Genomic DNA, 144,179 nt, shown 5'->3' on the forward strand with positions numbered 1-144,179 from the left:
GGTCCAGCACACAGGCCGCAGCTTCAGCCCTGCTTGTCTCTTGGCTGGTGGTGTGATTGCAAATGCATCCTCTTATTTCCTCCCCAAACTGATGGATTTTAGGGTTCAAGTCAGTAGCTTCAATGAAAAAAGAAGGCTGGTAAGATAAAGGAGGACGGGATGGGGATGGACAGGTGAGCACCGGTTCCTTCTAAAGGGGGCAGGATCCAACTCTATACCCCAAAGTGTTTCCAGACATCCCAGTATTTTCAAAGGAAACTAGAAAATTTAGTTTTTGATGTGAATCTGATGAGTCTTTAAATGTTGGCTTAAATTATTTCAAAATAATATGGGAAAAATAAAGAACTGCTATGAGCAGACTGTATCTAATCCTTGGAGCAGGAGGAGGCCAGTGTGCAAGTCAGGGTTCTCCAGGGAAATAGTACCAATAGGGGATACACACATACACACACACACACACACACACGCATGCACACATACATGCAAATATACAGACGCACACACACATATACAAATGCACATGCATACACATATACATATAAACATACATACACACATATACATACATGCACACATATACACACATACACATATATACATACACGCAGTTGACTATTGAACAATGCAGAAAGTAGAGGTGCTGAACCCTGGCAGTCAAAAATCCACACATGATTTATAATTTCCAAAACTTAACTACTAATAGCCTACTATTGACCGTCAGCCTTACTGATAACATAAGAAGTCAATTAACACATATTTGGTATATGTGTTATATACTGTATGCTTACAACAAAGTAAACTAGAGAAAAGAAAATGTTAAGAAAATCGTAAGGAAGAGAAAATATTTTTACTGTTTATTAAGTAGAAGTGGATCATCATAAAGGTCTTCATGCTTGTCTTTACATTGAGCAGGCTGAGGAGAAAGAGGAGGGGTGGCTCTTGCTGTGTCAGGGGTGGCAGAGGCAGAGAGGTGGAGGAGTTAGAAGGGGAGGCAGGAGAAGCAGGCTCACTCAGTGTAATTTTTATTGAAAAACATCCGCGTTTAAGTGGATCCATGTAGTTCAAACCCATATTGTTGAAGGGTCAAATGTATGGAGATATATATAAAATTTATAAATATATATTAATATATTTATAAAGTCTTTTAATATTTATATATGCATAAAGAGAATTAAGAAATTGGCTCATGATTTTGGGGCTGGCAAATCTAACATCTGTAGGGCAGGCCAGCAGGCTGGACACTCAGGCAGGAGTTGATGCTACAGTCTTGAGGTAGAATTTTTTCTTTTCTGGGAAGCTTCAGTTTTGCTTTTAAGGACTTCCACTTATTGGGTGAGGCCTACTGACATTATCGGGAGTGATTTCCTTTACAGTCAACTGATCGTAGATGTTAACCAGGTCTACAAAATACCTTCACAGCAGTACCTAGATGGGTGTGTGATTAAAGAACTGGGTACTGTAATCTAGCCAAGTTGACATGTCATACCCAGGGTTTGGGGAAGGTGGGAGGATGCTTTCAGGGCTATGTCTTGTAGAACACTTAGCATAGGGCCCCGCATACTCCATAAATATTGCATTTGGATGCAGAGAATTAATTCTAACCGCAGGCAGAGGAGGAATTGTCTTATAGTAAATAAAATTTAAAGCTTCAAGTCTGTATTAGGGATCTCCTAGGAGATATATATATATATATATATATATATATATATATATGTGTGTGTGTGTGTGTGTGTGTGTGTGTGTGTGTGCATGTGTGTGTGTATGTAGAGAGAGAGAGATAAAGTATTAGTCACGCCAGTCATGGAAGCCAAATCCCATAATCTATTGTCTGCAAGTTGGAGGCTTGGGAAAGTCTTGGTGGGAAAGTCCTTGGTGTCATTTGAAGGCCTGAGAGCTGTAGAGCCGATGGCACATATTTCAGTCTGAGTCTAAAGGCCTGACAATAGTCAGACGAAGGGGGGCAGACCCAACCTTCCCTCACCTTTTTGTTCTGTTCAGGCACTCAGTGGATTGGGTGATGCCCACTCACAGTGCAGAGCGCAGTCCGCTTTGCTGAGTCCACCAATTCAAATGCTAATCTCTTCTGGAAACGTCCTCACAGGCACATCCAGGAATAACGTTGATCAGTCATCTGGGCAGCCCATGGCCCGGTCAAGCTAACACATAAAACTAACCATCAGAAAGGCTTCTCACTTGCACGGGATCCTTCCAAAGTGCTGTACCTAATTTCCTGTTCATAACACTGAATTCTTTTTCTTGGTCATTCTCTACTGCATAAGCTTCAGACCTCTCAAAGTCTGGGTCTGCTCAGTCAGCTCTGCCACTCTTCTGTGTCCCCACCAGCCAGTTCCCCTGTGTTTCTGAGCCTCAGTCTCCCCACTTGTAAATTGGGGAAGGTAATTCCAACCACCTTCTGGGGTTCTTTGAGGGTTAAGAGAAGAGGCTATGCAATTAAGAACTTATGAAAAATCTAAATGCTTTCTCTCAGTTTCTGCTTCTCAAAAGTGTTCTAATATTAGTATTTTATTAGCTAAAAAAGCACCAACTTCTTGTACTCAGTAAAATAGGTAATTTAAAGTGAGAATATATAATTCCCCACTCCCCAGGGACAAGATAAAGAGTAATTTTCATTTTCAATAATTAGCTTTCCAAGTGCTTCATATTGGGTATGTAGGCATCAGCTAGCTGGGCGAATGGTAACTGGGCCCATTGCCTGGGGCCTGGGTATTGCCTGGGGCCTGGCCCTGTGCTGAGGCTCTCACACACATGATTATCCAACCTGTTACAGCATCAGTGGGGTAGGTATCACCACCCCCATTTCCCAGATGGGGAAACTGAAATGCAGAGAGGTTAAATTTAACTTGCCCGGGGTCAAGTTAAGCAGCAGAGCAGAGATTAAAACCCTGTGGTGTACTATTCTCATAGCTTGGGATCTGGAGTAGAGAGGTAAATGAGAGCAGCTGCTGGGAGAGGTGAGGAGAGTATTCCCTTATGGTAGCCACCAAACCAAGTAGAATCAGATCCTGAGCACTGGTTTCAAAAATGAAATCCCTCACTGCCTCCCAGGGAACCACATCAAGTCTGCTTTGGATGGTTGTGCAGGCTGTGCATTGCCCAAGCCTCCTCATCCTGGGCAAGTGGAGTCTAAAATCTAACCTGTGCTTTACCCATAAATAGAGGCTCTTGGAGAATTCTATTAGCCCAGAGGGATGCCTTTTTCTCCTGCGCACGAGTCATTTTGTAGAGCTGGAGGCCCTGGCCAGCCTTAAATATTTTCCCTTTCTTTCTACAAGTCTCTCACAATTTAAAAGTTCTCGCTATTCCTTTCTAAACATTTGAATCTTGCCAATCTTATGGTCCATCTCCTTTGTAGAAATTCTCTTGACTTCCTGGTCCACTGTGCTGTGATCTTAAATCCCCCTCAGCTCCATTTCATTCATTCATTCATCAACAAACATTTACTATATGCCCTGTACTGTTTTAGGTGTTGTAATTAGAATAGGGGTACCCTCAGTTGTGAGTGAGGAAGAATCTTTGTAATCAAGAAGCTCAAATTTATGCAGGGAAAAGTATTATGCAAAAATAGTTACAATAACAAATTTGTATTGCGTGTTCACTGGGTGCCTGGTTATGTTCAAAGTGCTTTGCTTGTGTTCCTTCATTTGATCCTTCCAGTAATCCCATGAGGGTTGATATGACTAGTATCCGCATTTTATATTAGATTGAACCATGTGACATTGCCATTGCCTTTGATGCAGGTCAAAGTGGCTGTAGGACAGGAGTTTAATATGTTTTAGCCTAAGAGATGTGGAAACATCAATGTTGAATCCATTGGTGATATATATAAATACATATGCTCGTTATAACACAATCTAAATCTGCTAATAATGGAGTGGTTTGTGTTGGCAACAGGATTCTACACTTTTGTCTTCTAGCATATTTCTACTTTTTTTGCCAAACATGAAATCACAAAGGAATGACTAAAACTTTCTCTGAAATTTGTGAGATGGTCTCATTTTTCACAATAAAAGATTTGTTCTTCATACCCTCTGGTAAATTTTAAATTTTACTCAAATTAGGTTAAATCACAGCAGACAACTAAAAATCATATTGTTATTCTCTTTAGATTCATTTCTAAGCAACTCACTGTCTGAGGTTTATGAAGTCCCCAATATCTGTAATTTTCAGATTTTGAAATTTCCCATCAAGTGGTCAAAATGTCACTACATAAGTAGTTCTCAAGTGTTGGAGGAAGAAGGATTTTGTCCTCTCTGGGGACAGTTAACAACTGTAGGGAGGGAGACCGCTAATGGTGTCTAGTGGGCAGGGGACCGGAACGCCGCCCAGCACGTGCAATGCGCAGGGCAGCCCCCAACAACAGAGAATCATCCAGCTCAAAGGGCAGCAGCGCCAAGGTTGAGAAACCCTGTGCTACATCATTATATGGAAGAACATGCTCTCATTTTCAGACACATATGTCAGGGCTTTAACGTTTAATGGATGTGCAGAAAAACATGTAGCTTACTTGTACAAGCTACAGATTACTTGCTTTGAATAACTGTATGCAAAAATGGTCACATTATTTTTAATAACTCACAAATATTAACTTATTTGTTTGAAAACACATTAGCCTTTTTGCCCCAACTATTTGAACTTGATCTTTAGAATTATGTGGGCCATGAATAAATGATGAACTAGGACTAAGGAGTTTTAAAGTGTATACATATATATATATTTTTTTTTTTCCTGAGTCAATAATTTGTCTTAATCTTTAAGATCATAAAATTGAGAAACCTTTCTGAGCAACCTAATCTATTTTCTGGGCAAGAGATGTTTCTGCAGAGTCTACCCCTCTTGTTGCCCTCTTTCTTTAGTCTCTTCTCAGACTACACTGTCTTGTCTAGCAGCATGGGCCTTCCTATACATCTTCATCATGTCTAGAGTGTTGCTTTCTGTGCACCAAGAGAAAAGTTTACTGGAAACATCTTCATCTTCTTCCACTAGCTAATACATATAATCTGTAGACTTCTTTTTTTTTTTTGAGACAGAGTCTCACTGTGTTGCCTGGGCTAGAGTGCCGTGGCGTCAGCCTAGCTCACAGCAACCTCAAACTCCTGGGCTCAAGCGATCCTCCTGCCTCAACCTCCTGAATAGCTGGGACTACAGGCATGCGCCACCATGCCCGGCTAATTTTTTCTATATGTTTTTAGTTGTCCGGCTAATTTCTTTCTGTTTTTTAGTAGAGATGGGGTCTCTTGCTTTTGCTCAGTTTGGTCTTGAACTCCTGACCTCGAGCGATTCTCCTGCCTCGGCCTATAGTCTGTAGATTTCTGATGCACGATATGTTTATGGTGCAGTTTGACATGGACTTCCTTGCTTTTACTTTGTGAATTGTAATCAGGGAATCGTTTGAACTTGCCGCATCTGTAGCTCTCTCCAGAGCCCCTCACCCCTTGTTCCTGGTGGTAGTTGTCCCAGGGCCTGCATTCAGACAAGTAAGCGTACAAGGCACTATCACTGCTCTGCAGTGCTTCTGGTGAGCTTTGTCCTTTTCAGATCTTGTCCGTGCCAAGCGTGTTCAGAAGCTGCAGGGTAGCAGCCCCTCAGTACAACATGCAATAATAGGGTAGCCTGTCACGCCATCTTTCACACTATATTTTCGGAGTTGAGTTAAACTGGAACAACTGTCACATTGTCGTTTAACAGGCATTGGACAAGGTCCCTCTGTTGGTAACATGGGCTAGCCATTATCTTATATTTGGGTGTGCTCCAGTTATTCCTATCCTTGGTCACTAAGAATTTCCAAGCATAGAGTCACACACAGTACCTTCTTGTCTTTGTATTTCAGTTGGTATCAATTGTAGAGAGCCTTGTTATTTTCAACTTTACCAAATCATACTTATTCTGCTGAAAAGAGACCCCAGCTTGGCATAGATCCTTAATGTTTAAGTTTCTTCAGAATTCGTAAGGCACAAATGTTTATTTTTTTAGACCCTTATAACTCTGGAGACACGCATGTTTATTTTAGATAATGATTGGAAAAATACAGAAAAGTATAATGTAAAAAAATTACTTGTAATTTTACCATTTACTGTTGAAATTTTAGACACATTGTTTTATGTATATCTATGCATAAATAGACATGGATTTTCTTAACAAAATAAAGATCATACTGTTATTTAGCTTATTTTACTTATAATCATTTTCCCATAGCCTTATGTAGTTTGGGTAACATTTTAAATGACTGTACAATATTTTAATAGATAGCTGAACCATAACATACATGCAAATATATACAGGCATGCATATTTATTTCTTTACCAATTGCTTTTGTTCAACATTTACATTTGTTCCACTCTTTTCACTGTGACAGTCACCTACACATTTGTGCACATCCCTGATTGTTTGTCCTAGATACAGAGTTGGTTTATAAAAAGCTGTTAATATTTTTAAGCCTTTTGATACACATTGCCAAACAACCCTCAAAAGATGTTTGCCACTTAATGTTCTTATTCTGAGTTGATTAAAACTTCTAGCATTCATCCTTGATTTTTTAAATCTTCCAATGGGGATTTTTCTACTCTCTCACCATTAAGGATATTATTTTATAAAAGTATTTGCTATTTTAATTTTTATAAAAAATGTTTTAATTAAGAATGGATGTTGGATTTTATCAAATGCCTTTTGGACATCTATCTCTGTTACGTAAGTTTCATCATTCAGTCTATCAATATGAGGGATTATATAAATGTGTTTCCTTGCCCTTTGGGTTTTGCTGTGTTCTCCTACTTTGGGATGAGTGGGCCGCCTATGTGAAAAAGAAGGTTTTGGAGACGTTCTTTTGCTCAGTAGATGGGGCCGTGCACATTGTCTGCACACAGTCAACTTTTCCTGCATCTATTTGTACACAGTTTCAATAATGGTGCCTGGTCTTCCCTATCTGAGGAGTGCTTTGGCTGTGGATCTAAGGAGGGATGACTTGATTCCAAGTAGGGTTTCCTGTCTTGATACCCTCATATGCAGCTCTCTCACCAAGACCTCAAAGTTGAGAGATACTGAGGAGGCATGTTAGCATTTCTTCTAGTACTGGGTATATTACACTGCTTTCTCAGGAGTGGAAGTTAATGTCATTTTTTTTTTTTACTTTTAGCTCAAATTAGATCATTTATGGCAAATTTACCTTAAAGTTTATGATGAAACTTGGAACCATTGCCTGATTTAAGTGTTTTTGATGTATTATTCATTGTTGTTATATTCATTTTCATCAGTGCTCAAATTGATTTTATAAGCCCAAACTTATAGCATGGTATACTCTAGTACACTTGGATAAAGCTTTCTAAGAAGAAAAGACATAAATTTAATGTATAGTCTTCAACCATTTTTTCTTGTATAGCAAAAATTCTTTATTAAAAATATTTCTAAGTTTTGAGAATGAACTGATGTGAAGATAACTTAAAATTGTAACATTTTAGTTGAACAGAAGTGTGAGTACAAGGACAATGACTGTGACATCATTCCAAGTGTGCTGGCATCATCTAATACATTTTAATTTTAGCCACTCCAATTATTTCAATCACTTTCTGAGGCTTGAAATAATTTTCTGAAAAATAGATTAAATGGATTAAATATTACATGATTCACCTTCTTAAAAGTATGGAGAGAATAATATTTTTAAGAGCTTTCTGTTGTAATATTTCTGTGCATGCTAGACACTATGCAGTAGTTCAGTTTAGGCCACGTTCATAGTAGAAATTTGGTGTCCATAATTAAAATACACCTAAGCTTTTCAGTAGTTTTATTCATCTCTATAAATTTATAAATATGGGAAATCTTGTAAATGCATGTCATAAACTTCTAGACGTGTTCCTTTGCAGTGGAAAAAATATAAATTGAAATCTTATGATGTGTTATAACAGGAGCCAAAGTCACTGTGATTTAATGAAAAACAAATTTAAGTTGAAGAACTCTAGAATATATAGGGCTGTGGAAGTTATCAAACAAAGCGTTATCTGAGAAAAGTCTTTATAGATAGAAGGGAAAACAGGTAGCTTGATGCTGACAGTGAATGTCAATTTTTAATAGTTAGCTTTACTAAAACCATTTATTTGCAGCAATTCTCAGTGGGGTTGATCACACTTCTAATAATGCTTGTGAATCTGTATTTCAGAGCTACTCTAAACATGAGAAAATCATTCACAAAGTACTCATTTTAACTCATAAGCTTAAAGTGATATAATAATGGATTGATCGCTTCATTTAAAAGAATTTTGAAAAGAGGATATTTTGATTGGAATATAACCAGTGCCTATTTCAAGTTTTCTTAAGGTAGTAATCTCACATAATTGTAGCATCCTCAGTGTGATAGTATGGAAATTGCAGATTGAATACGGCCCCACTTTTCTGTATTCAATGAATATATTGCTGTAAAGCTATAGGTAAATCACATTTAAAAATCAATTGAATCATTTTAGATATATTAGAGGATTGCCGTGTATAGAAAAAAACCCATTTGGGCAAGATTTCATAGACTGATATGTCATCTCCTAGTTTATAGTATTTAAATATGGGTTTTCTCAGACTTGTTTAAAGTGTGCATTGTTGTTAATCATTCTGTCACCCTACTTGACTTAGCCATGTGGTCATTGCACATTTTTGGAGAGATTTGGATGTGAAAACAAAACTGTATATGGAGTTGACAACTAAGAGAAGGAACAGATTTCCACATGTATATTTTATTTTTGTTTGAGTTTTATTTTTTCAAGGTTACATATTTCAAAATTATGCAGTTCTATAAGGTTCACAATGAATAACAGTAGTCCTTTTTCTGCCTTTACTGGGCTCAATTCCTGCTTCCCAAAGTCAACTACTTCTATCTTTTTGAGCTTTTTCTCCTAAGTTTTACCTTTATATTTTCAAAAAAACATGGTTATATTGTCATTTATTGATTTGTTTTTGAGTTATAGACATTATCTGTTGACATTTTTGGGAAGATAAGGACCAAGCCCTTCACTACAACTAAACCAGATTCTACCCCCCACCCCCATTAGAGGTATGTCATGATGTTTGTAAGAATCAGTGTTTAGTTTTCTAATATTTTTTTATGTAAATGCGATGGGATGTCAAAGTCTGTTTCATCCAAGGCACCGTGAAACAAAACATAAAATTCCAAAGTGAGATGCAAGACCAAAATGAATGACCGAGAACCAGCTGCTTGTACAGGGGTAGTTAAGGAGAGTTTGCTGTGTTGGAAACCTTGCTGAGGTAAATTAAAGATGAAATTAAATATACAAGTAAATGGAAAGATATGCCCAGAGTTTGGCGGGACAAAGACTGTCTGATTGTGTCCTGAGAACATACGTGAGCCCCAGTGGTAAGGGCCAGCTTAGAGCCATTGCTGCTCTGGCTGTGAGGTGGGGTGACAACAGAGGGTGTCTGTGTGGAGTGTTGGAGGGATCTGGGGGATCTGATTGATTTGTATAGAGACTTTTAGTCACTCATCTTTCAAAGGTATCTATTGCCCCTAAAATTGGGTCCTTCGGGGGGCTACAGTACAAATCCTCTTAGAAAGAGGGTTCCCCACTGCTGACAAACTTCCTCTTGTCTGCTAATTTCACGGGCTCACCAGCCTTCAAAGTTTGTTTTTTTCCTCCTCTTCTTTGTCCCTTTTTGCCTTAAAAAATTTCTCTGCTATTGCAATTGGTGGAGTTTTGAGTCAGAGTCGTGATAGACATATATATTCAGTCTACAATATTTATCTGGAGTCTTCAAATTTATTTTAGCAGAAAGGTGTACAAAAGCGGTATGCCCATAGAGTAAGAAGGCAAATAGTTATTTAACTCTTTTGAGGAAACAGAAGTATTTGAATATGTGTACATTTCTTCTTTTCTATTCCTGAACTTGATTCAGCTGTTTCACCTTCTTGAAGAGGGAAGGGAAGTTAAATGATCATATCCAGAGTGGGTAACCATGTTCCTCGAGACAGCGCTCTCCTGGATGCAGCCACCATGGAGTTGCACCAAACATGTATTCCACTTGTACATATTCGACTACACCAATTCAAAAGAATAAGGGCTTACAAAGTATATCCCTTTGACCATGGGGCTCTAGGTATTCTCTCCCTCAAAACTTTTTTAAAAATAAAAAAATACAAATAAAAACTAGAAGAATCAATTCTTGACTTTTGTGCTTTCGAAGACTCAAGATATAAAAATTAAAGATGAGTTAAAAGATTATTCAAAGATCACTTTGTTTATGCTTAATTTTCCTTTAAAATCTGATTTTAAATCCAAACTCCTGTGTTTGATGAGAATTCACTATAATCATTGTGCTCCAATATACAGAATCAAAATATTGGATGGATTCTTATTCCTGTGGCTGTGTGGTATCGTAGGAAAAGTTGAGTCTTGTAATTCATACAACCTTGGGTTTAAATTCTAGCTATGCCATAGTGGACATACTATTTAAGTTTCCTGAACCTTTAGTCTTCTTGCCTCCAGAGTGGTTGCAGTTATAACTACATAATAGGCTTACTTTAATAGTTAATATTATGCAACACTTTAAGCACCATGAAGAGTGCTATGTACATAGTAGATGCTTAAAAGATTAATTACCTTGTTGGCCCCACAGCTGAGAATTCACTTACCATTTTTCATAAATCAGATATCTCATTTTCAGAAGGTTGGTGCAGGCCCAAGAATATTTACTCACATTTATTGAGTACTTAATACTTTACATTGTTCTATGTTCTTTTTTGACTTCTTCAATGACTTTTTAAACTCAAATTTGAGTTTTTAATTCTCAAAAACTCTGAGTTAGTTATAGCTTTCATTCCTACTTAAGAGATAAGTAAACTGAGGCTCAGAGAGATTAAATAACTTACCCAAGGTTGCAAAACTGTCAGCAGGTAGAGCTGCGATTTGAACACAGAATAATGAAAGCATTTCCCAGTTTGATTTAGGAGAAAAGATAAAGTCTACTTTTTTCTTATAGTTTGTCTTTCTGGAAAATTTGTATTAGCTCTTTGTGTTTAATGAAAAATCATAGGAAAGTTTTTCTATAAGGGAATAATATGAAATATTATAGGCAAAGGCAATATATGTAACCTAAAGATTTGTACCCCCATAATATGGCTGAAATAAAAAAGAAATATTATATATAGATTGAATTTTTGTGTTATAAATTGGGGAAACCTAACTCAAAACTAATTTAGGCAAAAAGGGAGGATTTATGTGGGATTCAAAGAATGGTTAACTCACCAAACTGTAGAAAGAGCACAAATGCAGATGGGCTCAGGAACAGCCGGCACCAGGGAATCGAGCCCTACTAGGACTTTCTTCCTGTGTTTCATCTGTGCCTCTCTGTGCATGTTGACTCCTGCCTTTCTCATTGTAGATAGGCTTTCTATTCAGTGCAAAAAGCATAGCTGCTGACCACCTAAGTTTGCCATTTTATATGGCTTAAGCCATGTGAGAGAGCTGATATTCCTTCTCAGGTGCAGGTTGTAAGATCCCAGGAGAGGACTTGAGTCAAGGCCTCATCCTTGGAGCAGTTAACTGTAGCCTGAGAGTAGAGTCATAAAGAATATGGCATCTCTTGAATCAGCCTCATAGACTTGGGGTTAATAAGGGTGAGGGCAGGTAAATCAGTTAGGAATACTTTTGGCTGCAAGTAACAAAATGGTGTTAACTAATGGTGCCTTAACATGAAGGAATGTTCATTTATTTATTGTTACAACAAAAATTCTGGAGTTAGGGTTGAATGATTTATTTTAGTGACATCATTATAACATTATAATCTTATTCCATTTTTTTTTTTACTCTGTCTTTGCTGCATAGGCTTTTCATATTTCTCCTTGTCATCTCTTCAGTACAAGGTGGCTTCCAGAGGTCCAAATATTGTGCATTCATTCAAGGCAAGAAGAAGAAAGGTGCATGGTTGGCAAAATTTCTTCTTCCTTCGTTTCTCTTATCTGTTTTCTCAGAAGCCCACGGTGGACTTCCTTTTTTGACCCATCAGCCAGAATGGAGCCATGTAATTGTCTCTGTCTTTAAAGTAGTCTGGGAAAATAAGCAACTAGCTTATTAGCCTTTGTTGTGAGAGGCAACAACTGAGTAGGGGTTAGGAATGACTATTGCTTTAGCCAATAACCAATGTCTGCCACTGTGGGTGAAGAGGAGGGCAAAGTTGTCAGCCACCATGAGAATAGAGAGGAAGGCTAATAGGCAGACAGTCTCATAGAGATATATAACACATGATCTATAAAAAATCAGGAGCTTAGGCCTCAGCAACTTTGAACTATCTTCAAGAGAGTAGACCCAGACAACTGCATTCTTTCTTTCCCTCCCAAATAGGACTTGGGCTTTTCTGTGTTCAGGCTCAGCTCATGTGACTTTCCTCCCCAAATCTTTTGTTTCTTCTTTTCTAGAGATGCCAGAACTTTTAACTTTGTCTCAAGGCTCACCTCAACTTGCCAAACTCATGGTGGCATCTCAGACCACTTCTTTTCTTTTCTTTTTTTCATGACTGGTCAAAACAAGATCCTCTTTTATTTCATTTTTTCCATTTTATTTCCATTCCTTATTCCCATTCTACTTCCCCACAGGTAGCCCTTCTAGCATATTAAATGTGTATCTTTTTGTTCACATGTATTCTTGCAAAATGCATATTTTGCATACATTTAACTTACGTAAATATTATCATGTTATATATTTGCATATATTTTTATTTATTTATTTTTTTATTTCAGCATCTTATGGGGGTACAAATGTTTAGCTTACATATATTGCCTTTGCCCCACCCGAGTCAGAGCTTCAAGTGTGTCCATTCCCTGGACGGGGCACACCGCACCCATTAGGTGTGAATATACCCATCCTCTCCTCCCCCCTCCCATCTGCCCGACATCCGATGAATGTTATTACTGTACGTGCACATAAGTGTTGATTGGGTAATACCAATTTGATGGTGAGTACATGTGGTGCTTGTTTTTTCATTTTTGTGATACTTCACTTAGTAGAATGGGCTCCAACTCTATCCAGAATAATACAAGAATGGCTAGATCACTATTGTTTTTTGTGGCTAGCAGAACTCCATGGTATACATATACCACATTTTATTAATCCAGTCATGTACTGATGGGGTCAATTGTGAATTGTGCTGCTATAAACATTCTAGTGCAGATGTCTTTTTTATAGAATGTCTTTTTTTCCTTTGGGTAGATGCCTAGTAATGAGATTGCTGGATCAAATTGTAGTTCTACTTTTAGCTCTTTGAGGTATCTCCATATTACTTTCCACAGAGATTGCACTAGTTTGCAGTCCCACCAGCAGTGTATGAGTGTTCCTATCTCTCCACATCCATGCCGACATTTGTTGTCTTGGCACTTTTTGATAAAAGCCATTCTCACTGGAGTTAAGTGATATCTCATTGTGGTTTTGATTTGCACTTCCCTAATGATTAGAAATGTTGAGAATTTTTTCATATGTTTGTTGGCCATTAGTCTGTCTTCTTTTGAAAAGTTTCTGTTCATGTCCTTTGCCAACATTTTAATGGGGTTGTTTGATTTTTTCTTGCTGATTTTCCTGAGTTCTATATAGAGCCTCATTATCAGCCCTTTATTGGATGCTGTGTTCGCTTCCATGTATTTTTAAGTTGTCTTTTAGCCAGGACCATATTTTAAGATCCTTCCATGTTGCTGTGTATACATCTTGTCAGGCCAACTTCTGATCACACAACTCACATCTGATGATAACTTACATTTTGTTGTTTCATCCTGTCATGTAGCTTTTGACACCAAGGTGTCTGATTACCCCGATTGGATTGTAGATTTCTTTTTATTAATATTTATTTACATATTTATTTTAAATTTGAAAAATAAAAATTATATGTGTTTATCATGTACATGATGTTTTAAAATACATATACTTTGCAGAATGGCTGAATTGAACTAATTAACAAATGCAGTACTTTAACATACTTATTTTTTTGTGGTGAGAACACTTAAAATCTATTCTGTTAGCAATTTCCAAATAAACAATATACTGTTATTAACTGTAATCACCATGATGTATTAATACAACAAATCTGGAAGTTATTCCTCTTATCTAACTGAAATTTTGTATCCTTTGCCTGACAGTCTTTCCAATACCCACCCCTCTCCCAGCTCTTGGTAACTACCATTCTATTCTCTCTTTCTATGAGTTCAACATTTTTAGATTCCACATATAAGTGAGATCATGGGGCATTTGTCTTTCTGTGCCTGGCTTATTTCACTTAACATAGTGTCCTCTAGGTTCATTCACATCACTGCAAATGACAGGATTTCCTTCTTTTTAAAGGCTGAGTAGCAGTGCATTGTGTATTTTTATACCACATTTTCTTTATCCATTTATCTGTTGATGGACACTTAGGTTGATTCCATGCTTGGCTATTGTGAATAATGTTGCAGTGAATGAACGTGGGAAGTGCAGGTATCTTTTTGACATACGGATTTCATTTTCTTTGGCTATATACCCAGTAGTGGGATTACTACATCATATGGTAGATCTATTTTAATTTTTTGAGGCACTTTCATACTGTTTTCCATAATAGCTGTACTAATTTACATTTTCACCAACAGTGTACAAGGGTTCCCTTTTCTGTATGTCCTCACCAATACTTATTATCTTTCGTCTTTCTGGTAATAGCTGTTTTAACAGATAGGAGTGATATCTTATAGTGGTTTTAATTTGCATTTGCCTGATGATTAGTCATGCTGAGCATTTTTTCATATATTTGTTGGCCATTTGTATGTTGTCTTTTGAGAAATGTCTATTTGTGTCCTTTGCCCATTTTTAAATGGGTTATTTGTTTCCCTGCTATGGAGTTGTTCGAGTTCATTATATGTTTTAGATATTAACCCCTATCAGACACATGGCTTACAAATATTTTCTCCTGTTTCATAGATTGTCTCTTTACTCTGTGATTGTTTCCTTTGCTGTGCAGAATATTTTTAGTTTGATGTAATTTTTTTTATCTATTTTTACTTTTGTTGCCTGTGTAGATTGTAGCTTTACAACCCTTTTTCTATGTGTGTGTAAAGACCATGGCAAAAAGCAAGAGCACATGGTAGGTACTTACGTAATACATGTTAGTTCATTTACTCTGTACCAGAGCGTTTATTTAAGACTGTACTTTATCCACGAAGAACAATTTTAATCTGTGGCATGCTTCTGAATGCTTTAGAAAAGAGAACTGGGGGAGAAAATTCCTTTAGTGTACAATCCTTTGGCTGAGCTCAAATTTTGTTTTAGGACATTTACTTAAATGACATCTTTCCTCCTCAATGATCCACCCCGATGGTGCATCATTGCACAGGTAATAATCAACAAAGACTTTTCTTTATTTTCTTTTCCCACTCTAAGCTGCTGTTAGGTTTGTATTATAGACAAAACATCCACTATGCCTGTGTACTGTGCTATTTTGCTCCTGCCTGTCTGTGAGGTATTTTCAGTAATAACATGGGTTGTTGAATTTTACTTCCTCTGGAGTCAAGTGACTATTATACATAGGCAGAAAAGGCAAAGGAGAGAATTTAATGTAAACACTGCAGTTTCTCAAAAGAAGTCAAGTTCTTTAGAGACAGAGGAGATAGAAATGGGAAGTGCCCTTTGGTGTGAAAAGGTGAGGTGCTGAAAAACAGTGGACCTGGCAACAGGCTCCGTGTTTGCTTAGCATTTGATGAATGAAAATTCTATTTGTACTTGAGGATGATAGAATTTGAAATGGTCATATTTCAGCTTTATAATGTTCTTGAGAGTGTGTCTGCATTTTTTGTGTCTTTTTGCTTTTCCTCTTTGATGTCCAGCTGGTATTTTGAGACAAGAGTATGATTATGGAATTGGATTTGAAGAGCAGCACTAAATCATTCTCACTCGGTACTTGACCTTCATCCTAAACAGAATAGATTTCATGGGAGGAATCAGGTTGGAGAAGATATAATTTAATTCTGTCATGGGTCAAACAGAAAGGTTAAGTCCTTTAAGTTCCTCATTCTATGATACTGCTTGGTGATGTCTTTGAAAAAAAGCAATTTTTAATATTTGAATCATTTCCTCCCTGTCCCATGTTTTTTTGTTTATTTACTTTTATATGCAAGCCCATTTTAAATAAGTTTTTCTTGCTAGTATTCTTTTCTGTATTTTTTAGGAAATGGTCATTTTTTTATGAATTAAATTGAAAAATTGGACTGCTTCTATTTTGACATGCCAAGTGGCAAGTACTTAGTACTTCAGATACTTAAGGCTTGGTTTCATTTTCTGTGTATAAGATTAATTATTGGAAATTAGATGTATTTGTTTCCCTCCTCCTTTGCAACTCAAAACAGGATAATAAATGCGGATTACTGTGAGGTTTTTTTTTTTTTTGCACTTTTTTTGGGTTTTACATACCCTAATTTTAAATGCTTCCATTAAGGAAACCTCAGCATGCCTTCTTTGAGCATTCTTCTGTTGAACTCTCCCTTCAGGAGGAGTTCTCTGTTTTCACTGTGCTCAGGCTTGCCATGTCCACTATGTGGCACTGCTGTTTTTATTTTTATTTTATTTTTTTCCTCTTGGAGGAGAAATCTTGTCTCTGGTGGGTAGACTCAGAGACTCTTACTTTGGATGTTTTCCTTGCAGATGTAGTCTACACATATCTTCTCATTTCTTTAATACGTATTATTGTAGCTCTCTTTCACTTCCCATCTCCTGACAGGTTCAAAGTGGAGTGTTCCAAATCGTGCAAGGCATTCTAAATGAGATTGGCTTGCTATGATCTCCTTCCATATAAGCAGCACCTTGCACACGAATATCAGTGTGGTGCTGACCTGTTATTGCTTCTTGTTACTCCGTTCCTGACTCTGGCCTCTGACTTTGCACTCACTTTGCAAGTTCAAATTTAATCTGTTATCAGCCTTCTTCAACCCACCCAACTGTTTGTTCAAGAATGGTTCTTAGATAGTATTCTCCCAGCTTTTGTGTATTAATTCGGAATGTTCTAATGTCTGCTTCCTTCAAATGTGGCCTGACTTACTTGGTGGGTAGTCTCATTTTGAGGGAGATGGTAATGCTGGACATTATGCCCCCTTCCTATAAAACCGTATATTATCCATTGAGTCACTTGTCTTTGGGCATAGTGAACATAATGGTGTAGGCAAATTCAAGAGTGCTTAATAGCACAATTATATTAATTTTATGGATTGTTTGAGGTCACAAAAAGCCAACAAGGCCTGAGTCAATTCCAGTATATATTTCCTTATAACAAAATAATGATGAAATAACCGTGTCTGTAGCATTCCTGTGGCATGCAACTATAGATAAAGTATTTAAAAGGGTCCAATGAAGGCAGATATCAAAGGCACAGTTTTCATTTCCAGGATTGCACCATAGGTCCCCTGACCCAAATAAAACTCAGAGGCTCATGAAAGGCCAGCAATGTCAACTTATCACATAATAGCTCAGTTTTTGAAGGCAGGAACTTGATTCTCTGCTCTGTCCCCTATGGCACTTGGCACAATGCTTTGCATCTGTTGAGCATCCTTTAAAAATTCGTGAAATGAAATGATGAGTTCAGAGATTGAGCGAGCTATCTGTGTACCACAGTGTGTACCTTGCAGAGCGCATGAAGCAACTTGCTTCATGCCATCGCTGTGACTAGAAGCCAGACCCTCGCCTCCTATTCTGACGCTTATTCCACTACATTTTAGTACCACTCCTGGCTCCATCACCACCTGTAAACCATGGGTCCTCCCTAAGATTTCTCCAGAGAAGACAGTCTAGTTTGCAAAACCTTAAACATCACATACTGCCCTCAAGCAGGCTGTCATCACATGGTAGCAGGCTGTATCTCAAATTTGTGTTGAAGATACCATTTTAAAAACAGTTCAGAATATTCAGGGATTGCAGCCTTCCATCTTTTCCATTCTCTTGACTGTCACCATGACAACACATGTCACTTAAGAAGCAGTTATCAAGAGAGGTGTATTGGAGAGCTTCTTTACTTCTCCAGGGATACCATTTTTTTTTAATCTCGTGGATTTATTTTTTGCTTCTTGTGAGCTATCACTCTCCCAGTATACCTAAAAGACCCACACAGGTCCAGTCATTCCCGACGTCTTGTCATCAAGGATTCGTTCTTTGGACTGACAAATGTTTTATTGAGCTTTTACTTTATACCAGGCACCATTCTAGGTACAAAAATCTGTACCCTTGCAGATACAGATTGTATTTTGGAAGGGAGAGGCAAATACATAATCCAGACTCATTCTACCATCCCTTTTACTTTTCCTTTGCTAATCTTAAGCCTGACCTCCCACTAGAGTTAGTAGTACTGCCTATATTGAGTGTGTCTCAAGACACATGAGACCAGGTGATCCATGAAACAAAATGGAATGGCTGACACTTTAGTGTATGTGTGTGTATATAAATATGAGAAACCTATAAGCAATACAAGCCAAAACTTGATACTATGTTTAGATTAGGAAAAGAAAACTTAAAAGAACTAAAAAAATCAATTTCTCTTATTAGCCATACTTTACCTCTGGTCATCAGTTTTTCCTGTAGGAAGACACTTTCAAGACTTAGGTAAAAGTTAATGTTCCCTGCCTGCGATGCACCCTATTGAATTACATAAGGTGTTTTCTATTTGTGGTCATTCATCACATTAGGTATCTGGGACTGGGGAAGATTTAAGCTAGAGATGTGGTTGGGCCATCAGCTGGCAGATGGCAAGTAATGTCTTGAGAATGATCATGCTCTTCCCAAGGGAATGAGGGTACAGGGTGAGATGGGAAGGGGTGGCTGCAGATCCTCTGTGAATAGCCACATGTGAGGGTACAGGAAAGAGATCCCCAAAGAGACTGAGGAGTGTGTGTGGAATGGGATCGAAGTGAAGACGCTTTTGCGAGTTAACCCCATAAAATGCTGAGGGAGGAGTCCATAAAGCTGTGCACCAAATTACTCCATTGAATTTAGCAGAAATTTCCAGTGAGAGGGCCAAAAATCTATGAAATAAGCACAGCAAAATGAAAGGAATAGAGCCACAGGAAGAACGGGACAAAAAAGCATAGGAGGGAAGGGTTAGAGCCATACTTAATGCCTGGTATAACATTTCCAATGTCTGTGAATGGGATGTTTTTGTTCTTCTGAGTGATGGTTCAATGAAATCAAAGAGATGGCTCTTCACATTAGTGAGCTCTCCTTTGATGTAGCCCATTTCTGTGGGAAATCCATTTCTGAGAGGAGACTCTGTTGTGCTCTGTTGAAAATCAGCCTCCAGGAAACTCATATGGGAATTCTGAGGAGAAAGGAAAAGCTTCTAGAGAGATGTTTTGAAATCCTTTGAGCTGCATATAATCAGTGCAAACTTTACATGTATATTGACTGTACATTAGGAGCACTTTAAGCACTAAAGACCTCAAAGGCACTAGTCCATTATGAGAACAAACAGCAATTTAAAGCAATATTTTCCCAGAGAAAAGAATCAGGAGGAACAAAGATGCCAGGGTTGGGGCTTTTTTCCCCTGTTCATTTGTGAGAAAATGTACTTTTGATTGATATCTACCAAAGACTGTGTTCAGCATAGCATATTTTTGATGGTTAATGAATGAGCAGAATGGTAATTTGAAACATTTGGGTGGTGCCTCCAGGCACTTTTTCCAATACCTCTTTTATTCTTTCCAATATGTGGAACATGAAGACCGAGAATGAAAATAATTGCACTCACTCTCCTTTGCTCCCTTTCCCATGAGCCTGCGTGCTCATATTCTGTGAACCAGCAAGATCTTCTATTCTCATCAATTCTTCACTTTCATTTTTAGTAACAGGGCTGGAACTTTTTTGTGAAAGGCAAGAGTACACCATCCTGTAGAACAGTGACCCCCAACCTTTTTGGCACCAGGGACCGGTTTCATGGAAGACAGTTTTTCCACGGACGGGGCAGGGGCTGGGGGTAGAGTGGATGGCGAACGATGGGGAGTGGATGTAAATACATGTGAAACTTCACTTGCTTGCTAATCACCTCCTGCCGTGTGGCCTGGTTCCTAACAGCATGGACTGGTACCCATCTGTGGCTGGGGGTTGGGGACCACAGCTGTAGAAGACAGAACTCATGATGAATCCAGCATCTTTGTGCATCTTTTTCTTTGGAATTTTTCTGCTAGGGTGATTCGTTTATAAGAAATGTGGCATGGCTTTAGAGAAAATCTCAGTTTCTAATTCAGATCAATGTACTGAAATTAAAACATTATTTTTCCCCATTTGCACATGTCTTTCTTCTTCATGTTTGTATTTGATTTTTTCAGTCACATATTTTGCGTCGGTGGCATTTGTTAGGAAGACACCACACAGATAAGATGCTACTGAGGGCTTTTAGACCATGACAACTTAATAGTGTCTTGGTAATATGTCCAACTTATATCTACTCAGATCCATATACAGCGTAATTTCATATGGTACTTAGAAAAATAAAAACAAGAAACAACACCATTATACAACAGACCACTAATTTCAGGCTTCATTTACAAACAAGTAATACTTACTGTTAAATAAACATTAAAGAGCTTCCTATTATCCTCTATTATGGTTGAAAATATTGGTTATGTAATAATCTATAGTTAACATACTTGATTAAATTAAAGACATTTAATAAGAAGAATGTGTGATAAAATTAAGAGTATACATCATTGCTTAGCACTAAAATATATTACCTCTTTAAGATGTCACAACAGAACTTCAGATACTGTATAATTTTTCATGGACATAATTATTAAACAGCATGTCATTTTAAGTGTATTAGAACCCTTGAAAACTGCATAGTGTTCTCTTTTACTCTGGTTCCTGTTTTATTATAAGGAAACCTGAAGAATAGTGAAAATTAGTAATAAGGTAATATTTTTGGAGGTATACTGTGTGCCAGGGAGTATGCTAGAGATTTTGCATATATTATTTATAATCCTTATAGTGACACCATTGTACAGATTAGCAACCCGAGGCTCAGAGAATTTAAGTAACTTGCCAAAGAATATGTAACTCAGTGGTAGAGAAGAGATTCAAATGCAAGTTCATCTGTCTAGGGTATATATTATGTGTGCAAATATGTACGTATGCGTGAGACTGTTGCGACATGTATGTATCTCGTGTCCTTAAGAATGTAAAATTAAAATGGCAGATATATAGATGAAATGTTTATGTAGAAAAATTGTGGAAAATGTTGAGCAAAACTGTGCTCCCATTAATAATAAGGGCTAAATAAAAAGAATTAGAGTATTACAGACTATAATGTCGAGTAGGTTTGTGTGTGCACATGCATATGTGTGAAATCTCTTTGAGTTCATTATTTTAGAAACTTGAAAAAATTTAATTAAGAGCAGAAGTCACTGAATTTGACAATTGAATGTTTAATCTCCTGGCTCTACCCAGAGATGATAGAAGGACTTTTTTTTTTTTTTCTGGGAGATGGGGTGTATGGGGTGGGTGAGGAGTGGTGGGGATAAAGAAGGATTTACTTGTTCTTTTCTCACCTAACATTCTTGGCATTTGAAGTTTAGGTCAAATGATATTGCCCAAGAACCTAACCTGTCTTAAATATGTCACAGATTGTCAGCAACCATGATTCTTCATCTAGAATATCTACTTTTTTTTTCTTGGCTTGATTTGGTTTTCATAGTAGTGGAAAATCCTTTCCCACTTTTCTCTGCTGCCACTTAGGCTGGTGAACCCCCCAAATAATCCTATTGGCATCCTTGTTTAATGTTCAACTTGACTCTACTCCATATCCTGCCTGCAACTCAAACTCTACCTCCCTCCCCAATTTATGTCTTTGATACCCATGGTTCTTTGCAGATCCTTGGGAAATTAGCTATCACAACTTCAACAGAAGGCTACCTGGTCTCAAGTGGCCATCTATGCCACCAGCGCAGTTTGCTCGGAGGTGCTTTGCAATGTTATGATGTTAATTTGTTTAGGGTCTCGGGGTAGGATGATGTTTCAGGTCACCAGGTAAGGTTAATAGAATCTAACATTATCATTATCTCCATTTTCATTAACTGTTGGTTGCGAAGAGATTCTCAAATTTCTAGTCATTTTAGTGCATATTCTCTCTGTTATACAGTTAGGAAGCATTACTACTAATAGTTAACTTGACCTTACAAAGAGTTCCCAAAAAATAGACATGCACAGTTTTCGTGGATGAATGGGATTTGTTCTGTCTTTGACTGGCATAGAGTTTAGGAAAGTACATGGGCATTAGCAGGGTTGGAGTTAGAGACATAGTTAGAGAGGTGTTAGGCTGTAGGGTTACAACCTAATATAGGGTCCCTCTACTTTCTGAACTTGACCATTCATTGTTTCTATTAATTGTAGGGTGAATGGAAATTTCAGGATAGTGAGCAGTTCCACCTGGTCTCTTATTCACTAACAAAGACAATACTCACAAACTATTTGAGTAATCTTCCAAGTTCTTCCAACTTTCTCCTTGAAGGTGGGTCTTTGCAATAAATCCTAGGATCCAAGGACCTGAAATTGGTGTTCTTCCGTAGTGAGAGGGGACAGACAGGGACTGAAGGGGTCTTACAGATAGGTCTCTAGGATGTTGACCAGTCTTTTCTTCAGCAAATGAGAAAGGGTGTCCTGGATCTTTTATAGTTGTTTTGGTGTCAGAGGTATGGTCTCTTGGGAATCATTTTTAACCCTGATATAATTCAATTTCCCCTAATTTATGTGAAAATAACTTCAACCCATGAAGTCATTTTATGTTTTTTTGGTGGGGGTGGGAGGGATATCAATGTTAATGTTCTCTAATCTATAGAAGAAGAAATAAAGATAAAACATACAGGATTCCTGTACAAAGAATTTCCATCAGGGTATTTGCAAATATTTTTTTCAAAGCAATCATGCAGGTATCTCATAAGAAAGGGCACCTTGGCCTTTGGTCTTCCTTGCTTAGAATAATGGTTATAACATTACTCCCCTGTGTTCCCATATGAAGGAAAAAGCAATACAAGAATTGTCATTTGTAGATGTGCTTACCCTTGGAAGAAATGGGGGAAAAGTTTGTATGATGGGGACAGGGATGAATAGATCTGGACAGGAAGAAGCAGATGCTGCAGCCAGAGCCTGAGAGACCAAGTAGGATTGTTCCCAAGACACCTTTACATGCTTCCAGACTGTTTGCCTTCCCCTTCCAACCTTTGAGTTCTCTCATAGACATGAAATCCCAAGAAACTGCATTAGAAACATAAATAAGAAGCAAGATTCATGCAATGCCTTTGAGGTCCCTGTGTCTGCTTTTTGTTGGCTTTACTATTTGCTTTCCATTTAGCCTACTTGATTCCCTTTATATTCTGAGCACGTAGAGAAATGCATATTTTTGTAGTGGGTCTGTTCTATCTATATTTGAGTTTTCAGGAGGCCATGCCATTTAGAAAAGTTTTACTTAGTACAGGTAATAGTGAAGGAAAAAAGACAACCCAATGTTTGAAGTGGTAGCCTTGTTTCAATGACATTTAAAAGATGGATGTTCACCATCATGCATCTTTCCAAGCTATATGCTCCAGCATATCTTGAGAAGATGAATGGATCGGAAAGGCTGGTTAATACATTATCTTTGTTTTGCTGCTGGCTAACAAGGGGGAAATGTTATGACTCGGCCAATAGATTGTCCTGCTCTTGTTTTATGTTGATGTAAAGTATCCAATATGCTGAACACTGGAAATTTCCTGTGGTACTTTAGTTCCTGTAGGAAACTAAAAATAGAATGGAGAGAATGAGTGAAACGTAACCTAATATTCTCTAGTCCCTTCCCCTCTTTTCTGAATAAATAGAAATCTCTTTTTTCTAGTGCCCTAAAATGTAAAGATTTCTAATGTCTTGTTTCTTATCCTTGCATGGGGTTCTCTGGGAGCTGGAAATAGTGCGTTTATGCCTCCATTTCTGCAGTTTTCTCTCAGAGGCTATATGAGGTGGGAGTTTAGAGACTTGAAGACACAATCGATTTGCAAGAAGGAATTCTCTTACGAGGATGGGACTTGAATTATGATCATTTATATCTGGTCTAATTAAAGGGGCAGGGGGGCTTTGAAAGCTAGTCTGTCTTTTGTTTTCAGAAGCTATGAAAGAAATGAATTGCTGACAGGGTAGAACCATGGTGACAATAAAGTGATCATTTGACTATTGTGCTGTCAAAACAATTTAGAGTAAAGTTTGGGAAAATAGAAGCATATCGAAACGTTAGGACCATGTTAAGCATTCATTTCATGTCCTTGCCCAAGCTATGCTATGGTTACCTAAAACTCAGAAAGAATATATATCATTTAGGATGTAATCCTTTCAAAGTAACAATAAAACCAACCCAAACTGGCTTAGACAACAAAAGGGATATATCTACTCATGTAACTTTAGAAGGCCAAAGTTGGGCAGGCTTCAGGCGTTATTTGATCCGGAGTCATTAGGACTCTGACTTGATTGCTCATGATTCTCTTGGCCCTGCTCTCCTTGGTATTTTGGCATCATTCAGAGTCTGGCTGTCATCTTGGTAGCAAAGGGCTGCAGCACTTCTAGGCCTCCTGTCCACATGTGGCCCTGTCCAGACAAGGTGAACATGCCCTTGTTCCTTCATTCCTATAAAGGGCCTGAGATTCATTCTGATCGGTCCACTTGGGTGGCTTAGACTGGGACCCATGCTACCTCCTGGAGGTGAGGATGCACTCAGTGTTCCCAGAATCAGAGTCTCAGATGTAAATGGGGAATGTCAGAAAGAGCTGAGTGGATGCTTGGGATGCAACAAACACGTGTCCGCCATGGCACACTGCGATTAAGATCCTTTGAAGTTTCAAAGGTCAAGGAAAGAGGATTTCACATCCACTTCCTTCCCATCAGTTCCTGTTAGGACGTATTTCTGATGATTGTTAACACATCATTATCTATTCAATTCCTCAAGATACCCAGGGAAGCCAAATCCCCTACTTTACGCTAGAGTGCAGTATGGTATTTCATAGCCAATTTTACCTTTACTTTTTCCTTAACTCGTGGTGCAATTTAATCACGTTTTTCTTACTTAATAGTCACTGGAAAGCAAAAAACAGCTGGCCTACCCATTCTGTATGATATCCTAATCTGTTTTCATTGTTTTATTATTACTTTTATTAGCTTTGCCTCCTGATGTTGCAGTAAGGTAAATGCTATTGTTTTCTGTGGTTTCTGGCTTACTGATTTGAGACAGGTTTAACTGACTTATCTAAGGTCCTACTCTTGAGTTACAGGTGACAGGTGGTGAGTGGCCACAGCTCCAAATTTGGCAGACTGCAGCCCATGGGCCAAATTGGCCTATTGGCCTGTGGCCTGTTATTATAAATAAAGGTTTATTGAAGCATAGCCATGTTCATTCATTTATATGTGTCTATGACTGCTTTCAGCACTACAGTAGCAGAGTTGAGTAGTTGTGGCAGACACTGTATGGCCTTAAAAGCTTAAAATATTTACTACCTTGCCATTTACAGGAAATGTTTACTGACCCCTAGATTGAATGAGTCACATTCTTCACTTTAAAAACTGTGAAAGATTTACAGTTAGCCGTTACACTTTTCCCAAGCCTTTTTTGGTTAAAGATTGTCTTTCAAAGTGATCAAAGAATGTTGGAGGCAGAAATAATCTGAGCAGATTCATCTAGTCCCAGTCTTTCATTCCCCAGGTGAGAGCCTCAGAGACAAGTGACTTACACAAGGCTCCACAGCATATTAGAGGTAGAGTGCTCTTTGTTTCCTACACCCAGGTCTGTGTATTGAAGAGCACCCAAACATACTGCTACTGAGCAGGGGATGAAGTCTGAAATATTTGGGGGAGAGTGTTGGAGGAGCAGTGAAGCTCTGCCGTCTACCAGTCTGAGCAAATTATTTAACCTCCCCGTACCCAATTCCTCATCTGTAGAATGAAAGTAAAAATAGTACATGGCCTCGGGGGTTATGCTATGAATAAGACATTCAGTGTAACGGACTTAAGAATATCTCAGTAATGTTAGCTACTGCTATCATCATCATCATTGTTGTCGTCAAAATCAGCAGCAGCAACAGGCTACATTAGTTCTCACCTTTGCTTCTTTTCTGCCTTTCTTAGAGTAAAAAGACCCATACTTCCTCTCTGAGGCTAATTGCTTCAGCTAGAAACTGGATCATTTCCTCTCATGCCTCCTCGAGGACCTTATTCTTTCAGTTACCTCATCTTTCTTGTGTCTTCTATAGCTTCCTCTCCTATGTTCCTTCAAATTATTAATAAAACACTCAAGTCTTAAATATTGTAATAAAGACATTGCTATCATCTGTTTCATCTTGATACAGTGATGTGCTTCTCCCCTTCCCTTCATTGCCCCAGTGGTTCACGTCTCACTGTCTTCACTCCCTCAAGTTCCGTTCTCAATTCAACTCTTCTAACATTGTCTCAGCTGGGGCCACAGGCAAGTCTGCGAGGCTATATATATTCTTTATCTGTCTCAATCTTACGTAGCATGAAAACTCTTGATACCACACTTCATGGGAGACTCTTTTTTCTCCTGTTTTTGAACCGTGATCCTGTTTAGCGTCTCTTCCCACCTTCTGATAAGTCTCTGTCTCAAGTTATTCCTTCTGAGCTGTCTTGTATATAGCATGTGTCTCAAGTTCTGTGCTTAGCAGCTTTCCTTAGCGATCTTTTACTTGGCCTGGCTTCAACGGCTGTCTGTTGAGCTGCTAAACGTCTCTACCCTGAATGTAGCAGTAGAATTTATGCCCCCCACTTCTCCCCCCAAATTACTCCTCTGTTTGACCCTTCATCCTTATCCTCTTCATTCTCCTGATGTTCTAATACTTAATATATATGGGATATTTGTACCAAGCAGGTTCTGTGCTGAGAGCTTTAAAAGTAGAATAGCACTTTAAAAAATGTAATTTTTAAAAAACTTTTTAAGAAATTAACAAAAATCGACATAGTAAATACATTCAGGTAAGCAACAGCCAAATCACAAACGAACATTACCCGCATTTTAGGGTGTACCTTAGTACTTCCTCCCCTCTACCCGGAGATAATTGTTATCCTGACTTTGAGCATGTATTAGTTTAGCCTGTGTCCGTGTGTCATTGAGATGGAGTCATACAGTTGTGCTGTTTGGTGCCTGGCTGCTTTCCTCAAGGTTATGTCTGTGGGTTTCATCCGTCTCTGTGTGTGTAGCTGTTGATTGCTCAGGCTTATTACTGTACTGTGTTCTATTGTATGAATATACTGCAATTTATCCATTTTTCTGTTACTGGAAATTTGGGTTATTTTTAGTTTTTTGTTACTAAAAATAGGACTGTTAGGAAATTCTCACATGTATCATTCAGTACCCACAGGTACACATTTCTTGACTATAATCCTGAGAGTGAAACTGCTGGATCGTAGGGCACACATACGTTCAACACCCATCAATACGGACAGTTTTCCAAAAACGGTGCATCAGTTTCTATTCCCACTCCCGATACAGGAGAGTTCTTGTCCGTGCAGCATATATTCTGATTCTCAAAACAGTTCTGTGACATAATTACCATTTTATTGTTATTTTACATGTGAATAAATCTGAGTCGTAGATAAATGACCAGTGTCTTTTACACAGTACCCCCGCCCGGCAGACTGAGCCAAAGCCTGTGCTCTTAACCACTAGCCTTTCCTCCTCCTCTAGGCCAACGGTGTCAACATACGCAGATTGTCCTCTACCTTGTAACTTCCAAAGTTCTTTTAGATAAAGCCTAGTGCCAACTCAATATATGTCACCTCCTATTGTGGCCAACAGGTGGTGCTAATGGTAGTTTGAAACTTGTCACTGGACTTTTGAACAAATATGAACTTAGGTATAACCTCTTAGAAGTAGTCTTTTTTTATATTGGTCTGAGCTGGCCTGAGAGCTAGAAACTTTGGGATCATTCCTCTCTCCCATCCTACCCAATTGGATCCCAAATACCATCTATCTTACTCAGAAATAATTCGTGAATATGCATTCCCTTCTGTTGTCTCTTTCCCCTGTGTTCCCATTAACTTCTTTTCCCATCTCTTTTTAACACTCATCACTGGTGTCTACTTATGTACCTGCAATGCCCTGCTATGCTCTGACCTTCTCAGGGCAGAGACTGGGTCATACTCATTCTGTGTCCCAGGTGTCTGACATAGTTTCCTGACACAAAGAAGGCACTTATGTTTGGGGACTGAATATGGTTCTCCTGGCAGAAGCCTAAAGGCTCAGTGTCACTATTCTTTCCTGTAGTTACATAAGCTCAAAGGGCATTGACTATTTGACTTGCCCTGTCTGCTCTGAGTGGCCTGGTATCATGCTCTGACCTGCAGGAGATCAGGGCTCATTATCACACAAGCCCTTGGCCCAATGATGTGACTCATTTGTGCTTTTCATCTCTCTTCTTCTAAAAGATGAAAGATAGTGGATAGTTATCATAGCAGTTCTGGTGGCATGACCAACCCATCCGTTTACCCCGGTTCAGATCAAATTGCTGGTAATTAAGAATTAGGAATGGGGTTACATCAATCTGACATCAAGCAGCAGAACCACCAATGACAAATCTGTCCCTTTCTGACAAATAAGGAAATTCCTGGTTATTAGACTATTTGTTTAAGGTCTAGGATTTTGTTTTTAATCATGTCGTTTTATACCCTTGGAAGAGGGTAGATAAAAACTCTAAACACATATTTAAAAAATATTTTCTTTCCCTGACCTCTTTCTACCTCCTTCCCGCAGTGATAACTTTCCAAGGTTAGTGATGATATTCTCTTTCATTCTAGCATATCACTATGTTGGGCTAGGAGCCAGACTGCTTGGATGCAACTCTTGGTGCTGCCACTCCTATGTATGTGATCTTGGACAAATTACTTAACCTCTCCGAGTTTCAGATTTCTCATCTGTAAAGTGGGCTTAATAGTAGAACCTTCCTCATAGGGTTGTAATGGTGATTAAATGAGTTGATACGCAGAAACCCTTAGAATAGTGCCAGCCCATATTAAGTACACTGGTAAATATTGACTTTTTGAGATCACATCAGACACAGCTGTTTTATGATGCTATCTAGAGAATAGGAAGCATTTCTACTGTAACCAGGAAAAAGCTCATTTATTATGTTTCATGTTGTGCTAGCTTTTATTACTAGGGTGAAAAATAGCCAAATGTAAATGAATTTATATCTAAACTATTTTTCTTACCAATTTTACTGGTTATTTTCTGTGCTCTTTTTCTCCACCTTTCGTCATAATTCCTTATGTTTGTATTGCATCTTAAAGTTTATAAGCCACTTTCACTTATGAAAATCTCATTTGAATTTCTCAGAAATTCTTGCAAGATGGACAGGGCTTTTAAAATATTCATTCCTATGTTGTTTTAGAGCTAAGAAAGCTATGTCTTACTGTGATTGAGGAAATTTTGCAAGGTCACAAAGCTAGTAAATGACAAAGCTGGAAATGCCATCCTTTGTGTCCCTGTAGCCCACCAATGGTCAAGTTCCATGAGTTTGTGGACGAACATGCATATGAGGGAGATTGGTAAGCCGCAAGTGAACGGTGTGTGTGTCCGCTAGTAAAATGTGTGTACATGCAATAGCTTCTACAGAATCACAGAAATTTAGGTATTAAAAACCCTCGTAGTAGGAGAATTCACAGCTGAGGACATCATTTCAAAAAATAAGGATGGGCAATAGAAGTCCCAAATGAGTCTATGAAAGCTTTTAAAATTTTATGTCACTAAAATAACTTAAAACAGCACCATAAATGGGGACAATATGAGTCAGCATTTATACATTTTTAGTGGGTAGCAAGGTAATTCCCAGATCTCCTTTCCCAACAGTTGCAGCAGGTAGCTTTCGTTTGTTTGTTTTGCAGATACTGGCACAGCACAGGATAATTTTTTTCCCTGGGTCTGCTTTGCCATCCAAGTATTCAATGCCTTTTCTGATTTTATGACTGAGAATTATTGACTTCTGCTTTCCTGGCACCTGCATCTGTTAGCCCCTCTTAGATACCTCTCAGCTTTCTTCCTTGGCTCAGATGCGACCAGAATGAGACACTAAGTGCCGTTTACCTTCCCTTCCCTCCTATATCACACCCAAGGCTTCCTGTAAGAGCCCTCTTCCTTTTCTGCTATTTCCTCTATCTTCTGTGGTTTTAATTCCTAAACCCCAGGACATCTTTATTAATTTACCTTTAAAAAACTGACCTAGCATATTCTAGAACCAAAACATTCACTGTTTCAGAATAAAAGTGTGAGTGCCACTATTTTGCATAAGATTTCCTTCAGTTCAGCTAAACAAATATGCATGGAGGTTAGGGCCTCAGGAAAATTCCATTTGAGGGCCTACAACTTTGTGATTCATCCAGATTTATTTTCATTCAGTCCCATTCTCATGGGAAGCCTGCAGAATGAATAAAGTATAGAAATTGTTTATTGTTCTTAATTAAGGTCCTCTAAACTTTTCTGTCTTTTCACAACCCCACTCCTCACCAAAGCTGCACACCTGTGCTACCAAATGTCTCTTGATAGAGCTGTGTTTTTATTTGAAGATGCTTGCTAGCTCTTTAGGTATTTCCTTGTGAGAATGTTAGGGAGAAATCTATCCCATTGTATTGCCCGTCAGCTGAAGAAAAGTTGTAACTGATAAGCCCCCTGTGCCCATGCATTCTGAGCAGGGGAAGGTAATAAAAGCATCAGAACCCCTTCTCCTCTACTGAAATAGTGTGGTGGATGCTGTGATGTGCAGCCCAGATGCCTGCTTCGCGACCCAGGCGTTCATTTCCCCAGCTGCAGCCAGTGTGTGTTCTGACGGTTCCCAGCTCTCATTCTCTCTCCCCAATTGCTTGCTGCCCCTGGGAGTTGCTTTGCCCAACATCATAATACCTCCCAGGAGGGAAGGAGCAGTCGGTATCCCATGACTTTTCTCTAGAACAGCGGACCTAACCTTTTTGACACCAGGGACTGGTTTCATGGAAGACAGTTTTTCCATGGAGTGGGTGGGGGTGCATCGCAACCTCGGGTTCACCTCAGATCACCAGGCCTTGGATTCTTATGGGGAGTGCGCAACCTGGATCCCTCGCATGTGCAGTTTGCAGTGGGGTTTGCACTCCTATTAGGGTCTGATGCCGGTGGGGCTTGAGCAGTGATGGGACTGATGAGGAGAGGCTGGGTGCAGGTGGGGCTTTGCTAGCTCGGCTGCCCTCTGCTCGCCTCCTTCTGTGCCAGCCTGGTTTCTGGTGGGCTGCGGACTGGACCACAGCTCTAGAGCACCAAGCCCCTTGCTTCAATTTAGGGCAAGCCCAAAGGGACTACCAAACCCCTAAACGTCCCATGGGATCCAGAGACCTCTATTCAGAGTGCATCTCAGTTCAGCTCTTCCTTCTGCCTAATCCTGCTTCCTTCCCTCTAAAATTGATTCCAGGAGCCCTCCCAATAAACCTCTTGCACACAAATCTCAGAGCCTCAGAATCTGTTTCCCAGGGAACACAAACCTCAGACAAACAGTCTGATTATCTGTGCAATAAGGTGGCTGGAAATGGACGACAAAGACCCTCAGTGGCTACCCCCATTGCCAAGCAGACCACACTGGCAGAGCTGTTCTGACTCTTAAAATCCCACATCTGACAGTGAGGTGAAGCAGTACCCACGACATCTGGATTTTTCTTGGCATGGAACTTCATAAGAAGTACTGGAAGTATGCAGTTCTTTAACTGATGTCTCTTAGTGAACGTTCCTTCTTGTTATATTCAAAGGAAACAAAGAATGGTTTAGCTTAAAATGACACTAAATTTCACACTCTTTGATTGTTGTCCTCAGTGTGAAGGTTGAACATACAGTAGTGAACATGAAAGATATGACCCCATGGTGGAAAGAGAGGTGAGTTAGAAGGTGATTACAGTATGGCCACAGATGCTGTGATTTGGGCAGCTGTACTGTCCTGTGAGGATACGTAAGAAAAGCAGCTAACCAGAGTCGAAGGGATTTACAGAAGTCTATAAATGCTGAGAACGCAGGGATTGGATTGGCGAGTGAACTTTGGGATCTTGAGGAGGGGATGGAGGTTTTAGGGATACTGGGGGCTTGAGTAACTAAAAGATGTTCACAGTTCTGGGTGGAGCACAGGGTCGAGGTGGGATGAGGTGAGAGCAGAGGATGCAAAGGTCAGCAGAGGTCAGGTCCTTTAGGGTTTGGAAAGACATGTTAGAGAAATTGACTTGTATGCTCAGAGCAATGGGCAGGCATCAATGGATTTTAGGAGGTGAGTGATCTGACCGTATTTGCATACTTTGTGAATTTAATATTTATAAATGTATTCGTATAGTCAGGTTGACTGAAAAAAAAAACAAAACAAAACTGAAGACAATGCCCCAATAATAATCAGAACCAGGGGTCATTCTCTTCAATATGCATTGGTTGTGAGAGGCCTGGCTTTAAGGACACAGGTGGATTCAAAAATTCCAAGGACAGGAAACAGAGAATGTGGCATTTGGTGGTGGAGGCGTAAGCTAAGAACATTGACACAGCCATTCTGTGTGTGTGTGTGTGTGTGTGTGTGTGTGTGTATTCTCCTCTCTGCCTGGACATCTTTACCTCTCTTCCTTTCTTTTCTTTTCAATGTATCCTTGTCCCTGTCTCTTTTTTTCCAATTCTGTGTCCCTATGTCTTTTTCTCTCTCACTGGGTCAGTCTCTGCCTCTTTAGACAAAACAGGCACCTAACACATGTTTACTAAAGAGACTCCCCTGAAGGAACGTTCCCCAAGCCCACTCTTAGCCACGGCAGGTCTGGATTACCAAAAATGCCTGGAATGACACAGTCGAGCAGTTGGGAGCTCCCAGTCTTCAAGGAAAGCAGTTTTCTGTCATAGACTGGTTTAGGACTGAATAGAAAGCATAATTCTTTTTTCTGTTATTTTATTCATGTCTAAGCTTTCTTAATTAAAAAAAAGATTATATTTTCCCCTGAGTAAATATTTGATCTTAAATGCAGCAGATGCACTGGCATCAGTACTTCCCAGAAAGGTTTCCGCAAATGGAAATCTGCTGTGAATGATCCAACCCGAACCCCTCCAATGAGTCACAGTTTTTCTGCAGAAATACATTCTCTTTCAGATTGCTAAACTGTGGGGGAGTAACTAAAGACAGATATTGATCTGTTAAGAATAAGCGAGAGAAAATGACCAAAACAAATAAACTTTGGGGAACCAAATCATAGAAATCATTTGTCCCCATCAAAACCCCTGGTCCTTTCAGCTGTTCTTTGAGAAAATAAAAAAGAAAGAAAACACACTGACTGATACACTTGTTAAGGTTTGGGGTTTGTTTTTGTATGAAGATATCACTGGAGCTGCTGCTGCTTTCTTGATATTTGTCATGTATTTTTTCCCAACTCTGTTCTATTTGAAGTAAGACGTTGCTTCACTCTGGCAATTTGGATTGCCTAATTGATGTTGCCAAGGAAGAGGCCTCTCTTGGTTTCTCTGTCACTCTTCTGCACTCAGAAATGTCTCCAGTCCCTCTAATGATTATCTTCATGGCATGTAAGCACATCTTACCCTGAGAGTAGAACAGTGGCTAAGGACAGAGTGAAATCTTGGCCAGAATGTTCAGGGCATGGAGTTACTTGAACAGACTGCATCTTGATTAAGCTGGAATACTCTACAGTGTGCTATTTCACAGTCATTAAATGAAGTTTATTCAAATATTTTTAATATAAATGGGTACCTTCTCAGTGTAATGACTCTTCAGTAGGCATGTAGGAAAGATGAAAAAGTTGGGAGAAGTAAGTAGGCTCTCGTTTTAGATCTGTTGTGGGGAGTTTGACATTGGGCAAGTCCTTGGATGTTTTCTGCTAAAGTAGGTCAGACTAGGTATCACTAATGTCCTTCCTTTCCACAAACCTACTACCCTGAATGGATGCATTTTTGGGACCTAATCTAAGAAAATTGTTCAATCTCTTAAATAGTTCAGTTTTCCTTCTAAAAGTAGAGATTACAGAAGAAACTTTGTGCATGAAATTGGTGATTCTTATTCCTTGAGTAAAGATTAATTTATGTATTTCCCATTGTAGCTGAAGAGGAGTGCTGTTAAATATGTTATTTCTTTTCCTTTCTTTCCATCAAAATAACATGTATGCATGTTGGTGTGGGTGAGTGTGGCTGAGGGTGTGTGCCTGCACATATGTGTACATGTGTGTTTGGGGAAGGATGGGTTTTTGCCACCTAAAAAAGAGCAGTTATATCAGTGGAATGTGGTGTCCAGCTTAAGAGCAACTGGGAAATTTTCCTCTGCTTTTTTCATCAGCTTTTATGTGACAACTGGTGCCTTTGAGAATTCCTTCACCTCCTCATTATTATTTTCTAGGTCTTCCTGGTGGGAGTTATTTACAAAGACTTTTTAAGTTCTTACAAGCTTTTGTTACTCACTCTGGGCCCAGCAGGTTCTCAGTAAAGACTTGTTGAATGGAATTGAATATAATTGTTTAAAATATGAGCTCTTAGATGTAGCAATTCTTTAAGGAACCTCAAGTGCCGAAGTCCTTAGGAGGGAGAAAGCCTCAAGCAAGCAAACTGAGTTACAGGAGGACAGTATGTTGTCTTTTGTACTGCAGGTACTGCTGACTTAATTATCGCTGTCCTGATGGCTCTAAGAAATGCTACATTTACTGACCTTTGCCAAATTGGTAGGGAACACCTATTAATACAGTCATGTGTCATTACTTGATGGGGATACATTCTGAGAAATGTGTCACTAGGTGATTTTGTCATTGTGTGAACATCACAGAGTGTTCTTACATAAACCTGGCTGGTATAGCCTACTGCGCGTCTAGGCTGTATGGGATAGCCTATTGCTCCTAGGCTGTATGCCTACATAGCATGTTACTGTAATGAATACTGTAGGCAGTTGTAACAGGATGGTAAGCATTTGCGTATCTAAATATTAATATATCTGAACACAGAGAAGGTACAGTAAAAGTACAGTATAATCTTATGGGACCACTGTCCTATGTGGTCCATTGTTGACTGAAATGTTGCTATGGAGCACATGACCATACTTATGAATTGTTCATGGGTTAATGGTTTTCATCTCTATTGTCACCATCCTGCTGTAAGCCACTGTATTGTCTTGCCAAGGCTACATGGTAACCCACTAAACTAGTGGTTTTTCAGACTTTGTGCATCAGAATCACCTGGGATGTTTATTAAAACACAGATTACTTGGCCTGACCCCTTGAGTTTCTAATTCAGCAGATCTGGGGTAGGGCTCTGGAAATCTGCTTTTCTAACAAGTTCTCAGGTGATGCTGATGCTGTTAGTCCTAGACCTCACATGGAAAATCTATGCCCCAAATAGTCTCCTTACCTCCTTCCTTGGCCCACATGCTCATTATCTATGCAGAAGCTGGAGTGCTCTGTTAAAAACCCAAGTCAGATGGCATCACTCCCATCTTAACACCTTCCAGAGCCCTTGCCCCAGCCTGTGAGACCCCGTGTGTTCTGGCTTGCGAGGGCTGGACTGCCTGGCTTCCCAGCCTCATCTGCCCCACCTGCACCTTCCTCACCATAATCCTGTGTCACTTGCCTCCATTCCCGACCCGACCACACCTCCTGGTCTTTCCTGCCTCCAGCTCCTCGCGTAGTCTTTGCTTTCTGTGTGCAGCCTTCTTCCCACCTTCTATTTCACCTCTTAGTATAATCCCTGCACGTCCTTTTCTTCTCAGCAACTGTCACTTCTTCAGAGAAGCCATCCCTAAGCATGCAAGCAAAGGTTGTGTTTCTGCTTATTCCTTTTTTCCCCCTTTTTAGTCTTTAACACAATATTTTATGATATTCATTTGCAATTTGACTTTATGAATAACTGCATTTCCTCTTAGATTGTAAACTCCATGAAGGAAGAGGCCACATATGTTTTGGTCACTGCTGAATCTTTAATGCATAGCAATGCCTGGCACATAATTAGATACTTAATACACATTTGTTCAATGAGGGATTGGACAGATGGATGATGGATTGTAAAGGAAAACTGTTTCTCTACTCACAACACTTCTGACACCAAATGAGTAGTTTTCCACGTGTTACAATTCTCCAGTTCTCTGGGGGCACCAAGTGGATGTTCTACAACCCACTGTTCTGGCAGTAACTACCCAGAGTTAGCAGAGACCTCACAGGTTAAGGCCTCCTTCTTTCAAGACTGCCCCCCACTTCAGACACCAATCGCATGCAGTGGGTCCTCGGATAAGCCACGCTTCTCTCTGACTTGGCTACAAATTGGCGGTTCCCACAACCCCCTCCTCAGGTTCCATTAGCTGGTATAATGGCTCACAGAACTCAGAGAAACACTTTACTTACTACTACTGATTTATAAAATGGATATTATAAAGGATACAAATGAATAGGTAGATGAAGAGGAACATAGGATGAATGCAGAGTACAGGAGCTTTTGTCTCTGTGGAGTTGGGCTGTGCTACCCTCCTGGCATGTAGTTATATTCACCAATCTGGAAGCTCTCCAGACCCTTCATTTAGGTCTCATTACTTAGGCATGCTTGGCCATTGGCGATTAACTCAATCTCCATCCCTTCTCATCTCCCTGGAGTTCATGGGTGGGACTGAAAGTTTTAACCCTCAAATCATACCTTGGTCTTTCTGGTGAGCAGCCCTCATCCTGGAGCTATCTAGGGACCCCAGCCGTCAGTCAGCTCTCTAGCATACAGAAACACACTTAACACTCTGGAGATTCCAGGGGTCTTAGAAGCTGCTGTGCTAGGAATCAGGGACTAAGACCAAATATTATAAATAAGAGATGCTCCTATTACCCTTATCATTCAGAAAGTGACTAGAGTTTTAGGAACTGCGGTCAGAGACCACACATATTTCTTAGGTCACAGATGAATAAGGTTCTGGAATGCCTGGGGGTTGTAGGAAAGCTTAGGAAAGAAAGAAAAAGACTACCTGCCACCTACCATTTGTCTACAGCCATGTGCACTACTTTTTCTAGCAATGAACATATACGAGGTCTGTTTTTGAAATTTTTGCCAAAGAGCCCAGAGCTGCCAAATGCAGTTAACACTCCCCCCATCTCCTTTGCTTGGTCAGATCAGCTCAGACATCGTGTCTCCCTTAAAACTCCTTTCCTGGGCAATCTTATTCTGAAGCTAATAAAATCATGTCTGTGACTCAAAGAATCGATCCATATATCTTTGAAATGTGTTGCTCTTAATGCAGAATAAGGTCAAAGTTTTGAGAAACATTTTTGGCTCAAAATAACAGAATTCTTTTAAAGATAGTTTTGTGGAATTTCAAGTGCCTTCCCTTTGAGGGTTGTTCTTTGCATGGCCTATTTTTCTGGGGAAATTTTGTCCCTTCATGGACTCTATACCTTGCTTGTGTCTTATCTGGCCAATCTTCTCTTCCTAGATTCCATCCATGGAACATGCACCCAAGGAGAACCAAAGCATTCCTCAGAATTCATGACATGTAGGGTCATAGTAGTTACATGACAAAGCGAATTCTGAACCGAAGGCTACTGTTTACTCACCTACTCTAGCACAGCACTAGCCTCCCTGCTTACATATTGGATCCCAATTCTCCTTTTTACCTGTGTGGACTTGAGGAGTTAGAGGGGAGCATGCAGAAGCAAAACTGTCCAATCTGAGTACCCTCTGGAGCTGGGGCACTTGAGACAGGAATTCATGGTCTTTACCACCACGTAGTATATGCAAAGAGGTCATCCCAGAGTGATGTATTTTACCTCCAGGACTTTGAGGTCTTTTCAGAGAAGTGGGTTTCAGGAAAACATAGTGGCCAACAGAAATAACATTTGAACCTGACATTGATGCAATTCACTCAGGTACAGAAACTGTCAGGGACTCCTAGAAGGTAAAACTGAATTGGGGAGTCCGAGATTTCAGACTTTTGGAGTTGGGTTGCTCCTCTAAATTACAGAGGGCAGTACTTCTTTTTGGCTGCTCAGGGCTTCTTGTATCAGAACACATTTTCTCACTGTGGAGAATCATTCCTCCCCACTGCCATTCCTCATGGTTTAGGAGCTTATTGTTAAAGACAGTTCTTATGGATCTCTTATGTTTTTGCACATCTTGTATCAGTTTTTTGTTCCAGATGATCTTTTCAAGGATGTTTGTATGGTAAACAGCTTTTTTTTTTTATTTCTGTATATTATGAGGGTACAAACGTAAACAGCTTTTGATGATAGAGATAGGGTCTTCCTCCTGGCAGTGGGTGGCTTTGTTTCCTGACCAGAATAATAAAGATGCTGTCTTCCTCCATGGTGAAGGGTAAAGGGAGGACAGGTTTGCTAGCAGCCCCCTTGTCAGATTGGGGTTTGCTGAACTCAGGATCCTCACCTGGGATGCACATCAACTGTGTGTGTGCAGCATCAACCTGGGCCACTTTGCTTTTTTCTCAAGGGACTTAGGGAGCAAGGGGAACCAATGTGAATATGAAGTGTATGTTGCTTGCTGTGCCATGAGTCATAAACGTTCTTCATCTCTGACCCAGGAGTCTAGCAGCATGTGTGAAGCTGTGGCAGGCTCACTTGTTAACTTGCAAGTAAGGTAAAATCTCAGACCCCTCACATTTCTTGGCGGCTCTTGACAGTTGACTGTAGCTCGTGGTTCCCAGCAGGCACATGTGAACCACACCTGGTCAGTTAGAGCAGGCTCCTGTCCACAGGGATCACTTTGGTAAAGTCACATAACAAAGGTCTGGCCCATGGGAAGGATCTTCAATACTTTTGCTGGAGTTATTGGGCCAGGGATGTAGAATATAAGCCTACCTACCTTTGCTATCACTTGGGGAGAGCCCTGTGAGAATGAATCCTCTACAGAGTAAAACAGAGCCAAGGAAAGGAGAAGAGGGGAGGGGCAGGAAGGAAGGGAGAATGACTGAGATTGAAACTGAGATGGATTTTGATATAGCAGTGTTGATTGAGGGCCTGGACATTGCCCTGCCTTTTCTGCTACATACGCCAGTACATTCACTTTGTTTGCTTAAGCCAGTTTGTGTGGGATTTTTTTTTTTTGATATTAACAAGTAAAAAAGTCCTGTCAAATACAGTTATAAAAGGGAAGAGTGGGCTGACCCTCCCAAGGGAGCACTATTCTGGGTCCATTATAGTGCTCACATGAAAAAAGAATTGAAGTTTTGCTATACTTATGGACATACCTCTCCCTCCTTCCCCAGTTGGAAACAAACTACTTTATTTTTCAAAAGCCAGCAAGAGAATACTTTTTTATTCAAACTTTTCCTGTATAGGTATATAACCCTCACCTGCCCACATCACTCTGAAATATTAGGTCATTAAATATGAAATGTCTGATTTCAAATCAAAAGTTTAGTTTATTATATCTCAAACAAGAAGCAGTGCAATTAGTCAAAGTATGGGCCTAAACTATGGAAATAGTTTTGCCATCTTAACAAGTAGCTTGCTTATGCCAGCAGTGAAGAATCCTGGACAGTGAGTGGTGATGAAATCGTGAAAGGCGTGTTTCACAGCTTGTTAAGAATTGAGTATTTTTCCTTGCAAGAAGTGGTCCAAAGCTTGGAAGAAGTGGTAGTCAGTTGGTGCCAGGTCTGGTGAATACAGAGGATGACGGAGAGTTTCCAAGTCCACTGTCTGTAGTTTGAGCAGTATTGTTTTTTGTGACATGTGGTCTTTCAAGAGGATGACTCCTTTGGCCAGTCTTTGCTGCTTTATCGCAAGCATCCTTACCATTTAGTCCAATTGGTTGCAGTAGACATCCATTGTAATCCACTGATGAGTTTTCATGAAGCTGTAGTGGATAATACCAGCACTGGACCACCAAATAGACACCATTCGCTTTTTGATGAGCATTCAATTTTGGACTGTGTTTTGGCACTTCATCTTTATCCAACCATTGTGCTGAATACTTGCAATTGTAAAAAGAATTCATTTTTCATTACATGTAACCATATGGTGTAGAAATGGTTCACCTTTATGTCCTGACAGCAAAGAAAGGCAAGCTTCAAGACAATTTGTCTTCTGATGCTCATTTAATTCATGTGGAACCCATCTATCCAGCTTCAAATAGTAATGTTAGATCTTGCTACTAATTCATGCATAGGTTGAGATGGATTCTCTTTTACTGCAGCTTTCAGCTCATCATTATCCACCTTGGTCTCAGGTTACCCACTTGGCTCATTTTCAGAATTAAAATCACCAGAATGGAACTTCTCAAACCATCAATGTACTGTGCATTCCTCAGCCACACTCTTCCCAAACACTTCATTGATATTTCGAGCTGTCTGTGCTGGCTGCACTGGTTCCACAACAGAACTCAAATTCAGAAATAACACATATTTTTGACTTATCCATGGTTTCATAAAAATTGCTCTAAAAAATATTTGAAAGATAATAACAAGCCACAACATGCATTTGAAAGAATGAGGATGTACCTTCACAATAATAAAGAAAGAAAGAAAAACAAGAAGTGTCAAAGTGAAATGTCAGAGATATCAACTGTCAAACTTAGTACTTAAGAGAATTGGACATTCCATACTTAATAACCTAATACATCTAAGCAATGACTGTTCATTAGAGTGTGGAGCTTGAGTGTCTTCCCAAATGGCTCCCAGAGCAGTTTTCAAGGTTCTACGTATCTGTGTGTCTGCTTCCTCAAGGTGATATGAGAACTGTGAATCGAAGCAAATGCAGAGTGCCCACAGAGGCAATGTGAGTGCAGGAAGAAAGGCAGGAAGCATGGAAGGTGGAATTTTTTTCCTTCCTCTTATAAATTCATGACAAATGGTGAATAAAAGCTTATCTAGAAGTTTAGATGCCCAATTAAAATTTTGCTCTCAAGTGAAAATTCCTCTTAAAAAAAAAATAAAGAACTTTGATGTCTTTGCATTCTTCATACTTCTTCACCTCACTGGTGACATACCACAGAACCAGCCTCAAAAAACTTTGAGCTTTGGAGATCCTGGAGCCAACCCATGAGTAAGTGGAGAATTTGGGATTGTAGAGAGATTTTCACATTTAAATCCATCACTCAAATCTGTTCTGTGACTCTGCAGAGAAATGATGATCAAGTTGATGTTAAATTATCAATACAGTATTTTTTTGGTTATTATTCTGTGGGAAAGTGCTGTGGAATTTAGGTACACAATGAACCCTGTGAGGTGAAAAGATTGGCATGTTCTTTCAGGACCAGCTTTATTTTTAAAAGGAAGAGTCACTTTTGCTTCCCATTTCTGTGTGTGTGTGTGCAGACACATACATGTATATTTAGGTGTATGCATGCACACATATGTATGCATGTGTGTACACATGTGCGCATATATGTGTGTGCATGTATGCCTGTATGTGTATCTAGGCATTTTCTATCTATTTTGGATGGCAGAATCATATTCATCTTTCCAATATTGCATTACCGATTTCACACAATCAGCAATGTTTCTATTACCAAATGTCCTTATACCTTTCTATTAATAGTAACAGTTTCAAGTGGTAGTTGGAGAAGGGGCATAAAGAGAGAGTAGATAAAGCTTATCGGGCACAGTTGTAGCAGGGCATGCTAATAGATGAAAAAAGAATCAGAGGCAAAAAAAATAAAGCAAAGAACCAATTTAAATAATAAGACTTTTATGAAATGGACCCATGCGAGGCTGGCTCCAATTCATTCTCCAGACTTTTTTCTGACTTCTCGTCGTACAAACCATGTGTCAGTCCCCTAAACAATGCATCACTGTTCTGAGATGATTTGCTCATACCTGTCCAGGCCTCCCCCAATGCCCTCTCATTTTCGCCTCTGCACTCACATTCCTGTTCTGCCTGAAATAACATGCCCCTCCCTTCCGAGCCCCCTGTATCTAATCTCACCCAGCCCGACCCACTCAGGCCTGACTCCAAATTACGACCAAATTCCCAAATTGCATCACCCTTCTAGCTAGATGTCGTGTCTTGCTTTCCCTTTAACCCAAAGGAAGAAAAAATGTTGAGTGATGCTTCTCATTTTTAACACACACACACACACACACACACACACACACACACACACACACACTCCCCTACCTCAAGTTAATTTTAAGATTTTTGAGGCTCATTCTGGGACATGTCACCAGTGAGATGAAGATGTATGGAGGAGTGGAAAGAAGTTGGAGTTCTTTTTTTTTTTTCTTAAGAGGAATTTTCACTTGAGAGCAAAATTTTAATTGGACATCTAAACTTCCAGATAAGCTTTTGTTCACTATTTGTCATGAATTTATAGGAGGAGGGAAAAAAATCAATATTCTACAGTACTTCTTTCATCCCAAGGAGGTTGAAAGACTTTAGCTGCAAAGTGAGGAGATCAGAAGAGAAACGGATTTATAAAAAAAAAAAAAAAAAAATTCCCATCTTACCAATGTCATTTGGAAGCACAGACTCTTTCTGAAGTAATTTCTGATCTGCTTTCCAAAGGCGATCACTATTAACGGGCAACCATGAAGATGAGAAGCAAGAAGAAGAAGGTTCAAAGAGAAAAATGCAGAGTGCAATTTTCTATTCTTTACAGTTTTGGGGAAAGAGATCCCAGCTGTAAATGTGGACAATTTGCAAACATTTAAGCCAGACTTTCTGCCAAATTTAAATGCCTTTTCCAATCAAGACAAGAAGTATCGCTCTCTGATATAACTCCAAACAGCTGGAAAGTGGCAAACAGGGCAGAGCTTCCCAAGCCTAACTTTCGTGGGACCTTTGCTAGGCCCACACCGGGTTTCTTTCTGGAGCAGTCATGTCATTTCGTAACTCTTCACCAGTCGTGGCTTGACGAATATGTTTGAGAATTTCCTGCTTTCCTGTTGTCTTAAAGCTCTGGTATTGTGGGGGAGAAAAAGCAGTATCTTTTCCTCACTCATCACACGGTTTATTGGCTGACACCTGATTAACTAAAGACAGGTTAGCTAGAGAAAAGCATAACAAATTTATTTAACCAAAATTTTATTTGACATGGGAGTCTTCATAAATGAAGACCCCCAAACACAGGGAAAACTGTATTTTTATGCTTAGGTTTGATGAAGAATGGACAGTCATATAGAAGTATGATTGGGCAAAAAAGGAGTATGACCTAATGATAATAAACTGAGGGGAACTTAGCCAGGATTGTTTGTTCAGATTCTTCTTGGCCTCTCTGCGTAACATTCCTTTTCTCTGGGTAAAGGGAAGGACACCTGTCACATGAGGGTCTTCAAGAGGGAAGGTCAGAGAGACCTTTCTGCTTTCTGCCTCTGTGGTTTTCTCAATTTCCTTCAGCGTAAAATACTCAATGTGCTAAAGTGCCATGTTTTGGGGTAGTGTTTTCTGTACCCCATCAGTATCATATGAAATGGTTTTATTTTGTTCAATAACTGCTACCAATTTGCTCTAGAAAAACACACTTTCTTATTTCTTATTAAAACAATCCCACTTAAAGTTTTGAAATCTCAGTGTCTACTACTGAAAAACTTCAATCTCCTGTTTAATTGATATTTCTTCATCTTAGCCATCCTGTCTCCTTCTCAACTTCCTTCCGCCTCCCCTCCCCACAGCCAGGGCTGAACTTGGAGCTTTGGTGGCCAGGAGTGGCAGGGTCTGGATTATGGTTTGTTCTTTTTCACCTTTTTCTCTTTCCCTTCTTGGAATGACTACTCTGGTGTTGGGGCTGTGAGGAAGGGGATGAGATGAGATTGTCGCCTTGCATGTCTGCCCATGATGGGATTTCAAGACTCTTCTTGGTTGGCCACAACTGCTGACCTCATTTACAACTGAGTCCTTGGGATCCTAGAGGATGGGTGGTGGCTCCATTAGGCTTCCCGATAAAGGGCTCACTCCCAAGTGGCTCCCTATGCAGGCCTCTACTCCATCTCCTAGTTGATCCCTATGTGGAGACCTCCCAGTCTTTGCCTTGCTCTCTGGCTATGCCTGGCATGACTATAGTACTCTGTCATCTGGTGTTTGTGGTGTTTCTATCTCTGTAGTCTACTGGCATGTTCAGCTCTAACTTACATATATCTTGGGAACAGGAAACTTCCCAAGTTTTCCCTTTTTACACCATCTGTACTCAGTGCTCTTTGCCTACCGCCAGCGGTATAGGGACCTGCTAGCAAGCGCAGCGACTAAACCGACTTCAGTGAAGGCACATGGCGTCATCTCTCCTTTTCTTGGAGCCTCCCTCCCTTTGAAGTGGGGAGATAGCTAATCTTGAGAAATTCTTTGGTACCTCGCCCTCCCCTTTTCCCTCTTTGTTCTACTCTTATATCAATAAGGTGAGTATACAGGGGTGGGAACGGGGCACATAAACTGATTCCGCTGACCTGTTACCTCTCAACAAGCTCTAAAGGATGGTAGCTGGTTATTTGACCTTAGAATATGGGATACTTAATGTGTCTGCTCTCAATTACTGGGAAAACAGTACTCTGTACCCAATATCATTCTTTCATGATGTAGTTAATGCCTTTTACTGCAAAAAGGAAGTAGTGGAAAGAAGTAATGAATATTTTCCTTGTAATGGCCCAGGGAATAGTGACAGAAAGCCCATGGATGTGGAATACGTGGATCTTTATTGGGAAGGACTAGTCTCTTTCTTCCTAGAGCCCAGCATAGTGCCTGGCATATACTCACTGGGTAAATGCTCAAAGAAGGTTTCAAATTGTGAAGGTGTCAGAAAGCAATTGTGTGATTTTGCTATAAAAGACGAAATTGGAAGAAAAGTACCTCTGGGAGAAATATGTTCTCAGTTTGTCTCTCCTCCAGCTCTTCCAGAGTACAGTAATGGTTTCCCTTACCCTTCCCACATAAAACTGTGAAATGGGAAATTTGGAAGTGTCAGGTGACCATCGAGAGTAGTGGTGGTTGTCAATACCAGATAACTATTTTGAAGTCTTAGATTTAGCTTGGTATGGCAAAATGAGTGGCATTAAAGCCCCTCACTTCTGGAGCACAATGAACTTAGTTCTATGTACCTAGAAATAGTGCTTCACAGCTGCATTGAGGGAAAAAAATTAATAGCCAGCAGTAGCAATTCTAAAACTGGACTAGAGGAGCTGCTGTTCTGGGCCTCGCATTTGAAAGGGCTCACATTCACCAGTACACATCCCCCCTATGTTTGATAAAGAATCCACGACATCGCTGTTACTCAGGATTCAGCACTCAGTGTTGGCAGCTAAAAGTTCATGGTCATGACTGCTAATACTGTCCAAGCTTCAGGGAAATGTTTTCCCATATCTCTCCCAATGTTCTCAAACAAAAGATGACTTAATCTGAATCTGTGAAGATTTGTGGGTTTTGCTGTCTGAAACAGGCACTGCTTTGGGGTGTGGAGAGGATTTGAGCAGCAGAAGCACTTTGGTAAGACGAAGGACTAATTAAATTGTAAAACCTTTCTCTCAGCATGAGTGTAGTATTTATTGCATAAAGTATTAGTTTTCAGTAGGGCTGAGCATCCATTTTCTTTTCTTCGTGGTTCCAGGGGTACTCATGAATTCCTGAGCTCTTTGCAGTAGTTGCACATGGTGACTGAAGAACATTTTGCAATATTAAACAGCTACTCATTCCCAAGTCACTTGTCCATCAATGTAACATCCAGATGTGTGCAATAACAATTAAATTCAGTTATTTTTGATATTTTGCTGACTTTTAGTTACATAAAAGCCATAACTTTACATGCATTTAAAAAATGTATACTTATGAAGTGTTTTTCAGGTTAGGAGAATAGAACTTATTTCATTGAGCTGTTTGTTCTATATATAACTTTAAAATATTAAACATGTGGTATGTAGGCTTTCATTTGTATTCTTGCCCCAGTCCCTACAAATATTAGGGTTCTGCCTAATATAAAATATCAGGTCATAGTAGTTGCCTCATAAAAGTTAGCTTGTTTCTCTTCCCTAAACTATCTGGTCTTTCATAGTGAAAGAATATCTGTATGTCTGTCATCATTTTGTAAGGTAGAATTATAGAACGATGGCTAAGATTTTTCCAACTTTAAGTAGCCTGGTCTTTTCCCATGGAATTCAAAAACAAGTATTCTGCAAGGAAAAAAAAGTGGAATGTGATCCCTTTCTTTTCACTAATCTATATGTTCATGAGAATCAATAACAAACAGGCCAGATTTGGAGCTTGTTCCTTTGTATATTCTTTACACAGCGTGGATGCAAGCTTATTTCGTTGGCAAAATAATGTGTTTTGTTTCACCATTTAAGGATCATTTCTGTCTTTAACAGTGACAGCAGTAACAACAATAATATTAACTGACTATGGAGAAGCACTTTGCAATGTTCAGTGTGCTTATATATATTTTACCACCTGTTAATAAGTTAGGAAAGAGAACTGACATTTTGATAGACCTAGTTGCAAAGTTAATGGCAATGTGCAAGGGTTTGCACCTCCATTTATTTTTATATTCTATTAACAAACTGAGGCCAGACATTAATTTCCATCTGGGTTATATATTTCAGAACATTTTAAATTTTGTTTTCTTTTCATGGAAATGAAAATATAACTATAGTATTCAGAGAATGTTTATGCTATGGTTTATTTTGCATTCTGGCAAATCAATAGCTAACTCTCTGGAGAAAGCATAATTTGGCAATTAGATTGTTTGACCTTTATTTTTCAGAAGTCTTCGGGGCATTGAGTTTGTTGTTCCTGATAGTAGGTTTGGAGTTTGTATCCATTTATATAAAGAGAGACAATGAGAATGTAAGTATCAGGCAATACTTACCAGTATGCGTGTATACTGAGAACCTGTAATCTAGATTCTCAGCTCCACTTTGACTAATCTTTCTGAGCCTCATCTCATTTGTCTAATAGAATTGATACTCATGTCCCATCTAGGTAACATGGTTATTGTGAAGAACCGACTAGATGATGAGTATGAACGTGCTTTGAAAACTAATTGCTAGGGCGAATAAAAGATATCAGAAGTAAATGATATAATTATGGACCAGTCCTGGAAAATTATGGTCCGAGGGCCACATTCAGCCTATCACTTGTTTTTGTAAATAAAGTTTTATTGGAACAGCCACATCCATTTGTTTACATATTGTCCATGCTACTGTTATGCTACTTTGGCAGAGTTGAGAACATATGTCCTGCTAAGTCTGAAATATTTGCTATTGGGTTCTTTGCAGAAAAAGTCTACTGACCTCTATTAGAGATCATAAACTATTTGGTTGGAATCCTCAAATATGGGGAAAAGTAAGCATCTAATGTGAATTTTTAGGAGGAAACTGTAGTTCATCTGCAGTTGATCAGTAAAAGCTCTTTTTAAATTAATAACAGTGGATAACAAAGAAGTAATGATAGAATTAGAACATCTCCATTTTTATAGTCCCTATGAAATAACTGATATAAGCGAGGATTGTCAATATATATTAAAATCTTTGTATGAACGGTTTTGGGGCAAAAATATGCTTATATTCTGTGAAAGCATGATACCACAGATTACTCACTGATTATAAAGGGAAACGTAACCTTTATAGTGGAGAGATCTGCTGGTCACTACCTTATCCATTTACTCAGAGTCATCGTCTCTAAAAGTGAGATGGACGTGGTGTGCCTCCTAACATGGTGCAGTTTTAAAAAAATCATCACCTGTGAAGCATTCCCATCATAAATGTGTAAGGTAAATTTAATCAAGATGTAGACCTAATTTCCAGTTTATAGGATATACTGAGAACAGAGAAATCAGTTAAATGACACCACAGACAAATCCAAAATCAAAAACATGAAGGGAATTTCCAAATTATTGGAGATATAACAACCAAATGCCACCTGGGAACCTTGACTGGATTCAGAGTAGAAAAAGGAAAGCTATAAAGGGTGTTATGGGCCAGCTGGGGAATTCGATTATGGATCAGATATTTATTGGATATTATTAGAGAATGATTGTTGATTGATACTATCATCTTGCTAATCTGATAACGATATTGTGGTTATAAAGTATACAGAATGTTGACATTGTTAGAGTTACTTTCAAATGCATGAGATAAACATACACAAGCATGTATACAAAATATGGTAAAATATCAACAGTTTAAATCTAGGTGACAAGTATATGAGAGTTCATTATACTACTCTTTTAACTTTTCTGTGTTTGAACATTTCCAAAACAAAAAATGGGGAATTAAGTCCAACAAGCAGTTATTGTTGATGGAACAAAGAACCCAGGGAATTGACATCTTTCGGTAGTCTCACACTGCCCACTCCCCAAAATCCACAGGTCTGAAAACAGCGAGGACATCAGTGTTCTATCCAGAAGCCCTGGCCCCTAGCAGGGATAGTAAAAGAAAGACACCATTTGGTTGGCAGTGTTTCCTCTGGTGCGCCCAGTCCAGCGTCTCAAGTGAAAGAATTAAAGATAAAACATTCTCTTTTCATGATTTTTTTCCCCTGCAGATGTTCATTCCTGGTGGTGATTCATCTTCTAGCCAGGAAACCCATCCAAGCAGTATTTTTCCCTTAGGAAATTTCATTTTACTAGTTGTCACCCATCATGTCAGACTGTCAAAATCTTTAGAATTTTGATTGGTTCATTCAATCTGCTAGTTCTCTTTCCAGTCTTGTGACATCTGAATGGTTGATGAGCTCACTTTCTATGTCTTCCTCCAAGTACGTCATAAAGATATCAAATAACAACCCCTCCCTGCTCAAGACAAAGCCTCACAGCCTCCTAGTGCCTACTCCTGGGCTGCCATGGGCCTGCTCATCAGCCCTGTTTGGGCCCTGTGCTTCCGCTAGTACAGACACAGCTTCTAGCCCTGCCCCAGCACCCCTTGTGCACCAGCCACTTCAGGTCCTCTCGGCCTCAGCACTTCTTCCAGGTGCTGCTGCTGTGACCTTCCCAGCTTGGGCTTTCGCTTGGTCTGTGCAGGTACATCCTGATGGTGACGGGGCTATCACCTTCTGTCCTGAGACATTCCTGTTGACACCGAGGCATGAGATACCCCAAGGACCACAGTCCTGCATGTGCATGTTCAGCCTGGAAAGGTGAGGATTTTCTGCCCCGTGGAGCAAATCTTTGAGCAAAGGGAGACTGAAGCCTGAAGATACCTTCATTGCCCTTTCTCTCCTGGGCAGCCTCACGAATATTAGGAACACACATTACATAATGGGATCAACTGTTCTAAATTTAAATTAATTTTGCCACATGCAATTCGTACAAAATAAAAATGTTTTTAGAAACAGTATTATGGTGATGATATCGTTTCCATTCTGAAGAGCAACAGACCAGTGTTTCTTCTACAACAGTGGTTCATGATTGACTATGTACGTACAGAAGTGTTATTTCAAGTTGTTCTTGCTCCTGCCTCTGATTGTTTTACTTTATTATTTTTTTCTGTCATTTAAAACATTTCTAGAAGTTGAGAAATGTGATTAATGGTCTTATATGTTGTTATAAATTATTTTTAAACATTAAATATATATATATAAAATCCACATTTAAAGTGTAGAATTATGACCTGATAATGGCTCATTGGGAGACATTATGGGGTAGTAGTTTTGAACACACAATTTAAAGTAAGATTTTGGGGGGAATCACATTTGTTCTCTGCCATTAACTGTTTCACTTTGGTAATTGACTATATTTAATCTCTCCCTGCCTTAGTTTTCTAATCTGTATAATGAGCATGATACTACTAGCACTTTTTTAAATAGGATCATTGTGAAGATTAAGTGAGTTAAATATATATAAAGCAATTATGAAAGTACCTGGCAATTAAAAGTACTCAGTGTGAGCTGATATTATCATTATGATTATTATTAAAATTATTGTCACTACTACCACAATGATGACTTTTTTTCTAGACATCATTTTTCCTTTAGCCATGTCCTATAGGGTATACCTATAACTAAGATGTAAGCAGAAAATAGTTTCCTGAGCAGCTAAAATAAATAGAAAATGATAGTCCTAAACACAAGCTCCTTCCTTAGATCTTCATTCAGAGCATATTTACTCTTATGCTGCATTCGGTACTAACAAGTTCTTGATCTATTTTTTCGAACTGTAGATAATTGGAAGCATCTTATTAGAAAGTAGGGGAGTAGGGTTGTTGTTGTTAGGGTACACTGAGAGAAAGCGTTGTGGTGAAAGGTGACAATTAGCCATAAAGTAGGAGATAGTATATGAGAAAGTCACAAGACCTCCTAAAGCATGATGACTATGGATATTAATTCATCCAACAAATATTTATTGAGCAGTTACTTTGTGCCGGGCACCGTTCTGAACCAAGGAAATACAATGGTGAATGCTGTTGACAAGGCCCTGACCCTCAGGGGATCATATTCTATGGCAGTGGTGGGGAGTTGGGAAGTAAATGCAGTTGTCCCTTGGTATCTGAGGGGATTGGTTCCAGGACCTCCCATGGATACCAAAATCAGAGGATGCTCAAGTCCCTTATATAAAATGGTGTTGTATTTGCATATAACCTGCACGTTTTCCTATGAACTTTAAATCATCTCTGGAGTACTTATAATACCTAATACAATGTAAATGCCTTGTAAATAGTTGTTACACTGTATTTTAAAATTTGCGTTTTTTTTTTTTTTTATCATTGTATTATTATTTTTTATTGTTTTTTTCCTGAATATTTTTCATCTGGGTTTGGTTGAATCCGCAGATGTGGACCCCATGGATACAGAGGGCCGACTGTGTAATCTAAACAATGAAATGCTTAGGGCCATGTGGTAGAGAGCAATTGAGGTGGCAGAGGGAGTAACTGGAAACAGACTGGGGTAAGACTTGAAAGACGAAATGAAAAAAGCCTTGTCAACAGCTAGGGGACAAGTATTGCAAGTAGAGGAAAAAGCATGTGTGAAGGGCATGAAGTATGAAACAGTTCTGTGGATTCAAACTATCAAAAGAAGGCCAGAGAAGCTGGAATGTGGCTAGCCCAGGGCAAGGGCCATGGATGATATGAGCTAATATTGGAGCAGTAAGAAAGGGCAAACTTATATAGGGTTTTAGAGGTGGTGATAGGGATATAGAATTTTATTATAAGAGCAGTAGAATTTATTGAAAGATTATAAGCAGGAGAGTGATAATGGTCTAATACAGTCATGTGCCACGTAAGGATGTTTCGGTCAATGTCCGAATGCATATATGATGGTGGTCCCGTAAGATTATAATACCATATTTTTACTGTACATTTTCTATGTTTAGATATGTTTATTAAAATAAGTACACAAATACTTACCATTGGGTTACAATTGCCTACAGTATCGAGTGCAGTAACATGCTGTACAAGTTAGTAGCTTAAGAGCAATTGACTATATGCCACAGAGCCTAGGTGTATAGTAGGCTATACCCAAGTGCACTCTGTGATGTTTGCATAGGGACGAAATCACCAAAAGATGAATTTCTCACAGTGTATCCCCATTGTTAAGCAATGCATGACTGTATGCATGTACAGCAGTTCTTTGAATAATGTCATTTCATTCAATGTCACTTCATTATAACGTTGATGAGGAAAAAAAATTTATTCCCAATGGGGGATGCTGTCTATGTGGAGTTTGCATGTTCTCCCCATGTTTATGTCGGTTTTTTCTGGGTACTCCAGTTACTTCCCATATTCCAAAGATATGTATGTTAGGTTTGCTGGCGTGTCTGCATTGATTGTCCCAATGTGAGTATGTGGCTGTGTTTGTGAGTGGCCCTGTGATGGGATGGCCTCCTGTCCAGGGCTGGTTTCTGCCTGGCGCCCTGAGCTACCAGGATAGACTCTGTCCACCTATGACCCTGAACAAGAAAAATTTTGTAAATGATTTTTATACATGTTATTAATCTTTTAAAAATGTATATATAGCTCACATTTATTTCAGTGTTTTAATATTAGAAGCATTTTGGTCTTTATTTAGAAGTTTGGTGATATTTTTGTGACCAGGAATATACCATAGGAATTTAACTCTTGTTTATATCAATTAGCTTATAATAAAATTCGTTTTGTTATATGTCATCTCATTTAAAGCTGCAGTTTCCAAGAACCTATCAATGACATTAAATGAGGACTTACTGTATAATATAAATGATGATTGTCACAGCTAAACATAGAATGGATTGGAAGAGGGCAAGATTGAAAACAGAAAGATTGATTAGGAGACTATTACAGCAGTTAGTTGAGAGTTGATAGTATTAATAGTTTGAATCAAGATGCTGGTTGTAGAAAGAGAGAGAAGTGCTTATGTCTGTGACTTATTTTAGAGATGGACTTGACAAGATTTCTGAAGAATGGAGAGGGTGTAGGGAGTGGGACATAAGCAAGAGGCAGGTTTCAGAGTCAGAGCTGACTGCTATTTCTTCCTGTGAACAACTGGGCGGTGGTGGTGCCGTTTCCTGCCACAAGGTAAACAAAGAAGGACTGGACTTGGTGGATGGTGTCAAGAGTGCCCTTTGGGCCACGTCTGGTTCAGGAGGTTATTTATTAGACAGCCACATAGAGGAGACAGGCAGAGCACTTGACTATACAGTTGTTTGGAGAGAGAATGAAGGACAGACCTGTTTTCCTATCTGAAAAACAGAGGTAAATGAACTCAATGATCTCTGAAGATACACTAGATGCTAAATTTTTTTCTAGAATGCTTGGTCTCAGGGTCCCATTTAGTTAAAGCAGCCACTCTTAAGAGGAGCTCAGAATGACTAAAATACTTAAGAAATAGCAAAGCTCTGAGTTTTATTATGCACACTTACCATGCTGGGTAAAAGCTGGAATGCTGACGTCCTTTGGCCCTTGGCCAGGGAGACTGGAGCTCCGTGCTGAGTGGGGAGTTGGAGATGCATCTCCCTTCATAGCAAAGCAGCAGGGCCTTCTCAGCCATGTTAATGAACAAAGCTAATTCAGAACCTTCTTTTAATCTGTGAAATCTTTGATCCTGATGGGAGTTTTGTCTTGTTTTTCCTTTTTTGTAAGTTTTAATTTTATATGAAATAGGCTTCTTAACAAGCAAACTCTGCCTGCCTCCCCGCCCCCAACACCCCTGTAGGACTGCCCACTGGTTTATTTTGCTGGAGAGTGCAGTGATTTTATTTCCTTTCACTATGTGTGGGATGACTTCATGGCAGCTTTTTTCAAGCTTTTTTGGTGGGAGAGCCTGCTGAATTTGTAAAGGTGTCATTATTTACTCTTTTAATATTCTCAAACAGTGGCAGTTAAGTTGCTTGCTTGAAATGAAGGCATTGAGTTTAAGACCAAGAGAGCTTTCTGTAGAATATCTACAACAGGTAATGTTTGCTGTTTTCTGCCCCAATGTCTTCTTGACCACTTGAGTCATATGTTAACTTTTCCCCAAATATTGACTGTTCCTGTCAGGTGGGGCATACTGCCTTTTATTGAAAATTCCTTGAGCTGATCATGACAGAAATGAAGGGAAGAATGGAGTTTGCATGATTAAAATAAATCGCAAGATCTTGGTTCAAGTCCCTGAAGGCTTGAGAAGGGGAGATTAGTTGAAGTCTTTCAGCTCCAGCCAGCGATGACAAATATCTTTCTGCAACTAGACCACCAAGATGAGAATTTGTGGCCCCATTAAAAAATAGCAGAGACTGAGGGGAGAGTTGATTTGGGAAGAACCATAGACTGATATTTCCCTAGAGACTGTTTCCATGGAATATTAGGATGCTAGGCCTATTGAAGTTCGCTTGGTCTACATTTTCTGAATCCTATTCACTCGTCGTCTTTTGCTATTTGTACACCCCCAACCAAGGCTACCTCAATTTTTTTGTGTGTTAAATAAATACTGAATCTTCTGCTTTTAGTGTCTGTACCCTTGTATGTATTTTAGATGGAGAGACAATGTGTCTGAGTTTTTTTTTACTGTCTCCACTACTTATAAGTGTGGCCTTCTCTAAGTTTCAGTTTCTCACTTAACAGAATGTATTTGCTTTCTGCCTCAATGGGAGAATTAAATCTAAATAGGAGACATCAAGCACTGAAAAGTGCATGGGCTTTTGAGGTGATTTGCATCCTGGTTTTGAGTCTTTTTGACAGTGCGATTCTGGGTAAATTATTGTACTTCTCTGAGCCTCAGTTTCCCCACACATATAACTGAGATAATGTCTGTGTTGTAGGGTATTTGTAAATGAGATATTAAAAATACTTAGCACAGTGCATGGTCCCTAAAACAGGTACAATAGGTAGTAGCTGCTATCATTACAGACTTTTATAAACATACCCTAGAGCCTAACTCTAAAATGGCTTAAGATATTTCAAAATTCAATATAAATTGGGCTGACTTTGAGCTTGTCTAGACAAGGGTATATAGCTAGCACCTCATTGTGTCCTGGTCTTGTAATAAAGGTTCATAGCATCGACCCCAAAGGGCAACATTGAAGCATTCCCAAGAATATGAAGCCATGAGTCTTACCTCTCATGCAGGACCCAGAAACTACCAGAACCTCGGCTGCAGGGGTGTCTTGCTGGAGTTTAGTGTTTTGTGGTTGCCATTTCTCAGGGAAAGATTTTGATTTAGTGGAGTCTGAGTGTCAGTACTTCTAAGGCCAATGTCAACTGGGTATCAGCCTTGGGTATTATTTTAGGCCATCTTTCATATATGAAAAGGTAGTTACAGATGCTCCACGATATTGGCCTTGAGGTCCTGGAATCGTCCCATGGTGGAGGCAAGGGACATGGATGCACTGACTGGTCCCTGGATTGTGCCGGTTTTCTAATAGAGAAGCATTTACTCAAGTGGGCTCTGAGAGCAGGATGCCAATTGATGTTGCATAAAAGAAAAGTTCAGCTGATGAAGAAATTTGGAAAATGAAAGGAATGTATCTTGGAGTACAGAGACAGACATGAGGATTAGCTCCAGATATCCTATCTACTGCTCTTTCCAGTATGATAATAATATTAGAACACTTTATTAAACTCCCACCAGATGTCCAGCACTGTGCTTGGCATTTTATCATACTGTCTTTAATCCTCTCCAAACCCTGCAGAATCCTTGGCTCTACATCAATGCTGCAGGTGACAAAGCTGAAGTTTAGTTTATGTGGCTTCATCACAGCCACAAAACTAGGGGAATATCTGCGCTTCAAACCCAAGTCACACTGATGCCAAAATCCAGGCCTCTTGCACTCTTGACATGCTGTGTGTTGTATTCTCAGGCAAAAACAGGGCACTGCCTAAAATGATTCTTTTAGAACCATACCTCCACTAGGTTGATCTGAGGACTGGTGAACTGGTGGTTTTGCCTGGGGAAGAAGTAATTTTCTGTATAATCCACTTACCTGGGAACCCTTAGAAAAGGACAGAAAATAGAAGTGATGTTTAATATTCAACAAAAGGTAAAGTGTGGATACCAATCAAACTAAGGGACCTGGATTTGAACCTGAAGTGAGGACCTGGAGGCCACCTGACATGGCAGCTGTAAACGTTTTAGATGCCGAATAGCAGTCAGGCCCAGAAAGTTCCAAGAAACAGACCAAGAGCAGTCAGGGTGGGGGACGCCTGGTGGGATTTAAGACAGCAGCCATTTTCCCAACTAGTTCAGGGGGTTTTGTTTTGTTTTGAGTATTTAGATGTCTTAGTATGCCAATACAGTTGCCTACCAGCTGAACACCAGCCTTGTCAGAGGGTGAAGCTGGTTTGAGGCACAGCGATGTTTTCTAACTTGCCAGGTGATGAGTTGCACACCTGCCCCTATTACTATAAAGCCTTGTTTGTTTTTTAGTGGAAGGGGCAGGAAGACAAGTGGCTTTGCGTGGAGAATCTTTTGACTGCTTCAGCTGTTTTTTTTTGTTTGTTTGTTTTCTTTTGTTTTAAAGCCAGTATCAGTAGAAGTAGTCCTTGGTTTTTCCAGCATTGTTTACTTTCCAATATTTATATGGAGTTATCCATCATGCCCTACTCTGAAGCAATACTTTATAAAGGAATAAGCAAGTTTAGCTCCTTCAGCTTCTCCTAAATTTTAAATATGAGAAGAATTCCATGTGTTCTTCTTTTTCCTATAGCGGGTGATGTTAAAGCCAAGAAACTACTCAGCTCCTCCAGTTGTCTTCCCCATGAGTGATTGTTCTTCCAGATTCATAATTTGATGGAAAACGATCTGCAAAATACATTGTTTTTCACATAAATTCAACAATGTCCTGTGTATGCTGTTGGTATTAAATGAAATGCTTGGTTAATTTAAAATGCAGGGGTGCTGGGCCTGTTTGATTTGGTTCCCAGATCTTGCTTTCTTGTCTAACTGGAGGCTCCAGGGACCCAGTGATCCAATATGCTGCTTTCCCTCCCCCACATTTCTGGGTGTGCTCTGGGGGTTGCTGGAGGCCTGGGGACCCTTCTGAATGTGTGGCTGGGCTGAGAGTGTGGGAGTATGCAGGAGGTGCAGTCATCTATTTTCTGTATAGTTTTTGTTGGTAAGTACAATAGCATTTATAAACAGAATGGTAAAACAGTTATTTTTTGCAGGACTCTCGACTTTTCTCATTTGGCAGAAGGAACACTTTATGGCTGTTTTGTCCAAACTTTCAGAGCAAATCAGTAGCCAAACTAGGACTTGGTTACTAGCTTCAAAGATGATGACACAGTTATGAATTTTGTCTTGTTATAATAGCTTTCTATTGAAGCTTCCCCTTCACCCCCAGCTTCTGGATTTTGTGGTCTCCCATCCCTTTTTTAATCCAATAGGGAGCTCATTATTTGGCAATTTCTTCTGAAACATTGTGGCTGTAATAGGTGACCCTGGATTGATCCCCATTGATCCTGTCAGCAGGGACTGCGGTACCAGACTATTTCCCATTACGACCCATTCTTCAACTGAAACAAATTCTCTGGAGAAACTGGGCTGAGATAGCTGGGACCACACAGTGATCCTACAGGGAGATATTAGACAGGCAGACATCTGAGGGCCCATTCAGTTTCAGTAGATGCCTGGATTTTCTATTTGCATTAAGCCAGAGGCAACTAGACCCAGAGGTCCCTGTAACCACTTGGTGACTTCATCTTCCAAACTAAATCTGAGAAACTGGCTACTCTGACATGTCTGGACTCAGAAGCAATGGGACACAATATCTTATCTTTACAAGGCCATCATGCTTATATGCCAACATTATTTGATAAGGGTTTCATGCCATGAATGCACAAATAGAAAGATCTTACTGAATGCCATTTCTGAACCAGAAAAAGCTGTTCACCATTTAGAAAATATATTGGCACCAATAAGGACATGCATGTATTTGCTGTCACCCTTTTCTAAAGGTGAGAGAAGAACGTGATGCAGACGACGATGGAATAGGAGCTAAGACACTTAGGTCTTTGCAATGCTAGCGAGAACTAAGTGAGTCATTGGACTTCTTTGTGCCAGGGTTTCATGGAAAATGACATAGAGGTCATTCTCTGGTTAACTGGGGTCAAATGAGGATTTGAGTAAAAGTTAAGATGTGTGTCACCTTTGTAGGCAAAATGGATGAGTTATCCAGGGGAAGTTATGACGCTGAAGGGTAATACCATAAAGTGATGGTCAGAAGGTGATTGCCAGCATAGGGGAGGAACAGAAATCAGAGTTCCTTGAGCAGTTTCTTTCAGGTGATCATCGTGGGCTTGGCCATTGATCAGATGTGTTTCAGGAGTAGGATGGGAAGAAGAGGAGATAATATTTAAAACTCTAGGAGTAATGAACACTTAAAAAGAAAGAAGGATGAACTGATAGTGCCAAATTGAGAAAAATAAGATGGCAAAGCTCCTTCTAATAGGATGTTGCCTCCATTATTTCTGCTCAAGTATTGGGAAGTGAAAGCTGAGGGCAGGGGAAGAAGGCCACCCAAGCAGAGTCTCTGTGGCTCTGCTCAGTTCACAGAGCAACTCAGAGGGCTATTTTGGGCAAGGTTCTTCAAGGAGCAATTCAGAGCTGGGTTGAAAGGGAGTCGACTGCTGCCCATGAGAAGCATGGTGTTGTGGAAGCCCGGATGACAGTACTTGGAGCTGATTGGGAAGAAACATATTTTTGCAGTGACTTAGGTGCCAGAATGATACCAGGCTTAAGATGGGAACAGCCACAGGTTTGTTTTGGAAGGAGGCACTTGAAGGAAAAAATGAGAACTGTTCTTAATATTTATGGGAATGTCATTAAATAAGTGGAAGTTTCAGGCTGTTTTCTCCCTCAGACACACTAGGCACTGGGTTTTCAGGGCACAGACATTCTGCTATGTAGCTTCCTCCCTCTCCTGCCAGAGTGTTGTATGTTTTTTTTTTTTTTTCCCCTGTCATTCCTTTTCCTGTGGATTCCTCTGTTCCGGAATCCCTACCAGTTGCCTTCTTCTCTGGGTTTGGCTACTGCTCACTTTTAGATGATACCCTGATCACCCTGCCACCCCCGAATGGGCAGCTTGACCCAGTCCTGTATGAATCATACACATTCTATAATAACATAGGAAAAACTCTTTGAAAATATAAAACACAATTTAAATATAAAATGTAACAGAAAATTATTATCTGCTCAAAAGTAGCTAAGCAAAGGTACTATTTCATCTTCACTCCATGATTCCTCCCTTATTCTAGTTTCTTCGTCACAGTAGATCACAGCATCTTATGAGATTTCATGTCACAAACTTAGAACAATTTTTGATTTATTATTTGTTTTAAGAGATTGTGTATAAACTCAGCTCCTCTTCTCCAGCTTCTAGAGGTTTAATATAGCCATAAGCACCAAAGACCTTGGAGTCAGGTGGCTGGGTTCAAATTCGGCTTGATCCCTTGCTAGCTGTGTGGCTTTGGGCAAGTTTCTTCTCTCCCTGCATACTCTTTTTGTCCTTGGTAAAAGGAAGATAGTAATAGTACCTACCTCATAGGGTTGTTGTAAAGGTTTAAGAGACAGGAAATATCTGGTTCGTAATAAGTGTTCAATATATGTTAGTTAGTGTTATTATCAATATTAGATTCACAGAGTTCCTTTAGGATTAGCTTTTTGTATTGTAGTAGAGACATCATGAACTGAATGTTGAGAGAAACCTGCACTTGATTACTGACATTTGCATTTGTTACCTGTATGACCATGAGCAAGCCACTTAATTTTTCTGAGCTTCAGTTGTACTCATCTGAAAATGGTGCTCATGGTACTTTTGTGCAGCATGGTTGGGGATTTCAAAATGGGTGGAATATGTAAAACATGCAGCACAGTGCCCGGCTTAAGATCGCTTTCCCAAACATGGTAGCTACTACTATTGCTTGTTATTTGTTTCTTGTACACAAATGTAATCTAGAGATTACCCACAAGTAAGAAACATAATTGAGATTCAAGGGCTAACATTTCAAGTCCCCAAATTAGTCTTATTTTATTTTCTATTCATTTGTACTACAGACTCAAACTTCTTGTCCTCCTTTAACTTTGGCATACTGTTTCTTCTGATCTTTTCAATCTTGATCATTCCAGATTCATCTGGATATTTGGACTTCTTACTGTGGCCCTGCCAATTAATCCTTGGTTTGTACAGTATAGCACCTACCTGGGTTCAACTAGTGGCTCTGGCACTTACCCTTAAGCATGTGACTTAACTTTTCTGAGCCTTAACCATTTTTCAAATCATCATTGTAATAAGGATTTCATTAGATCTTTGTGATACCTAAATGAGATGAAGTATGATAAAGTATTTACCTATGCCCATCATTCAAATGGTGGTCTGTCTTAAACTGGTTTCCCTGGAAACAGATTCTAAGGCAGATTTTCATGCAGGAAATTTTTGGGGGGAATTGTCTCTGGAATGTCTTTAAGAGTGAGGGCGGCAGGATTGGGCCGAGGGAGAAGTTGAAATGCAATCCAATCGCAGCTGGAGCTTCAGCCAAACCCAAGGGAAGGCTCAAGTCAGGACAATCCTTCAGAATTATCCCAAGGGGGCCCAGCCTTGGTTACTGTGTCAACCAGTCACTGGATGGGGGCTCTCCAGGGGAGGCAGTGGAACCTGGTGTGTCTAGCTCACTTCGAGCAAGGGCAGTTCCTAGAGAGGGATGCAGCTGTGAGCTGTGAGTAGGCAGCACTTCTGACAGCTGGGGAATTAAGTGCCTCAGTCCTGAAGGGGATCTGGGCACACAGCACAGTATCCCGTGTGTGCTCAGTAATTTTGAATTGCCTCTGTGCTACTCCTTGGCATCCATTTCCTTTCTCTTGTTATAGCTCTAAGTTTCACTCTGATTAGCAATTGCTTTTTCCTCTAGAAACTCCTAATGTTGCTCCTTTGGCATTCATATAGGTTATCAATTTATGATTTTTCAACATTTTTCTGAGGGTTGGGAAAGAGTATTGGGGAATTAGGGAAACCAGTTATTTGTCTCTCATTGTCCAGTGAAGAAAGACTTAAAGTGGAGATGGTATATTTCCTTTTTAAATTTAAGGACCATTTCTGATCATTTTATGTTGAATCTACTCAAAGTACCATAATGAACAGAATGATAAGGCTGTGTATCTAAGCTTAACAGGAAAGAATGCTGTGGTAAGTTACTGATGTATAATAATATATTATTAATATATAATATATTATATAATAATATCCTCTCACAACACAGAACACTTCTGTGACCCCAGATGTGTGGAGTTTTTCCCCCACACAACGGTCAAGCAATTCTGCAGCATTTTCTTCAGCAGATACCACCTGGGTCTCCTCTGATTCAATTCAACTCTGACATTATCTACCTGGAGGTAGCATCAGATCCTGCAAGTTGAGGCCTCAGTCCCATAAGACTGCCACCACTTCAGATGCCAGTCACAAGTAGTAAGTTGTTACATATACTTCTGACCAACCAGCTATAATTTGGGGTTCCCAAACCCGCTTCTCAGGGGCGATTAATTTGCTAAAGCAGCTCACAGAACTCAGGGAAACACTTTACTTACATTTACCAGTTTATCATAAAGAATATTACAAAGGATAACGATGAACAGCCTGATGGAATATAGGGTGAGGTGTGGGAGAAGGGGCTTGGAGCTTCCCTACCCTCTTTGAGCACTCCACCCTTCAGGTCCCTCCACATGCTCAGCTATTTAGAAGCTCTCCAAACCTTGTTCTTTTGGGGTTTTCTGGAGGCCACACTACATAGGCATGATTGATTAGATCATTGGCCATTGGTGACTAGCATGATCTCCAGCCCCTCTTCCCTCCCTGAAGTTAGGGGCATGGGAGAAAAAGTTCTAACTTTCTAATCTCGCCTTGGTCTTTGCTGTGACCAGCTCCCATGCTGAAGCTATCTAGGGACCTCCAGCCACCAGCCATCTTATTAGCATACAGAAAGCACTCTTATAGCTCTGGAGATGCCAAAGATTTTAGGGGCTATATGTCAGGAAACAGGATGAAAACCAAATATTTATGTCTTTAATTATAAATCACAATGTCACATGATGTCTGCCGTAGAAGTGGGTTAGGTACTCATGCTCCATTTTCGCCATTCCAGATACAGAGCTTTGTCTTCCCTTTCAGTGTTGCATGTTGTAATAGAATGCTTTTGGCTTTTCTTAGTCTTCCTGGGTAAACTTCTATACCAATGCTTACAGCTAATTTGTGCCTTTAAGCATAATTAAGCCATATGCCTAGAGTTGTTTGTCAGGTCACCTTAATCTCTTCTTCGAAAACTTCATCTGCAGAAACCTTCCATTAAATAATTAAAAAGTTTGTTAAGAAAGTTGGGTTACTTTCATGAATGCTTGTTTATTTGCCTTCCTGTTATATTGGGATTCACCTTTTGTGAATTTATTACATTAATGCTTGTTTGTTTTGTGGATTTGTTTAGTGTATCCCCTCAGGAGCATTCTTTCTTTGCCATCCTTGCCTATCTTAGATTGCGTAAACTCCCAGAAGGCAAATACTATGTCTTTTTGAATTGCATTGTATAGTGCTGTGCACAAATGAGCAATTAATTCTCAAAACATTGACAGTGTGAGAAGACACAAAGGAGCTGATATCTTAAATGATTTAAATGATGTCTTTAATGTATTGTTTATCCCCGGTTTTTTTTTTTCTAATAAAAACTGTCAGGAACAATGAAATAATGTTTAAAGTATATTGAGTTTCTCTGTACTAAAGTTTTGGTTAAATTAAAGTTATTATTAAAAAATCAGTCTTAGGTGTTTGTGTCTGTATCCACAAGCTGTTATCATTGGATGCCTCTACCAGGCTCTTTAAATTGTCCTTATGAGGTTAAAAGCCTGAAGGGTAACAGTCATGGCAATGGGGAAAGCAGAAGATCCATACAGGATCTAGGTTAAGGGTTGGTTAACTTTTTTTGTAAGGGGCCAACAGAAAAAATATTTCCAAGTCTGTAAGCCATAAGGTCTGTGTCACAACTATTCAGCTCTGCTATTGTAGCATGGAAGGAGCTGTATATGTAAATACATCATAGCAGTGTTCTAAAAAAACTTTATTTATAAGAACAATAGGGGGCCAGATTTGGCCTGTAGACTATAGTTTGCTAACACCTGATCAAGGTGATTAGATTAAATTCTACCGAATTTAGTCAGTGCTAATGAACTTTAGTTCACTGCTCATGAACTGATTCTGAAATGCATTAGTAAATTGAACCAGTGGCAAGAGAGACAATTTCAAAGTCAAGATTGTGAAAATAGTTTTAATGACTTAAGTTCACATCATTTGTTTTCTAGTTTGGTTACTCCTGGGCGTGGTGCACAGGAATGAGCAATCAATGTAGGTTTCATGGGGACAATTCCTACTTCCAAGTGTTCTAGGCACTTCCATTTTTAACATCTCAGCCACCAGTGGTCTCAGTGTGGGCTGATTCACTTACACACTGCCAGATTTGGGGAATCCACTGGATTTCTCTGCATCTACCCTTATATTTCTTTTCTGTACGAAGTAGATTGTGATATCTTCCCCACTTGATAGGGTTGCTGTAATGGCCAAGTGAAATACTGCTCAAGAGCACACTTTCTCATACGTTCCTATTAAAAAGTTAAGAAATATTAAACTTGCTTGACCCACTTTTTCTCTCAAGCTACGCATGATACTTGGTTGATTTTTTTTTTTCTGGGCATGTATGCGTGAAAGATATTGACTATTCAAATGCTGTTGGATAATTGAATGATCCTTAAGCTTCGCTTTACAGATGACTTGCCTGCAGCACCTTCAAAAATCCTAGTGCCTTGACAACACCCCAGATTAACTAGATCTGAACCTCTGGGAGTAGGACCCAAGCATTCATATATTTTAAACTACCCAAGTATATTGTTTTCTGTTACTACTGAAACAAATTTCTACAAGTTTAGTAGCTTAAAATACAAAGTTATTATCTTACAATGTTGTAGGTTAGAAGTCTGACACAGGTCTCACTGGGCTACAAGCAAGGTGTCAGCAGGGCTGTGTTCCTTTCTGGAGGCGTTAGTGGCATACCGTGTTCCCTTGGCTTTCCCAGGCTCTACAGCCACTCACATTCCTTGATTCATAGCCCCCTTCCTTCTTTTACAAAGTCAGCAGAGTCAGGTCAAATCTTTCTTTTATTTCGTCTCTGTGACCTTTTCTCATAGTCACATCTCCCTTTGACTCATCTCTTTTGCCTCCCTCTCCCTCTTTCAGAGATCCCTACGTTGGCCCATCCAAGGTAATCTCTCTGTTTTAAGATCAGCTGCTTAGCAACCTTAATTCCACCTGCCATATGTCCTAACATATTTACCAGTTCTGGGGATTTTGATGTGAACAGTTTTGGAAGCCCATTATCACACCAGGTAATTACAACTCTGAAAGGGAACAGGGTATGAACTCTCATTAGCAGAAGCAAATCATTCCTACATGTGTTCTATTGATCAATAGTGCATAAGCATTCATTCCTTCATTGATTGATTCATTCATTTTTTTAAATTAGTTTCTGTTGTGTTCTAGGCATTGCTGCTAAGGATTCCTGGAGGAAATGATGCTTGAAGGCAATATAAGGATTAAGTAAATAGAGAACGTTGAATACTAATTGCCTGAGTACCTACTCTAGATAGCTAATACATTACCTTTAATTTTCACCAGAACTGTACATGGTGGTTACTGTTACCACCATTTTGCAGATGAGGTTCCTACAGATTAAGGCCTCACAGAAAGAATGGCAAAACTGGAATAGGGCTGGAAAAATACTGAGGCTACAGTAGCTAATAAAATGTCCATTAGCCACATATGATTGTTTAAATTTAAATACATTTTTATTTTTAAAAATTATGCTGTTTCTTCACACTTACCACATTTCAAGTCCTCAGCATCCATATGTAGCTAGTGCTATCTTATGGATAGTGCAGATTAAAGGGCAGTTCCTTCATTGCAGAAAGTTCTATTGGACAGTGTTGCTGGATGGTATGTAGAAAATTTTTAAAGAGTTCTAGATCTTTGTCAGGTTAACAATAGCATAAGTACCATGTGGTATTTAGACTATCAGAACAAGAAGCAGACTCTATTTCTATGCAAGTAGCTCTGTTCTACCATTACTGGTCACAAGATAGATAATGAAAGGTTCAGAGAAAGGGTTTCACCCAACCTGTTCTACTGGTACATACAGAGTGGGAGAAGAATCTGAGGGGTCAGTTAGTATTTTCAGGGGGCCACATGTCCATTGTGCAGGATTTACAGGGGAATGCAGGTGGTGACCTTGGCATGGGGTAACAGTGGGCTATTTTAGCAAAGTGCAGCACTGCTAATCTGGATCTAGGGATTAATACTTCTATAGAGAGAGTACATAATAAATCAGTCAAATGTGTCAAATTGAAAATGATTGCTCTAAGATAATTTTTAAATGATGTTTAAGCATCCCTTTATAGATAACTAGTAATATGCTAACAAGGAATCATTCTTATCTGTTCATTAATATAGATCCTTAAATTACTGCAACTTTATTTCTCTTGTCTTACTGGAAGTTTACCTTTGAATAATACTCTCAACTTAGCTGAGGTATTTTATAAGTTTTAAATCCTACCATCTTCAAAGTCATCCTCAAAGGAAGGACGGGCAATTATTATTACCTGAAATGAGCAGATGTAGGAAATAGGGTGCCCAGGAGTTTGGTGATCTGGGGTTGATTCTACATCTATTGGCACCTAATCTCAGGCTATTTCTAACAGACCATAAAAGGAAGGCTCCCTTATTATTTAAGGAAAACTCATCTGTAATTACTATTTTTTCTCATTGTTTAAAAACCTTACCCTCTAAACAGTTCATATTAATGAGATTTTACTACTCTAAAATGATGTCGATTGGTGAAGGATTGAAGATAATCAAGTAGGCAGTTTGTGCAGTCGTTTAGTGCATACACATCACTTTTTGTCTCAATATTGAGGCCATAGTAGACAATGAGTAGTTACTATTTAATCACCTAATAGGGACTAAGTAGTAACCAAGTGCAGGCACCTAAAATGGATCTTAGTTTGCTTATTACTGGGAAATACTCATAGTTTCTATTGCTGTTTCAGGCCATTAAAGTGAAATGGTTTTGTTATTGATGGTCTAGGTAGCAATTCCAGCGTGATAGACGCCAACAAACTAGAGCATCTTGCTCTAGACTTCAAACAGAGATCAATGACTATTTTATTTGCCCAAGTCCATGGCTGTGGCCTCCATCATGAGGTAGCTAGAATGATTAATGATCTGTTCGGGGTATTAATGCCTCTTGTTTTGGTACTCTAATTATAAAAGCAGATTGGAGCCAAGCTTTTAGAGTGGGTTTGAGATTGAAAGATATTTAAAAAGCAGGTGATTGGTCCTACACTTCCACTTCTTTCAATTTAACCATAAATCAATTGTGAATGATTTTTGCACTGTAATTTTTCATGGGTTTTGAACTTGGATAATGAGCATCCCTGTCCCGGAGTGAAACTGTGATTTTCCTAGATCTTGTTGGAAAGAAGATGAAGATTTATGAAGGGGCTTAGGGGGAAATATATTGCATTTCTTCTTATCTTCTGCTTCTTTTGCCTCCCTCCTTTCCTGTACTTCAACCCTGATAAGTGTCAACTTCACTCATGGCATATAGTATTTAGGAAATGGGAAAGCTCCAGTGTGTCTTGACCTACTTTCAGTGACTGTACAATTACAAATAAGAAGTTGATACTATATAAAGTAGTACTACACTCCACACTGAAGAGAACATATGGGGAAGCAGAGAGTACATTTGCCTGAGCAGCACCAATTTTTTTTACTTATTTGTTGAATTTGTTGACTTTAGATTTTTATAAATATGGGGCCACTCACGGTATTGCTACTACCCAAGATGCTGCCATGAGGACTGTGAGAAAAATTCTCAGGAACCCTGGGTGAAGGGATAGACATAAATTAGAATCTCTTTGACAAATTTTCTTTCCCTAACCAGGACTGCAGCTTACTGCAGTGATGTGACACATCTGCACCTGATAAAAACCTGGCTTGCAAGTTGTGGAAAAGCACAGGTTTTGCATATTTGTATAACTTTATTTTTTAAGCACTTTATTATCTGGGAAATAGATTGGCAGCAAAGGCATTGTTAAAATAGATTATTTACAGATGCTCAAATGCAGCAATTGCACATTTGCCCTTATACCATAGCACATGGAAAGATCCACAGGATCTTTGAAAGTATTCAGTATTTCTGTAGCTGTAAGACTTTTCGATGTCCTGTGTATTTGTGCAGTGTATTATGTTTATAATCTACAATATGAGGATAATATATTAACGGGTTTGTATTCTAATTCTATGAATGTTTTGAAAGAATGATTCCCTTCTGTATTAGTCAGGGTTCTCCAGGGAACAGAAACAATAAGATAAACACACACACACACACACACACACACACACACACACATACATACATACACACACACACACACACACACACACAGAAAGAGAGAAAGAAAACTATTTATCACAAGGGATTGGCTCATGTGATTAAGGAGACTGAGAAGTCCCACAGTCTGCTCTCTGTAAGCTGGAGGCCCAGAAAAGCTGGTAGTGTTATTCCAATCCAAACCTGAAGGCCTGAGAACCAAGAGTGCTGATGTTGGAAGGCCAGGAGAAGATGGATGTCTCAACCCAAGCAGACAGAACATTTTTGTTCTATTCAGGCCCTCAGTGAATTGGATGATGCCTGCCAGAATTGGGGAGGCAATTTTCTTTACTCAGTCTACTGATTCCAATGCCAATCTCCACTATAAACACCCTCACAGACACACCCAGAATAATGTTTCACCAGCTATCTAGGCATCCCTTAGCCCAGTCAAATTGACACATAAAATTAATCATTCCTTCCAACCTGCCTGCCTTCCTGCCTATTTTTCTTCTTAAAATATCAGTTGAGCCATTATTAGGAACCAAAGCACTAAGCTAGTCCTAAGTGGTTGGGGTAGTGAGAAGGAAAGGTGATCTTGAAAATAAGATTTCAGTCCTTGCCCTCAAAGACCTTACACTTTAGTGGGGGAGAGCACAAGTTTTTGTTATTTGTGTTGCAGACGAGTCCATTCTAAGAAAAACAAAAAGTTTATTTGAGAGTATTAGGCAGCCGACAAAGTCTTTAGAAGACCCAGGGAACCAGGTTTAAATGCCACTAGAGCAGCCAAGAGAAATGCCCAACCACAGACTTGCTCTAGGGCAGTAGTCCACTGCTGTTTCCTTACAATATTGGGCAAGACCCTCTGCCAGAGCTGCTGCAAAAGAAGAAATTCCGTTAACACCATACTGGCAAGAAGAACTAACCTCTCTTTTGAATCCGTGACCTCATGTTGCCTTTTTTGTTTTTTTCATCCCAAACCTCTCATAAGTGTACCTACTTAGCTAAATATAGGCCACATCTGCTATTTTAATTGCAAAGAAGCCTGGGAAATGTAGTTTTTAACTTTGCAGTTTCTGCCACACAGGAAGTTACATCAGAAGGGTTGGAGTGGGTACGGAGGGAATAAATCCATAGTATCCACCATAGGGAGACAGGTCAGCAAATAACCAGAGTGAATTGTATGTTATGTTAGAGTGGATAATAGGGCTATGGGAACACCCAGTGAAGGTATGTGTTTCAGGGGGAAGGAGAGGTATTCAAGGAAGCATCTTGGAGTAGGGTTACACTTACTGAGTCTTGAAGGATTTCATGGTTGTATTATTCAGGTTAGGGTAGGTATATGATGCAGAAACAAACAGCTTTAAAATCTCAGTGGTTTAACGTATTCACATAGAACTCCAGCAAAATCTACTGTGGGGCAGACTCGGTACAAATTTGTGAGGCCTCATGCAAAATGAAAATATTGGGCCCCTTTTTTAAAAAAATTGTCAAGACAGTGAGTGACAGCAGAACATTAAACCAAGCACAGCCTGTCTGAGCATGGAGTCTGGAGTGATCCCACAGGTTATACATCTGGAAAGCTGGCCCTGAGTGAGGTCCCAGGAGACTCTCCAGATAAGGCTTCTTGTATTAGGTAATTTAAGCAGCCTCAGTCTGTGTGTCTGCCATCTCAACACAGCCTCCTCCACGTTTGCCAAAACTGGGCAAGAGAGAGACTGGAGGGCCACGCCAGCGTTTCACTGCCTCCACCCAGAAGTGATGCATATTACTTAGGCTCACATTTCATTGGCTAGAACAGATCACATGGCCTCCACCGACTACTGGTAGCTAGGAAGCAGAGTCTCCTGTGTGCCCAAGAGGGAGAAGACAGATCATGGTGAATCAGCTATATCTACCCCATGGGTCAAAGAAAAGGAAATGACAAAAACAGTATCTTTGCTGTTTGAAAATACTATCTATAACCAAATATTAATAAATTTAACATGGCTTAAAAATTCAAGAAGCATGTTTGGTTTTTGCCAATCCACTCATTTGAACAGAACAATCTAAAAAAAAGAATTGCTAAATCCAAGTACTACTAGATTAATGAGCAGTAACTAATGAAAAACATTGAGGAAGTAGTAACTAATGAAAAATACTTTGGAGCAAGGAAAAATGTTTCTATTTTAGTATATGTATGTCTTATCTTAAGATACAAATTATATTTATTTTATTGAAAACATGTATAGGAAAATCTATTGAGTAAAAATATTCTCTTGTATTTTTAACTCTTTTAACAATGAATATACTCAAATAACAGATATATACTCTGACAAGAAATATCACTGAAATGATTCTAAAGATTTTACCTGCTTTTGCTAGGTGTTCTGAATTATTTTTACCTAGCATGTACTCAGGTGTATTCACATGTAAAACCCATTCCTAAACTTGGGAATAGTTGTTCAAAAAAGTTCACCCTCTGTGTCACTAATGCCCTGTGTCTATTACTCTGATAATTTTAACTATGAATTAAAATCACCAAGTTTGATAATGTAGTACAATGAAAGGAACTCAGATAAAAGAGAAATAAATGCGGTTCACTGCAGACAGGTGGGAGTATCTATTGACAGTTATATTTCTTTTTCCCCAATGAACTCCTATTAGTGTTGTGCACATTTAATTTGCATTCCTTTAATTTTACTCCTTTAAATTTAATTTCGCTCTTTTTGCCATTTCTTCTACTCTGGTATTGAACTGCTGTTAGAATGTTTTGTTTTTGATTTTGTTCTGTCCTCTATTGGAAAGAAAACTGGACTTGAGAATAAATCATCAGAGTCCCAGCCCAAACATTCACCAACTGTGAAAATTTATCTTTTAGCCTTTCCTTATCTATAAAATGGGAGTGATAATCGTGATTATCATTAAGATCATCATTATGATGATGAATGATTAATTTGACTGTTTTTTCATCTCAATGGAGGGCAGAGATTTATAGTCTAGAATCTGAACCAGAGGTCAGCAAACTATGGCCCACATGTTAAATCTGACCCTTCATCCCTTTTCGTAAATGATGTTTTATTAGAACAGAGCCATGCCCATTCATTTGTGTAATGTCTTATAGTTACTTTCCTGCTACAACAGTGAAGTTGAATAGTAGTTGTGACAGGGACTGTGTAACCTCAAAGCGTAAAGTATTTACTCTGTGGCCCTTTAAAGAAAAAGTTTTCTAATTCTTGGTCTATATGATCACCAAATACCTGTTTTGATTTGAGAACATTTAGAAATATTGCTTTAAAGGGCATTAGGCTGCCTTTTATAAAATTGTACTGTATACTACACCTGAAAAATCCCCAAGGACAGCCTAACCCAGCTTTCAGCTGCTGAAAGAGGTGTAACATTTATCTTTTCACTCTTGAAACGCTACCTACAAGGCCTACTGGTGGCAGAGGTCATTATGCAAACGCAGATTCATCACTCCATGATACCACATGTGAGGCATTTGCACAAATGTAAATTGCAGAAAGATCTGAAAATAATGTATATACGTTAGTCACTTCATGAAATTGTTCAGTCATCTGGACATTTTTCACTCTGTTTATCAGGAAATGTGAAATAGAGAATTGAGCAATTTTCTCATCAATTTGATCAATGTGGACTGGCAACCTGGATGCCTTTTTTTTTTAAGTCTTTTTTCCTCAACTGCTAGAATTTATTTATTTATTTTACTAAATTACCCAGTTAATTACTCCAATTTTCTAATCTATCTAACCATTGAAAGCTCAGCCTGTTTGAATTTTATGTGTGGTTGGCACAATTGAGGTCTATTCCTAAAGTGTAAGCTTTTTCAGCCTAGGATTCATGTTTGTTTATCCATCTACTTCCTTGGTCCTTTTGATCTATAACCTAAACTGTTCAAATTTTTCCTTACAAGTACCATTATAGAAATATAAAAGGAAAGGAGGAGAGAGATTGGAATGAAGAACCGTGAACTGAAGAATTTGGAGAAATAGTGCCTTATTGGCTAAGAGAAGGTGAGGAGAAGTGCCTTGGAGGAGGCAAGCAGGTCACAGAAGATCATGGGTTGATGCTTTGGGAATAGTTATGTAGGATGTGAGCAGAGGCAAAAATAGCCAATGTTTTAGAAGGCAGATCAGTGAGGAAGAGGGAATACTTTGAAAAGGATTAGTGGCCGATAAACTTATATTCCAGAGTAACCAATCTGAGAAAATAAAACTGGCTGTGAATTCCAACATTGTCCTGGTTTGAAGGGGGAATTTTGAGCTGGTTCTACCCAGTCCTACCTTGGTCTGGTGGGGAAATTTTCTCATCAGGCTATCACCTCCTCCTCCAGATGTTTATGAACTATCCTATTTCTAGGGGTTGATGAATATCCTCCTTGATAATTAAAGGAGAGTCTCTGCAGATGAGCAGATGGGGTGAGGAGCAAACTCTCAGGACATAGACAGGTGTCCTGAGTGGACATCAACAGGCCACTGTGCATTGATGGTCCTTGGTGGTATCAAAGAAATATGTCTGGATAATGACATGACCCCACAGCCCTGCTTCTTGCCATGGGTGGTAGTTGTTTTAGGGGAGGGTGCTGGTTTCTGGGTGTCAGACCTTTCTGTTTACATAGCTTTTCTGCTTCCTCTATTCCTGGTCATTTGTACAAATTGTTTGTACATTTTGAAGAGTGGCTTTTGGGCATGATAGTAAAGTTTGTTTTTGCTTTTGTTTTTTATTTTTGTAGTCTTTGTTTCTAGTTTCCCCAAGGGTGATTAATGCATTCTAAAATTGAGCTTTTGGGGTTCTGAGGAAGGAATTTGGTGGGAAGAATAATACTTTAAAATACTGAAAGTGGTTATTAGATTTGCTGTTTTAGAGTTTATTGGTGATTTCTGACATTGAAGATGAAGGGACTCGTATCTTAGGAATCACGATTCAGAGAGCATTCTGAAGGATTTTCTTGTTGATTGGTAAGTTGGTTATTTTTGAATGTGAAGTTAGAAGTATAGAAAGGTACTAGAACATTACAGAATGATGGGTAAAGATCACATACAAATCCAAATGTCAGGCACTAGGAGTTTAGAAGTTATGTGTCACAATTAAAGCCAAGAACCTAGGACTAACAGAGGAAGTAGGCATTAACCAGTGTCCAGTGGGTCAGGTCCTGAGGAGTGAGATGGAGAGAGGTCATTGAAAGTCATAGGCCAGGGGGTAGAAATAACTTCCTGAAGAGAAAGTTCCGCAAATGACTGACATCCTTCAAAAGCCCAGGCTTCCTATAAGTGACCTTTCTTTACTCATAAGAGGCTTTCAAAATTTTTATGAGTGAATGCCTGAGGAGTTAGTAGTTAACCTGTATTTTGAAGAAAATATAGGTTAGCATGGAAGCGCAGAGGGAATATGAGGTCATTCTAATTAAGAGGATTTACCTCAACAAGGATGGAAGTGGCATAAGTCTGGCATATCCTGAAGACTCTTAGCAAACTGACGTATTAAATCAATGTATTCCAAGAGTTAGCATGAGTTCTGAGGGTCTCAGTGCAGCTTGAATTGTATTTTTTGTGCTTTTCTTTGAGTGTAAGTGTATAAACAAACTATTTACCAAGTTAGGTTATAAACTTGAAGGCTCAGCCTACACTTTTTATCTTAAAATGGAGACCACACTTGTGGAATTACAGACCTTTTGGTATAGTTCTAACAAACTATTTTAATTCTTTGTTTTCCTTCACTTACCTAACTAAAGAGTTTTTTGGCCTAGACCTGTGCAAATTTTAATGCACCCACAAATCACTAGAGGGTTGTTAAAAATGCAGGTTCTGATTTAGTAGCTCTGGCAGGAAGAGGGGCCTGAGATCTGCCTTTCCTACAAGCTTCCAGGTGATGCTGGTGTTGCTGGCCTGGGGTCCATACATAGAAATGACTAAATGAAGGGGAAAGAGTTGGGTAGCAAAAAGGGATTTAGTTTTAAACCACAAAGGCCAGACTAGTTTGAATTCTGGCTCTGAGACTTACAAACTAAATGACTTGCATATGTTATTTATGCTCTTTGAGCCTCATTTTCTTATCTGAAAAGTAGGGAAAATGATACCACCTTCATAGTTATCATTCTAATAGATACATTCTCCTGTTTTATCTCATTTACTGTTTTATCTCCAATAATTAGCCCAACACCTGGCACATCACAGATGCCCCATAAATACTTATTGAATGAATAAATGACCAAATACATAGGTTTAATTATGAATCATATAATGTAAGTAGGATGTGCAAAAGTGTCTAGCCCTAAGAGACATTTCAATCAATGTTGGTTGTTTTCCCATCTTCTTTTCTCTCTAAAATAAAAAGCCAAATTTGGACACATGTCTTAAACTGTTCAAGGAACAACATATAAACAGATACTGTCTTTGTCATCCCTCAGTGAAATAACAATTACACCTCAGATAATAGAAGTTTGATGGATAGATGGGAGAGTAGTTTCATAATGTTGTTGTTACATGTAAGTGGACAAGGGTAAATTAGGCAATCACTTCGCACAAATTGATCATCCAAATATAAATATATGTGCGCGTCTTATCTGCTGCTGGTGCACTGGAAGGGAAGCAATTGTAAGAAAATATGAACCTTTTTAGAATTCTTAGGATTTAGAAGAGATTGGGACTATGTACACAGCTGATCTTGGGAATAAGAATTTAACAAGCCTGGTTTACCTACTCATAGACTCCCTACTCCCCCCAAATGTCAAAATTTGAGTTTAGCAAACTCGGTCCTTTTAAAATGCAATAGCTCTGAAAATAAAAGATTAAATTAATATGCTTTAATAAGTATTGTTAACTGATTGATAGTGAGGAAAGCAATCAGATTAAACTACTAAACTAAAATGCCACCTACGGGCCAGGAACTGACATGGACACCGGAGAAGGGAGGTGAAGAAGGCAGAGTCAGTCTCTGCCCTCGTGAGACTTATGTTCAGGAGTGGGGCAGGGAGGGAAAAACTGAAAAAGAGATCAGCTTTCAGAAGTGCATTTGCTAGATGAGTTGTCATTTATTGATTAAATGGGCTTAAGACCAGTTCTGGTGGTTACTTACAACTATGGCTATAGAGCAATATGTCTGTTCCTAAGAGTGTAGTAAATTCAAAAAATTCTTATTTTTAAGCATATCATGGCAAGGATTTCTGCTATTCACTGCTCTGTCCTCAGGTCTTACAGTGGGACAGTTACATGGTAGGTTCTCAGTAGATATTTGTTTAGAACTTTGCAAGAATGTACTCTTAGTGAATTCATGCCAATGATGACTGAGGACTTACAGTTCTGTGTATATTCGGAACAAATATATTATCACTTCTCTCTTATATGTAACCAGTGTGTAAGTTCTAGCCATTATATAATAAGATAAAAAGAAGAAAGACCCCCAAACTATGAAACTATTTTTGTACTAAAGCATTTAAATAGGAATATAAAAAATTAACAGAAAATAGCTGTACTAACAGTTTTCCGTATAGGAAATTCTCTCCTTGACTTAGAGGTTTTAATTTTCCATTGTCATCGGTGGCACTTTATATTTCTAAAGTGTTTATCAAAGTCGACAATAGAGTGAATTTGTTTTTATTTTGTTTCCAAAGCTTATTATTATTTTTAGCATGCTTGTACTATTTTACAAACCTTCTGGGAACACTACTCTCGTTGTCTTAAGTACAGGATTATCAACAATGTTGCCTCCTGTTAATTTGATCTAGTCCTTATGCCACAGAACTTTCATTGCCCAAAGTAGGAGGTACCATAATGTCAACAGCAAATACATCTGGTCTGAAAAAAAGAGGAAGAGCATCTAGGCTAATATGAATTCTGGTATACATGCAGTTAAGTAAGCCATGGGACTAGCAGGTCTCTATGATTATGGTTATAATTATGATTATTCTAATAGGGAGATAAAGAAGGTTCTACCACACAGTGTGGTAATGAAGGCTCATACTTTGGGCTCACATCGGGCTGATGTGGAGTTAGTATCTACACCAGCAAGTCAAGCTTATTAAACCTTAGGCAGAAAATGTTGGGCAATTTTTGCAGTTACGATGATGCGTGAGCCCATGCAGTAGCTGAGTAATCAGGTAGATGGGATGGCCCACTGACTCCAAAAATGGCCAACCATATTGAGATTAGGAGTACTTAGAAATGTAAATACAATTGAAGTATTGTTACTTTGTATTTTTTTTTATTATTATTCCAGGGTTTTGTGAGGGTACAAACATTATAGTTACAATTTATGTCTTTGCCTCACCCAAATGCAGGTTAAAGGCATGCCCTTCCCTCCCTTTAGTGCTCCCCGTGTCCTTTAGTTGTAGATTTTTTTTATAGCTGTGAGATAAATATTTAAAAGTGGTAGAGAAGGAGAGGGATAAAAACAAAAAAACAGTCAAAACAAGTTTTCTTTTGTCCTGGAGTGATAGTCGTTTAGTGATATCATCCCAATAAATCTGTCTTTTCTCATTAGAGAAAGTTAAAGTGAGAAATAACTGCTCTTACTATTTAATAAGTGAAGTCACTGTGAGCGGAAAGACCACAGAGAGTTGTATAAAAAGCGTGTGGCCCTGAGGGATGGACTCTGTGTCTGGGAGGCAAAGAGTGGAAGGTGGAAGGGGCCAAGTGGACTGAAACTTGTTTTCAAGTAAATAATGTGATCTTAAGAGTAGATGCAAAAAAAACAGAACAAGAAAGTAGCCATAGGCATGAAACCTATATGGTGGAAGAGGTGAAACATGGCCCTAGGCAAATGGAACCCATCCCACTGTAGTACAGTGTTCAAATCTGTGAAACACAAAGAGGAAGAGGAGGTAAAAGGAGAAAGAGTGAGAGTTCTCTGCCTTTAAGCCAGCCATGTGTCTGTCACTGGGCAAGGCATAGAACCTCTCTGAATTCAGAGTCTTTTTCTATTAAGTGGGGTGCATGGACAATAATGAGTGGTTTTCATATTGTCCTTTGTGTATTTCAGAGGTGATGGAAAGGGGCCTTCTCAGAGAGTAAGTTTGGTTCAAAAGTGGTGGAAAACCAATGATTCTGGGATGATCTCTGGATCTAACAAATTGGGATTTTCTGACTTTTATCATCCCTTTAATAGGGAAGGATTGATGATGAAAATAAAAATAACACTTCTATTTTATGCCTCTAATTAACTTAAACACTTTTTATACTTGCTTAGTAATCTGTATGTAGTACAATTTGATGTTTTGCAATTAACATTTGTGTTTCCAAAGGATTATTAATCTTATGCATGTATTGTTAGGAATAGGAGTCCCTGAATTCATTTTGGCTCATTGAACCACCAAGTTCCTGTAATGGTGTTCAGGATAAAATGGAAATTGGACTAAGGTCCTGGAGGGAATTGCTACACAAGTGATGTCCCCAGTAAGTGACCTGTAGCATATAAATGATCCTAATTGGGACAGGCTATGTGCTCAGTGATGGCGTTAGATTTTATTTGGTTGAGTAATATTTTGACTTCCTCTTTTGTCTCTAGCAGTATAAGGATAGTTACAGGGGTGGGGAACCTGTGGCCTTAAGGCCACAGATGGCCTTCTAGATCCTAAAGTGTGGCCTTTTGACTGAATCCCAATTTTACAGAACAAATTCTTTTATTAAACGATTTAGAAGGCCACACGTGGCCTTAAGGCTGCATGTTCTCCACCTCTGGTATAATAGATTGGCACCTATAAGGAGGTTGTCCAAGTTTTATGGATTTATGGTTAAATGAACTGAATCTGATAGTGGCACTTTATGGGGGAAGGGGAAGGTGATGAAGAGTATAGGAAGGACTATAAGAGAGGAAGAGAAAAAAGGGCAGGTGATGGTAGGAGAGAGAATGAATTCTTTCTGAGCTGATTTTAGGATGAATTGATGACTAGGCCTGAGTGGGAAAGGATGTAGCGAGAGAGGAATCTATATGGCAGGCAAAAATAGTGTAAAAACCACAAATCCTTTTCTCGATGCTCCTAATGCTAACTCCACAGGATCACAGATTTTCTGGATGGTGGGTGGACCTTCTAGGTACAAGGAAGGACACAGTATAAACCTCATCCCTACTTGTTCATATGAAGAGTACCTTTTCAGAAATACTTTCAGAATAATGACCATAATAACCTAATTTAATTGCTATTATTTTTTCTTTGCCAATGTTATTTTAATAGAAAACTGCCTTTTGAAAAAATTCTGATAGCAAACACTTTGTTTTTTTCATTTTTGGATGACTGTTTTAGTAAACTGTTCGATATACAAACACTGTGGGACCTTTTCCCCTTCAAATACCTGACAATATTGGGGGAACAAATAAAAAAGCAAGTGACTTTATAAAGTATATTTTGATAAGCAGCAGCCACCAGACAGAAAGACCCACTATAAAGGCTTTCTTTGCTTCCCTAGCCCTCGCTCAGCACCTTGGATTTGCAATAACTGCACCTCATTATCTTATCCCCGTTAGTTTCAGGGTAGGTTTGCACTGGTAGTATTCTGACAAAAGTCAATAATTTTCTCGAGTAATGTGTTAAATCCATGTCAAAAAAGAAAAAAGAAAAGAAAATGCTGAGAGCAGTTGTTGAATTGTTTTCATTTGGCAGGTAATGGAGATTGGTTTTTGACCTGTGTTCTGCCAACAAATAGTTAATCCCATTATCGTAAAGAAAATGAAGCTATTAGCCTATTTATAGAAGGATATTTTAAAAGAGGGAACCGTTGGGTCTCGAGAACACTTTCTCAGGCTATTAAATGCAATTAGGAGATTCTCAACTAAGAAAATTAGAATGGAAATTTTCTCTTCTAAATGTAATCTATATGGGGAATAATTATAAGATCAATATCTTTTTTTTTTTTTTTTTCCGAGACGGGGTCTCGCCTTGTCACCCAGGCTAGAGTGTAGTGGCGTCATCATAGCTCACTGCAACCTCAAACCCCTGGGTTAGAGCGATCCTCTTACCTCAGCCTCCAGAGTAGCTGGGACTATAGGCGTGCGCCACCATGCCCAGCTAATTTTGTTGACCACTCTTACTCAGGCTGGTCTTGGAATCCTGGCCTCAAACGGTCCTCCCGTTTTGGCCTCCCAAAGTGCTAGGATTACAGACGGGCCAAGATCAATATCTTTGAAGCCAAAGTGTTTTCCCTAATCATGTGACTTTTCTAACCTATTCAGCTAAGCATTCTGAACCCCCCAAATCTTATTCTAGAGTAATTTGTCATCCTTAAGTAAAAAGCTTAGTGTGTATGCTGTCATAATTGTCACCTAGGGTGATACCTTTAAGCCCTAAAGGAAATAAATGGGCACAGTTGTAATTTACATGCTCACTTCTTTATTCTTTTTTTTTTTATTATCATTTTTTACTGTTGTCAATAAAGAAAGATACACTTCTGTGACTTCCCAGTCTTCTAACAGTTTAAGAGAGCCTTAGAATCATTTTTGGCATTTCAGGGCTTGATAGACATGACTAATAATGTCTTTCATGATACAGGAATTGTTTTGCTGCTTGAGAGTGCTAATGTACTTAAAATTAATGGAAAGAACTAATCTACTTGAGGTGACAAGTCAGAGTGTACAGTGAATTAATTGTATGCTCAAATTTTTTTTTCAAAACAAGCAACGATTTTATTTTCTACCACAGAATCGAGAATTTATGGTCGGGTCCCCCGGGTAACTGGAGCTCCACCCCTTGGCATGTGCATATAGTATTTTTTGTTGGGTGCATTTCACAGAGTAACTACCTTCTGTTTAGCATTAACACCCGATGGGAATGAGGTCAGCCATCACAACTGTAAACATCCAGACACTGTGAATTGGAAATTTCCATTGAAATGCTACAGTAGCACTGATTCATGGCTTATTTTCCCACCCCCAGCTATTCAGTTTATGTTACCATCACCATAAATGTTTCTGGCCTTATCATTCAAGACCTTTGTCTTCTTAACTGAGCTATAACATATGTTTCATTACTTTTCCTGTCCTACTTCAATCTCTAGAAAATTGCATAGATTTATTTGGTATGATTTTCCCACTGACCCTAACCTCCTAGAATGCCACCTTCTAGTCTTCCTGAATCCAGACCCCACTTCAGCCCCAGCCTTTCTCTGGAGCTTTCTCTGACCAGTTTGGAGACCACCTTGACTACATCATCAGATAAAGAATGTATTCCCAGTATCCCTGGAGTATTGTCTCATCTTGTTGTTTTTCTATATTCATATCTACTCACAATTTAGATTCTGATCTCCTTTAGGGAAGGCTTGCTACCATAATTTTATGTATTCCTTCCTTATTCAATATATATGACTGTATATAGTAGTTGCAGCAGTTGTACAAATTGAAAATTAATAATTTAAGTCTAATTCTTTGCCTTTATGTTAGTCTGATACTCCAAACCAGAGGAGTGTAAGCTTATTGAACACAGAGGCCATGGTAGACTCAACTTTCAGTCCCTAGCACCTACAGCCTGTCATGTGGTAGGCAGCCAACATTGTTGAACTGAACTGAGTCATCTCCAATAACGGCATCCCTGTTTAGAAAAGAGAGGTATGACATAACTTCCCTTGATAAGTTGGCTTCTTGACATTCTTTGTGTTTAACTTAAGTCTGCGGTCCTCAACCCTTGGGCTGTGGACTGGTACCAGTTTGTGGCCTGTTAGGGACTGGGCCACAGAGCTCTGCCACCTCCCCGCTGTGCTCCTTCCACCCCAGTCCATGGAAAAATTGTCTTCTGTGAAACTTAGGAACTGGGAGGCTGCACAGCGGGAGGTGAGCAGCGGGCGAGCGAGCAAAGCTTTGTCTGCATTTACAGCTGCTCCCCATCACTAGCATCACCAGCTCTGCCTGCCACTCCCACCCCAGGGGAAAATTGTCTTCCATGAAACTGGTCCCTGGTGCCAAATAGGTTGGGAACTGCTGTAAGTTATTCTATCTGAGACAGACGTTGAGGTGGCTTCTGTTTGGCTTTGGCAAAACCTTTGTATATCAATGTTAACTTAAACCATCACCTGTAATGAAAGTTGTGTTATTCATGTACACAGCTGCCAATTTTGTTTTAAATATTTTAAAATATTTTACTATTTTAAAAAATGTTATCCCAGGATATTTATAAGAACAGAACATATCCACTGAGAGCTTTAAGCATAGCTCTTAATACTAAAGCTTTAAATGGAGGTGTGTTATGTAGCTACATTTCCAAATTTCTCATCCTGAATCTCAGGTTTATCTAAAGAATGCTGGAATCACTAGCTAAAAATGAGTAAAAGTGAAGTCGTCACACTTCGATTAGCCTGGCAATACTTGTATTTTTTCTGTGAGACACAGCCTCCGTCAGGCCCCTCCGGTGGCAGCCCCCACCACTCCCACCCAAAACTTCTTTGGCATTTGATATGGTTGGTGGCCTATGAACAAGCTGTCTAGACGTGACTTTAAAACTCATAAAATTACATCTTCATTTTTCCTGTTATCAGCAGGGACATTCCAAGCATCAATGTGGAGAAAAAAAAAATCCACTAAAAGAAGACCAACCTGGAATTTCCAGGTGACTGGATGTTAATTCCCATTATTCATGGAATATAGATATAAACATAAATACTGAGATAAAATGTATTATAATGCCCTCAAAAGAATAGGGGCTGGGGAAGCTAGAAAATACATAACTCCTTTCTCCCACCTCCAGTAGTAGGTTCAGTGGTCTCCACAACCTAAAGCACTGAAAGACCCTTCCCCCACTGTACCTCAGACCTGAGGAATCTGTTGGACATAGTATATAGCCTGGATTTACACTCAAGTAAATATGCTCTGTGTGTTCCGAAAAAGGCCAATATTTATATATCAAGCTCACCAAGTTAAATTTACTTTCCCACATTAAGCCTGCATGATGAATGGCTTTATCTTGCCTATTACAGCCTGTTAAATCATAAATCCCTAGGTAGGAGAAAGAGGAAAAAAATAACTTGAATGCAGAAAGCCACTGAGGGACAAACCATTACTATTCAGGATGGTTACACTGCATCACATTTGCTAACAATAGTATGGAAAGTACTTTGGAAAAGCTATTTACTCTTGTTTTCTTTCTATTTCAATTTCTGTTGTTAACAACAACAAACAAGGAACATTGATATAGGAATATCTGACTAACCTGATATTTCTAGTTCCCTATTTTATTACCTACATAATATAGTGTTCCTTGAACCAATTTTACTTATATTCTTATTTCTTAGGTGAATGAATGAATAAACATGAGTGCAAAAATATTTCCATGTTCTGGTTGAAATGCTCCCTCCACTTACTGAAATTTTAACCCATTTCTGTTGTAAGAAAATTCTCTCAGAGAGATTTTCTCTTGTCTTTGGTTAGAATTTTTTTTTTTTCTCTCCACCATACTTCCATAGAACTTTGTATTTTGTTCGGGTAACTGTTTTATTTGCTTTGTATCAAAGGCATATAAGTAATATTTGTGATCACCAGTAAAATATCTTATTCAATTCTGAACTACTCACTTAGTGCTTTTTATGCTGCTTTCTTTATATTCCACAAAGTGGAGGATAGGGCATTTAGAAGGAAGGGTAGTATCAGGGTGACCATATAATTTATTGTCCAAACTGGACACTTTTGAGAGTGAAGGGAGAGGTATTAGTCATTGTGCTATACATAATGCCACAAGCCAGGGCACTTCTGGGCAAACCAGATTTATGGGATCCTTAGGAAGCATGAATGATAATTCTGGCTTAAATAACATTGAAACATGAATGAGAGTTCATAGTGCAGAGGGCTCTGTGTTCAGATCTGTTTTCTGATACCTTAGAGTAAAATAGATTTTAGTGGAATCTTGTGAATAAATATGTTCTTAGTATTGCTACTGGGGTTAAGTATTTAAAGACAAGAGAATTAACATGTGTGCAACTTATTGGATGGTTCAAGGTCTAACTCTCACAGGTGAGAATAAAAATAAAATAAAATAGGTGGTGTCTATCGTTTGGATTGATTCTGTATACTGATGGTGTTCGTGAAATAATTGTTTAAAGCTTAGCATCATAGTTATATACATATATGTGTCCATTGATAGACAACAAACTACTTGAAGACAAAAAATGCATGTGATTTATATTTTTATCTCTTATAACTTTTTGTATGTGCATAGTCGAACATTGCAGGCTGTGAAATTGTATGAAATCTTGGAAAAGTTCTGCTAGTTCAACCTTTGCTCAATGGAGGCTCTTCAGTAAAATTCTTGACCCGTAGAACTGATTCTTTACTTATAAGGAACTTTTTTCAAAAGAAGCCAGCCCATTTTTGAATTGACATAGTTGTGGAAAAATACTCCTTTAACTTAAAACATGTCTTGTTATAAATTTGCTTTGACGTATTTCTTGAGTACAAACAAGGCCTTGTGAGTCCACCTGCTAGTCCTCATTCGACCTTCTGGATCTAGCTAGCATAAATCTAAATCCCCTTTCTTTCAAATAGTTGAAGTCTGTTCTCATGGTCTCCTGAGTTTTTTCTTATCAAGCTTTGGCTTTTCCAGGTTTTTAAATCCTCTCTCGTATGACTTACTTTTCAAACTAATTGCTATTCTGTTCATCTTTGAAAGTATCCTACTCTGAAAGTCTCTCTTAACAAGAAATACCCAATTCAGAGCTAAATCTTCCAGCTGAGGTCTGAGCAATCCAGAGTATAGGGTTTTGTTATCAAGGCTGTGAGAGTGTCTTAGAAAAGGAGGCAAAGGAAGGCTGACTTCTACTCTGCACTCCAGCCCACCCGGCTACGTGCCCTTGCTGTGTCTTTGCAGAGGAAGGGCTTCCATTTTCTTATTAGCACAAAGGCATCATATGGGCTTGTCAATATAAAAATCTGTTCCTTTGACCTTGTCTCACCTTGCTTACTTCTTGGACTCTGTACATCTTTATAATATAGCCTAAGATTTCCTATGCTGTTTGGCAATCACATCATTTGTGTAATATTTTTGACCTTGTGGCTAACTAAAGTCCCTGGGTCTTATTTATATGAGCTTCTGTTAAGCCAAATTTCTCCTATTGTACCTGATATTTATATATGTCATTGAAAAGGATAAAAACTTTCCATACAGATTTTCTCCCGTATTGACTTAAAGTCATTAATAAACACTGTTTGAAAATATTTTTTTAACCAGCTATTAATCCATCTCACTACTCATCATTTCTCTCTGTTCTTTAAAAGGATGTCTTGAAACAGTAAAATCTTTCACTGAGCTTATTTATGTCTGTGGTACTTCTCTGAATTGCTCAGGTTTTGGCAACCCTATCTAGGCAAACCAATGTTAATTGTGGTAATAATTTCTTCTTTTGAGGCATCCACAATTTATTTAATATGCATATTAAAATGTAATTGAGGCTTGATATCAAGCTCACCAACTTCTGGAATCTGTGTTCTTTCCCCATTAGTCACTATCTATTTCTTTTGAAAACCAGAACATTTTTTTTTCTTTTTTTTTTTCTTTTTCTTTTTCTTTTATTTCAGCATATTATGGGGGTACAGATGTTTAGGTTACGTATGTTGCCCTTGGTCCCCCCAAGTCCGTGTTTCAAATATGTCCATCCTTCGGGTGGTGCGCATTGCACTCCTTGTGTATACAAATACCCGTCCCCTCCTCCCTCCTCCCCCCTCCCCCCTGCCCAACATCCAATAGATGTTATTTTTATATGTGCATTTATGTATTGATTAGTTAATACAAATTTGGTGAGTACAAATGGATCCCATTCTTCTGCTCTTGTGGTGCCCCACTTTGGATAATGGGCTTAAGTTTAATCCAGGAAAGTATAAGAGGTGTTTCTTATGATTGAGTAATATTTCATTGTAAACATATGCCAAATTTTGATAATCCATTCATGGATTGACGGGCACTTGGGTTGTTTCCACATTCTTGCAATAGTGAATTGTGCTGCCATAAACATTCGGGTGCAGATATCTTTATCGTAGAATGGAAAACCAGAACATTTATTTTTCTCTAGTCACCTGGCATCTTTCCTATTCTCCTTAAATCTTCAGGGAGAGTCTGTGCAGATGACTACCCAATCACTCATTTCATCCACCTACCCCTCTTAACTCCTTTTCTGGAGCATCACAGCAACCAAAGAAGAAAGACTAGAGGAACCTCCACGGTGTGTCTGTGACTCCCCATTCTCTGGAGATTTCTAGGAAGAAAGAAGGTACAGAACTCCCTTCTCAAAGGCATTAGACAAGAATTAAGGGACAAGCAACAGAGAAGAAGACTTACTTTACCTTAAACATTGGGATAGGTCAAGATGATGACTTTTGAGATTTTGTTAGGAGCCCCCATCTTCCTACCTGCTGCTTTTGCTCTTTGGAGGGTTCCCAATTCTGCTGACTCAATTTAAACTTGTTTTTTTCTATATGGGTAAGGTGAATGCCTGCCAATGTTGACATGTAAAAGAGAAATGCTACTTGTACTTTAAGAAACTTGAGATTAGAAAGGACCCATTCTCATCTACTAGGAGAAGAACCAGCTTATTCACAGCTGGCATAACAGTATAAGAAACACCCTTTCTATGCACCTATGGTTTCCCATTCCAGAAAAAAATCCAATAGCTTAATCTCTGCAAGTCACTGCAGGAGTACTCAACAGTGACTAGAAAAGCAAACTTTTATCTGACAGAGGAAGACTAAACACATTGTATCAGTCAGGATATACTAGACTTTGCTGCAATAACAAATGACCCCTAAAACTAAGTAGCTTAAAATAAGATTAATTCTCACCCAGGCTCTATAGTTTCTGAGGGTTGGCTGGAGCACTCTTCTCCATGGCATTATCATCCTTACTACAAGGATCAGGGTGACAGAAAAGCCACTAACTGGAACAGTGGTGGTTGCTGTGACAGAAAATAGTGTTGTGAAGTGCGGACTGGCTTTTAAAGCTTCTGTCCTGAGGTTACATGCAACACATTTCTCACATTTTAATGACAAAAGTAAGTCCTGCTTAACTTCACATAGGCAGGAAGTACAATGCCAATATGTGCATGAAATGAGAGAGAACTAAAATATATGTAAACAGCCAAATGAACCAGTTGAAAAGGTTTTTCTATTGACGTAGAAGCAATGGAATTGACACGTGAAAACTTTACCAAAAAAGTAAGAGGATTTTTTTTCAGGAGACATAATTAGAATCCCCACTATTCTAAAATTAATTTTAAAAATGCTTTGCAAATTTAAAAATTCAGAATAATTTGAAAGGAAAATAGTCTCTTCTGAAAACTAAATTAGATTCCTAGAAGATCAAGTATAAAGATTATCTCACAACACGGAGCAAAAATACAAAGGAGCAAAAATACACAGGAACAAAATGTTGAGTAAAAATTATGAGACAGAAGATAGTTCCAGGACACTTGCAATTAAAAAAATGTTCAGGAGAAAAAACAAAGCAGATGGAAAAGCAAAAATAACAACAAATAAACAAAAACCAAAAGAAAATTCTTTGAGATAAAGGCTTGAGATTTCTGTGTGAGGAATTTCAAGGTCCAGGAAGATGTCCAGAAGAAAAAAATTGGGGTGTGTATATGTATATATACATATGCATACATATTTATTTGTTGTACATGTATGTACATATACATGCACACATATATCTATACATATTTTTCTGTTTGAAATATTTCAGGTCCATGCAGGTTTCCTGAAGATAAAAAAGTGTGTGTGCATGTACGTATATATATATATGTGTATATGCATATGTTCGTATGTATGTACACACATATGCATCTAGACATACACATATATGTACACACATATACATATTTTCACATGTACATAATTGTATAAATACACATACAGATATATGTATTGAATATTGGCTTGTATACACTGGAGCTATATGTAGTGGGGTGTGTGCGTATATGTGTGTGTATAATGGGGGTGTATATAAACAGGAGTATACATAGGTAGACATATGTACAATCCATATTTCCTAGTGAAATCCTGGAAGGACAAAGACAAAGAAATTTTCTAAGCTTCCAGAGAGAAAGAATATATTTCTTAGCAGGGAAAGAAAATCAGACAAGCACTAGCCTGTAACCACTGAAGCTAGAACAATGGGATGTCCAGGGACTATTGAGGGGAGGGGGAGCAGCCAGGATGCCGTCTGACATTTCACCCATCAGTCATAGAAAAAGACATGTAAAGCTTCAGATCTTATACTGTATCAGTGAAAATATTTGGTGAACTAATATAACCAAATGAAATCTTCTCCAGAATGGACTTTTCCAGAGAGGGGAGATAGTACAATGAACAGCAAATTTCACAATGTATAGTTAAATATTTACTCATCAGAATAGCCCTGTAAATTTGGTACTATTTTTTTTGCCCAATTTATAGATGGGAAAACTGAGACTTAGAGCGACTGGCATTCAGAGTGACAGAGCTAGTATTCATACTGAATCTGTTTGTGTGCAGAGCCCAAGCTCTTCCCTACTTACTCATATGACTTTCCTTGAAGCCTTGGATAAAAGGAGAACTGCTTAAGTAAAACATGGAAACCAGGAACGACAAAGGAAAAGATAAACACTTTGTCAGCAAAAAATGTTTGACCAAAGAAACCAAACACAAAGTCTAAAGATCAGAAATAGACTAGGGAAAAATATTGGTAACACAAGATAGAACAAAAGTTCATATAACTCATGGTCAGACTAAATGATATCAAAAAGTAAACAAATAAAAAGGGTGAAGTATATGAGCAGACAACTCACAGAAGAGGAATGCAAATTGCTGATAATGTAGGAAAACATCCCCCATCTCATTTGTAATCTGGGTAGCACAGATTCCAACAATGATGGGATACAACTTTTCAGTCTTCAGATCGGCTGAAATTAAAAGCAGATGTAGCATTCATCATATGACTAGTGAGGACTCAGTTATGTATGAGTCCGTATTTATATTTATATATATACATACACATGCACACACATTCATATGCTTGTAGTCACATTAGAAATTTTTACATTATGGAAAAATAATCTGGTGGTATCTATGAAAATTAAAAAACATACACACCCAGAAAAACCTTTTTGGAAATAGAATTCTTCAGAAGTCACAGCATATTACATTAAGATATTGATGTCCTGGTAGATGTTTAACCACCGTCTTTCCAGAACGGGTAAGGAGAGGAGGAGGGAAGGAGGGAGAGAGGAATGAAGGGAGGAAAGAAAGAAATCTAGTTTGTAGCACTTGTCACCTTCCATGCTGTAAATACTCCCACCATGAACAGGTTCACGTTAGTAGTGTGCCATCACTAAATACAGAGTTAGGAAGAGATGCACACAGTTGGCCACACCAAGTCCGTAGGAGCAGGCTCCAACACACCACTGCATTATAACATGTGCACATGGACCTCAGTTGCAGCATTATTGTGATGCCATATATCTTTTTTTTCTGTATTCTCTCTGTATTGTTAGAATTGTTTTAAAAAAGCATTTAATACTTTTTTGAAATTCTTATAAAATTTTTTAAAGAATGAGATTCACTATATGTTTTACAGTTACCCCATAAAGTTTTTCAGTATTTTAGCTCTGATTTATTTGGATCTGGAGTTTCAAACTCAATCAGCCAAGTGCTCTATTACTATTTCCTCATCATCTCTAGATGCCGTAAAGAAATCTGATGGCTCCATTAATAAAATGAATCTTTAGCACTTCAGGGTTGCCAAAGGAATGATAGATAACTTCTTTGCTAACCTTGGAGGATCTGTGTGTGATTGTATTAAGGGAGCTGGCAGGTTTCCTTTCAGTTTTAATTTCACTAGAATTCAAGTTCCATGAGGGCAAAGACCATGTTTACCTTATTGCTAAAGTTTTTTTCAGATGCTAGCACAATTCCTGGCACTTAGGAATTACTTAATAAAGAATTAAAATAATCACTTAGGAAATAAATAAATAATATTCTCTTTGTTAAGCTTGACCCTTTTTATTTGAAAACTAGGATAGAGAAAATCATAGCAAGAGTTCTGCTTTTCTGCTATGAACATTGGCTGTATTATTAATACAATTAGCTGAACTATCTCTACCTTTGTTTTTCTTTTTGGATTGAGCTTTAAGAAAACGACTCATACAAGAAAAAGGCACTTATATTTCTTCATACTTTTCTCAAAAATCTTTGATTTTTTTCTCTGCTTTAGCCTTCCTGACACTTTGTATGCATCCTTCACATTAGACATTTTTTTTCTTTGTGCACACACTTTGAAAATGGAAGCCTATCAGATATCTGCCTGTGCAGCCACTTGGTTGGTATCTTATTTAAAAAATTTATTCCTGTTATGTTAATTTGCATCTTTATGATATTATCAGAATTTCTCCCTTTAAGAATCTCCTGCTTCATTTGAGCCACCTTCCTTTTAAATTTCTCAAGCTATGATGTCACGGTTCTATTTGCTTTGGTCTGATAAGCAAAGAATTTATGGTCTCCCAGCATGCTGAGCCTACTGGACATGGGTATCACTAGATATTGGTCTGCTTTTCTTAGTTTTATGCCTATCTTTGTTCATCACCTCAAAAACCCTTGGTCTGTCATATACGGGACAGACTTTTCATTGTCCCTTCACAGTTTAATGATTTAGGTAGTAGTTGCCAAATGCCTACTACATGTTTGTCTGAGTCAGTATTGCCTATTATAAGCTCCCAGGAAAAAAACACATGTCAAAGTATCTAATACAGTGCAGTTCCTTTGGGCACTTAAATTGTGTATCTGTGTGTTTGTTGTGTATGTGTGTAAAGAGAACATCTTATTTACATGTTTTTAAAGGAAAAAGGTCTGAAATAGGTTGATAGTTAAGTAACTCTAAGTCCTTTTAAAATAGTGTAGCATTTGTGAACTGTGTGTGAGTGAGCCAGTTAGGGTAGCATCTCTGGAGGGTTGTAGAATAAACCTTAGGGTAGTGCACACAGCCACTCCTTAATGTTGTAGATCTACTTTCCAAATTAGAAATTAGCCATCAGGGGTTTCACAAATTTTGTCATATCTCTAGACTGCTTGTTTTCTTTGTTTTGCAAAAGCCATGAAGAGAAGGGTAATTAGGTAACTTGGAAAGGGAAAGAGGGAATGTTCTGTGCTAAATAGTCAGGCAGACAGAAGACATGCATTTTTCTGTTGGTGTGAATGTTAGAGAAAGTGAAAACCTAAATATGAAGAAAGTCCACGTGGAGTTTAGATGCTCATAAAGCTGAACACGTGGCTTTGAGTAGAGTCCCATCTAACACACAAACACACACATACACACACACACAAGAAACTTAGGCTATCATAAGGCCTAATCGGGTTTGTATTTATGATCATGCTTAGATCGTGTAGTGACTGATGACAATGAAAAGTTTGTGAATGTGGCACGTAACTGTACCTAGCTTTTTGAATTTCTTTCGCTATTGCTCTGGCTATTGTTTAGGTACATATAAAAAAAGGTAATTGTTTTAATAAACAGTTCTATTTTATGAGAAAAACCTTACCTAAGTGAAATGATTGTTCTATTTATATCTCTATTTTAGCCCACAAAGCCGTTGTTAAGCCACTACTACTCAGCTTGCAACTGAATATCTGAATTGTAACCATAGCATTTAGGAAGAAATAAATAGCCTCATTATATAAAGTCATGCCTATAAAATGACAGTAAACGTCATTGTAATTAACTCTCACACTCTGATTAGTAACATATAAACCTGCCAAAGAATCTTTATCCTGAAATCTGTGGCCTCAACGTTCCATTGTCTAAGCTCAGGGGATAGAACTTCAATCTCTGCAGAATTGGGACTATTCACTGAGTTACTCTCTCCTTACCTGCAAAAAATGGACATACGGTAGTCTTCCCTTGTCCGCATCCCAGGCCCCCAGTGGATGCCTGAAACTATGAATAGTACCAAATCCTATACCGTATATGCTACTTTTCCCTATACGTATATATGTATGATAAAGTTTAATTTATAAGTTAGGTACAGTAAGAGGTTAACAACAATAATAATAAAATAGAACAATTATAACAACATACTGTAATGAAAAGTTATATGACTATGATCCGCATTTCTCTCTTTCAAAATATTTTACTGTTCTGTACTCACCCACTTTTAGACCGTGGTTGATAGCAGGTAACTGAAACCACAGCAAGTAAACTGTGGATAAGAGGAGTCTATTGTGCTCTTTGCCTCTTGCCAGATTCCCAAGGAAGAATGAAGTCTTTAAAGCTCTACAGAACATATATCAATAATCATTCTAATTTAACACTCTCCTTGGGCAGACAAATAGGTCCTATGATTTGACAGGTTCCTTTTCATCTCTATTACTTATGATGGAAATGCATAAATCCTACGCTAACCAGTTCATATGTTAATATCTTCAACAGGATCTTTGATAGATCTGCCAGCCTGGATGGAAGTGATTTCTAACCAGCTTCATATTCCAGTTATGTAACAAACTAGAAGGGTAAGGAAAGCCCAATTTGGGCTTTTCACTTGGCTAGGCATAGTGATGAATTCATCTCCACTTTCTCCCATGAGAGTACTGAGAAGAATTTTAAGAGATTAAAGTATTTTAAAATAATGACCAGACATAAATTTGAGCCATAATTCGATTTAACGCCTACTAAGTGCAGGGCATTCTATTAGGTGTTTCTTAGGGGAAATGTTTCCAAATGCTGATAATACTTGTTCTCTTCCCTCAAGGAGTTTAAAATGTAGTCAAGGATGTAAAGGAATACGTATTTAATACTAGTAAAAAACAAACTGTGGTAAGCAGAGCATGTTGTCAAAGGGAGATTAACTCTGATAGAATCAGGGGTAAGTAGATACAGAAGGTGATTTGAAGCAAGTCTTAAAGACTTTACAGTTTATAATTATTGTTATTTCTGCAGTTTTAAGTGGTAGCTAAGGACCTACCTAGGTGGAGGTAAAAGTGGTCAACTGAAATTTCCATTTGTTGAATGAGTGGATTGAGTCAGTGACTGACATCTAATTGATATTAAGTCATTAAACAAATGGGAAAACTTAGAAAACATGAATGAGGAAATGGAATTAGATAACTCTCTGAGAGAAGAACCAAGACTCTCTAAGCGTCTTCCAAAAGCCTACTCTGAGGCTGGTTAAATAGTGATGCCATACATGTTTAATATAGACTTTTTGAATAGAATGATCTCAATATGGTGATCATGGAGCCTGGATAGGAACTTGAGAGAAGAAGGGGACATATTAGAGCACTGAGTCTTAAACAGAGACAAGATGTGGAGAATAGAAGAGAGGGAAGGATGTGGGGTACAGATGAATGAGAGATAGTAAGTGATGAACACATTTTAACAAATAGGGCCCTGTTTTCAGGCCTATATTTAAGGGAACTTTCAGTTTTGTTAAATCTTTACAACACTGTCTTTTACTTTGTATTCCAAATATATTATGCAGTTTTGCTTTCATAGAAGATAATGTTGGATTCCTGAGTGTTTTATCTTGACAGTGTTGACATACATAAGCCCTGTTTACCTAAACAGTGGCTTGGGATAACTTTGTTTGTCTACCTAAATAGGATAACACTCTCTTTCTGCAGACATCAAACATATTACTTGTGATCATGAGGGATGTTAGTGTCAGGACCGTCACAGGAAAGAAAACAAAATTCTAATTTTATATAATGAATCAGAATGCAGGTCATTTTATACAGTAGGTTTTTTAAAAAATTAAAATTAGTTAATCCTTTGGAGCTCATTGAAGAGTATAAACTTTCCTTTGGACTTTATGCAATAAAGAAAATCTGATAGTGTTTTTCTTCTCATTTTATCAGTAGGTTAAGACACAGTCATATCAAGTTCATCAGACTTTCACAACAAAAATGACACCACCCTATTAATTAATATTGAATATATTGATCAAACCAATACAGTATAAAAGAACTTCGTAAGCCAAGAGTTTAGTAGAAACTAGAACTTCATGAAAAAGTTTGCAGGTCAGGAGTCAGGAAACTTATTTCTTGATTCCGACTTTGCTACACACTAACAGAGCCTAGAATAAACTTTCTGAATCTCTTTGTCTGTGTCTGTAAAATTTAGGATTAAACATTTGTTTCTTGGTTACAAATAATAATGATAAATGCTTACTGAGCACTTACGTTCTGTCAGGCACTATGCTAACACTTTCTTTGGATTATCTCACTTAATTTAAATAACAGCTTCTTTGAGGTAAAATCATCATTACCCCAAATTGTCAGCTGAAGAAATGATAACACAAGTAGACCATGGCGTAATACACCAGGCAGCACACCAAGTGCTTTTGATGTATCATAGTCTACTTTGATGTAATCCTCTCAGCAGCCTTAAGGTCTATGTCCATTTTAAATGGGAAGAAGTGAAGACTCCAGGAAGGCAAATGATCTGTCCACCTTCTCCCATAAAAGTATGGCAGATCCAGGGCAAATATACAGGTTTCCTGACTCCAAGGCTGATACTCTCCACTATATCTGCTTACATTAAAACCATTGAAATCTGACATTTTCCATGTCTATAATTGTATCTGTAGAAGAAACCTAGGAATTTGGCAACAGAGAGGCCCAATTCTGTCTTATTTGCCTGAACAGTAATTAAAAAGTTATGTAGTTGCCAACATTTTAATGTTAGTAAGATTCCCATAAATGATCTAGATTTTTGGTTTCTTGTGAAAAAATAGGAAGATCTAGCATCTCTGAGCCCTAATAGCCTCATGGCAAGTAACCACTGGGACTGAATCACACGCCCTCCAGTTACACACAGTGCCCCTCAGCCCTCTTCATTTGTCTGGGTTATCTCTGGGGCTTTTGTGTTCATATGTTTTCTGGGTTGAATGAAAGATTTCTATTTCTCCAAAATCAAGGAATTTTAAGGTTTGCAGCACAGCACAGCAAGTTGGTCATCCTACTCGGCTTCTTTCTCATGGTATCTACAGGAATGAAAGGCCCAGTGGTATGATTTCTCTTTCACAAAGCTTTTACAGACAGAACATTTCTCCAGTGTAAGTGACATTTCAAATTCAGTAAGGCAAGCCAAGTCATAATTGGCCCTGCCACCGTTCAGGTTTGACGTTGGCACCTCATGTGTTTGCCCTGGTTGAGTAATCTGTTTGCATCTGAGTAGGCCACATGCAGACAAAATGTGAACTCTGTTTATATTCATTTCTTGCCTGGGAACTTGGTTCTTCTGGGTCACAGCTTTGGGACAATTGATAGATTGGAAATTTACCGGTATAGACTTGGATGCAAAAATTTCACTTCAACTCATTTTGGGAGCTGACCTTACTAACTTTGCTTGGGCTACAGCAAAGGGGACTTTCTCATTAACAGCTCCAGTTGATTAGAGCAATTGGATGAGCATCATGTCTGAATGCGAGATGTTCAATGAAGTCGAGACATTTGGCGATCCTATTTTACATATGAGGCAATGGAAACCCAGATTGTCTAAAGTTAGCTAGATAAGCAGCTATTATATGACAGAGAAATCTGTCAGTAATAAGCAGAATTCTCTCTTATTTCCTGGGTGCCTCTCCCAGCCAAGTCACAATCAGTTCCACTCTCACCATTTCTAGGAAAGACAAATATATCTCCCCAGCCCACATTGCCCGGGCCCTCTCCATTTTCTGTGAGCAGCGGTATGCAAAGGGCCAAGAAGGACGGGATCAAGCTTAGGAGACTGAAAACTCTTAGGTCTGTTCTGTGCCTTGTCCTGTGGGCCAACCACAGCGGCTTCCTAGGGCCCCATTCCTCATTGTGATGATCTTTCAAAATCCTTGCAGTATTGGCACCCATAAGCTGCATATTAAATAAAATCTTACATTTAAGAACTTGAGAGCCCTCATTCTTCAACTATAGAGCTAGGAGGAGATAGGAATGCTAGAAGTCATTTAGATAAAACTGTCATTCCAGTTGTCATTAGACAAGGACAAAGGCATTTTGGGAGTGAAGGAAAAGAATTGATATAAAACTAAAGTGGAAGGATGTTAAGCCGCCTTTGGAGTGGAGACTGGGCAGATTTAGATGTGACTACATGTAAGATACTCTTTAATAGTCAGTTACTTGAGACATTTATGGGAATACCAAGGGGCGATGTTTAATATTGTAACTTGCTACTGATTAAATAGCCAATGATAAGTTCCATGAAAACTTCAGTACAATTTGAGATAGTATGGAATATTTTTATCATGACTCTTAAGAATGTGCTGAAGTCTTCCTTATGCGTGAGTAATATTGTTGGCAACATGAGATATCACTTTCATGCTGTAATGGCACTCATGCATGCACAAAACTCAGACAGCGAATTAGCCTAATGGAATGTGTTTCCTTTTTCCCTTTTGCCGCAGTTCTTTCAGTAGACATGTAGCTTTGAAGGTGACTGTAATTAAACATTCCATTGGTATTGTATTTCTCATGTATATGTGAGAAAATTTATCAGTGAATTTTCTCCCCTAAGAGAAGAGACCCCTTCTGAATTGACCAGATCATCGAGTACTTCATTTGGAGAGTTGATTGCTCTGGCTGTTGTGTCTGTTTTCAACATATCTTATGCAAATTTTCTAAGTAAATTTGACTGTCAGATGAAGCATTTCTGTATGAATGGAGGTGGAAGTTAGAGGAAGATCATGAGGCTATGTTATGTGAGCCTTCATAGTTGGTGCGTAGAGATCTCTGGTTGTCATTATTGCTTCTCTTCCATGTTCTTCTTCATTCTGGCTTTTATCCTGGCCATTGTGACAGCTGTTTGTAATTCTGTTTGCAATTTATTTCTGGATGAATTACGCATTGCTCTGTCTGCTTGTCATTGTTGTGGCCTCTTCAAGTTCTCATGTGACAAGAGGAACAAAACAGTCTGGGCTCTGTAAAGGACTGGACTTTCTATTCAGATTAGAATTATTTTTAGAAAGCTTTTATAGAATCTAAAGTTTCCTCAGTCAGCAGGATTTATATAGTGCCATATGTCGGTGTGCTTTTCTCAGACAAAGCCTTGGAAATGCTCTTTGAGAATCCCGTGGCTTGTGGGAGGCTACATTCTGTGGGCAGGCTGCCCCATGCACCTGAAGCTACACAAGGTTTCTGTGAGGTACTGAGAGCATTAGGTGTTTGGTGGCCATTTGCTCTTGAGGCACTAGGCTCAACTGGGAAGGGCCACAACTATATTGCTGTAAACTGTTAGCAGCCAGGTTGAGGTTGTAGAGTGATCTGTTTAATCAATACGTTATCTGGATGTCAGTTGTAAAAGGCTTAGAAATAATGCAATAAAATACTCAGCTTTGAAATAACACTGATTGTCATTTCACCTTTCTTTGATTCAGAAGGTCCTTTAGAATCTTTGTGTCCTTGGGGAGCTAGTTAATAAAGATTCCAGATCTAGAATGTCTGATAAACCAGTCTCTATCCAGTTAGGAAGGGAAATAGGCAAGTGGAAAGGCCCCCTGGCCCAGGACAGCAATGAGAGCCCTAAGTGAAGACAAGTTTGTAGCTAGCAGTATTAGTATTCCTCAACATCTGCCCCTTTTAAATGTCCCATGAACATTTCACTTTTGTAGTATAAGATGAGTCAAGGTAGGACCTCCTCTTTACCTGTTTTGGGCCCTCACTTATCAGCACCCTGTTCTGTGATGCACGTTGAGGTGCTTAAAAAGTCAGATGGCTACTGATTTGTAGCAAAGGCTCAAGGTTTTCAGGAAAGATCTCTTGGTTATGGGCCCCACATTGGACTGTCTAGCTCATGTAGCTCAGTTTACCTCTGACTGGGCTCTTACCCAGAAACAGGCTAAGAGAACATATCTGATTATGTAGCATTTCACATCCTCCTGGCCTGGAGTGTGTAGCATGTGCCATGTGACTCAGGCCCTGATGTGGTGCCCTGTCTCAGTGCCAGCATCCATTCTGGGCTTCCAGGCTCATCCTTCAAAGGGTTGAAAACAACATCACTATTTCTTTCTCTTAGGAGCTTTCTCACCCTTGACAAGCCTGTGGGGCAAACAGACCTGACCTCTGTGACCTCTTGTCTATCAGCCCCGAATGAATGAATATTCACTCTACAAAGCATCACACCAGGCATTGTGGAAAATTATAGAAGAAGGGGGTGATGCACTACTGGCCTTTTGGCATCTTTCGACTTTCAGGAGAGACAGAACCAGCACATAGCAAAATATATGAAAACTCAAATGTCAGCTGGATATATATATGTTTATAAATTCAATTGGCATAGCCTAGAAATATATATTTATGTATACATGTATCTATATGTACATAAAGGTAAAGCATTTCTGAAGTGATGAGGGTTAAAAAAACATAGTTTTCTATTGTCTTAGTTTTAGTCCCCCAGAAGTAACCCTGAGACAAGGATTTGAGAGCATGTAATTTATTGGGAAAGTATAGGAAACAAGAGGAGAGGCAAAGAAAGGCAGCCAATAAAGGATATGTTATTGAGCCAGCTTTGACTATGGACAGCTGGAGCTCAAGCCTATGGAAAAATTCTGGGAAACAGTTTAGAACATTTGCTCAAAATTATGCCTTGGCCTCCTGTCAGTCACTGGTTGAGGATTCCTTTCAAGATGAGTTAATATCCAGATAGATATTCTTGGACTTCCATGCCCAGACAGAGTAGTTTCAGGGGCGAGGGGGTTGGAAAAAACCCTTATGCAAAGAGATGCAGTTAATGGTAGAGTTGGCCTTGGTAAGACCCAAGGGTTGTGGTGAGGTACTGACATTCTCTGCTACACTTACAGGTATTAATGAGAGCAGTGGTATGGAAAAGAGAGGAGAAAGGAATTTTGAACATTGAGGAAACCACCGTTTATGAAGGTGCAAACGCTGTGGTGGTGACATTCAAGCCAGAACCAATAGACTTCTGTATGCTGGTTTCTCAAAAGTGTATGGCTCAAGTGGCATAGGGAGGAAGGTTCGGCTACCAGACTGAAGATGGAGGGCAATTTGTGGTGTGAAGATCCAGATTGTGATGTCTACCCAAGTTAGGATGCTTCATGATCCACTAGACATGTCTCGCCTGCAAATCATATTGAGGATAGTGGGTGGGTTAACCACACTGTGGGTTGTGGAGAATGGTCACTTTATCTGTGGCGTGAAGTCCTGATGCATCATGGGAGTCATTTCAGAAGAATGAGAGCTGATTTTTATTGGGATGCCATGGGTCAAAATGTCCTTTCGTCAACTCACCTAGGTTGGAGAGGTGGCCAACAAGCACTGGAGGTTTTATCCCAGATCTCCCACTGTGTTTATAAAGGATGAGACTGACAGCATTGGGGCCAGGGACATGGGGGTGTTTGTGATCAGTAATCTAAAGTGGATCTGATATAATATAGCCTCCTCTTGCATTATATTGTATGTATGTATCTTCTCTGGGGAGTTGGAAGATGGGGAAATTAAGACTGTTAAAGGCTGAAACAACACAGAGGGCTCTTGTTCATCTAACACCGGTTAGTTGTTAACGTATTGCTACAGAAGGCCTGCACCCCACCTTCAGCAAATGCCCTCTGCAAGGACTCCTGCGTGTCGATCTTTGTTAATGGAAATGTCCTTGTGTTTTACCTTTCAGCTGCCCTGGCAGATGTGTCCAGGTTTGAGCTCCCTGAGAGTGCAGCTCAGGGGTTGGTCACTCTTCAATATATCAAATCATACTCTCTGATATGTTCTTTTCCTTTTGTTCCTAGCCTGTCTTTAGATGTGAAGTAGAAAGATCTACAAAAGAAATGTCAGGGTATGTTGATAATTTATTGACAGCTTTTGTCTGAGCATGAACATAGGGCAATACCGTGATGCTTGCATGCATTTTTATGTACTCAGTAGCATAGAAGGATCTATGGAAGAGAGAAGGGAAGGTATATCAGGCTTGTTCTCATTAGGAGACAGAAGCTACATTAGTTACTTTAACAGAAAGAATTAATATAGAGAATTATAACCAGGTATTGGATGACCTAAGAGGTACAAATGGATACTGAGGTTCACAGTAGTAAACTGTGGCAAGCAGCTATACCTAAGCTTCCCTAAGCAGCTTCATAGGGAAGAAATTAATATACTTAAAACTTAAAAGGTGTTGAATGAAGGGTCCTGCAGATGCGGGAAACCCAGCTGTTTTAGGAAGGGGCACTGGAAGGCTGGCTGTGCTGGTGTCTCTGAAGGAGGTATAATAGAACTGATGCTGGAGATTGAGAGAAACTACAAAGTGGAATCACTCTTACCAGAACCAATTGCTGCTTCCAGGGAAGGAAGTATTGCCTGGATCATGCTGATGAGTAGGAAACAAATAAGGAGCCCTGTTCTCTTGCCTCTAGACACACTCCGACACCCCCTCTGGCTGAGCCTAACTGTGCGCCAGCAGGCCCAGGAGAGGTGTGATTTGCAGCAGCAGTCCCCACCAGCCTTTTTGGCACCAGGGACAGGTTTCATGGAAGACAGTGGCAGGGGAGAGGGAGGTTGAAGCTGAGGTGGTGATGCAAGTGATGGGGAGTGGCTGTAAATACAGATAAAGCTTCACTTGCTCCCCCACCACTCACCTCCTGCTTTCAGCACCCCTCCCCTTCCTAGGTTTCATGGAAGACAATTTTTCGACAGCAGGGGTTGCAGAGAGTGAGGCATAGGATGGTGGAACTCTGTGGCTGGTCCCTTTTGTATCAAAGGAAAAATTTTATAAAATTTTGTGATGGATATTTTGTAAATAAAGGTACATTTAGTTATAATTGCCCATTTTCCCTATTTATCGTAACTTTTGGGACACCCTGTATACATATAAAAAGTGGCTGAGATAATGAGGGTTGTTACTCAATTATAAAAGTAATCGTAACAGTAGACTGTATTAGAAACTTGGTTTGGATGAATAACCTTAAGGACCCTTCCTTGGTTGGGAGACGCGGGGGTAGTTGGGTTCTAAAGCCAGGGCATTAGGGGGATCTCACAAATAAACACTGGAACCATTTACTAAGCCTGAGAGCCTGTTGGGATGAGAAAACAAATTTGTCTCTTATCTCATGCTCACTCTGTGATATACATATGCATGCTGAGTGGAACGCAGGTGGAAAACCACATCCCCCACTCTCCATATTGTTGGCTTCTCTCCTCTCTTCTCCTGCCCTCTCACCAAGCAGAGAGAAAGGAGTTCACATAAGTTAAGTGTCTACAGCTTCATCTCAAATTGCACCAGGTGTGCGCTAAGCACTCTATCTCATTCTAAGTGTTACTTGGTGATCACATTGACCCTGGAAGTGGCATTATTATAACTCCTTAACAGGAAAGAGATCAGATGCACAGGAAAGTTAATTAATGTGCTGTGGACTGAGCTGGGGAGCAATAAGACCTGGACTTCAAACACAAGTATGTCTTGCTCCAGAGCCTATGCTCTTGTGTTTTGTTATTAGCATTGCCCTGCTCCCCACTCTAAAGTTTCTTCCCTGATTTCATGTGTAGGGCAAATCCTGTGATCTCCTACAGCAAAACTAGGGGCCTGCTCGAAACCAACTCTAAGATACAGTAATCCTGCACTGTCCAATATGGTAGCCACTAGACACATATGGCTATTTAAACTTTAATTAAAATTAAGTAAAATTTAAAATTTAGTTCCTCAGTCACAGTAGCTTCATTTCAGGAGCTCAACAGATAACAGTTGTTTAGCAATTTTTATATTAGACAGCACAGAACATTTCTGTCATCACAGAAAGTTCTACAATAAATCAATAATGAGTGAACAAAGCGTTACGCAGAAACCTACTTTCCAAACCTAGCTCTGCACCTTACTAGTTGTGCATCCATGGGCAGGTTACTTAACCTCTCTGTGCCTCAGTTGCTGCATCTGTAAAACAGGATAGTCAAGAGAGCACCTCACAGGGTTCAGGTGAAGATTAAATGAGACACTATTTGTAAAGTTATTAGCATGGTGCCTGACACATTGTGAGTTCTCAATATGTGTTACCTAAAGGGGGAAACAGTGTCTATCTTAGTCTATTTTGTGTTAACTATCAAGGAATATCTGAGGCTTTATATCAAAGGTTTATTTGGCTCATGATTCTGATGGCTGGAAGGTTCAAGACTGGGCCAAGGGGGAGCTGGCATGTGCAGAGATCACATGGTGAGAAAGGAAGCAAGGGAGAGAAGGGAGGTGCCAGGTTCTTTTTAATAACCAGCTACTACAGGAACTAATAGACTGGGAACTCACATACCCTGAGGGAGTCCATTGATCTATTTAGGAGGGATCCACCTCCATGACCCAAACACCTCCCACTAAACCGCCACCTCCAACATTGGGGATCAAATTTCAACCTGAGGTTTGGAGGGGACAACCATCCAAACCATAGCAGTCTCTTAGCGCTAATATGTGATTTTCTAAACACTCTGCCTTACGTATTTTCCCCTTGAAATTTTTATATGGGGAAGGTAGGAAGGAGTTTGATGTAGAAGGAGGAGGATCTTGATAATTTATAACTGGAGTGCTTCATGGAGACAAGGAGTGCTTCATTAATTCACAAGATTTTTTTATTTAACAGACATTTCTACAGCTCACACCATGCTCCAATTCTGACCTAAGCACTGGACATATATTCCCTTACTCCATCCCCCACACAAGCCTATACTTCATTTTCAATACTCTCCACATTTCTATACCTGCCACATTTTGTGACTTACCTTGATAAGTCTTGAGGGAGAGGGAAGGGGCTGATAAAGATGAAAGAATAAAAGTCTCCCCTTAAGGCAGAGGGTAGAGAAACAAATAACTGTAGAGGGTATATTATCTTAGGCTAGATAATTTTGCCTGCATTATTTCATTTCAAGCAACAATTCTGTGAGATAGGTGATAATCTCCCCGTTTTATAGAAGTGGAAAAAGTTAAAGACGTTTAATAACTAGCCCAGCATAGCACAGCTAGTTGAGGGTGAGAACTGGGATTCTAACCCAGTCCTACTTCCAAATCTTGTACACTTTTCATTACATCATAATGTTTGTTAACAGGGAAAGTAACACATTTGCATTTTAAGTATAAGGTATAAATAAAAGAATATAGATACATTGCTCTGGGGGTTAAGAGGAGGAAGGGATTACTCCTAACCAGTAGGATTATGAGAGGCTTCATTGAAGAAGGAGCATTTGAAATAGGACCTGAAAGTGAGGAGGATGTGGGTCTGGGGGGAGAAGATTCCAGGCAGAGAGAGAAGCACAAGCAAAGGCTCTGGCAGAACCCAGATACTGGGTGAAGGTAGCAGTGATGGACTGAGGAGGGGGACCTGCCTGGGTGGGGAGCAATATTTAGTCACCAGTACTGTTTAGAATTGCCAGCTCATGGTCACAGTAAAAAGCAGACTGACTCTTAGTTTTATATTGCTTTTAAATTCTCTACAGATAATGTGCCTGCTTTTATTATATGTATCCAGGACAGACCACTCCCATCAGCCTCTACCCTTTGGTATGCCAATGGTGACTGGCTTTGTTTGAATACGTTTCTCTTGAATGCCTTTCTCTGTACATCTTTCTTGGCAGCACTCCAACTTCTGTGATTCCCAGCCTGTTTTCTTCACTGTGTGCTCCCTACCCTGTGTTCTAGGGAGACACATTCTGTGAAGGACAAAGAGGTAGGCCTGGGCTTTTCTGTAAGCTTTGGAAAAGGGTCATGAGTAGAGCCAGCTGCTTCTCATGCTCCAGGTCTGGAGTTCTTCTTTCCTAGGTAGGAAGCCTGGCTGAAATAGAAACTTTCTCTAGGATCTAAGTGATGCCCTAGAGTTAACAAGCAATGCTAGATTGAACCAAAGGGCAGGGACCATGGGACTGGAGGAACCTTCTAAGAGCTTTTGTCACTTAGTGGGAAGTTGAGAGTGGGCTGATTTGAACATTGAATCCCTAAAGAGAAGACCATGTGGTTGTTACCCACCCTACCCCATCCCCTTGGCCTTTCCTTGACTACACCCCAGGGCAAAGGAACAAGGAGGACCTCCTGCTAATTTTCACCTGCGTTTTGCTCTTTGTTATGTAGTATTTCGTGACACGATCCACTCAGGAGAGTTGGAGCGAGGCTGGCTGAGGTTCTCAAGGAGCTGAGTTTTGAGTTCAGGTGCTCACTTGGCAGTGGAATGATGCCTCCTGACCTTTCAGACCTTTGAGACCTCTGGGCGGTCTTAGAAATCACTTCGAGCCTCCAGTCCAGGATACGACTGCCTAGGGGAATTCCAGGGAAAGGTGGCAGGTAGAGTATCCTTTCTGAGTTTTATCCCCTCGTCCTCCTTTCCCTCCTTTCTTTGTGTCTGCATTGCTCCGTTGTGTCTCCTCCTCAAGATTCCAGAGACCATTGATGCCAGGGCATTTATTTTATGTTCTTGTCAACAGAGGTACCATGGACTGTGAAGTGATGGATACCACAACGAGCTCACTGCAAGATCTCAAAGATTCCAAGCCACTGGCTGTTCCCAGTCAAATGCCACCCTTCTGGAGAGGCGGCAGGAAGCGAGCTGGCAGGAGGTGAGGAACCACCCACTCTTCCCTCTGGCCCTTCACTCCATCAGCCTTTAGCTGTTGGATTGTTTGGGCCCACGCCTGATGGGCTCTTTCCTGTGTGTCCTTCCACAGGCCCTACCTTTTGGCCAGAGGACAGACCCCTTCTCAGATGTCCCAGGGAGCCGCTGAAGGATAGTGAGGAAGATGCTGCTGATCCACAGGAGACAATCACAGTAGCTGAAATTAAGAAATACCTCAAGTGAGACTCAAGCCCAGCGTCCCTTCAGACGAAAGTTCTCTGACCTACAGTTCTGGACTGGACTGTTTTTCCTTTGCTATTATCTGTGTAACACACCGTTCTGAGCGCTTTTGACTAGTTGACTTTTTTTTTTTTCCTGCCTATTCTTTTTCTTTTCTTGGCCCTGGGAATTATAAAAAAGAAATTACTTTAAAAAGTATAATTCTATGCTGAAATTAGCCTTGTATGTGAACAAAAGCTGTTCCTAGAGATTTTCTGAATTGCAATCCCAGGTTACCTGGTAAATGGGGCTGTGGTTTGATTTGTATAGTACTGATCTGTAGATTAAAATACACTTCCTTTCCTTTATTTTTTGTTTGGATCCAGGTAATGGCCCGAGTCACATTTGCTTAGCTACCGAAGCGATCTGAATGTGGTATCGCTTGGAGTTGAAATATAATCAAACATACATTATACCTGGGGCTCTTGCGCACTATTTGATATATGTGTTACACTGCAAAGAAACACAAACCTTGTAGGTTGAAATTTAATTCCTGTTTGATCCTGCAGCTAGAATGGTGAAGAAATTGTAAATATCAAAAGTGCCTTCAAATACCCTACATGGAAGGTAGTCAACAGTAAGTGGATAGTTTCAGAATGCCATTTTCTAAGACAAAGTGGGAATTGGAGATCAACTGACCTCATCGGCAGTGTTGTGCAGGTCTGTCTGTCTGGATCTGCCCATTTTGGAGGAGTTAAAGAACAAGGCATGCTTCTGTGATGGGGTTTATGGAAATTGTGGTATTTCTGTCTTCTGTAACTGTGCCTGCCTTGCAATAAAACACCATCAGTTGACTCAGCAATAAGGTCTCTGTCAATTTCCTGCAAAACTGTGTCCTTAGTGGCTTTGTAAGAAAGTCCAGTGTAGACCTTGGAGTGTTTGACCTGCCAGAGATCTCAGCTAGATTCAGCATTACTGCTCTCTCAGAAATGGCACTAGAGCCGTCCATTGTCTACACATGGGGTCATAGTCATATGGTCGACTTCTCTACTTTTCTTGTTATAGTCATCCTTAGAAGCCTGTAGTCATGGCCTAACCCTGTTAGGCAGATGTGCTGTCATCTGCCATCATGCTCTATCTCTAGAGTCCCCATTTATTTCTGTGGGACTCTAGGACAAGCCACAAACTCTCTGAACCTCAATTTCCTCATATACAAAATAGGGATAGATACTTCCTACAGTTATGGTGATAAGTGCCTATAAAAGGACATCACATGGCTGGTACTTTACACATTGTAAACTCATTAGGATGTGACAACACTCAATTTGTGGTTATTTTATTTGTTAATAAAGAATTTAATGAACTTTTAAATTCCTTGCAGTTGGCCTTTAATTGAGAACACTGAGTAACCTTTGAGTAGCTTCTTAAGCCTCCTAGCTTAAAGATACTGGGAAAAAATGTGAAAATTCATGGGACGGAAGTCAGGAGAGGAGAATCTGCTCCTCCGCACCTTGGCCATGTAGCCAAAACCTCAATTCTTTAATTTCTCCTTCTGGAAAATAGGGAAGATGTTTTACCTTCTTCACAGAGATGACTCTGTCCCTTTCTCAGAAAGTGATTTACCATGCATGTGGCTGTAAGAGACATCATCTTTCTCACATGCTTGCAACATCAGGCCCATGTCATCCAAGGGGAGGTAAGTACTCCTCTAAATACTGACACGGAGGTCTCATTCACTGAAGGGAATAATTCAACCCATGCAAGGCCTCGTCAGACCTTATCTATCACTTTAGTAGAAAGCACTTTCAAGAAAACCCAGCAGCTCCACCACCACATCTGAGATTTTGGGTTGACTACAATGTGAAGCAAAGACAAGAGCTAAGATAATTCATTTTATACTGGAGGCAGATGGAACAGTTGTTCTCTGATTGCCATGGTACGTATTACAGTCTCACAGACAACATCCCTGGATTTCGAAACATGCCTAGTAGAAAGAGCATTTTCTACTTTCTACACTGAAGTCATTAAAATGGCAATAGTAATTGCAATAGCAAGTTAACAGTTATTGAGCACTTACTGTATGCTGGGCACTAGGCAAAGCACTTTACGAGCACCGGCTCATTTAATCATCACGATGGTCACATGAGGTAGGTGCCCCCATTACCCTCATTGCCTGAAACAGAGTGGCCAGGCCACCCAGGTGAGAGGCATAGCTGGGATGGAGCAGGGCTGCCTGACTCCAGAGCTTAGACACTTCACCACATGCTCAGCAGCTTCCTCATCTGGGCTCCAATCCCTGTCTGATTGTTTAGTGGCTTTTGACTTTGAACCTCGCCTTTGGAACTTCATTGTCCTTATTTGTAATTTGGGGCTATTAATTCCTATCCTCCCTGCCTGCTTCCCACAATTATTGTATAAGCTCTTTGCAAATGTATGCCAACTGACATAAGAAGTAAAGATTTTATTACAAAAAATAGTATTTTTGTTATTGTTGTTCCTCGTACATCACAGGCCAGAAGTGCTAAGACATTCATTCCCCTCCCCACATGAGACTTAACCAATGACTAAAGAGAGGATATGATACCCTGGCTGCTCACCCATTGGGTGGCTGGTGGAAACATGTTCTACACTGTCTCTGAGTTCTCTGATAAGGTTACGCTCCCGTTCCCCGTTGGTGGTAACTAGTTTGCTAACCCATTTTTGTTGGCTGCCTTTCCTTCCCTGTCTCACACTGCTCTTACTTCTGAACCACCATTTCATAGAATCCCCTCCCCAATAGATAGTTTATTTGCACATTCATATAAGTTCTTATCTTAGCGTCTGCTTCTGGGGGTAGCCCAAGCTAATTCAAAATTCTGGTGCTGATCAATTGTAGAAATAACAATGCACCAGAGAAAATACAACAGCATCATTCAAGACTAAATGGTTTCTCTCTTTGTCCTTCTACTGATACTCTGCTATGTGGAGGACAGGAAAGGCAACCTTCTAAATCTGAGACCCAGTTGCCAGAGGACAATTTCCTTCCTGTGAAACAGGTACCTCCACAAGTTATGAGATGTTTTTCCTTTAAGTGAAAGACTCAACTAACATAACACCAGGCAAGAGTCACCTGATGGCAAATCAAATTACAATTCACTGGCTAGAACAAGTAATTAAATATAAGGGGGTAATGGGAAAAGGAGAGAGTCACAATCCCAAAGCCACTTTCTCACCTCTCAAGGACTCCTATTTGCCTTTGAATCACTTCTGCTTCAATTAACATTGATCGAGCTTGCTTAAAGTGCCTGCTCTTGTCAAATCCCATTACAGGAGACTCCAAGATACTATCTGTCTGCAAGCCTTTGTTGGGCTGGGACATTTTTGTGGGAATATTGAATATTGCGTAGAGTAGCTAACACATTGATCAGGGCTGTAATATAGGAGGTTTACTTTTTCTGGCTTGGAAGTTTTGTAAATGGGATTTCATTTTTGCCATTATTATTATCAACTAGAACCAATTCTCTAAGTTCAAGTTATGCTCTAAAAAGCATGTCAGACTGACCCACTACTGCTTTTAAAGACAAACATTGACAATGTCAACCCTGTAAAGTAAGAAAATGTGATTGAAGCTTTGTTGTAGACATCACACACCAAATTAATTTACTTTTTTGTTGGGAAGAGACACACAAAGAAACATGTTTGCTCCATGGGGTTCTCAGTAAAGGATTCTATGTTTCTTTTATTGGAGATGTAAAAGAAATTGTAGTATGTATCAGTGTGCCTTTTCTCACTCTTCGCTAAGGTCTTAGAGGGTGGGGCTATATTTTATGCATTTTGTTTTTAGTATATGACTAAGGACAGCTTTCATCATGTTAGGTAATCCATTCTTACTCAAAACAATTAAAGTAGAAAATGGAAACTACATATTTTATAGATTTCCTTCTGAATTTTAGTTTAAGCTGTCAGGAGTGTGCACCCAGCCCTGTGCTTACTGGAGGAAGGAAGGAGAAATCAAAGCCCCAGCCTTCGATGCATGCTTAGATGTTGAGGGGCAAGATTCCTATTAGGAAAAAAATCAGAGAATAGCATTGATCTTAGAATCTTTAATGAGCAAGGACTTTTTATTAATATGTAGGGAAACCCTCTTATTGGAAACTTTTTAATACTTGCATTATTTTTTAAAGCTTTATTTATTTATTTGGAGACAGGGTCTCACTCTGTTGCCCAGGCTAGAGTGCAGTGGTGTCATCATAGCTCACTGCAGCCTCAAACTCCTGGGCTCAAGCAATCCTCCTGCCTTGGTCTCCCAAGGAGCTGGGACTACAGGCACATGCCACCATGCCCAGCTAATTAATGCTGACATTTTAGTCATTTTTAAATTTTTTTCCCTAAATATTCAAATATGTTTGCCACTAATAAAACATACTTTATGGATATTTATATCCTGATTACAAATTTAATTGGGAAAATTCTCCTAAATATTTTAATAAAATGTCTATGAATTTCATTAAAAGCTTTATATACTTTAAAAACAGATGGCACATGCATGTGCTTACAAGCATATACACAAATCACAATGGGATTCAAAGTTTTTATACCTGCGCTTAAACTATTAGAGCTATTTATACTATGGGTTTGATTCATGACTTCATTATTTATAAAGTTCTTATATACCTTCCTTGTTTTTTATACTTCTCATTGTTTATGTACTTTCCTAGGGTTACAGTAATCTTGCCAGAATTGAAAGAAAAAGAATTCAGTTTCAGATCAGCTAATTTTGCAGATTCTGGATTATCAACCACTTGATTTGTGCTTGGCACATGGGATCTTATTGGATCCCTTCAAAGTTGATTCAGTCAGTCCTGGGCTGTTGTTTTCTAGCTTGAGTTTTTTCTGAGAAAGTCAAGGTTTGTTGCTATGTTAATGGCTGTTGGAAAGCTCTTGTTTTATACTAGCAACACAGAGCCTCTGCTGAGAGTTCCTGTGTCCATCAATTTTTTTTTTTTATTTCAGCATATTATGGGGGTACAGATGTTTAGGTTATGTATGTTGCCCTTGCCACCCCCCCCCGCCAAGTCGGAGTTTCAAATATGTCCATCCTTCAGGTGGTGCGCATTGCACTCTTTGTGTATGCAAATACCCGTCCCCTCCTCCCTCCTCCCCCCTCCCCCCTCCCCCCTGCCCAACATCCAATAGATGTTATTCTTATATGTGCATTTATGTGTTGATCAGCTAATACCAGTTTGATGGTGAGTACATGTGGTGCTTGTTTTTCCATTCTTGGGATACCTCACTTAGTAGAATGCGTTCCAGCTCTATCCAGGAGTATACAAGAGGTGCTATATCACCATTGTTTCTTAAAGCTGAATAGTACTCCATGGTATACATATACCACATTTTATTAAATCCACTCATGTATTGATGGACACTTGGGTTGTTTCCACATCTTTGCAATTGTGAATTGTGCTGCTATGAACATTTGGGTGCAGGTGTCTTTCTTATAGAGTATCATTTGATCTTTTGGGTAGATGCCCAGTAATATTCTAGGTAGTCAGCCTTTACGTCATGACGGTTTGGTTTCTCAGTATTTTTGATAGAAGCATCCCATGGTTTCATTATCAAAGGGATGAAGGGATGAGTCTGCGCAGCAGATTCTCTTCTTGTGATCACTATGTCATACGCCAGCTGTGATGAATGACCGTAGGAGCTGATAACTCATCTGGTCTACCAAGAAAAATCCCCAGATTTTCTTGAGTTATTTGACTTAAAATTCACAGTAGCTTTTTTTTCCTACTTATTGAGAAAAATATATATGTTAAAATATATATCAAATAAAAGAAACTGAACAATCTCTCTCTATATATATATATCAGTTCTCTAACCTGTTTATTAAAATATTTTAAAAATAAATATAACTTTTTTGTTTTTCAATGGCCTCTTTGTATACCTTCACTTTTTTTGTTGAGTACTCCTATGGACTCGAGGCTTTTCAGACCTAAGTTATTCCCATGTACTATAATTATTCTTGTTGCTCAAACTACTGCGCTATAAGCACCCCAGTAAGCTGTCTCCCTTGTCTTTTCAGCATTACTTCTGAGACATTTTTGAAAGTCTCTTGCTTAAAGGTAACAAGATGTTCCATATCCATATTGATTTCTCTCTGCTATTAGCGAAGACTTTAGTTCCTGAGAAGCTCTGACTCCTATTAGTAGAAATAGCACTAGGATTGCATATTAGTTTTATCCCCATGAATATGGTGATAGACAAAATACTAGTACATTTGCCTACTTTAATGGAAGTGCTTGAAGAATATATACAGTCATGTGCTGCATAACAATATTTTGGTCAATGACATACTGCATATACCATAGTGGTCTCATAAAATTATTGCTATTGCCTAGTGACACAGTAGCCATCATAAGGTCTTAGTACAACACATTACATATTTGCAGTGATGCTGATGTAAACAAACTGTTCCTCAAGAAGAGCCTCAGGTAGGTCCTTCAGGAGGAATTCCAGAAAGCGGCACTGTTATCTTAGGAGATGACAGCTCTCTGTGAGTTATTGACCATGAAGACTTTCCAGTGGGACAAGAAGTAGAGATGGAAGACAGTTGTTAATGATCCTCACCCTGTGAGGTCTAGGCTAAAGTGTGTGTGTGTTTTAGTTTTTAACAAAAAAGTTTAAAAAGTAAAGTAAAAATTAAAAAATAGAAAAACCTTATGCAATAAGGACATAAAGAATATTTTTGTACAGCTATACAATGTGTTTGTGTTTTAAGCTAAGTATTTCAAAAGAGTCAAAAAGTTTATAAAGTGAAAAAGTTACAGAAAGTTAATTTATTGCTAAAAAAAGAAAAATATTTTTAATAAATTTAGTATAGCCTAAGTATCAGTGTTTATAAAGTCTACAGTAGTGTACAGTAATGTTTTAGGCCTTCACATTCACTCACCACTTACTCACTGATTTACCCAGAGCAACTTCTGGTCTTGTAAGCTCCGTTCATGCTAATGCCCTATACAGGTGTACCACTTACTATCTTTTATACTGTGTTTTTACTATACCTTTTCTATGTGTAGATATGTTTAGATATACAAATACTTGCCATTGTGTTACAATTGCTTATAGTCACAACTGTATTCAGTACAATAACATGCTGTACTGTAGCCTGGGGAAAATAGGGTGTATTATATAGCCTAAGTGTGTAGTAGGCTATACCAGAGGTATACTGTGATCTTCACACAATGACAAAATTGCCTAAGAACACATTTCTCAGAACATATCCCCATTGCTAAGGGATGTGTGACTGTATTTTAAGATCATAAGTTTTCATTAACATTTCCTAATATGAGTGGTAATATTTTTACTTATTCTAAATATTTACCTAATTTTATTTTTTTAACATTTATTTTCCCACAACTTACCCTCTTGGATTATTAACTTAAACTGTACTCACACCTGTTTCTTATTTATCAACCTTATATGTTTTTAATGGTCACCATTTTGTAGGCCTTTTATTGGCAAACACAAGACAGGATCTAAGGGAGAGAGCCATGGGATACATGAGAAAGATCAGTTTTCTCATCTGTTAAAGGTATGAACTGATGAGGTGTAGGATGGAAGTTTTTGTCCCATGGGTGGTGGAACACTCCTTGCAATTTTTATCATGGGGCAATGGCTATCAAAGCAGAATCACCAGGAGGAGTGGGTATTAAAACACAGATTGTTGGGCCCACTTCCAAAGTTTTTTATCACTAAGTCTGGGGTGGGGCTGGAAAATTTGCACATCTAACAAGTTCCCAGGTGAGGCTGATGCTGCAGGCAGTGAGACCAAACTGAGAACCTCTGGTCTAAGGAACGTAAAATGAGGTTTGTTGGCTACATGGGGATATTTTTGACGCCCTTAACCTTGAAGCCATTAATCAAGCAGAAGATTAAGTAAGAAAAGGTCAAAGTAACACCTTCTAGAAAGACAAGTCCTTGGGCTATAAAAGTTGGAATTATTTTGAATCTTGCATATTCCACCGTGTCCATCTTTCACTCATAGGTTCCATTCTCTTTTGGCAACTCTGACTGCTTATCAGCTATTGATCTCATGCAGAGACTAAAGTGCAGAGTGGTATAAAAACTCAATAAAAAAATCAACAGAATTCCACAATTCATGTGGAAAATTCTTTTCACTGTAAATAAACACCAATGAAATTTCTTCCAAAAAATTCTTTGGAGGGAGGGAAAAATTCACACAAAGGAATTTTATGTTTTTAAACCCAGATCTTAAATCTTGATTTTAAGTTTGCAGTGTACACCTTTGTCTACCTTTGCCTGACATCTGTTACAGCAGAAAGTCTATCCTCCTAAGTATTTAAGCAAGTGCTAGGAATGCTGTTGCTTCAAAATGAATAATAAACAGCCATAATAAATGGATGTTGTGGGTGACATTACTAAGACATTTTCGATCCTGCAGGAAGAATCATGCTGGAAGATAAATAGATGCATTTATTTATACTATTGTTAGGAACTTGAACTTCTGACACGTGGAGCAGGTGTTCAGTCTATTTTGCAACCACCTGACAAAACCCCTTTGTTTTCTTGTTCTTCTGTCTGACCCCAGAAGACAGGTGTTCCTCAAGTTTCTGCCTTTTCTCTTTGTTCCTTGATCTCTATGTTTTTCTCTTAGTGAACTCTTCCACATGGTTTAAATTATTATCTCTAGAGGCGATGATTACATGGTCCAATCCCCCCTCCCCAAAACTGAATCTTCATTTCCAACTGCCTGTTGGACATCTCCATCTGGATGTGCTTCAGGCAACTCAAACCACCTGCCTGTAACAGGACTTAGTGCTTCTCCTTCCAAGCTCGGTTTCTCCTAATATTTCCTTCTCCCTGAATATCAGTCACATTATTTGCCTCACTAAAATCTCTCTTTATCTTCCCACACATCCACATGATTCAGCCTCTGGTGTATCTCTCTGACAGGAATATCTTCATTTCATCTTCTACTGACAAAACTATATCTTAGGCATCCAATGCTGCCATTCAAATTGTTATAGCATTTTAACAGGTTTTCTCATTTTCAATCTCTCTTTGCTGGAACCCATTTTAAATATCATAGCAACACACATTTTCCCAAAGATCATGTCACTGATCATGTCATTGCCCTGGTCTAGAAGCTTTCATGACTCCCATTATGTAATGAGGTATGTTCAGATACTTTATCCTGCCATTCCGAAATGTCTCCTATATAGCCCTAACTTTCTCATTTTTCTCTCCCACAATTAACTGCTGAACCCTCTCACTCCAGTGGTGTAATGCCTTTAAATTTAATCTTTTGTTTGTGTTATTCCTCTTTCTTCATGTCATCTTCTCCTTTCTCTAAACTGAAATCTACTACACTATTCAAACACGCATAAGAACTACATATTCCCAGAAGAGTGTTGCTTGATTCACCCCAATCGATATTAGCTTTTCTTTCTTTTCTCCTACATTACTTTACAGAGCTTTCACATTCTGACTTATGCCTTATTCTGGTGGTCGTGATGGTGTGGAACATTATTTATTGGATCCTGGACTCCCAAATCCTGAGGCACATCTATGTGGATAGTATTGAGGTGCACACTCCTGGCAAATGCATGCTGTTTATGATCCATCAAATATTTTAGGGCCCTCTCATGGCCAGGCACTGTGCCAGGCATTAGGGCCACACTAGCTCTAGACTCTCATGGAGCTTATGTTATAGAGGAGGGACAAAGGCAAGAAATAAACAAACATGGATTGTGATTTGTGCTAATAAGAAAACAAAGTGATGTTAAAGAGAGTTGTGGGGCTAGGTTCAGTGGCTCATGCCTGTAATCCAAGTACTTTAAGAGACCAAGACAGAAGGATTGCTTGAGACCAGGAGTTTAAGAACAGCCTGGACAAAATAGTGATACTCCATCTCTAAATTTTTTTTTAAATCAGCCAGGTGTGGTGGTGTGTCTGTAGTCCTAGCTACTCAGGAAGCTGAGGCAGAAAGATCACTTGAACCCAGGAGCTCGAGGCTACAGTGAGCTATAGCTAGCATTGCAGGCTGTGTGACTGCAAGACCCTGCTGTCTCACCAAAGAGAGAGAGGGAGAGAATGAGTTAGTTGTGGATGTGAGATGTGTGTGGTTTTTCTGAGAAGGTTAAATTTAAAGTGACACCCCAAGAATGAGACAAAGCCAGCCAGGCAGAGGTCTGGGGGAAAGTGCTCTAAACTGAGGAATAGCACATGCAAATCCATGAAGCAGAGATGAGCTTGGTATGTTTGAGGAAGAGATGAAATACCAGTAGGGTAGAGTATAGCCATACATGAAAGGTGGATGAGATGAGAGCGAAGGAATTAGATTATGTTGGGACTTATAGACAATAGGTGAGAATTTAAATTTTATTCTAAGTATTGTCTTAGTCCATTTGTATTGCCATAACAAAATACCATAGACTGGGCAATTTATAAACAACAGAAATTTGTTTCTCACAGTTCTGGAGGTTGGGAAGTCCAAGAGCAAGCTGCCAGCAGGTTTGGTGTCTGGTGAGGGCCCAGTCTCTCACTCCAAGATGACTCCTTGTGGCTGCATCCTCTGGAGGGGAGGAATGTTGTGTCCTCACATGATGGAAAAATACAGGGGCAAGAGAGTGCTCCCTTCAACCTCAAGCCCTTTCATAAGGGTGCTAATCCCATTCATGGGGGCAGAGCCCTCATGACTTAATCACCTCCCATAGGCCACATCTCTTAATACTGTTGGACTGAGGATTAAGTTTCGACCGTGAATTTCGGAGGGGCTATCATTCAAACCATAGCAGTAAGACAGGAAACAATTAAATGAATTTAAAGTGAGATAATGCTCTGTGGGAATCGAGTTACAGTGGCACAAGAAGTAAGCAAACTGTTATCCTAAAGTGTTGACTCCAAAGTGTTATTTGGAGATTCTAAGTAGGGTAAACAGGCTGACCTGTAGTTGGTTCTCAAAAATGCCTTTTGTTCTTTGCAAGTCAAGTCATCTCCTTGGATTTCTTCCCCATTGGCTACAAACTACCTTGGTCCTTGATCTTATGAATCCTATATCAAAAAAGGTCATGAAAGAATAACCTGAAAGATAAGGAGCTCAAGGACTACTTTACTTTACCAATGGCATGGATAAACTTTCAAAAGAGAGAGCTTCTAAAAATATAGGAAATCCAACATGCCCAGATTACGTGGACCCTACAGTTTTAAATGTCTTTACTCATAAAACTGTAGCTTCTGGCCGGGCGTGGTGGCTCACGCCTGTAATCCTGGCACTCTGGGAGGCCGAGGCGGATGGATTGTTTGAGTTCAGGAGTTCGAGACCAGCCTGAGCAAGAGTGAGACCCCGTCTCTACTAAAATTAGAAAGAAATTAATCAGACAATTAAAAATATATAGAAAAAATTAGCAGGGCATGGTGGCGCATGCCTGTAGTCCCAGCTACTTGGGAGGCTGAGGCAGGAGGATCACTTGAGCCCAGGAGTTTGAGGTTGCTGTGAGCTAGGCTGATGCCATGACATTCTAGCCGGGCAACAGAGTGAGACTCTGTCTCAAACAAAACAAAACAAAACAAAAAACAAAAAGTGTAGCTTCTGTGACCACAGCAAAGCTACATACTCTAGCAAGAAGGCCAAATAGTGATTTTGGCCTATGCCCTATGTCAGCATCCCTGTTCAAAGATGAACAAAAGAGTGTCTTGGGTTCTTCACAGGGCCATTCAATTTATTATTGCATTTTTTTTAGGAATGGCAGGTATATAAAATAAAAGATATAATATAAATTTTCTAAATTGAGCCAATCATTTTTTAAGCCACTGTCTTTAATCAGAGAGTCAGAGGTAGTCACACTCCAGAGTTTTTACACTGTTAGTCGAATTCCCTTCCTACTATCTTTTTTGCTCAGCCATTTTTTTATATAAGTTACTGACCTTGCTGTGTAACTCACTGTAATAATCCCTTTTCAAAATTTTAAAGGATATAAAACTATTTAGGGACTCATTTGTCCATTTAGAGTTTACTTTTTAGACTTTTTCTTGTTCTGAGGTTCTGAGTCTCATGACTGCTGGGACATTTTATTTGACTAAGTAATCAGATAAGATTATTGGTTAGTTAATGAATGGCAATAACTTAGTATATCATCTTTCTCAGATTAAAAAAAATGTTTTAGCCATCATGGCCTTAAAACATGGAATAGTTAATGAATCATAGTACTATCTGACATAGCACTATTTATTTTCCTTCATCCATATTCTTGTACCTATGCTAGAATCAAAGATGAATGAGGAATAGTCTATGACTTTAAAAGATCACAGTGTGGACTGCAGTAAAGTTTCAGGGGGAAAAAAAGTTAAGGATTGTCATCCAATACTTTAATTCCCTCTGTAGAGTTTCTGCCCAGTGGTGATCCAGCTTATCTTGGAAATCCTCAGTGGTGGTGAACTTCTTATCACTCATGGCAATCAGTGCTGTCTCTGGGGAGCTAATCCTTAAAACAGGTAAAAATCTGTGTCTGTGGGTTTACCCATGAATCCTAGTTCTAACTCAGGAAATTCAAATGCCTGCAGAGGTTTGGCAGATAATATACATGAGTTAAGCGAGCCAGGTATTAAATTTAAAAAGTTCAAGTATTATAATAAATGGTATCTGGCATGTGACCACATGTAGTGAAGGCAATAAGTGTTGGTAGGGACTGTGGTGAACTGAAGAGCATGCCACTTTTTAGCCCTAATTTGTTGCCTCTTTGAAAAAATGTGGGTCAGATATTTTGATTGTTTTCAGGAAAAACAGAATTTGGAACTTTTATGTGTCATCTGATTATTAAATTGGCAATGGATTCAAAACCTTTGAAACATTGTGTGGGCCAATACTTTGAGAGACAAACAACACATCTACAGCTAGATTTGGCCTGTGAACCATTAATTTTCAACCTTTTTTCTAAGCCCCCCAGCTATGAGGAAGAAATCCACATTCTCTTTCACTTGACAGCTCATCAAGTATTTGAAGACGCAATCACTATTGTCCCTCATCACAATCATCTCTGTGATTTTTTCCCAATTTAAAGAAAGCACTTCAGCCAAACTCACAGGATATTCTTGACCTAATCAACAAACACCTGCCATTAAATAACTGTGATTGGGTGAAATCCATACAAGAATTATGAACAGACTCAAGGGTGATATTTAGAAAACATTTGCCAAACTGTGTTTCCTACCTATATAAAGAGTTGCTCTTCCAAAAGACTGTCAGAGAACCAATATAAATCCAAATCTTATTGAATGGTGGAAATTTCAGGCTGACAGGGAAAGTATTTGAGGAAAGATTTCCTCAAATCATTCACCAATTCTATCTATATATGATTTTAACTAGATAAAATGCCAGTCCACTGTCTACTTTTTACAGTGTGTCCAATAAATGTTTATTCCTGTATTGTTCCCATTTAACTCCCCACTCTCTGCCCTTATGTTCCCTGATTTGGGACATGGAAGGCTGACTTCTCTAGACCACAACACCCAGGCTCCCCTGCCAATGGCTTCCAGTGGGCTTTGGCCAATGGAGAGGACCAGAAAGATATGAGAGAGCAGAAGGACAGAGAGGCCAAACGATTTTTTCCGTATTCCCCCATGCTTTGAATTTCCATCTCTGTTAGGAACGATGTCTCTGTATCATCTCAGATTCCACCAGAGAGCCCTCTGCCATGGTCCTCTGGTGGATGTGAGATCGTACAGAGAGATACAGATACACAGATTTCACGGGGCTTCTGTAATGCTTAGTTTATGCTTTTGCCTCTTTGACCCCAAAGGTGGTAATCAATTCCCAATATTGCTAATGTCTGAGTCCTCAACATAGCTTGCTTGTTCCCCTAGTCTTGCCAACAAGTGCCTCTGGCTCTTGATTTGAAATATTTGGGGTGAATTTCTTATTCTGCAGTGTCCCCTGACAGATACAGCCTCCTTCCCTTTCTCCTTAGCCCTTATGACACCATCCTCCATTTCTATTTATATCAATGTTAGGAATTTGTCTCTAAAGAAAGGTGTTTAAATACATGGTTAGGAATATTCACTCATTTTTGTGTTTCACTGTCTTGGTGAACATCACGATCTTCTTGGATAAATCACTCTTCACAGAACCATATTTTAAAGTACCAAGAACCACCGCACTGATCCATATGGTACAAGAATATCTTAATGAGTATATATGGATAGCCTGCCATCTCCAGCACACTCAGGTGCGGCCCCTAAACCTCCAAAATCTTAGCTCCTACTAGTTTTTGAAGCAGACCTGACCTCCCAGGATGCATTGGAAGCTTTATTCTCACCAGCAGGATAGGTCCAGAATTAGCCTTACTTTTCTGGTGAGCTTAAAGAGATGCCTACCAAACCCAACCTTTACTGTAATTTCTGCACTTTGGGTCTGCCGCTTTATATTTTCATTTCCTGCCTGGGGACTTCTTTGAAGTCACACAAACTTCTCAGAACCATAGTGCTACCAACCTACCTGATCTGAAGTATATAGGACTGGGTGGCTTCTGGATTCAAGTTTCTCAGAGCACTGGAATTTGGTCTTCTGTCCACCTACCATCTTAGTCCCCCTTGCTTACGCCACACCCAATCTCTTCTTTCTTTGCTTTTCCTTGTGCCCTCCAATTAAGATCCTAGCCTGCCTTGGGAAAGTATCTGAACTAGCTATGACAGTATAAGATAATAGGTCATCTTCTGCAAACAAAAATTTTATGAGTATTAAATGTCAGGGACCAATAAACACAGCACTACAGCCAGTCCTGCATCTGTAAAATCCACTAACAAGTAATTAGGGAGAGATGAGTAGAGGTTTTACATTTAGATATTCAGAACATCTCTTAGGAAAATCCATTTTCAAAACAATATGGGTTGTAAAATCTGCACTAATAATTTTAATATGGTCTTGTCTTTAAAGCACTTTCTAAGTACTAATTCTCCCAGCATGCTTCTAAAGTATGTATCATTACCAAAGGTATATGCCAGACTGAGTTATTTTTAAAACAAATTGGTATAATGAATAAACATTCTGTTTTTACCTTAATATTTAAATTGGGTTTTTTGATTATCATTTAAAACAGCAAAATCAAGGCAATTAAAGTTGTATTCATTGTATTAGGATAGAATAAGTCATAGACAGACATTTGTAATGCTGGGATGTCCGTTTCTTTTACGTTGTACATTCCCAGAGTGATCAACCAGCGACAATGAAATTGTTGTCCCCCGTGGAATATTTGGCAATGTTTGGAGATGTTTTTGATTGTTATAACTTGGGAGAAGGTGTGTATATGTGTTACTGGTATCTAGTGGATACAGCCCAGGAATATTGCTAAGTATCCTACAATGCACAGGACAGCCCCCTACAACAAAGAATGATCCAGTCCAAAATGTCAGTAATACTGACATTGAGAAACTTTGCCCTAGGAGGAAAAAGGTTCCTATTTGCTGATTCTGCAGCCTGTTTGCTCCTGATCCTCTCTAACCCCCAGACTAGGGCTAACATTTTACCAACCTCAGATTATTTCAACTAAAGGAAATTTTTACTCAGAATTTCTTCAGTCTTACTAAGTAGTATGCATATGGTACTCTCTGCTCAGTAGAATGGAGAACTGAGATGTTCTTCAGGATTTCTCAATCATAATATATGTGTGTGTAGGAGAGGATATTATTATTTGAAACCAAAACTGACTGTAGCTGCCTTTCCTGCTAAGGGAAGAAGGAGATGGAGAGAATAGATGCTGGCAGCATCATCCTTCTCCTTGGGAAAGTAAATCCCTGTACTGCTTCCTTCACTTTACAACAACATGTTGGGGAGAGAGCTAGGTGAGCCTGAAATTTTAAAGATGTTGTTATAATAGTTCTTGTGTGTCACTGAAGGTGAAGATCTGAACAGATGGCCCTTTCGTTTAACTGAGGACGTCAGTTAGTGTTGGGATTTGCATAGGGGGCCCTTGACTGAGGTTAACTTGCTCAGTATGATAGAATGGGGGTTGGTTTTCTGAGTTGGGAAGCCCAAGGCTGAGAGATCAGGAAAATAACAAAGCAAGAAAAGGTATAGAAAGTCTAAAGGAAGAGGAAGAACACCAATCAATATTGTAGGCAACTAGGGAAGGTTTTAAACTGTGGCTAGTGGGAGATTCGTCACAAAGTGGGGACTCTAAATGGCTTCAGGGAAATTGGCATTTCTGATGATCTGTTCAGGTTATTTGTTTTTCTGTAATATAAAGCCCTCAAAACTTTAGTAGAGTTCGCTGTGTGCACAGACACACTCTCATTATGTGAGTGGTTTCCAGTAATGTTAAAGAAAAGGAGCTGAGTTCTGTATATGGATTAGTGTAGTATAAAGATGAGTCTACCTGGGACCATCAGGCTTCGACAGCTATAACGTAAGGACCTAGAACTACATGCAATAAGGAAATTATAAATCCCTGCCGACTTGCAGAAATTTTGGGAAAGGCAAACGAATTACAGTAGAATGGAGAGGTTAGGTGATACAAATCAATTTTAGTGAGATCACCAAGGATGTGGTTACTTCAGCTGAATCTGAGTAACATATAATATATTAGAAAATGTTTAATTCCCAGTAACAGAAATGTAAGTTGAACCAGCTTAAGAAAGGAGGGAATTTACCATTCTAGATAACTGGAAAACCCAAGAGGCTGCATCTATGTGTACCGACATAGTCAATGGGGCTCTGACTGTCTCTATCTTTTCACTGTCTCCTGTGACAACTTCATTTTCAGGATAATTCTTTTCATGTGCCAGCAGAGATTGTTCCTGCTCACTCCAGGCTTCCAAGCAATGGTGATTATTATCTTAAAAGGAAAAAGGACTTCTTTTCCCCAGTGTTCATGTAAATCTTTCCAAAAGGATGCTAATTAATCTTATTTGAGTTTGTTTTCAACCCTAGATCAATTTCTGTGCCTGGGGGCAGCATGTTTCAATGGCCATGATGGGTCATGTGCTTTCTCCCTTGGCTGGGGAATGGGACCGTGTGATTGACAGGCCCACCAGGTGTAGATTGGCCTGTTTCCAAAAGGCAAAGTTACTGAAGGGGCAAAAATGTCATGGATGCCCACTGATCACAAATTACTCAGATTACTTGATGATTTTGGTGCTACAATTTCATTAGATAAAGTAATTCTGTTTTTAGTATACTGAGCGTTGTAGAGCCAAATATATCTGTACTAAAATAGATTTTTTTCTTTCATCTGGGAGAACCTTGTAATTGGAGAAACTTTTCCCCTTTCATATGTTTCAATCTATGATTCTCTACTTTTACTGTGCATCAGAATCACCTATGGAGATTTAAAAAGAAGAGATGCTGTATCCTATCTCAAAACATTCTGATTTAGTTAATCTCGGGTAGAGCCTAGGAATTGGAATTTAAAAAAAATCCTTATTATATTGTGGTTAATCAGTAGTATCCCAGGATTCCTGTATTAACACGCAGATGGTTCTGAAAGAGGTAACTAATGCTGTCTGAATTTGATGGGCATGTTTTCCATTGGAACAAGAATATGAGTGAAGTGGTGGCCAAATGAGAATAGAAGAGAGGACAAGTAAATGTTGAGCGTGAGGGTAGAGTGCGAAGGTGGAGGAAGCTGGGTGCTGCTGAGGATGGCAGGCCCGGGAGTGGTGGCACACTGCAGGGAAGGACCCTAGGACAGCCAGGTAGGCTTCGAAGGGCACTTATGTCTTCTCACCTCATGTCCCAGTTCTTAAAACAGGATTGTGAGAATGTCCTACATTGGGCTAAAATAGCTGGGCATTTAGACCTCAACCTTTCTTATTCACCAAATGGGGCTGCTCCAGGAAGAGTGTTACCTTGAGCAAGGCAGCTCTTTGCAGCTAAGAGAGATATTGAAGGTACTGACAGTTCCCTGCAGCGTGGCAACAATTCTCTTCTTAATGGGACATACAGGCATACATTGTTGAATCGGGAGTGCTAATATTCTGTTGAAGATTTTTGCATATGAGTTCAAGAGAGATGCCGGTTATTCCCGCCTCCCCATCTCCCTTCCCTTTCTCCTACTTCTCTCTTTGTCTGTTTCTAGCATCCAGGTAACACTGGCGTCATAAAATGAGTTGGGAGTGTTCCTTCCTCCTTTATTTTTTGGAAGAGATTATGTAAAATTTCTTATTTTGGAGCTTTTAAATTATAAACTCAAATTCTTTGATGGTTATGGCTCTATTCAGATTGTTTATTTAATATTGGTTGAATTTTGGTATTTTGTGGTTTTCAATCAATTGGTCCATTTCTTCTAATTGCTAAGTTTATGAGCATAAAGTTATTCATAATATCCCCTTTTTGTCTTTTTAACACTGCAAGATCTGTAGTGATATCTCCTGTTACATTCCTAATATTGGTGATTTATGCCTTCTCTTTTTTTTATTTTTGTCAGTCTCACTAAAGGTTTAGTTTTATTGTTTTGGCTTTTCTCCTGAAGATCCAGCTCTTTGATATATTGATTTTTCTCTCTTGTTTTTTCTGTTTTCAATTTTATTTATGTTCTTCATAATTTTCTTCCTTCTACTTGCTTTGGTCCTATTTCGCTCTTTTTCTAATTTTTGTCTCCTTTGTATTGTTCTATTTTCCACAGTTTCTTCAAATGTCTATCACCATTTTTATGTTTTAAAAATGTTTAAGAAATAATGCCAATAATTTTATCCGAGAAGTGAGAATAATGGAGAGTAAGAGGTATTTAAATGAGAAGAAATTGGGAAAACTGATTTTTTCCTGAAACTTCAAAGCCATTATTACAATTACCAAATATAAGTTTTTCTAATTTTTTGAGGTAGAAATTTAGATTGGAATTTTCTAATTAGAACTTAAATTTGAGACTTTTCCTCACTTTAATGTAAGCATTTAGTGCTATAAATTTCCCTCTCAGTACTACTGTAGCTGTGTTTCATAAAATTTAATATGTTGTATTTTTGTTTTTATTTAGTTATTTGTATCTTTAAATTTTTTGAGACTTCCTCTTTGACTCATGGATTATTTAGAGGTGTGTTATTTAATTTTCATATTTTTAGAGATTTTTCTCTTACCATTTTTGGTTTCTCATTTGATTAAATTACGATCAGAGAATATACTCTGTATGATTTCAGTTCTTTTAAATTTGTTGAGATTTTTTTTTTTGACCCAGATATGTTTGATCTTGGTGAATGTCCCATGTACACTTGAAAATTGTGCTGTCGTTGGGTGTAGTATTATGTGTCAAGTAGTTACCATTGGTTGATTGTATTCAGATATTCTATCTTCTTGCTGGTTTTCTGTCTAGCAATTCTATCAGTTGCTATGAGGGGATACTGGACAATTTTTCAAGTAAAAAAATGCATATATGAAACATGCATAGATATGTTTACACACAATTCCAGGGACTTTCTATACTTCCCATTGTTCTTGTAGGACAGTAGTCTCTGAGTAAACCTCTGGTCTTGATAGAGCTTTTCTCACTCTTTCCTGTCAGTCATCAATTATAATGTAACAGGTACAAATTTTATACCCAAGGTCTTGTATGTATCAACTCCATTGAAGTTACTAAATATCAGGCAGACCAACTGATCAGGTGGTGAGGAGATAAAGATCTGGTCTATATCAGTTAGATATTGCTCCATAACAAACCATTCCAAAACTTTGAGGCTTAAAACAATAAACATTTATTACTACTTACAAGTCTGTGGTTCAGCTGAATGGTTTTTCTCGTCTCAGCTGAACTATTAATAATTCCTGTGTCTCAGGTAAGTTGTTTGATAGGTAGGAAGGTCTGCTAATATTGGCTGTGCTCTCTCAAGTATTTGAGAAGTTTGCTAGACATTCACTCATCATTGTTATTGTTCTCAACTAGGACAATGTGGATCTTCTACACATGGTCTCTCATCTTCCAAGGAGCTAACCCATGCTTATTCTGTGACAATGGTGGGGGTTTTGAAATTGAGAGTGCAAACATGCAAGGTCCTTGAGGCTCAGAACTGACACACTGTCACTCCTGCTATATTCTTTTGGGCAAAGTCTAGTCCACATTAAAGAAATGAGGACATAGACTCTCCCTCTTGATGAGAGGAGCTGCCAAGTCATATTGCAATGAAAAGATACAGTATGGACATTAATTGGGCCATTAACGCAATCAATCTTCCACAAGGCCCTTTGCAATCACTCTTGCCCAGATTCCTTAAGCTAGTATATTTGGAAGTAACTTGGTTTTCAATTAAGCTTAATTTAAAAAGCTTTCTGTTACTTAAAATGATAAAGAAGGCTGTGAAATTTTGCTCTGCATCTTAAGTAAGTCAGATGTTATTTTCTTTATTTTAGATAACTTCTTTTGTTATCACATATTAATAGGAATAAGACTAAACAAAGAGGGAGGATGGCAGAGAGGAAGAGATAGACAAATGGAAAGAGGGAAAGAGGAAGGCAGAGAGAGAAAGAACAGCTTTGTATTATAAAATGCAGATGCTTCATATGGATTTTCAGGGCACTTGCTATAGTTGTTTATTCTGTTAGACAGAATAGGCCCCCACTTGTTATTTCAAGATAATCCTGTCAAATGCGGTGGCTCTGTTGGAAGGCATTGAAATTATTATTCAGCATTGCTAGAACCCTTTATGTTTGCAAAGTGTTTTTATAATCTCCTTTATTTTTGTTTTTCTCTGAGTAACTTGGCATTTTTACTCTTGTTTTATAGCAAAGTAATGGTGGTTAAACATTCTCCCTACTGCCATCCCTTCAATAATAACATAGAGCCAGACTGGCCTTTGAGAGGTCATGAGATAAGGAAACCTTGGGAGTCTTTCATTTGTTTTCCTCAGAAGAGAAAGTCTGGAGACTCTGTAATGTTCCTTGGGATCCTCATTTCAATATTTTGTCACTGTGGTGGGTAAGTCCTTCTTTATGTACAATCCTAATACCCTGTCATTTCTTCTTGTTTAGTTTTGTAAGGATCTATGTTCAGCATCTGCCTCAGGACACCATTAACTTTCTAAAATTGTTAGAAATTTCTATTGATAGTTTCTTAATGCAAACATTGATGTAAGAGGCAGAGCAAAACAACATCTATAGGCCAGATAAATCAGGTTGAAAAACTAGTGTTCGTTCATGTAGTCATTCAATCAATCAAATACCTTCCATGTACCATGTAGTGTTCGAGGCCTTGAGGTGATAAATAGGACATTCCCTTCCCTCAAGAGCTCACAATTTAGTCTAGGAAAAACAGACTTGTAAATAGATAAATTGCTATATTCTGTCACAGGTAAACAGTGAGTTACTATACATTCTGTTATCCATGTTATTTTAAACTGAACACTCTGAAGACAGAGAGGGGTTTTAGATATTCTGATCTATTCGGATTTGCTAAATGCCCTGGTTAGATGGCTTGAGTCTTCCTTGCATGGAGCGAGCCACTGTTTGTTCTTTCAGCCAAAATTATCTGTTGAGTTCTAATTCCTCTAGTTTAGGACCTAATACTAGATTTGTCAGCTTTTACCATAGTAAAGAATAAGATTATTCACAGCGTATTAAAAAAATCATATTAAGAGGAGTGGAAGAGCATGTCTTTGAGGAATGACTTACCAAAAGGCTGAGAATTCATAAATCAGGTTTCTACAGATAAAAGAAAATGTACAACTTGGTAATATAATAGCTTGGATCAATTGGGCAATTGGCAGAGGGTAGGCTGGCTGTGGCGGGTGTTTCTGTTTTATTTGGATAATTAGGCCCAGAGTGATGTTTCAAATGGAGAAGTCTCGATAAATGACGTAACTCTCCCATGCAAATTTTTCAATGGGCTTCATGACCAAAAAATTTCTGCCATTAAGAGGGTAAATAGTAAAATGAATATGTGAGCAGAGATTAGGTCAAATTATTAATTGAATTCCCTAAGTATGCCTAAGAAAATCCTGCAAATAAAGTGTCACAGGAATATAAAGCAGAGATGAAGCAGAGATATTTGCTATTAGTTCCTTTGTCAAACAAAGGGACAACTTGCAGAAAGTTAGTGTTTTGGATGAAGTTAAGTGGGGAGAAGTAACCACTCAAACACAGATTCTTCATTACTTCAAGGAATGTACTATCTGAAATGCTCTATGAAAATATGTTCATGGATCTTCTTGTTTCCACCACATGGTGGAGGATGTTCAGTGCCTGGGACTAAAGTTTATGCCAATGGAGACACTGATTTGGGGGTTTCTCAGACTCTATTTAATGTATAGTAAAGAGGTATAGGGTGTGTATAAAAAGCAGCATCTGGGATTTACATGTTTGTAATTCTAAATTCGATTACTTACGATATTGGATATTATCATACCACAGAGTCAGTGTGGAGCACTAATTTGTTGGCCTATTCTAGAGAGAGACAGGTCCAATTTCTGAGTGCATTAGTGAGGACAGGCTAGGTTATGCTAGTGTAACAGCATTCTTCCAATCTCAAGGATTTAGCACAAAAAATATTCCTTGCCTCCATTTGGTCATGGAGAAAAACAGGTACAGTGGCTTTTCTGTGGGAATCTTTCCAATACTCTAGAGATAGTTAACATGCAAAAATAAAATTTAGCAAAACTGCAAAAGTATGTTTTCATTCTAGCTTCCACTTTGGCAATCTTAGCATTAGATAAATGAAGGTACTTTTGGTTCTTCTCCAAAATAGAAGGCACGTTCCTTTGGCAAGTTTTCCCATTCTCATATTTTAGCTGAATGAGGTTGGAAATTAGAAAACTGTTTCATTTTATTGCATCTGATGATAATTAAGGAGGATCTCATAGCTTTTCTCAAAAAAAGTTAAAAATAAAATTATGTGAGATTGAAATTCATACACACAAAGCGTGAAACCATAGAAAAAAATATTTAGTCCAAGTAGTATTCATTAGCTCAGAAATACTAAGTGTGTTTTTTTTTCCATTACTTAGTAATATTTAGAAACTCTTAATATTTTAGCTATATTGTAGTATAGCGACTAATTTGGCATGGTGTAGTTGACATAAATAATGCAGTTAGCTTGATTTATGTCAATTGAAACAACTGAAACTTGTTTATACATCAGAGTGAATATCTTGTTTCTCACCCTCAACATCTTTGTGAACTCTGCTGCTTTGAGTTGGAGTTAATGCAGCATATCTCAGCCTCAGCACTATTGACATTTTGGGCGACATTGTTCTTTGTTATAGGGAGTTGTCTTTTGTGCTATAGAATGTTTAGCAGCATCCCTAGACTTTACACACTAGATGCCAATAGTACTCCTCATCTTGATCTCAGTTGTGACAACCAGAAATGTCTCCAGATACTGCCGAATTTCCCCTGGGTGAAAACTCCATCCTTGCCCCCACCCACTCAAGTTTGAGAACCAGGGATGGGTATCCAACTGAGTTGAAGGTATACAACATTTAACTGGTTACATTTTTATTTATTTATTTTTTGATGGGACTCTCCTTGAGAGAGAACAATTTGAATTTTTAATTATAGCAATAACAGGCCAGTTCCTTTTAAAATACATTCAATTTCCCAATTCTATGTAGCAAACATTTGTAGTGAAGGTCATAGAATTCATAAAATGTCACAGCTGGAAAGGACCTGAGAAGTCATTTATTATACCCCCCTTTTTGACAAATGAGGAAATTGAGGCTCAGGAAGGTGATTTACCCAGGTTAGAGGCAGCCCATTGACAGTGACAGCACAAGATAAATAGTACTGTCTTTCTAATGTACTTTGAAAGAATATTTAGACCTAATGATTTTCTCTGCTCTGTAATTTTATACTGAAATAGTTTCTACAGAAACAGGGCCATAGTGCACTGGAATAATTTGACGCCACTCTTAAAGAGGCTCAGGAAAAAAAGAAATAGGGAAAACCAAGGTGGTTTTCAGCAAAGGTCTATTCTTGCAGCCATTTTATCTGGATCTGGTGACTGTGGTCATAGGGCTGCAACTCTCTTCCACTGGGGTTTTGAATTCATCTACCCCATACAGGTTTTTCTAAGCAAACAGGGATGTGGTTTGGATTCTTAATGCTACTTTTTATGAAGTGTTTAACAGACACTATATTATTATGCATTTGCTGCACACTTTAATGCTGTGAGCCAGAGTATTGTAATATTCACCTGAGAAAAAAATGGAGCCCAAGACCCAACAGGAAAAAAAATACAGAAAGATGACCCCACAGGAGAAATAAATCTAACATCTTAGAGGTAAATATATGATTGGTACATTTACATTAGGGAGAATAACATAGAATCATAGAATTAAGAAATGGAAGGAACCCATGATAGCATTTGGATCAGGGAGGGCAAAGATAGCATTTGGATCACCACATCCCTTTCCCATGCCATGACAGACATTATTAAGCAATCTTGGAAATCCTGATGGACGCAGGCTCATTATCCCTCTCCAGGCAGCACTCTAGGAAGTCACTGCACTGATTGACGTTGGCAATTAAATCTGTCTGTAATTTAGAACCACTTTTCACCTTGTAGATAAACTTTCTGGGCTTCATTTTTTGAAAGATAATTACCTTAAATCATGCAACTAGTCATTTAAAGTATTAGGAATCATAGTGTATATATGTTTTTTACTCCCCAGCTGTTATTTTCCTTTTCCACAAGGCTGGCAATTCTTTAGGGCACAGATTTCTGTTTCCACAGAGAAGACATATGATCAGGGAACACCCACGTGCCAAGTACCTGTCAGGGTGACAACCTGGAGAGATGTGTGGTTGCAGATCAAGTCAACTTTTTGGCATCAGAGAATAAGGAATGGCCTTGTTGTAAGGAATCTGGTGATCCAGGGTGACTCTATAGCCGCTCTACTTTGCTAAACAATGCTAGTTTTCAAATCTATGGACTGCATTGGGAGTTAGCAAATAGCGTAGATTATTAAAAATGTTCTGGCCTCCTGTCCTGATCATGTGGAGCCCTTTCTTTGAAAGAGACAGATTTCTTACTAGGGTTTTCCAAAGAAACAGAATCAATAAGAGATTATATACGTACATGTGTGTGCATGTGTGTGTGTGTGTGTGTGTGTGTGTGTGTATATGATTTATTATAAAGAATTTGTTCATGCAGTTATGGAGGCTGAGAAGGCCTGTGATCTGCCAGCTGCAAGCTGAAGACCCCAGGAAAGCCAGTGGTGTAGTTCCAAGGCCTGAGACTGGAGAGCCAGGGGTGAAGATTCCAGTCCCAGTCTGAAGGCCTGAGAATCAGAAGTGCCCAGGGCAGGAAACTGATGTCTCAGGTCAAGAAGGAAGGGAAAGAGGTAAAGTCCTCCTTCCTCTGCCTTGTTGTTCTATTAGGGGATTGGAAGGTGCCCACCCACACTTTGTTGAGTCCACCAGTTCAAATGCTTATCTCATCCGGAAACACCCTAACAGGAACACCCAGAGATAATGCTTAATCCGAGCACCCCACTGCACATTCAAGTTGACACATAAAATTCACCACCACAGGTACCGCACCTAATGGGGCAGGGAGTATCGCAAGGGCATCCGGAAGAAGCCAAATAACCAAGACGGAGAAAGTAGAGGAAGCAGAGTTCTGGTTCCCTGGCAATGCCAGAAGCCTTGTTAGGAGGTTTGGTGGGTTTTTACTCCTGCCATAAAGCTCTTTCAACACAAGTGGCCTTTGCATGGTTGCTTTTGTCTGTTCCATCATCGATTGCCCCATTCTTTCTCTGTTCTGAAAAACATTTCTTTGCCACATTGCTTTTACTTACTTACAGTTTGTTCCTTCATAAGCCTAGATTGCCATAATTCCTCACAGCTATTACTCAATCCTCTCTCTATGTTTCCTTTAATTTTCCTCCTTCATTGTTTCCTTATGCTTTAGAATTTCCTCATTCAAAATTTCGAAGACGGGGAATCTGTCTTAACTGTCCTGTAATTTAGGGGTTCTCAGAGTTTGGTCCCTTGACTAGCAGGATCACCGTCACCCAGGAGGAACTCATTAGGATTGAAATTTATTAGGCCCCACCCCAGACCTACTGAATCAGGAGCTCTGGGGCTGGGGGCTAGCGATCTGTTTTAACAAGCCTCCAGGTGATTCTAATGCACATTTGAGTTTGGGAACCACACTCTAACCCCAGGCGTATGCATTGGTTACTCTGATGGTCAGGTCCCACCTCTGGTCCCGTAGCTGTTGAGGTTCCATGAGGGGGTTGGGTAGAAAAAATGAGAGAGCAGATAATGACATAGTACAAAACGTGGTCACCCAGAGCTGTCCCTTCCTTGGTGGCAAAGGTTGACATTTCTGGTATATCTTCTAAAACAGCATAGGGTTTAGAATTAAAATTCTAAGTCTTTATTTTATCTCTGCTACTTGGAAGCTTTCTGATCAAAATCAAGTCATTTTTCTCATGTAGCTTCGCTGTCTTAGTCTGTTTCCATTGCTTATAACAGAATACCTGAAACTGCATAATTTATAAAGGAAAGGAATTTATTTCTTACAGTTATGGAGGCTGAGAAATTCAAGGTTGAGCAGTCACATTGGGTGAGGGCCTTCTTACTGGCGGGAACCCTCTGCAGAGACCCAGGGTGGCACAGAGCATCACATGGTGAGGGTGGTGAGTGTGATAGCCCAGGTCTCTCTTCCTCTTCTTACAAAGCCACCAGTCCCACTCTCATGATAACCCATTACTCTAGGGAGGAGTAATGCATTCATGAAGGCTCTGCCCTCATCACCCAATCACCTCTTAAAGGCCTCACCTTTCAATACTGCCACACTGGGGCTTGAGTGTCAACATAAGTTTCAGGGAGGACAAACATTGAAACCATAGCACTCACTTTATTTACTTTATTCATGCTTGGGAATCTGTGCAAATTAAATTGTGATGCTAACTATTAATAATACTTAAATAGACTTTACAGTTTATTGCATACTTATATGTTTCTCAATTGGTGCCTCGGGTAAACATATGTAAAAGTACTTATAAACTGCAATCTGCTGTAGAACTGTAGCTACTATGGCCATTATTTTTCCTAGGAAAGCTTGAGGAGGAAAGATATTTCCTGTGGCCCAAACTGGCCCACACATGCAGTGACCATGGACTTGTCCTATGAATCTTGTACTGCAGGATCTGATCATGTGAAGAGAATAACTTACAGCCTTTGTTTCTAATGCTTGAATAGGCCTGAATACAGGGAATATATTAATATAATCCCTGGCTATTTGCATTGACTTCTTTTACAGAAAATATATTAACCACAAGCATGTTCAGAGAACATTGTAGACCAAAAAAGTCATAACTTTGGGAATTTATCAAAGTTAAATGCATGGTCTGATTTTAATCTCTATAAATGAGTATCTTTGTACTCTGAGTTTCCATAGCATTTATAACTATTTCCCTTAGGTCAGTGGTTTTCAAGATCTGGTCCTTGGACTAGCAGCGTGGGCATCACCTGGGAACTTGTTAGAAATGCGAATACTTAGGATACATCCCAGACCTACTGAATCAGACACTTTGGGATGGGGTTCAGCAGCTGTGTTTTAACAAGCCTTCCAGGAGATTCTGATGATATTAGTTTTTAAGAATCATTGACACAGATCTTCTTGGTAGTGCTGAGTATTTTTTTGAGAGCCAGAGTTGTGCCTGAATTCTTTCCATTATCTTCTACATGCTGCCTTATACAAAGAAAGTGCTCGATATCCATGGGCAGATTCCTGAGTGGTGGGGTAAGATGTAAAGAGTGCCAAACTGGGGATCACTAGCTCACAATCCAAGTCTTGGATTTGCTACCTAACAATTTGCTAATGCTCTTGGACAGTTCAGGTTTCAATGTGTCAAAGTTGGGATGTTTAAGACTGCTTCCAGTGAGGCTTCTTGTTTTGGGGATTCTTGGTTAATTAATAAAAATCACCTGTCCAATCCACTTGAACTCTGAAACCTGATCTCATATCTTCTCTCAATTTCTTGAACCTGTGTCCCATTGTGAACAAACACCCCATATTTTCATACTTTCCACTGAGTGATCTCTCCACCTCTTCCTGTCTAAATGGAACCTGGTCTTCCTGAAGGATACTACTTGTCTCACAGCATTCTTCCATAGAAGCTGCTCCATTCCCCCTGGCTCCCACTGGCACCTTCACATGCTTTCACTCTGAGGTAAACATTAAAGGTTACTTGGAAGCTCCCTCATCCTCTTGGCAGCCATTCTCTACCACAATGAAAGTCATCTGCTGTAAGCAGCCCCGGCACATGAGACTTGGTTACAATCCACTACCTCGCCTCAAAGCCTGACGTCTTCCTAGGAGCTCTCAGTGTGCTCACAGCCCACCACCCCCCATTTTTTTTTTACCTTTTTTTTCTATTTTGAGACCCTTAATCCTAGCATAGTCCGTGATTGCCAAGTAAATGCTCAGTAATTTCTTGTTGGATCATGCTGAAGAAAAGCACATTATGAAGCTAGTTTAGAATCATCCATGAGAAGAGTTTAAGCATTTTCAGACAGGTTGTGGTATAACCCAAATTCTAAAACAATGCCTTAGTCTTAGCCTATTGATTTGTGGCAAAGTCTGGGTCTTTTTCTGTCTTGAAGATTCTTTCTCAGATTCACATATTTACCCTTCTCACTGTCTGAACTTTTCAGACAGATTCTGAAACTATTATTTTTTATGTAAAACTCAGACATGAACATTATAAAGAAGTTCAAAAACATTAAATGCCCTATATAATTGGAATCTCTATAATTCAATTATGATATTGGCTGTTGTTTTTGATACTTATTGTGTATCTGCTATGAAAGTCTACTATTTTTAAAGCATGGTTTTTTTAAATCAGTTTTTTCTTTTAACCAATGTCCTTTGGCATTCAATAAGATGATTATGTAATTCCTCCTCCTTGGTATAATGATGTAATGCATTTTGTTAACAGATTTTCTGTATCAAACTTCTATTACATCCCTGGGATAAACTCTAGTTGGTCATAAAGGATAAAAAATTTATTAAAGTATTGATTCCATTTTTACTATAGTTTCTGCTCAGGGAATTTGTATTTTAATGTTAAAGAGATTTCATTTTCAACTGTACTCCCTCACAGAGAAATATCTTTTCAACTTTTTAAATATTGTGTTTTTAAAAATTTATGTTCATGATTTAAAAATGCAAATAATACAGAAGGATATAAAATGAAAATTAAAATTTTTCCCTCTTCAAATATGCCCTAACTTTATCCCTGCCAATATGAAAATAACTCTTAATGAATCTTTCTAGAAGTTTTTATGCACAAAAAATTAAACCGTGTGTAATCCATTTAATACAAATGAAGTCATTTATTTTATATATACTGTTATTTTTACTGAATGTATTTTAAAGGTCTTTCTACATTGCCAAAAATAACTAAGAGGTACATAATATTTCCTCATATGATGTAGCACCATTTATTTAACAATGGTCTCTTATTGATGACCATAGAATTTGTCCAAAATTTCAACATTATAAGTAAATGGTAACACACATCTTTGTATACACATCTCTGCATATCTGAATAATATATAGGCAAAATTGTTTGAATTGGAATTGCTCTTAGCATGATGGATATCATCAAGTTGCTCTTCAAAGAAGTTGCACCAGTTCGCACTGCGAAGTGATTTGTTCTTGACATAAGAAGCAAATCCATGTTTCCCATTGTTGGGTAACAGTCTTATTTAAGGTTGGGAAACCTCAGGTCCAGCCTCCATCGAGCTTCCTGACTAGCACTTGGAAGGCTTGTCCTTAAAAATCTTCTTGACTCCTTTCCTGCAAGTTCTCTCTACCTTTCCTCTCCAGGAACATAATGGAAAAATTAGAGCCTTTATTTCTACTCATCTTATGGAAGAATCATACCTCTGAGAACTTTTAATTTTAAAATTCTCCCCCACAGCCTCAAATATATTTTAAGCTCTTTAGTTTTCAGAGGGAAAATCATTTGTGGAAAACATTAAGGAAGAGCTGGTAGCAAAAATTCACATTCAGTCCCCATGCAGTTGTACTTTTAATAAAGTCTAAGAAAGTGTCCCCAAGTTGCTCCAAATTGCAGCCTTGCTTCTTGCTCCCCAGAGGACAGTATCGCCAGGCAGCCTTTACCCTGCTAACTTCTGCCTGTTTTCCTGTCTCTGTTACAATTAGGATGTTTCTGTTCTCTCTCACTTCGCCTACTGTGCCCTCACTGCTCTGTTGACATGCTTTTTGTCTCCTCTTTTATCTTATCCTTTCCCTGCGGCTTTCTTTCATGAGTGAGGCACAGCAAGCCTCTTCCCTTCCTGTTAAAATTTACCCTGGCCATGTGTCCAACTATTTAACCTTGGATACAAGAGCTATGGCCAGGGCATTTTTAAAGTGAGTGAAGATTCTACCCATTTTTAACCTTAAACTTCAGATTTTTCCCCTTTTAGTCCTTCAGTGCCTCATTTTAGCTGTTGTATTTTGCTTATGTGTTTTTGTCAGGTTGGCCAGGTTTCTGGGGCTCCCCAAAGAAGCACAGTGATAACAGCCCCAATAGCTAACATCCATGGACTACATGGTAAGAGAGGACATCAGGCTCTGAGTCAAGCAGTCCTGCTTTGAATCTTAGCTCTGTCTCTCACTAGCTTTTCATATGGCCTAACCCCATCTGAATCTTAGTTTCCTCATCACTACAATGGAATGAATTATAATGTATCTATCTCATAGACTCATTGGAAGCATTACATGAAAAAATGTATGGAAAGTGCTATATGGTGCTTGGTACACAGAGCTCAGGAAGTTCTAACAGTGGCTGTTACTATTATTGTTATTGATGTTACTTATAAATGGCTTTTTGTCATCTCTTTTAGAGCCTCACAGAATATATGGGGATGAGGAAACTGAGATCATGAGATGTTAAATGACTACTCAAGTCACTATATATTAAGTATTGTCTTTTATCTCTTCTCTCCACTTTATGGATTTTGTTGAGATTAATATTTATAAATGAACTTTGATTTAATTGAAATGAAATATATATTTGTGTATTTTTTTTCAGTATACAAACTGACTTCTCAAAGGGGAGTAAATCACCTTCAAAGTCATATCTCACACTGAAACTGCCAGAAATGGGTTACAAATTGTCTGTGTAAATAACGCATGCATACTGGCACAGAAACGTTCTTCCATTTCCCTCCAGCTTCACCTTAGCATGAAGTAGTTTACTGTGTTGCCTGTATGGCATACCTATGCCTTCTCCAGTCTACTATTGACATGTCCTCCATCATTGATTTCTCTGATTTTTCCTTTGTGAATATTTTCAAAATCATATTATTCTCCCTCATACACTTAATTCAACCCTTTGGCCAGTACAAAATCCAAGTCTCTTATTATCTCAAATTGGGATGAGATTGGTCTATATTATTGAAGAATATTTGCATGTGATTTATGCAGAATGGTCCATCTATCTATTTTCAAAAATTTTTCATGGCGAAGCTTAATTAGAAGTTCTTTTCTTCCTTTCTGCTTTGATTTTCTCTCTTATTATTTTTATTATGCCCTTTCTAGATTTAGCTACTCTCATAAGTTCCTAGCAGAATGAATTTCAAGAGATGCCTTGAACCACATAAAGTGTGTACTTGAAATCTAGCTACTACTTGTTGAGATCTTGCCCTGTACCAAATACTGTACCAATGTCCTTTATGCCTTACATCAACACAATGAAATAGTAACTTTTATGCTTTTTTGTTAACAGATGAGAGGAAACTACAGGAGAGTAGTGTTTGGGGTAATAAAGGAGGGATAGGTATACCAACTTTATCTAAAATACAAACGTCACCATGGTTGAGCAGAAGTGAGCATGGGTTTTTCTTCTAAGTAATGAAAGATGTCATTAGTTTCACAGCCAGGCACAGGGGCATGTTGCTGTCCTTTCTTCTCTATTCCCAGTCTCAAGAGGAATCCTTTATTTCTTCCCCTTAACCTTTCTGCTCTTCTCCCAGGACTTTTGTGAACAATGCATTTCCATCCTTATTATGGAAGTGCCTCAGACCAGTTTGAGAACTCAGTGATGTGGAAGTAAAATGGATGGTACCAGCTGGAGGTAGGGTTGGACCAAGGTTCTAGAATAAGGAAGGCATGTCCAGGACACCAAATATAACCCCAAAGGTAAAGTGATATTTCAAAAAGGCCACCTGGTAAGTTAATGTAGCAGAACACTCCAGTAAGGTTGAATATGAGATTCAGAGTCATTGGTCAAAGCCACAGTCAAGGCAAAGATGGAGAACAAGGATCGGGATACTTGATAGGCCATGATGAATTTGTTCAGAACATCTGGGGAGTTTGGGACCCTATTTGAAGTCATGGAATCTTGCCACTGTGAGTTTCCTCTGTTAACCTTTGATTTCACTGGTCATCAAGGTTTGTTGTGTTCATTCAGGACAGGAATCCACGGGCTTCTCCTATGCCAGCTGCTTTACTAAGTCCTTGTAGGGACAAGAATAGCCACTAGACTCTGACCATTCCTTGTATCATGTACCATAGCGAGGCAGGGATGGAAAGAGCATGGACATTAGCCTCTTACAGAATTCGATTCCAATTGTATCACTTGCTTGCAATGTGACCCTGAAACATCGCTTATTTTCTTTTAGCTCTTATTCCTTTTCGGCCAAATGATAATAGCATCTATTCTAATGTGAGCACTGTGAGGACTAGAGGTAATATACTCCATGACCACTATATTGATGAATGTCAACTGTAGGTTAATATGGATGGAGAGATCAAACACAATGAAAAACCAAGATAAACAAAAGGGGGTTACTTGTCTAAAGGATACAGAAGGAAGTCAGCACATTCAGGAAACAGAGAAGAGAGATTGACATTTCCCAATTCTGAATGGAGTTATGTTATTTCTAACCTGGCCTCAGCAGTAGGCATGCAGTTGAGGAGAACAAATGAGAAAGGATTAGCTCCATCAAGCTGCTTCCATGCCCAGTCTATGTACCTAAGACTGCAACAGTTCCATGCTTATGTTAATCAGCATCTGTGTCAGGCACCACTTCCCCTGACTCAGAGTCATGGTGTTACTGATGGCCACAGACTAGGGGAATAGAACAGTGCCTTCAGGCATGATCACAACCCTCATTTGTGGGCCTGATCATCATCATCTCACTATTGTTATTTGTGTCTCTCTTTTCTTATTTCGTGACCATTGGCCTCAGTTCACTCATTCATCAAACATTGTTGAGCACTTTCTGTATACTAGGTACCACTCCAGGTACTGGTGATTCAAAGTTAAGACAGCTACAGTGCCTGCCCTCATTGATGTAAACAGACCATTTTGGTGCAATATGATAATTGTCATAAAGGGGGAATCACAGGGTTCTTCATTGGGACATAAAAAGGGCACCTAACTCAGATTTAGAAAAAGTTTCCAAAGGAAGAAGAGCCAAATTGGGAAACTGGGGATTTCTCTTATCCATTTATTTAGTTATTCATGTTTACTCTTTCAACAAATATTTATAAGGCAGAGCTTTCCAATAGAAATTATAATGTGAGCCACATGTATAATTTTAAATTTTCTAACAAATTCTAATGTGAAGTTGGACAGCATTAAACAAAATAAAAAAACATGTTAAAGTAATTTTAATAACATGTTTTAGTTAATGTAATATATCTAAAATATGTTAACATGTAATCAATATGAAAAGATTGAGATATTTAATAGTTTATTGTATTTAATCTTCAAAATCAAATACATATTTTATACTTTCAGCACATCTCAATTCAGACTAGGCACATTTCAAGTGTTCAATGGCCTCTTGTGACTAAGTGGCTTCCATTACTGCAGCAACAGGAAAGAGCCAGCCAACAAGAGGTCTTGTCAAAGTATAAGAAACTAGGAGAATAAAGATCTCAATTTCTCTCCTCCCCTCCTCTGAGCTCTTGACAGTGACTGTAACAAAACTCACCTAGATTTCAGAAGACCAAGGAACCAGGTTGATAAAGTTCATAGAGTTCATCTCCTGGGGCCAGAGGAAGAGTGATGAAGGGTAAGGAGTGTGTCTAGGGGAGACAAATGAGAACTAAACAGCTCAAAGAACCACCAGGCAAGCCATCCAAGTAGAAATATATAATAGGCTAGTGCCTATGTGGGTTTTGTGCTCCGAGGGATAGTTTGGACTAAAGGAGTCAATATCTTAAAGTGGAAATGCAATGCACGAAAGTGGATGATATATCCTAGGCAGAGGATGTAAAATTAGGACAGAGCCCTGAGGACCACCAGTATCCATGGTAGGAACCTTTTCCTGAATAGAAAATAGTTTTCATCCATTGCCCCTTGGAAGAATGGCTAGGGAGCTGCATGGCACTTTGGTCTGTTAATTTTTTTAAAAGGCCCTTTCATGTTATGAATCAAACTGCTTGCAAGTCATTGACTTCACAAAATTGGCCAGTCAGTGATTATTTTTAATGCTTTTTGTTGTATGTTTTTCAGGCTTTCCATCCTTATTATTTCTTTAAATGCCTAATCACCACTCCTGGGACCAACTTGCTTCCTGCTAATGATGTGTACTTGCTGAATCTGTGTTCCTTTTCTTTCTTTCTTTCATTCCTTTTAAAAAAATATCCTATCATGTAGTTTCCCACTTCAAACTGGCAAGTAAGCAGGCAGGGCATGGGTCTTCAGCTGTTGAAACTCTCTAAGAGAAAATAAAGATGGAAAACATAAATTTTGGGAAACTGAAACATTATGGGAAATGTATAGTTCATAAAAGAGAGGGAAAAATGGAGAAGGAATGAGAGATTAAGAGCACCTCTAAAAGCTTGTTGCCAATTGAATAAGATGCTGAAAGCTCAGTGGGAAGAAGTACAGGCAAAAAGTTTGGTTAAGAGAAATGGCCTTTCAAGGTGAGGTTGAGGGAGTTTGCCATGCAAATAACAGAGCTTATTACAGCCTTTGTGTGTATTTCTGTCATGGTGGATCATTCTAGTGTTGCTGCAATATTTGAATTGTAGGTCAAGAAACATTATTGAGACCTAGTCACCTGGGGATGGAAAGATGACAACACCTAAGAGAAGAGTTCAGGGCCCAAGCTAGGGTTTTTTTCAGTTAGGCTCTAGTGACCTACAGGAAATTGGGCATCAGGGCCTGAGCAGAAGGCTCATTAGTTCAGTTTATTAGAATCAGTTGTGGAGATTGGCAAGCAAGGCTGCTGCCCAATGATCACACAGGTGCTTTGGTACCAGGCCATAATGGGCACACTGGGTGTAAGTTTCCATTTCACCCTTGAATTATTAAGGGCACAATCTGGCAGTATAACAGAAGCTTCTTTTTATTATCAAGTGGAAATAATCCGTTGCCCTCATATCATCAATTCCAAGACACTGTTATTAGTGCTATAATAAAGGTAAGTGGAATGCTATGGGAGCATTAGGAATGGCTACTAACTAAGCCTGGTGAAACCTTGAAAGAAGAGGAAGATTGAGCTTGGCACAGAGGGGAAAGGTTACAGGCAGTTGGGATGGCCTATGGAACAGCATAGTAGTATGTGTGGGTATTGATGAGGAAAATCAGTCTCCATAATAAACAGTACTTTGTCTCACTCATTCTAGATGGTAAAATCTCAAAAACCCCAATAAATCCTTAATGTAGCTCTTTGTTTAGTAATCAAATATTACAACCTTGTTCAAATACATGTTATGAGCATTTTATTCACTTAATTTTCTTGCCTTTGCTAACTCATGACTATATTATAAAGGTCCATAATAATAGAATGTATGGGGAGCTACAGAAACTGATAGGAAGGGCATGGAATTCCAGTATTGAGGAGTCAATGAAGTTTTCCCAGGAAACCGACATTTAAAGTAAATATAAAAGGCGAGTAAAAGGTAGCCAGGTGAAGGCAGTGGAGAGGAGATGGGGAGGAGTTTTCCAATCAGAAAGTGACGTAGATATTAAACATGACCTCAGCTCTTGACTTCTCTCTCTGGATGAATCAGGTCCGTAGCCAGGCAACTCTGCAGTGTCCTCTCGGCCTGACTCTAGGCTCAGCCATATGACTTGCTTTGGCTAGTAAGATGTAGGAAGTGGACATGACACAAGCAGAGGCTTGAATAAGCAATTTTGCATTTCTGCTTGCCAGCCTCTTTCACTCTGCTGTCACCCTGAGAACATGGGGAGGGTGGGGGAGGGGAGAATGCTGGAGGATGAGAGACATGAAGCAAAGCCTGGTCATTCCAGTCATCCAGCGGCGAGGCCATCCTAGATCAGCCAACCCTTAGACATGTGACTGAGTGCAGCTCAGTCAGCAGAGCCACCTGGCCACCTCGGTAGTGAGCATGAGACGTAAACCCTTGCTGTTGCAAGACATTAAGATTTTGTGGTTGTCTATTATGCAGCATTATTGTGGCGAGAGATAACTGATACAAAAGGCACGGAGACCAATAAATGAATGGAGTACTTAAATCACTGAAAGGAGTTCAAACAGTAACCATTCCCATTGATTATCTTAATATATTGTCTCTGGACTGCTGTGAGACAGTTTAAAAACAGTCCCCATTGTATGATCAATACCAATAGAAGGACTATTGAAGGATCTTGAGGCGAATTCTGATGTGGGTCCTATTGACCTTAGTCAAGGAAATTGAAGCCAGCTTAGTGGTCTTATAGGCAAAGAGCTGGAGGCAGTGATGGAGGAAAAGTTTAATAGGTTAATTATTTAGAATTCCCGAGTAAAGATTTATAAACAGTCAATAGTTCTCTTGTTGTTGCTCCAAAATTAGAATACAATTTGTTATTGCTGGGACTATCAGATTTGCCCTTTAAACATGAAAATCTATGAAGTGACTGAAGCGTATGAAAAACAATCCAGTTAATAACCTCCTTCATGTTAATACTTTTCTTCACAACCTAAAAGGTGAAACTAATACTGTAGTTCTCATGCTCTGACATACATTGGAAACAACTAAAGGGCTTGATAAACAACATCACTGTTGTTTATCAACTCCTTAGAGTTACTGATTCAGGAGGTCTAGGGAAGTCCCAAGAATTCTTACAAATTCCCAAGTGATGCTAATTATGCTGCTTGGTGAGTATACTTTGTGAACCACTGCCTCAGTGACTAGGATGGCTAATTATACATGTCAACTTCTTTAGACCATAGTACCCAATTGTTTCGTCAAACACCAGTCTAAATGTTTACAGGTATTTATAGGTATTTTCTAGAAAGATTGATGTTTGTATAGGTAGACTTTGAGTAAAGCAGATTACTGTCCATTATGTATGAGGGCCAACCAGTTGAAGGCCTTAAGAGCAAAGACTGACGTTTCCAGAAGAGGAATTGTGCTTCAAGACTGTATAACATAGAAATCCTGCCTGAGTTTCCAAACTGCTGGCCTGCAATTTGGATTTAGGAATGCAACTTCAAGTTTTACCAAAATTTCCAGCCTGGTTCTTTTTCTCAGGAGAACCCTAACAGAAGCAAAGTTTCCTAAAAAATAATTTAAAAAAATCTAGAACGTTACACATGTTGTTCTCTCTATCCAGAATGCTTTTCCATACTCTCTCACCTTCCAAAAGCCTCTTTAGCCAGAAGCTCCTTCTCAAATATCCCATGTTGGATGAAACTTTCCTGACTCCCTCTGGAGTCAGTTTCCTTGTTCTGTGGGCTGCATTAGGGTAGCATTATAAACTCTTCACCTTCACTGCAGATGATGATATTCTAGAGGGTTGGGCATCATTTTAACCTTATGTGCATCATAAGATTCTTCATGAGTCTTGGCCCATAGTTGGCATTTAATAAATATTTTGAATGAATAAATGCGTGAATGAATGGCTTCTGTTTTTCTTGGAGTTCGTTAATGCATCAAAGGACTATAAAAATAAAGAACTACAGATTAGCTCTAAGAAACAGTATAAATGCTAGCATATATTTTTCACTTTACCAAGCTCAGCAAAAACATATGAGGACGATAGCTACCAGATAAATAGACAAGCTGTTATAGTAAAAACTAAACAGTCCCCTGATTTATGCATGGGTATCGGTCACGTAAATGTAGGCTCATTTATCCATTCAAGGAGCATTTACTGAGTGAGGAGCGAGTGGTGGGCACAGTAGGTGTGTGCCTCATACTATGTCAGGTGATGTATGTATTACTTACCACTTATTGTGGCAGTTTTCGTCAATGTTCTTAAGAAATTTTAACAAGCAATATTAAGACAATATATTTTCATATATTTAGGAAATTAGGCATGTTTTTCTTATATTTTAGAAATTAAAAGAAAATTAAGCAAATGGCACTAGAATTAGAAAGAATGAGCAATTCATTAGGCAATAAGAATATTAACTAGAAATTGTGAATCTCTTTCCTATTTTAATATGCACTTGAGCTTAATTGGCTAAGTTTTGAATGTGGGGTGATGAGTTGAGTTGTTAATACAAATCACACACCTTTTATATACTTAATAAAATCCAAGAGTCTGGGATGCTTTTGCGTTGCAGACAATTTATCTGGAGGAGTCAGTGAGTTGAGTAATAGGAAAGGATAATAGGAAATCAGTGGCTGAGAAACCTATAAAGTAAATTAACATGTGCCTTACTTTATTAATTTATAACAATAATGTAATGGATAAATCAAAGAGGGGCGCTTTGAGAGAAATGGATGGAGGGAAGAATTCCTCCTTTTTGCAATTTGTTGGAATTATTTCCTCTACAGAGGAAATGTTGGCCAGGGGTAAAGAAATGTCTTGCTGTTAACACAAAGTGGAAGGGTGTCATGTAACAGAATCTGTGGGTACTCTTCTCATATCCCTTGGGCCTTAGGGTTTCAGAGAGCTCCCATTGACTTCCAAATGCTAGTGTTTGCATCTCTATGCCTGAGGACTTTTTTTTTTCAAAGCTACTAGAAGGCTGGCAGTGCTTGGAAGATAACTCATTCACTGTTCCTCAGCAGCCCTCTACCAATGGCTGACAGGAGCTGGTGTCATACCACTTGGTAAACACCTAGCTCCCTAGTTCCTTTGGTAGTATAACTCTTAGGCATTATTTTACACAGTTTCCCAGAACTTCCACACAGGATTAAGCTCTATTTATCCACAGGGAAGCTGGCTTGATGGGCTGTTTTCTCTTCCCTGTGTCACTTCCCCACTTTCTTAGTAATGCTTCCTTTATCTCCCATATAAATGCTTACACTTGAATCCTTGCTTGGGGTTGGCTTCTGACTCCCTCTGGAGTCAGTTTCCTTGTTCTGTGGGCTGCGTTAGGGTAGCATTATAAACTCTTCACCTTCACTACACATGATGATATTCTAGAGGGTAGGGCATCATTTTAACTGTACCTGCATCATAAGATTCTTCATGAGTCTTGGCCCATAGTTGGCATTTAATAAACATTTTGAATGAATAAATGGGTGAATGAATGGCTAACTAAGGCTTGCACAAACAGTGTTGGCTCTCTGTGGCTGTTCTTTGCTGTCCCTGGGGAGGGACCTGATTTTTTTCAAGCTCAGTCCTGGCTTGGAAGTACTGACTATATAGATCCCACTGGCTGGCACGCCGGGATTCAGTTTTGAGGAGCTGATGTTGGTAGGCACCTGCTTACAGAGGAGCATCCTGGACAGATTGTGGGGGGGTCTTCTAAGGCACTTTAGCTGAACTCTTCATTGCTGTCCTCTCTCCCCCTCAGCTGTGTCCTGCAGCCTTCTCATCAACACACGTGTGCAAGACAGGTTAGTGCTACTTAGACTGAGCTTTGCTTGTTTTCCATTACCAGTCTGCATTTGAGAGAGAAAACATTTGTCTCGGTAACATGAAAAGGGAGCATTTTTCTCCTTTTACTCCTGCATTGCCAGGCTTAATCAGCAGTTTGTACAGGCTTCATAAGCCTTTTGGAGAGATTCTATCTCTGTTCCATTTAGGGAGAGACTATTCCCTCTCAAAGCTGTGTGTGTTTCTGTGTAGAAGTAGACTGTGGAATATAAATTTTTCCCTCAGCCTCCATCTCCCACCTTTTCTTCTATAAATAGTCTCCTCACTTGTTTCCTCCTTCCTCTCTTAAATCACAGGGGTCTGTTCTCTAATTAGCAGCCAAAATGGCTGGTTAAAATACAAATTCATCATGTCCTTTCTTTATAAAGCTCTACTTGAATTCGTGAGCCCATGTGTAGCATTCCCTGTGTCCCTTCTCTGCTCTGTTATTTTTCAAGTACTTACTGCTGTGTGATTTACTGAATATTTAGCTTACTTGTTGCTTATCTTACTAGAATAGTGCTGCTTTTACGTAACAAAACACATCTGAGGTTCATCCCTGTTGTATGTGTCTGTAGTTCATCCCTTTTCGTGGGTGAGTAGTATTCCACTGTGTGGATGTACCTACATTTGTCCTTTCACCAGCTGAAGGACTTCTGGATTATTTCCAGTTTCTGGTGATTAGGAGTATTGCTGCTATAAATATTTGTGCACAGGTTTTCATGTGAATATAAATTGTTATTTCTCTTGGGTAAATACCTAGCAGTGAGATTACTAGTTCGTATGGTAAGTCTATGTTTAACTTTATAAAAAAAACTGTCAAAGCGTTTCGAAAGTGGTTGCACCATTTTGCACTCTCACCAGCAAGATATGAGAGTTCCAGTGGTCCCAAAACTTTGCGTATTGTAGGTTCAAAAGCATGCTGGCCCTTTGAAAGAGTCCTTGAGACTCATCATTCTATTTAATCAGAATTTCCAAGTGGGGCCCAAGTACAGGTCTTTCTGGTTTTCTTTTATCTTTTTATGCTTTTAGTATACTCGCTATACATTTTTTAAAATTTTTATTATTAATAGAGTATTTTTAGAGCAGTTTTAGGTTAATAAAAGAATTTGTTAGATTAGTGTGGTACCTCATTTACAATTGATGAAACAATATTGGTACATTATTATTATTAACAAAGATTCACAGTTTACATTAGGGCTCACTCTTTGTGTTGTAGAGTTCTGTGGGTTTAATGCACGGTGCCATGTATCTGCCATTACAACATCATACAGAATAGTTTCACCACTTTAAAAATCCAGTGCTTTACCTGTTTATCCTACTCCCCCATTCACCCTGAACCCCTGGAAACCATCAACCTTTTTTCTGTCTCTATAGTTTTGCCTTTTCCAGGATGTCATATGGTTGGAATTATAGTATGTAGTCTTTTCAAGCTGGCTCTTTTCACCTAGCAGTAGACATTTAAGGTTCCTCGAGTTTTTTCTAAAAGTTTCTCATGAAATTGCAATGTGCAGCTATGTTTGAAAAGTACCAAATTAGAATATAAGCTCCCAGAGGATCTTTCTTTTCTTTGAATATGTTTTGTTCATTTGTGTATCCTCAGAGCCTAGAACAGAGCCTGGTATATAGTAGGTTCACAATAAGTATCAAATAAGTAAATGAATGGCTGGTAAAGTCAAACCTTACCTGAATATTCCTCACATTTTATTGATCCTCTCAATGAGCTCTAAGATTGGTTTCAGACCAAACAATATATTACATTGATCTTTCTTAACTTGACTAGAGTTTGTCACTTCCTAATTTGCTGTACCCATGCTTGGTCACTCTCTAAACTCCAGCAGACCTTGACCTTCCCTCCATAACTCCTTTATTACCCCACTTGGAAGCCTTCCCGTTCACTCTGCCTCTCAAATCTTTCCAGACTTTCTACACCCAATTCGATGTTAATCTTTTGCAAAAGACTTCCCAAAATATCCCTTCTCTGAACTCTTAAAAAATAATTATTGTTTTGATATTCACTGGACATTGTGAAGTGCTACCTGTTTTTTTCTATTCTATTACTCTCCTGAGCTACTGTTTGAACCCGATTGTGTTATTTTCATGTATTTCTCCCTGGTGTCCCTACCAGAATCTAAGCACCCTAAAGGCAGAGATTATATTGCTGTTCACTT

At 39.0% G+C, this 144,179-nt stretch overlaps 1 long non-coding RNA gene across 2 annotated transcripts; it reads left to right on the plus strand.

Moving 5' to 3' along the window:
- The first annotated feature begins 48,947 nt into the window (after window positions 1-48,947).
- On the plus strand, window positions 48,948-103,216 carry LOC105810533. Of its 2 annotated transcripts, none has more exons than XR_001137500.1 (4): window positions 48,948-49,001; window positions 101,658-101,867; window positions 102,008-102,139; window positions 102,248-103,216. It is a non-coding gene; the product is annotated as an uncharacterized LOC105810533 (long non-coding RNA). The 2 variants fall into 2 exon arrangements; XR_001137499.1 differs by lacking the exon at window positions 48,948-49,001 and adding an exon at window positions 83,818-83,877.
- The last annotated feature ends 40,963 nt before the right edge of the window (window positions 103,217-144,179 follow it).

Source organism: Propithecus coquereli, unplaced genomic scaffold (genome assembly GCF_000956105.1).
Source record: "Propithecus coquereli isolate 6110/MARCELLA unplaced genomic scaffold, Pcoq_1.0 Scaffold214, whole genome shotgun sequence".
In the NCBI taxonomy this organism is placed as follows: domain Eukaryota; kingdom Metazoa; phylum Chordata; class Mammalia; order Primates; family Indriidae; genus Propithecus; species Propithecus coquereli.